The sequence below is a fragment of the Scyliorhinus torazame genome, chromosome 7 (genome assembly GCF_047496885.1).
Source record: "Scyliorhinus torazame isolate Kashiwa2021f chromosome 7, sScyTor2.1, whole genome shotgun sequence".
In the NCBI taxonomy this organism is placed as follows: domain Eukaryota; kingdom Metazoa; phylum Chordata; class Chondrichthyes; order Carcharhiniformes; family Scyliorhinidae; genus Scyliorhinus; species Scyliorhinus torazame.
Genome location: NC_092713.1, coordinates 196,081,245 through 196,194,709, shown reverse-complemented (window position 1 = coordinate 196,194,709; position 113,465 = coordinate 196,081,245). Strand labels below are relative to the sequence as shown.

Here is a 113,465-nt window from a genome sequence, read left to right as displayed (position 1 = left end):
AAATCACTAGTCCCTCGAGCCCCACAATGAGTTGCAAAGTGTACACATTCAATGACCCATAAAGCCAGCACATCAGACATACAAGTCTGATGTGCAGGCGTGGTCCATAAAGAGGAAACAGAATCATATGTACAACCTAACCGTTTCCACATTTGTTTATCACTCTCAGGAGCGTCCTCCTGTAACCTTATGATGTCTTGGATGGTTGGCATTGACTTGTCAGAAGCAGACATATTTATAGTAGATCGTTTAGTCTGACTTAACATCTTAGGCACCATCACTTGCTGAATTTGCACGGCTGTTCGCGCTGCACAATCTGCTCGTTCATTACCAACGTCAACTGGGGTTGTACCATTCGTGTGGGCAGCGCATTTAATAACGGAAATCTGCGCGGGCATAAGGAGGGCCTGCAGTAGGTCATTAACTAAACCCCGGTGGGATATTTGACCACACATAATCATGTCAGGTTGTTCTGACGAAATGTCACTCAAATCGCCCCTTATTGTGGTAGTTTCCTGAATCAAGGCTAAACAGTCGTGGCCAGGTGCGTCTTCATGGACAGGGGGACCACTAAGAAAACAGGCTGGATTGATAGTGGTACAGTGGTTAAATGTCAGACGTGGATTGTTCAAAAGGTATATCTCATACCTATTCTGACGAGCTGCGGTATGATGCTGAGTCTGCAGTTGCCTCAGTAGTGCGATGACCGAGTGGGAGATATACACCGTAATATCCTGTTGGAGGGTGAGAGCATGTAACGGCTATGCGATGGCATTGATTGAACGTAAATCCTGTACTAATCGGTACTGGTCTGGTTTGGCTGGTTTAGGCACAGCAAGTATGGGGGTGTTACATTCTGATTGGCAAGGGACCAAAATACCCTGTTTCAACAGCTCTTGAATTAATTTATCTATTGATGGAGCAGCTTGAGATTTCAAGGGGTATTGTCGAATGGAAGGTAGCTTTACATGATCCTTAATCATCACCTTAATAGGTGTAACATTTGTCTTTCCCACTTGTGATGGGTATTCCGCCCAGACCTGTGGATTGACATATTCCAACACATCATGTCCCCTGTGATGCTGCAGTCGAGTGTTAATTGTTTCAGGGACCTCAAAATTTTTTATGGTAGTGCCGTCCGGCATGACTTGAAGTGCGTACTCTGTTGGATCTGAATGATCCACTGCCCTCCTGACCATTCGCCCCATATCCCTGGCATGGTACTGGTCGTGGACCTGACGTGTAATATGAGGGCTTACCGAAGCTGACTGTGGCCATAAATGTGGTGATATTGTAACAAAATCGGCTGTACCTTCTTTTCCCATGACTGTGGCTGTAACCTTGACTGGCCATTCGGTCTCAAGTAATGGCAGGTATTTGTCCTCCAACTCCCTGTTTTGTCCAGTTCTGTCATAGGCTAGGGTAACGTGATGCAGTGACTGTTCAACGTCTAACGTCCACCACTGGGGGGTGATAGAAATATAGCACTGTTGTCTCATCCTCCATGATGTAACCGTTACCCCCTCATCTCCGCATTCTAGCTGTAGCTGGAAGATACACAGTAAATCTCGGGCCAACAAGTTACAGTCCAATCCAGTAGTCACTACAAACTGATGCTCTGCAGACTTATTCTCGTAAGTGACTGTCACAGGTTCAGAAATAGGATACTCACACACCTGTCCTGTCTTTTAAAGGGGCATTCCTGTTGCCAGTGATCTGCACGGCCGCAATTAAAACATGCATTGCTCCCTCTATATCTGCCTCGTCCTCTTCTCCCAGTAGACCAATGGCCCCTCAGAGAGGGCTGCAGTTGTAAAGCTGTCGATGCGTTCGGTGGGCCATAAAAAGGGGGTGAGGGTCCCTTTGGGTGGGTTTGGTATCCTCCTCCTCGCTGATCCACCCACCCAAAGTCACAATATTGGTGCTCCTGCTGATAAACTACCATTTCTGCCGCTTGTTGGAATCGCCAATCATCCTTTTTCATTACATACTCAGTCTTAACCTTTGTAACTGAGCCTCCTTCTTGGCCTACACCCTCCTTCCAATAAAATCTGACTGCCCTTGCCATCTGGGAAGGGTCGTTCTCTGTCCAATTCATGTTATTACATTTCACAGCAGTAACCACAGAAGGTGGTAGGCAATGCATTAACATAGCACAATATTGAGGGGAATTCTGACCATTTTGATACAGCAAGTCGCCTGACTGCCCACGGTAGATTTCATTAAAACGCTCCAGAAATTCCTCTGGCTCTTCAGTCTTCTTAGGTTTTAGGTCTAAGATAACAGAAAGATTTATGGGCCTTTGAAATGTGCTATTCAAGCATTCAGGATCTGTGTCCTTCTATCGTCGTCTAACGCATAGGCCTGCTGAAGTGCAGCATGACTTGCATAATTCAGGTGGTTAAGATAATTGCGGTACTCTGCTGGGGTTAAAATCTGCTGGACTAGGGCCCAGAGGTCCCTTAAATCAGCTTGATAAATTGAGATGGTAGTCCTCAAGGAATCCATGAAGGCAGCAGGAGATTTTTTTCTATCTGGGATTGTAGACATAATAGCCATCATCTCACTGGGTGTCCATGGGAAGTAAACGTCTATCGTGGGGTTCGCTCCCGCAGTCACTGCGTCGGGGTTTCGCATCTTCCTAATCGGTAACTGTCTCCGAATGTCACCAGGGGGCACTCTAGCTATTTCCCCTGGTTGTTCCAAGACTTCAACGTCTCTCCCTGTCACTAGGGGGAGTTCTTTCTCTTCAAAAGAAGTTGTTTCAGCTTCCTTTGTTCCCGAATCTTGTGGTTTCTCCTTAGTTTGGAGAGACTTAGGTGATATGCTTAATTGTTTCTGGTGAGGGTCAAGCCCCTCTCTCGCTGTCCGAGATCTTGTCCTAGAGCTAACTGGGCTTGTGGGACAGAGTTCCTTTTGCTCTTCTGGTCGTGAAGTTGGTAAATCAGGACCCACACTATCACCCAAAAGGGCTTGAGTTTCTGGCATATTTGGAATCTGGGGAGCAATGACTGGGTATATATTATTGTACTCTGGTGGTTCTGGAATGAGCGCAGACCATGCTACGGGTGCGGACGGAACTTTTACTGACTTTTCCAAATTATTGAATTTTTCTTTTTCTGTCAATTCAGGGCCAGCCATTGAACTACGTAGCTCATCTCTTGTTTGACCCGCGTCTTTCCTGTCTCTACTTGCGCTTTTTTTTTTTAAACTTAAAAATGTTTGAAAATTCAAATTGAATTACTGCAACTTGCAAGCTTAGCTCTGATCTCAACTCAGAACCAAACTTACAATTTGCTTAACACAAACTTGTGTAACATTTACAACTTAATTATTTCTTTATCTTAACAATTTTTCTTTTAACAAGTTTTTTTTTTCTTTTACATTCACATAAGTGTTGGCAAAATCAACTACCATCTCCAGATTTACATTTTTTTTTTTTAAATGCTGTCCGTGACCTCCTTTAAGTTTCTATTAATCTCCTGATAAAATGAGATAAACATTATTTCAAGTAAGTAAAACTTAAGATTCTGGCAATTTCCATCAATTGCTTTCGAAAATAATAACTTTTATCAAAGAGGTGGAGAAACCCACTGGTTTCCTTTAATTAATTCAAAACGTAACTTTGCTGGTGTTCACTGACTCAAAGGAAAGCTATCCGATTACACTACAGGCTGCTGCTGTTATCTCAAAGCCTGAGTGAGAAGCACTGTCTGTCTTTTGATTTTGCCTGCTGCTGTTAACCCTTTGAGAGACTTCTGCTTCAACCAATATGCAGCATTCCCCACAATCTCAACTAGTCCTCGGAACTGCGTTTTTCGCCAATACAGTCCAAGGAGACAATTTTAGCTTAATCAACTATATATTTAAAACACCCACACATAGAGTTGAACCATCTTCAGATTTAAAAACAGTTATACTGGACTGAACCTTCACTACTGAATTCCCATCAGCCCCTGAACCCATATAATAGACTGAACCTTCACTACTGAAGTCCCATCAGCCTCTGAACCCTTATACTTGGAATTGAATCATCATTTGAGATGTCACATCAACCCAAAACCCTAACCCAAGCCGAATCAACAATATGAAATCCCATCAATTAAATTGCTAATCCCCAGACTGACCTGTGATTTCGTCGAGGCGGTCTTTCTGTGCCAACCGCGAGTGACCAGACCAATCAGACGATAAGAAGTGGGGAACAATCAATGCGCGGTCATTTTCCAGTTCTACATTGAGGGCCCCTTGTTCCCCATCCTCCTGTTCATAATCAGTCTAATTCTGATTTCGCAGTTGGACCAGGATCGCCCTGAGAAATCCCGGGTTTCGGCACCAAATGTTGAATCCCAAATTTCTTTATCCGTCAGTCTGGCCTCAATAAAAGTCGAGATGGATTTGCAGGTATAACATTAGTTATTTTATTCAGCTTGCAAGCTAAACTTAGTCCACAGTGATACAGATAACATGTTGCTCTCTGCAGCTCCGGGACTAAGTGAATGTCCCAGACAAAGAGATCAGTACTGATACATTCAAATGGCATCAAGTTTCACATACTCGACACCCATAGGTCATCCTATGTCCCTCCTGACCTGTTTGATCTATTCTGATTGGCTCACTTCCAATCCCTTTCTCCGGCCCTTATCAATTCAGCATCACTCTCATAGACACACCTCTTCCTGCTTTTTTCCATGCGGTCTAAAATCCTTTGTCTCTACTTGCCAGAATCAAAGTGGCTTATTTCTACATTACATTAACTAATATCTCTAAAGTAACTATTTTATATCACATTCGTCAGGATAACAGCTAAGTCTGCAGAAGACCAGTTTAAGCTGATTGCGATAACAGCACAGAATTGCATTCCATAACATGCACAAGTATTCAAACATGAAACATTTAAAACTAATGTTGCACATTGAAGATTGACAGCTAACCGCCATTTCAAACTCATTTGATTCTAACCCAAAGCAATTAGGATTATGTAGAGGTGCAGATAGATGGCTAAAGACTGAATATGATTTTGTATAACCGTGAGGGTCCGTTCGGCAAGCTTTATTCCGGATCATTCTATACTTTGATCTAAACTATTCTCTATCTCTATACTTACACTTTTCCACTCTAACTCTTGAAGTAAATACAAGCTGTTTGCCGTAAGCAAGAAATCATTTCTGTATCATTTGAAAGGTAAATTGTGTACGAGATGACTGGAGGGATGTGCCAAGGGTTCGGAGGTTGGCCCGCATTTGCAGAAGAAAGTGACAGAGGCGTCACACTGGATGTGCACAAGGATGTATATTGTGTTTTGCAATTCCCCACTCTCCTGATGAGGCCAACCCCCTCCCCCAACCCTCCCCCACTACCTACCTAACGCCCCTCCCTCCTCCCCTTTGCCCTCAGTGATCCTTGCCATGCTTAGCCTTCCTAGCTCTACCGCTATGTCTCGGTGTGTCCCCACATCTGAGGTGGAGTCGGACAACTGCTTACCTTGTCCCGTGGCCTTAGATGCCCCTGGCATGTGTCCTCTGGGTGATCTGGGGCTGGAGGGTCCCAGCACACTTTGCGTTGGCATGTGCACAGCCATGCCACCAGTTCCGGGTGTTGACTGTGAGACATGGCCTCATCAGAGGGGTGGAACACGGGGGAGCTGGTGGCCATCGTTGTAACTCCATGGGGTGGGTCCATGTTGCCAGCCAACATCCCCTCCTCCCGGCCGGTGTCTATAGGGCCCTGGGGTTAATCTTGGGATGGAGAGGCAGCTGGTTTGAGCCCCAGCTGCCCCTGCATCGTCTGGCTCTGCCAGCCCTGGCGGTTCCCCATGGTCCATACCATTGTGTTGACGCCCTCAGCGATGCTCCTCAGTGATTGGGACATGCTCTGCAGTGCCTCGCAATGCTCACCTGCGACTGCAACAAGCTCCGCAATGCCTTAGCCATTCCCATCGGAGAGCATGGCATGTCCCGCAGAACCTCATCAAGGTCAGCCTAGTACTGGGTAACATCACCCAGCGAGGTAGACATTCTGCCGAGACCCTCAGCCATGACCCCCACCGACTGCACCACGCCTTGGACACCTTCACTCATATTGCCGACATCATGCACCAGGCTGTCCACTGAGGTTGCCACCCTAGCCATGTTGGCCTCAGTGCCACGCATTGCAGGCGGCATTTCCTGCGCCCATAGCCTCTGGGACTCATCCAATCAGCCATGGATCTGCTGGTATGTCGCTGACATCTCCCTCTGAATGTCCTGACTACTCCCTATCATCCCCATCAGCTCAGGGAATACCTCTTCCATTGGTTCAGTATCGGGCTGGGGCACAGCTGGGCCCTGGGATCCAGCAGACCTCTGACTGCTGTCTCGCCTGGGGGTTCCGACCTCCATCTGATGTGCATCAGCAGCTGTGTGGTGCTCAGCATATTGTGCCACAGAAGCCTGACCATTAACATTTCCCACCGAGGTACGTGTATCTGCCTTGTGGAGGGTAGGGATGACGCCTCGATCATAGCTTCCTCGGAACTGCCCTCCAAGGTGGTCTCATGGATGGGTCAGTCAGGAAGGCAATCACAACTCACATTTGACAGGTTGCCCGGTTGGAGCCCAGCGGTTCCTCACCTCTGCTGCATCCGCCAACAACTGCGTGGGTGACCGCCCCATCCTCGGCTTCTCCACTCACCTCCAGGGCCTGTTCCTCAAAGGAGGCATGTGTTCTTAAGTCTGGTGTTCCACATCAGTCTGGCTGTCTCCCGGTGATTGTGGGAGAGTTTTTTCTGACGAGACACAGAGAGGGCATTGCTAATAATAATAATAGTAATCGCTTATTGTCACAAGTAGGCTTCAATGAAGTTACTGTGAAAAGCCCCTAGTCGTCACATTCCGGCGCCTGTTCGGGGAGGCTGGTACCGGAACTGAACCTGCGCTGCTGCCTGTTCGGCATTACAAGCCAGCTATTTAGCCCAGTGTGCTAAACCAGCCCTCCCATGGTTCACAGTAGTGGGAGAGAGGTGTGAAGAAAGGGTTGGGGGGTTGAAAGGAGAGGGGGGTGAAGGGAGGGTTGCTCAGTGTAGATCGTTGACCTTTTTCTAGCACTGGAGGCCAATCCTCCTGGTCACACTCCCGGAGCTCACAGCCATCGTCAACTCGTCTCAGGCAGCACTGGCTGCCTTGTGGCTGACCCTCTGGGACCCACGGGGGAAGAAAACATTCCTCCTGGCCTCCACTGCTCTAGGAACCTCCCCAGATCTGCATCCCCGAGTCTTGGCATCGGTCTCTTGGGCGCCATTGTTGTGAGCTGGCTGGTGTTAGCTGAGCATGTGTAGCTTAATTGTTACTCGGCCTTGTTAGTGGGGGGCCGGCGAGTGCGGTGTCGGCCAATTGGCTGGCGAGCCTTCATTTGCGGCGAGAAGTCCGTGAGGACTCATTAAGTGGACCAATTAACATTGAATAGCATTTCCAGCCTCGGTGGGCCGAGCTCTCGGGCACTCACGGCAGTTCCCACTCGCTACCACATTTCAAAATCTTTCCAGAGAATCGCACCTTACATGTATTATTTTAACACTGAGGTTTAATAGGTTAACAATTGATTTAAATTCGGGGAGGGGGAGTTAAATATCCCGTGTCTGATTCAATTGCTGGCACTTACATAGTTTACCTTGTTAACTACCAAAAATCACATCTGCTCATCTGAAGGATTTTACCGAATTAGGCTAATTGCATTTTATCATCTCTAAATTATGATTTGGTAGAATACACAGTTCCAACTCTCCTTATGTCAGCATATTCATCAACAAAAGTTGATTATAAATTAACAATGTTCACCTTCCTAATTGGTGGTTAGTTATTGCGGATGCACGCTCTGTGAGTTTGGCACTGCAGACTTTGCTCTCTCGGTCTGAGTATAAAAATCAAGTGTTGAAATTCTTTCTTGCCAGACTGGATCAAGTGTGCCAATGCAAGAATTTGTGTGAGGAAATCTGTTCCAAAATCAGGTAAGCCATAACGATATATTTGTATGACAGCGTATCGATTGATTAATAATGTTGTTTGCCTTTGAATGTAAACAGTTAAAATATTGTCATGTATGTTTATTAATTCTCCTATTTTGTTAAAATGCGGCCTAATGAAAAAAGTAATTAAATCACTTTCTTTATTAAAGTTCAAGATGTCAGTGTAGTATTAGATTAAGTGGGCATTATTTTAACTGAATGTCTTTTGACACATTTTCAAGTCACTGTCTGTGTTATTTTAACACCGCGAATTACTGGGTTGGCAATGGAGTTCAATTCATTCAAAGGTGTTAAGCTGGAAATAATACACAGAGAAGGTTATGCGCTTAAACAGCTGTATGTAAACTAGATGATAATCACTGAAATTGTGGAACTCAGTGGCATGAATTCTCTGGTCATCGGGATTCTCGTTTCCCGCTGGCAGTGCACCCAGCCACCGGGCTTTGCGGCAGCGTGGGGTGGTTTCAATGGGTAATCCCGTTGACAAACGGCTGGAAGATCGGATCCTGGCGCCAGCCAACGGTGCACCACCAAGAAACACGCGGCTGGTGGATCGGAGAACCCAGCCTAGTATGTAGGGAAAACAAGAACAATTTATCTTCCACCACAGCTGTATCCTGAATTTAGTGTTGAGGTTGCTTTCAGTTCGTTTGACATTTTCCCTGCACAGGTGCATTTAAAAAAAAAAGTTACATTCTATAGTAACTCACAAAAAGCAAAAACATATTCAGATCATTGGACTGTCATGATTTATGCTCAGGTATAATTATTCATTTAAGCTGGAGAGGGTAAAATTTAGCTATCTCTTTAAGTCATGTGGATCTCTGTAGTAAATTCTTAATATAAAATAATTCCAAAAGTGCTTTGCTGAGGAGCAGGAAAGGAGCAGACCTTGTGGAGTCAAGTGGGTGTAGTGACTGGATTATTGTTTAGAGATGGAACTTGAGAAGACTTTTGTGAGTGGCTAGCAAGGCAAAAAACTAAGGGCTTTAGGGAAGGAGTTTCAGAGAGTAGGCCCAAGGCAGCTAAAGACTCTGCCCTAAATGGAGGAGCAGAGATGCAGAAGGGTCTGGAAGCCCAGAAGGCGTGAGAGAGAACATGATACTGAAAGGGTTAACACAGGTGATGTCGACCCTGGCTCTCAACTTCAATGTAACACACACAGGTATATCTTAGAAGTATCGCCTAAATTCATTCTTTATTCCTTAATTCTGAAATTGTAAGTGTGCGATTATTTCAGCTCTGAAAATAACAGGCTATAGCAACACCTGCATTTATCCCAGTTACCGGAACGGGCTCTGAGCCACTCCGTCACAATCCTGGCAAAATATCCAAACTCAGGCAGAATTAAAACATCTGAAAATACAGGTATTCTGAACACTCTAAGCTTTGGATAAATTTGAACTATGTTGTGGCAGAACTGTCTGTTCTTTAAAGAGAGCAGCAATTTATTTTGACTGGCGAATAATTTGTCCCTTCCTGCAGAGAGGGTTAGTGTCAACTTGGAGAGAGTAACTATCAGCGCACAGGCGGCTGCTGAGTGGATTTGTCTCTTTCTCTTTTGTGCAACCAGCTAGTGAGTTGCCCAGGTGGACCTTGAGCCAGTTGGGGGCCGTCTAAAAGAGGAGACAACATCCAACTTCTACATTTGGGTTCCCGAAAGATACGGGAGCAATTTGCATCGCCACTGCTTTGAGTCATTGATAGCAGTCTCCCTTCTAAGGTGGAGAATACAGTTTTGTGTTCCACTCCAGAAATTAGAGTACGCAATCAAGGCTGGGACTTCAGTGCACTGCTACAGGAGTGCCAGGGGTGCTGCATTGTGGATGAGATGTTAGATGTCAACTGTCTGCTCTCTCAGGTGGGTGCAACATATCCTATGGACTATTTTGAAAAAAAGCAGTGGAGTGCCCTCTGGTGGCTTGGTCAATATGTATCATCCACCGACAATGGCATCCTCAGATCATTATCACATTGTTGTTTGTGGAAGCTTGCAGTGTGCAAATTGGTAATCTTTTCTCCCTACCTTCCCACCCCACCCAGGGGTCAGTTTTGTAAAGAGTTCCTCGATTCCCTATGCAAGTTTTCTCTATCTATGAATGTCTTGGAATGTTTGAGAGGAAGTTGTGTCAATTAAATCTTGACGCATGTTTTCTGGCGGCGGAGGTCCCACTAATGTCTATGGTGTTTTAGAACAAAAGAACAAAGAACAAAGAAATGTACAGCACAGGACCAGGCCCCTCGGCCCTCCAAGCCCATGCCGACCATGCTGCCCGACTAAGCTACAATCTTCTACACTTCCTGGGTCCGTATCCCTCTATTCCCATCCTATTCATGTATTTGTCAAGATGCCCCTTAAATGTCTCTATCGTCCCTGCTTCCACCACCTCCTCCGGTAGCGAGTTCCAGGCACCCACTTCCCTCTGCGTAAAAAACTTGCCTCGTACATCTACTCTAAACCTTGCCCCTCTCACCTTAAACCTATGCCCCCTAGTAATTGACCTCTCTACCCTGGGGAAAAGCCTCTGACTATCCACTCTGTCTATACCCCTCATAATCTTGTAGACCTCTATCAGGTCTCCCCTCAACCTCCTTCGTTCCAGTGAGAACAAACCGAGTTTATTCAACCGCTCCACATAGCTAATGCCCTCCATACCAGGCAACATTCTGGTAAATCTCTTCTGCACCCTCTCTAAAGCCTCCACATCCTTCTGGTAGTGTGGCGACCAGAATTGAACACTATACTCCAAGTGTGGCCTAACTAAGATTCTATACAGCTGCAACATGACTTGCCAATTCTTATACTCACTGCCCCGGCCAATGAAGGCAAGCATGCCGTATGCCTTCTTGACTACCTTCTCCACCTGTGTTGCCCCTTTCAATGACCTGTGGACCTGTACTCCTAGATCTCTTTGACCTTCAATATTCTTGAGGGTTCTACCATTCACTGTATATTCCCTACCTGCATTAGACCTTCCAAAATGCATTAACTCACATTTGTCCGGATTAAACTCCATCTGCCATCTCTCCGCCCAAGTCTCCAAACAATCTAAATCCTGCTGTATCCTCTGACAGTCCTCATCGCTATCCGCAATTCCGCAATTCCACCAACCTTTGTGTCATCTGCAAACTTACTAATCAGACCAGTTACATTTTCCTCCAAATCATTTATATATACTACAAAGAGCAAAGGTCCCAGCACTGATCCCTGTGGAACACCACTGGTCACAGCCCTCCAATTAGAAAAGCATCCTTCCATTGCTACTCTCTGCCTTCTATGACCTAGCCAGTTCTGTATCCACCTTGCCAGCTCACCCCTGATCCTGTGTGACTTCACCTTTTGTACTAGTCTACCATGAGGGACCTTGTCAAAGGCCTTACTGAAGTCCATATAGACAACATCCACTGCCCTACCTGCATCAATCATCTTAGTGACCTCCTCGAAAAACTCTATCAAGTTAGTGAGACACGACCTTCCCTTCACAAAACTGTGCTGCCTCTCACTAATACGTCCATTTGCTTCCAAATGGGAGTAGATCCTGTCTCGAAGAATTCTCTCCAGTAATTTCCCTACCACTGAAGTAAGGCTCACCGGCCTGTAGTTCCCGGGATTATCCTTGCTACCCTTCTTAAACAGAGGAACAACATTGGCTATTCTCCAGTCCTCCGGGACACCCCCTGAAGACAGTGAGGATCCAAAGATTTCTGTCAAGGCCTCAGCAATTTCCTCTCCAGCCTCCTTCAGTATTCTGGGGTAGATCCCATCAGGCCCTGGGGACTTATCTACCTGAATATTTTTTAAGACACCCAACACCTCGTCTTTTTGGATCTCAATGTGACCCAGGCTATCTACACACCCTTCTCCAGACTCAACATTTACCAATTTCTTCTCTTTGGTGAATACTGATGCAAAGTATTCATTTAGTACCTCACCCATTTCCTCTGGCTCCACACATAGATTCCCTTGCCTATCCTTCAGTGGCCCAACCCTTTCCCTGGCTACCCTCTTGCTTTTTATGTACGTGCAAAAAGCCTTGGGATTTTCCTTAACCCTATTTGCCAATGACTTTTCGTGACCCCTTCTAGCCCTCCTGACTCCTTGCTTAAGTTCCTTCCTACTTTCCTTATATTCCACGCAGGCTTCGTCTGTTCCCAGCCTTTTAGCCCTGACAAATGCCTCCTTTTTCTTTTTGACGAGGCCTACAATATCTCTCGTTATCCAAGGTTCCCGAAAATTGCCGTATTTATCCTTCTTCCTCACAGGAACATGCCGGTCCTGAATTCCTTTCAACTGACACTTGAAAGCCTCTCACATGTCAGATGTTGATTTGCCCTCAAACATCCGCCCCCAATCTATGTTCTTCAGTTCCCGCCTAATATTCTTATAATTAGCCTTCCCCCAATTTAGCACATTCATCCTAGGACCACTCTTATCCTTGTCCACCAGTACTTTAAAACTTACTGAATTGTGGTCACTGTTACCGAAATGCTCCCCTACTGAAACATCTACCACCTGGCCGGGCTCATTCCCCAATACCAGGTCCAGTACCGCCCCTTCCCTAGTTGGACTGTCTACATAGTGTTTTAAGAAGCCCTCCTGGATGCTCCTTACAAACTCCGCCCCGTCTAAGCCCCTGGCACTAAGTGAGTCCCAGTCAATATTGGGGAATTTGAAGTCTCCCATCATCACAACCCTGTTGTTTTTATTCTTTTCCAAAATCTGTCTACCTATCTGCTCCTCTATCTCCCGCTGGCTGTTGGGAGGCCTGTAGTAAACCCCCAACATTGTGACTGCACCCTTCTTATTCCTGATCTCTACCCATATAGCCTCACTGCCCTCTGCGGTGTCCTCCCGCAGTACAGCTGTGATATTCTCCTGAACCAGTAGCGCACCTCTGCCTCCCCTTTTACATCCCCCTCTATCCTGCCTGAAACATCTAAATCCTGGAACGTTTAGCTGCCAATCCTGCCCTTCCCTCAACCAGGTCTCTGTAATGGCAACAACATCATAGTTCCAAGTACTAATCCAAGCTCTAAGTTCATCTGCCTTACCCGTAATACTTCTTGCATTAAAACATATGCACTTCAGGCCACCAGACCCGCTGTGTTCAGCAACATCTCCCTGTCTGCTCTGCCTCAGAGCCCCACTGTCCCTATTCCCTAGTTCTCCCTCAATGCTCTCACCTTCTGACCTATTGCTCCCGTGCACACCCCCCTGCCATACTAGTTTAAACCCTCACGTGTGACACTAGCAAACCTCGCGGCCAGGATATTTATGCCTCTCCGGTTTAGATGCAACCCGTCCTTCTTATATAGGTCACACCTGCCCTGGAAGAGCTCCCAGTGGTCCAGATAACGGAAACCCTCCCTCCTACACCAGCTGTTTAGCCACGTGTTTAGCTGCTCTATCTTCCTATTTCTAGCCTCACTGGCACGTGGCACAGGGAGTAATCCCGAGATTACAACCCTCGAGGTCCTGTCTTTTAACTTTCTGCCTAGCTCCCTGAACTCCTGCTGCAGGACCTCATGCCCCTTCCTGCCTATGTCGTTAGTACCAATATGTACAACGACCTCTGCCTGTTTGCCCTCCCCCTTCAGGATGCCCTCTACCCTTTCGGAGACATCCTGGACCCTGGCACCAGGGAGGCAACATACCATCCTGGAGTCTCTTTCACGTCCACAGAAGCGCCTATCTGTGCCTCTGACTTAGAGTCCCCTATTACTATGTCTCTTCTGCGCTTTGACCCTCCCTTCTGAACATCAGAGCCAGCCGTGGTGCCACTGCTCTGGCTGCTGCTGTTTTCCCCTGATAGGCTATCCCCCCCAACAGTATCCAAAGGGGTATACCTGTTCGAGAGGGGGACAACCACACGGGATTCCTGCACTGACTGCCTGCCCTTTCTGGTGGTCACCCATTTCTCTGCCTGCACCTTGGGTGTGACCACATTTACATAACTGCGATCTATGACGCTTTCCGCCACCTGCATGCTCCTAAGTGCATCCAATTGCTGCTCCAACCGAACCATGCGGTCTGTGAGGAGCTCCAGTTGGGTGCACTTTCTGCAGATGAAGCCATCCGGGACGCTGGAAGCCTCCCAGACCTGCCACATCTCACAATCAGAGCACTGCACCCCTCTAACTGACATTGCGTCAATTAATTAAAATTAAAATTTAAAAAAAAATGTTTTTAATATATATTTTTTAAAATTTCAAAGTTACTGTTAAGTATCTGTTTCCTAGCACTAGATTTCTGATAGAAATGCGAAAGCTAAATATAGTACTCTCCGATCTCTGGCTTAGATACCCCTCTAAATTATAATTAAGTAATTATGTTTAGTTACCAATGCTTAATTTTTTTAATTTCCCGAAACTAGGCTGCAATCTTTTAAAATATCCGCTCCGACTCGCAGCTCCCGCGCTTTTTAAATCTCCCGCGCTGTTTTCACTGTCCTGGCTCACTCAGCTCCCGCGCTGTTTTCAAAGTCCCGGCTCACTCACCTCTCGCGCTGTTTTCACTGTCCCGGCTCACTCACCTCCCGCGCTGTTTTCACTGTCCCGGCTCACTCACCTCCCGCGCTGTTTTCACTGTTCCGGCTCACTCACCTCCCGCACTGTTTTCAATGTCCCAGCTCACTCAGCTCCCGTGCTGTTTTCACTGACCCGGCTCACTCACCTCTCGCGCTGTTTTCACTGTCCCGGCTCTCTCAGCTCCCGCGCTGTTTTTAATGTCCCGGCTCACTCAGCTCCCGCGCTGTTTTCACTGTCCCGGCTCACTCACCTCTCGCGCTGTTTACACTGTCCCGGCTCACTCAGCTCCCGCGCTGTTTTCACTGACCCGGCTCACTCACCTCTCGCGCTGTTTTCAATGTCCCGGCTCACTCACCTCTCGCGCTGTTTTCACTGACCCGGCTCACTCACCTCCCGCGATGTTTTCAATGTCCCGGCTCACTCAGCTCCCGCACTGTTTTCAGTGTCCCGGCTCACTCAGCTCCCGCGTTGTTTTCACTGTCCCGGCTCACTCAACTCCCGCGCTGTTTTCAATGTCCCGGCTCACTCAGCTCCCGCGCTGTTTTCAATGTTTTCTTTGTGTTGCCCCTCGTTCCACCAGGGAACATGCCGTGGGGTTGTCTTCGGCTGGACAGGAAGATCCTGCCAGTGTGAAGGGCACCCTCGGTGTTAGTCCCACATTTTCACGCGGATAAATCCTGAAGAGAATATGTTTATATGGTTTCAGGGGGAGTTGAAGAGTTGTAGCAAAGTATTTTTTTCTTTTGTAGGTAAATGATCCACAATCGTGAAGTTAGTGAAAGAAATAAGGTGCATTTACCTAGCACCATTCACAACCTCAGATATCTCAGAATACCGATCAAACAACTTCAAAAACAGAATTGTCATAACCCCCATGAGGCCCACTGGGAGACAATCATCGATCTCCCCGTGGGGCACACGGAGCACACGCTTCACAGGTAGGGGGCAGAGGCCACTCAACTGGGGCTCTTTATAACAGAACATAAAAGTCAGCCTGAGAAAGGACCGGTTTGTTGGTTATCCCAGCGGGGGCTTTTTTTGTAAATAGTTACTGACAAGGGCAGAGTATTGTTATGAGTAATAAGAATTCTTGAGTAATAAATATTCTTCTTCCTACCACTGGCTCCCTTAGTCATTAAGTTGTTATTTTTATGATGCAAGGAAATGCAGCTACTAATTTGTGCACAGCAAGGGAATCAAATGTAATATTTCCAAGTTTTCTGACGACACAAAACCTTGTCTGAATGTAAGTGGCAATGAGAATGTCGAGAGATCGTCAAGATTATTTAGACAAGTTGAGTGAGTGGGCAAATACAGGGCACTTGCAGTATAACGTGGGTAAGTGCGAAGTTACCACATTGGGAGAAGAAACAGAACAACGGAGTATTATTTAAATGGTGATCAAATAGGAAATGTTGACGTACAAAGGGACCTGGTATTCTTGTATACCAATCACTGAAAGCAAGCAGGCAGCTATGGAAAGCAGTTAAGAAGGCAAATGGTATGTTGGCCTTCATTGCAAGAGGGCTTGAGTACAGGAGCAGAGATGTCTTACTGTAGCTTTACAGAGCCTTGGTGAGACCACACCTGGAGTATTTGTGTGCAGCCTTGATCTCCTTGCGAAGAAAGGATATACTTGCCATCGAGAGAGTGCAGCAAATGTTCACCACACTGATTCCTAGGATGGCAGGATTGCCGCCTGGGGAAAGATTAAGTTGACCAGCCTTGTATTCACTAGAATTTGGAAGATGAGACCATAAGACCATAAGACATAGGAGCAGAATTAGGCCACTTGGCCCATTGAGTCTGTTCTGCCATTCAATATTTTCTCATCCCCATTCTCCTGCCTTCTCCCCATAACTTCTGATCCCCTTATTAATTAAGAACCTATCTATCTCTGTCTTAAAGACACTCAGTGAATTGGCCTCCACAGCCTTCTGCAGCACAGAGTTCCACAGATTCACCACCCTCTGGCTGAAGAAATTCCTCCTCATTTCTGTTTTAAAGGATCGTCCCTTTAATCTGAGATGGTGTCCTCTGGTTCTAGTTTTTCCTCCAAGTGGAAACATCCTCTCCACGTCCACTCTATCCAGGCCTCGTAGTATCTTATATGTTTCAATAAGATCCCCTCTCATCCTTCTAAACTCCGAGTACAGACCCAGAGTCCTCAATCGTTCCTCATACGACAAGTTCTTCATTCCAGGGATCATTCTTGTGAACCTCCTCTGGACCCTTTCCAAGGCCAGCACATCCTTCCTTAGATACGGGATCCAAAACTGCTCACAATACTCCAAATGGGATCTGACCAGAGCCTTATACAGCCTCAGAAGTACATCCCTGGTCTTGTATTCTAGCCCTCTTGACATGAATGCTAACATTGTATTTGCCTTCCTAACTGCCGACTGAACCTGCACATTTACCTTAAGAGAATTGTGAACAAGGACTCCCAAGTCCCTTTGTGCTTCTGCTTTCCGAAGCATTTTCCCATTTAGAAAATAGTCTATGCCTGAATTCCTCCTTCCAAAGTTTTCCACATTGTATTTCATTTGCCACTTCATTGCCCACTCTCTTAGTTTGTCCAAGTCCTTCTGCAGCCCCCTTGCTTCCTCAATACTACCTGGTCCCTCTGCAGATCTTTGTATCATCTGCAAACTTAGCAACAGTGCCTTCAGTACCTTCTTCCAGATCATTCATGTATATTGTAAAAGGTTGTGGTCCCAGCACAGACCCCTGAGGCACACCACTAATCACTGGCTGCCATCCTGAAAAAGACCCCTTTATCCCCACTCTTTGCCTCCTGCCAGTCAGCCAATCCTCTATCCATGCCAGGATCTTACCCTGAACACCATGAGCTCTTACCTTATTTAACAGTTTCCTATGCGGCACCTTGTCAAAGGCCTTCTGGAAATCTAATTAAATCACGTCCACTGGTTCTCCTTTGTCTAACTGAGGCTGGTTTAGCACAGGGCTAAATCGCTGGCTTTGAAAGCAGACCAAGGCAGGCCAGCAGCACGGTTCAATTCCCATACCAACCTCCCCGAACAGGTGCCGGAATGTGGCGACTCGGGGCTTTTCACAGTAACTTCATTTTGAAGCCTACTTGTGACAATAAGTGATTTTCATTTCATTTCATTTTTGTTACGTTCGCAAAGAACTCTAACAGGTTTGTCAGATGCAATCTCCCTTTGACAAAGCCGTGCTGACTCAGTCCTATTTTACCATGCACTTCCAAGTGCTTTGCGATCTCATCTTTAATAACAGACTCTAAAATCTTATCAATGGCCGAAGTCAGGCTAACCGACCTATAATTTTCCGTCTTCTGCCTCCCTCCCTTCTTAAACAGTGGTGTTACATTAGCCACCTTCCAGTCCTCTGGGACCCTTCCTGCCTCCAGTGATTCCTGAAAGATCAACACGAATGCCTCCATAATTTCCTCAGCTAACTCTTTTAGGACCCTGGGGTGTAGTCCATCTGGTCCAGGTGACTTATCCACCTTCAGACCTTTCAGTTTCCCCATAACCTTCTCCTTAGTAATGGTCACTGCACTCACCTCTGCCCCTTGGTTCTCCTGGAGCTCTGGCATCCCACTGGTGTCTTCCACCGTGAAGACTGATGCAAAGTAACTATTCAGTTCATCTGCCCTTTCTTTGTTTCCTATTATTATTTCTCCAGCCGCATTTTCTAGTGGTCCAATGTCTATATTTGCCTCTCTCTTACCTTTTATATGTTGAAAAAAATCTCTTCCTATCTTCCTTTATATTACTAGTTAGCTTGCACTCGTACTTCATCTTCTCCCCCATTGTTGCTTTTTTAATTGTCCACCGCTCGCTTTTAAAGGCTTCCCAATCCTCTGGTTTCCCACTAATCCTTGCTTTTTCTTTAGCCTTTATGCTGTCCTTGACATCCCTTATCAGCCATGGATGCTTTGTCCTCCCCTTAGCACGTTTCCTCCTCCTTGAGATGAGAGGGGATCTCATTGAAACATGTAGAATTCTGACAGGGTTGGACAGACAGGGATATTATTTCCTCAGGCTGGAGGTTTAAAACAAGGGGGTCACAGTCTCAAGATACTGGGTAGGTTATTTAGGACTGAGATGAAGAGAAACCTTTTCACTCAGAGGGTAGTGAATCTGTGGAATTCTCTCCAACAAAAGGCTGTGGAGGCTACGTCACTGAAAATATTTAAGAAAGAAATAGATTTTTAGATTCTAAAGATGGAAAGGAGTATAGGGAGAGAGTGGGAGGATGACATTGTGATCGAGGATGAGTCATGATCATATTGAATGGCAGAGCAGGCTTAAAGGGTCAAATGACCTACTCCTACTCCTATTTCCTATGTTTCTGTGAGATAATGTCCAGGTTGTTGTTTTAGGAATTTTGGGTTGGGGATGGATATTGTCCAGACCTCCAGGAAGAAATCCCCTGCTCTTGTTTGAAATAGTACAATGGGATGCTTTACATCCACCGGAAAGGGTAGACAGGGCCTCAGTTTAACATCTCTTCTGAGAGACAGTGTCGCTCTCCAGTGCAGCAATCCCTCACTACTGCATTTGAATGGCAGACTAGTTTTTGTGTCCAACTCTCTGGAATGGGACTTGACCATCCCCATCACCAAACTCTCGGATTGAGAGGTGAAAGTGCTACCAAGTGAACCACAGGGGACACAGCCATTTCAAAACATATCCAGAATATCCACCAATACGTATTGCATAGCATAAATTCCATACCATAGAATATATTGGCCTAAATTCTCCGGCCATTGGGATTCACTCTTACTGCTAGCAGCGCATCCCTGCCCGTGGGTTTCTCTGCGGCATGGGGTGGCTTCAATGGGATATCCCATCAACAAGCGGCGGGAAGAGTGAATTCGCCACCAGCAAAGGGCGCGCAGCCAAGAAACACGTGGCTGGGGTATAGTGATATCATGGTTGTGTTGTAATTCACCAACTGACCACTAGTCTCTAGACTGATGACTGTCTCATTAGTTTAAAAGTGAATGTCAGAGTCAGGTGACCTCAGGCTGACCCGGGAACTGGGAGAGAGGTTGCTTGTGCATGTTCACACTATTATTCATCTGTTGTTTGTATATATTTGACCCACAGTTAATGTTAATAAATTGTTCATAGCTTTAGCTACAAGTGTTCTTGTAATATAAATCAGGCCAGCCAACAAGAATATTACATGGTACCAGGACTAAATGGTATTAAACACTGAGAAAAAAGCTATCACATCATCGACTGACGCCTGCCACGATGTCTCCTGAGATTTGATGATTTTGCAGACTGCAAGAATGAACTACTTGGATTTGTTGAAGCCACCAATGAGTCTCAGATTTCATGGTAATGTGGACAGCAACTGCCGTGTGTTTAAACAACATTTAATCTGTTTCTTACTGCAGTAAATTTAGGAGATTAATCAGATTTGTGTCAGGTAGCGATGTTCCTAACAATGGCAGGGCCCAATGCAATTGTGTTTAATACATTTAAATTTGCAAACAATGAAGAGAGTAAATATTTTAATGAAGTAATTCGAAGATTTGAAGAATATTGCAACCCCAGAAAGAATGAAATTTATGAACGCTGAGTAGAAGATTCAGGCAATTGGTCAAGAAAAGCCATTGTACTTGAAGAAGTAGCACCTCGTTCCTACAATGTGCAGACAGAGGACGGGTTGGTTTTTGAGAAGCAATTATTGCGCACTCTTGAAAACCAAAGAAGACTTTCACAACAGTGTGATGGATGACAAATCTCCGTCAGAATCAACGTCAGCTGCAGTGTCAGAAAGTTCTGCAGTTCCTGAGCATGAAAATGTCATGGAGAACATTGAATCTACAAGTTCTGAGCAGCAAGTCAAACTTTGAGAAGATCAACCAGAGTCAAACGAAAACCTGATCGACTCAATCTGTAGATTTGGACTATTTGTACATACTATGCTTGCTGTTCTTGTGCGTGTATTTATATATATTTATATATATATAATATGCATATTTGTTAAACCAGTTTTAAAAATTTTAAAGAAAAAAATTAATACTGTTAGGCTCACAGGCTAATGATATCTCATGTAAATATACTGATGATAATGTGTTAATTTATTCCTTCAAAGGAAAGAGGATGTAGTGATAGCATAGTTGTGTTGTAATTCATCGATTGACCACCGGGAGTTTCATTCATATATAAACGTATGTTAGAGTCAGGTGACCTCAGACTGACTAGGGAGCCAGGAGAGGGGTTGCTAGTGCATGTTCATACTATTATTCATCTGTCGTTTGCATATATTTGACCCACAGTTAGTGTTAATTAATTGTTTCTAACTTTAGCTACAAGTGTTCATAGAATTTACAGTGAAGAAGGAGGCCATTTGGCCCATCGAGTCTGCACTGGCTCTTAGAAAGAGAACCCTACTTAAGCTCACACCTCCATCCTATCCCCGCAACCCAGCAACCCCAACTCACCTTTTTGAACACTAAGGGCAATTTATCATGGCCAATCCACCTAACCTGCACATCTTTGGACTGTGGGAGGAAACCGGAGCACCCGGAGGAAACCCACGCAGACACAAGGAGAACGTGCAGACTCCACACAGACAATGACCCAAGCCGGAAATTGAACATGGGACCCGAGAGCTGTGAAGCAACTGTGCTAACCACTGTGCTAACCTTGCTGAACATGCTGTTCTTGTAATATAAATCAGGCCATCTGACAAGAACATTACACGGGGGACCGGAGAATCCCACCCATTGTATTCAATATGCATGCCATGCAACTTTTTTATTTATTTGGGATTATTGTGAGATAGCTGCTAGCAACTTGTTTCCTTGCAAAATGTGGACTGCCATAATGCCGTTACTGGTTTGCCGGGTAGATCTTGAGACCAATGTTTCTATGACAATATCATCTCCTCCTTTGCTATGCAGCCACGAAGCACAATGACATCACATCGCGGAGCCAGTCCAGCCAGCCCCAGGAGGGTGCACCGTGGACCCCTCCCCCTTCCAAGTGGGGGTGCACCTGATTCCCCCCGGCTGCCGTGCACAATCATCAATGGTATTCAGCTCTAGTGGGTTCTCACAGTCAGTGAGGACCCTTTTCTGCTACAACATTCATAAACAAGATCTATGACTTGAAACTCTAAGTATGATTATATACATATATAAGATGTGTCTGATAATGAGGCGGTGCAAAGCAAATTAAGTTTCAAAAAGCATAATGAAATAGAGTGATTTGGGCTGTAAAAGGGATAGCTAGCATGTGTGCATAAACATTAGTGTTGACTTAGGGAGGCAAATTTCCTATTTCTATGTTGCAGGATCTATGCAATTCTGCACATTATTATAAAAGTCTTCATATTTCCAATTCAATGTGTCACAAATGCATAAAGCGAAATAATGCCAGTGGTTTCCTCCTGCTTGTGCAGATCTGGGAATCAAAATCTCATCCCAAGGCCAGTGGCTCAGAGATTTACATCTAACTGCCAACCAGAGTAACAGAACTAAAAGAAAGCCAGTTGGCCCATTGTGCAGAGATTTTCAAGCTCTTTCCACCGTCGGGATCTTTTGGTCCCACTAACAGTGACCGCCACCCCCCCCCCCCCCCCCCCCGCCCCCTGTTGCATGTTCCCCAGTAGCCGAGGATGTAAACAACAGGAGCCCCCATTGACAGCGACAAAACTGGAAGATCCTGACAATGGTGGGTTACGTCCGGCACTCCAAAACACGCCATGACGGTGTGTGGTTCTGACTGTGGTGGGGGTGTAGGGGGCAGAAAATCCCACCCATTGTTTCTGTCCCAGGCCAAAAAGGTTATCCTACCTCATCCCACTTTCTGGCTCTTGATCTGTAACCCTGTAGGTTACAGCATTTCCAGATCATATCCAAGTGCTTTTTAAATATGATGCAGGTTCCCCCTGCACCCTTTCAGGCAGTTCAGGACTCCTACCACCCTCTGGTGAAAACAATTCTCCTCATCTCCATTATAGTCCTTCTACCAATTATTTGAAACTGATCTTGGTTATTGTGTTATGGACGAGGTGTTTTCAGAACCCCAAAATGTATCATGGAGTTCAACCAACCTCCCCCTTTAATGCTATTGTTGCTTTTCCGAGCACACGGCTTGTTCTCCAGGGGTGGGATTACAATTATGGACACGTGGGTTTTTAAACACAAAACAATGTTTATTCCATGAACTCAACTTAACCTTTTAAATAAATTTCTAAACCTTTGTCTGTAAGCTTCGGGCATTAGCTCATATGCACTTAAGGTGGATTTCTTCACCTCCTCATATGTTCCAGATACCTCCTCTGGTAGTGATGCAAACACTTCACTCGCTCTACCTACCAGCTTTGATTGAATCAATAATACCCACATGTAGACAGGCACTGCCAAGTTGCTCAGTTACTCTACACTTGTCACTATCTCACTATTTGGTGTGTATTCCCTTGCCTTGTTTGCCTTCCCCAAATGTATTGGGTGGGGTTCTCCGACCGTGTCCACCCGGTGACTGGAGAATCCTGCCTCGGGTCAATGGACTTCTCCATTGTCCGCATCTCGCCCGTGGCATTCTTGCGGCGGGTGGGGCGGAAGAATCCAGCCCATTGTCTAACTTACCTCTGGTGGAATTCCATTGCCATTTATTTGTCCACCTGACCAGCCCATTGAGGTCTTCCTGCAGCCGACAGCTTCCTTCTTCATTATCAACCACGCAGCCAATACTTATATGAAGAGGTTTCCTCAGACCTTAATAAGGACAAAATTGTAGCTACAAGTTTGTTAGCGAGCTTGGGAATTTCAGTCACACCTAAAGATTGCTGCCTTTTCAAAATAAGTTTGACTCACCAGCCTAACGTTCATTCATTCGAGTTTTCGTTAAGAGGCAGCACGGGGCAGCACAGTTGATGAGGATTAAGTTGAGTTGAGATAGTATCAGATCTCAGAATAGAACAAATGGTAGTCCAGCTTACCTAAACACTGAACAGGCTTGTTGGATCATTGATGGGAATGTTTGACTTTTTTTATGTGTTCCTTACGTATGTAAGGGTTCACGAGCTTCTCTCTCCTTCTCCCCAATTGAAAAGAGACAACAAGCAGCAAAACTTCCAGGAAGTTTTGGGGGTTGTGAGTCTGCAATCCTGAGAATCCAATCTATTGGGGCAGCACGGTGGCACAGTGGTTAGTACTTCTGCCTCACAGCACCAGGGATTTAGGTTGAATTCTGGCCTTGGGTGACTGTCTGTGTGGAGTCTGCACATTTCCCCGTGTCTTCGTGGGTTTCCTCTGGGTACTCCGGTCTCCTCCCACAGCCCAAAGAAAAGATGTGCAGATTAGGTGGATTGGCCATGCTAAATTTCCCCTTAGTGTTCAAAGGTTAGGTGGGATTACCGGGCTAGGGCAGGGGAGCCGGCCTAAGTCAGGTGCTCTTTCAATGGGTCAGCGCAGGCTCGATAGGCCCTGTAGAGATTCTACTGAAATGAATATATGAAATTTCTCCAGGGATTGGGAACCAGCAGTGTCTCATTCACAGCCCCTCTGAGTGCTCTGCCATACCAGGAGGGGAATCAGCCAGGATAACACAAAATGAAACAACTATCATTGTAAGTAATCATCACAATAATCGTTGTGTTGTTCAAATGTGGCAGGCATGAATGGGGTCGCTGGCACTAAGCCATACCATCTCCCAGCCGTTGGAAGTGTCCCACACTCGGATCATGGGTACCTCTGCCCAGGCTCAACAGTCAACCTGGTGGACAACATGGACAAGTTTGAGATTGACACGCATTCAGCTATGGCCTGGAAATTCTCCAAACTGGAGAATTCCAATCCGCCTCAATGTAGAGGTAAGTGGCTTGCTTTCAACTCAAATATCTTGAGGGAGCATGGTTGCTAAACTTAAGAGTTTCTTTCCTTTTTGTAAATTTTTTTTCTAATAGACTTGTGCCACAATTTGTTGATTGATGCAGGTTAATAGTAGTGTTTGTGTCATTGCATGTTTCTGTGTTCTCAGTGGGAGAGGCTTTGCAGTGTAGAAGCACACACCACATAAATTCAGCTCTGTTGTTGTGTTAGTTAGTCACTTCATCAGAGCTCACCGGACATGCTGAAACTTCATAGTGGGTCAGTCATATTGTATAAATGTAAAGGGCAGAATAATGTACAGACTTGAAAAGTGGCGGATTAGAAAAACCCTTAAATAACACTCAAAAAAAGAAAGAGGAGAACAATGACACAGCAGTCACAGCAACATCTTGTGTTTATACACAATTAAAACATAGTGTAAGGGTCCTTCCTTGTTTGTTCTTGTTCACTCCCTGTTTCTTCCCTTATTTCCCTTTTCTTTTATTTTTGCTGTTACATTTTTAATCCATGGATGGTTAATGGACCTGTGACTTTAAGACAAAGCAGCCTCACCTTTAATTAAAACAGGAAGATCCAGAAGGGTGTGCTGTTTTAAAATGACATCAGGGATTACTCTGGTTGACTGATGTGCTAGTGGCTAATATATTGGCCCAAACGTCTGTGCTACAGGTGATGAGTGGATCGGATCCCATTGAAATGTTCTCAGAGCCACAAGGATCCATTTTAGTTTCATTTTTGATTCTGCAGTCTGGGTGAAGGATTCCACCTAATTCTCTCCCAAAAGTCCCATCTAAAATCTCTTTATAAGGCCACTTGAGGGCTGACTCTCTCTCTCTCCAGTAAGACTGGGTGCCATTCCCTTGGAACTACAAAGTCTTGAACCCAAGTGAGCTCAAAGCAGAGTTTGATGTAAGACAAAAGGCGGGATTCTCCGACCCCTCGCCAGGCCGGTGAATCCCCGGGGGGGGCGGCGTGACCCGCCCTGCCGCTCCGACGCCAGCTGCCCTATTCTCCGGCGTTGGTTTTCGGCCGGTGGTGGGGCTGGGGGCGGGTATCATGCCACGCCAGTCGGGGGCCATTGGCAGAGGCCCCCCAGGCAATTCTCCGGGCCCTGATGGGCCGAGCAGCCGTCGGTTTCTGGCCAGTCCCATCGGCGTGGATTGGACATGGTCCCACACGGTGGGATCTGGCAGTTAAGTTGGCTGGTGCAGTCTTCGGGGGGCACGGGGGAATCCGAACGCGGGAGTGGCCCCCACGGTGGCCTGGCCCTCGATCGGGGCCCACCGATCGGCGGGCGGGCCTGTGCTGTGGGGACACTCCTTCCTTCCGCGCCGGCCCCTGTAGGGCTCCACCATGGCCGGCGCAGAGAAGACACCCCTTGCGCATGTGCCAGAAAATGCCAGCCAGTCTGCGCCTGCGCTGAACCATTGCGGCGGTCCTGCGCATGCGCTAACTCGCGCAGTCCCTCAGCCGGCGGCTGGTGCGGCGCCAACCCCTCCGCCGCCGGCCCAGCCCCCAGAAGTGCAGAGAATTCCTCAACTTCCGGTCGGCCCGACGCCGGAGTGGTTCACGCCATTTTTAAAGCCAGCGTCGGGCCAACGCGCCGTTTCGGGAGAATCCCGCCGAAAGTGCCTCAAGAAAGAAGTAGGGTTGAATGTGAACTTCAGTTCAAGACTCAATTTGATAAGAAATAAAGGCCTGCTGCCTGTAAGTACTGTACTGAATGAATGACTCTGCAAAGAAGACCATCACGAGTCATAAACCAGAGGCTTTGATCAACCAGCATGCTGTGAGAAAAGTCTACTGCAGAACCACCAATGGAAGGAAAGACTTTTATATTTTGACCTTCACTCTTATTATTTCATCCCCCTCCCCTCTGTGTTTGTCTGTCTTGTGTATGAGGGCAGTGGGTGGGACAGTTAAAGGGGGAGGGGGTGTAGATGGTTAGCTTGTTATCATTCAATTGCCTTTACTGCATATTTCATCTTTAATCTTGTTACAAATAAACAGTAATGTGTTTCAACATACAAACCTGGAGACTAATCACTGGGCAGCTAAGGGCCAAAGATTTGGGGAAATTTTATAAGAATTATTGGTTAATTCACTTGTGTTGTGACTCTGGGACAGTGCGGTTGGAATTGATTGCTCATTTGCCTAGGATGTCGTAACAATATTAAAGAGGCCCAAGGCATTTTGCAAGGAGCTGTACCAAACAAAATTTTGCTGAACCACATAATGAGTTATCATGCAAAAGAGAAAGACTGCAGTCTGCAATAATAGGCTATTAGGACAGGTAGCAAAAGTCTGGCTAAGGAGGCAGGCGAGGAATATCTTAAAAAGAGAAGTAAGTGACAGAGAGATGGAAATGTTTATGGAGAGAATTATGGAGCTTAGGGCTGCCAACGGTGCAGCGATGGAAATCCTAAACATAGCAGAAAGTAAAAGGTTGAATATCCTGCTTATTAAGAATACAATCTGCCATTAACTCAGCATTGCTTCAGTCAGACATCCCACATCTCTAGTTTTCAGATATTTTTCATGATTAGTTTACCCCCATGCTTCTTTAACTGCTTTAATTTTTCACATTTCTTTGCCTCATTATGATAATCTTTTAAATCAATGACTTTAGTTTGTCCAGCCACATAAGAATGTATCTAGGAGAACAAAGAAAAGGAGGGAATGGCAAAAACAGATCAATAACTCAAATCTGTTAATGAGGAACAGCTTTTACAGGTTACTGACAGATTTTAAAATGTGAAGAGATATTTACGTCTTGTAAATTTTGAAAAGGCAATTAATTTTCCTTTAAATTTAGTCTTGGGATATGAGGTGCTGCTGGTAAGACAGTCCTCCTCGGGCTGCTGCAGTAGTAGCCAGGGCTAGAAAAGTGTAGCTACGTGGAGAGATTGGACAGGTTGGGGTTATTTTCCTTGGAACAAAGAAGTTTGAGGGGTGACTTAATTGAGGTGTAAAAAATTATGAGGGGATGAGGTAGAGCGGACAGGATAAAATTGTTTCCCTTGGTGGAGAATTCTAGAACCAGTGGACAGAGGTTCAAGATAAGTGGCAGAAGGTGCAGCGGGGACATGAGGAAGAACTTTTATTACGCAGAAGGAAGTGGGCATTTGGAATTCATTGCCGGAGTTGGTGGTGGAGGCTGAGACCCTAACCTCTTTTAAAAGTACCTGGATCTGCACCTTAAGTGCTATAAGCTAAACGGCTATTTACCAGGTGCAGGAAGGTGGGATTTGAACGAGCACCTGGGTGGCATGGACAATATGGGCTGTATCGCCTCTTTCTGTGCTATAGCTTTTCTACGTTTCTATGGTTCTATGGAAAAGATACTTCATGCCAGAGAGATTCTACTGACAAATAGGGATCTTTTATATTAAAACAAACTATTAATACAGTATTAACCACATTGACATCACAGAAAAACAGCCCTACAACTAACAGTTAAACTGTTCTAAAAGAAAACAGGGAAACACTAACTGGTAAATTCTCTTGAATTAGTTTTTATTTTGACAAAAGAAATGTTAGCATGGAACTGTCAAGTCGACAGTGAGGTAAATCTTTGACACAACTGGTAAGCAACTGAGGTCTTCCTTTTCTTTTCAGGACTAAATGTTAAAGGGAAAGTGAAATTCATTCTGAGCTCGATGATGAAGATGCTCTTGCTGTTCAGCTTTCTCTACATGTTTGTTTGCTCCCTCGATGTCCTCAGTGCAGCCTTTCAACTTGCTGGAGGTACTGTATGCATCCTTCCTCACCCGATCTTCAGGCAAATATCTTCATTCCAGTTGCGGTGAAACATTATGGGTAGACCAAGCCAAGGTGGTCATTGTTGATAATCATTATCAAAGCCGCTTGAACAAGCCAGAAATAACAGTGCCGTTAAAATTTTAAAATGATTTAAAACAGTGGACACAGAGAAACTATTTCCTCTGGTTCGGAGGAACATAATCATAAAATTAGAGTTAGACGTTTCGGCGGTAATGTTAGCAAGACTTCCATCAGGGAAAAAAAGATCTAGAACAGCTCCGTAAAAGGCTACGAATGCTGAGGCCACGAGGTTATTGTTCAGTAAGCATATTGAGGGATGTGGAGCTAAGGGTGGGGTTGAGGCTCAAATCAGCACGGCAGAGCAGGCCCAATCCTGTCCCCTTGAATAGAACCAGAAATTGGGTGGCACACTGGTTTAGATGGCCATTTCTGAAAGCTCCAAATGAGAGGCTGTAACGGACCGATGTGCAATAATATATCCACCATGTGTGATTTGATAAAATATACTATTGATTTGTTGCTTCATTTGAACCAAACAGGCGGCTAATTAATTTATGCTCAATCCCAACCAAAATGTCTTTACCAAACTGGTTTATTAAATCAGCAAGTTTGTCGATATGCCTCAGAGTGTTAGTAATGCTTGATAACTTCTACAATGGAAGAAAAGGGATTAAAAAACAGTAATGTGAAAATAGTTATTTATAGAATAGCTCAGCATTGCAGTTGTGAACTGCCTATTATTTTCCATTATGATGAGGAGCCCAAGACACTGTGAAAATTTATGGTGCATTACTGTGAAATTCTAGGATCCCAACTTCAATGGCAGGAATGTGATTGAATGGGATTCCTGGAAACCTCCATTAGTGGACATGGCCCGGCCTGCCCAAATCACAAAAGTGGACAAGGTACATCTACAGAGACGCCACAGGTGTCCTCCTCATTAAACATTGACAAAGTCAGAATGAACCCACATCATTCTGATTGGGACAGCAAGGGATGTTTCATGGGCTGAAGGTGCAAGTTTAATTAAAAATGACTTATTTCCCCCAGCCTGTCTCCATTCCAGAGAAGCAATCCCCTTTGGGATCAAGTATCTTCCAGTTTTAGGCAGCTGCCCAGGATATCAAAATTATGGGCCCAATAAATTTAGCAACAAAGGCATTCACATTTTGGACAGAAGTCCTCCAAAATGTGTCGTTGCTGGGCCCAATTCACGGCTGTAAAATAGACACAATTCACGCCAATTTCTAATCCAATATCTCCGAGTTGGATCATCCACAAGTCTTCCTTTTTCCAAATGAGAATAAGATCAGTGAACTATACAAAGCGCTAAGGATAACAGATTTGAAGAGGAGGCATGAGGTGACAAATCCATAGAGTCCGCAGAATCCCTACAATGCAGAAGGAGGCCATTCAGCCCAGCAAGTCTGCACTGACCTCCGAAAGAGCACTCTACCTAGGCCCAAGCCCTATCCCGTAACCCCATAACCTAACCTACACATCCTTTGGACACTAAGGGGCAATTTAGCATGGACAATCCACCTAACCTGAACACCTTTGGACTGTGGGAGGAAACCGGAGCACCCGGAGAAAACCCACGCAGACACAGAAGAATGTGTAAACTCGACCCAGACAGTCACTCAAGGTGGGAACCGAACCCTGGTCTGGTACCGTAAGGCAGCAGTGCTAACCACTGTGCCGCCCTTCTCTAGCTCCTATTTAGTATTGATCAACTTTGCCTGGACAGACATTTGAAAATATAGCTACTTTTGTGCCAATGAGTTTTGTCTCTTTCAGGCAAGGTGGCTGGTGATATTTTTAAAGACAACGCAATCCTGTCTAATCCTGTGGCTGGACTTGTAGTGGGAATCTTGGTCACTGTCTTAGTCCAAAGCTCGAGTACATCAACATCCATCATTGTCAGCATGGTGTCGTCAGGATGTAAGTACGCCAATCCTACATACAGGAAGATCAGGAAAGCACAGGAAATTAAAGCAGAAGGAGGGAGAGAGAGACCTGTTTCATCTTCAATTATCCATGAAATCCATGAATAAAGATCATAATGTGTCTGGACCATGAAATGGTGATTCTGATGACTTTACTACGAGGAGAACATCAGAAAAAATCACTTGTTTCTTTTATGCCACTATCTGCTTGGCACAGTTGGACTGAGGATAGAAGGGTTTTTTTTTGCTTGCCCCTTGTAATTCCCAGTTGCCACCTGGAGACTTGAAGATTTTGGGGGTGCTGGAAAGAGGCTGTGGTCACCCATTCATGATGCTGTAGGGACACAATTTCATGGTGTTAGTGAAGGGACGATGCCAGCTCTTATGTTTTACTGCAACCAGTAGCATAAAGAGATTAAGGGTACAGGAAAATGGGGACCAGGAGATCAAGCGGGACTAGGGTATGGATAGCATTAGCAGAGCCTATATCTCATTAAGAACAAACAGCACATGCCGACATTAAAATTAGGGGATCAATCGGGAAGACTAAAGCCCACCTTTAATTCCATGCCATTGTCGCTGATACCAGCCCGCTACCCAACCCCTGCCTGTGATTGACTATTTACGGTCTTGGGCCTGAATTTTACGTTGCTCGGTTGGGCACCCTCCTGATCTGGGAGCATATAAAATTGCACAATAGGACATCAGGGAAGAGTCCCGATGCCGACGTGCACTTGCACAATATTTCGGTTGACGGGCGCACACGAGAGACGGAGAATCGCCTGCCAACAATCAAGCAGGCAATTTAGCCCATCAGGGGGCAAACAAACTTCAATTTTTCGTGGCCTGTCTGCTGTTATGGTTGGCGGTTGGGCTGATTGTCCAGATGGCCTTTACTCTTCAGCTTCAGCCTCAGTCGAAGGTGGGATGAAATGTCAGGGCTGGAATAATATTTAAATATTTGTTTGGCGGGCGGGGGAGGGGGGGGGGGGTTTGTTGAAGGTTGTATGTGAATATGCTGCCTCAATGCTCTTTGCAGCGTTTTTCCATCGTACCCTATTGTTTTACAGATCTGCAGTTCCCTGAGACAGCTCCACAGTCGCTGTCCCCCCGAGGGAGCACATGAGAAGTGCCAGCCCACACCCTCCCTTTTCTCTGTGCCAGCATTCGTCCCACCCTCCCCGGCAGTGCTCAGTCTTTTCCAGCACGTGTTTCACACCGCTGTCGTTAATTGGTCAGCCAGCGATAAAGCGTACTTCGGGGCTTCTCGAGGCCGAATGTTCGTTTTGTGCCTTTTCCAGGCCTGCTGAGTATGCACACCCAATGGCCGGAAGAAAATCAGGCCATGATGTCTGAGTTATTGACCCTTTATGTGCTCAAGCACAAAAAGGCTTCCACCTGGATAACATCATCCGCAGCAAGCACTTCCTAAACCATTTCATACCTTAACTACTTCTAGAGTCAACTATTCCAATGCACTCCTCGCTGCTCTCCCATTCTTCACCTTGAAAAATCTTCCAGCTCATCCGAAAGTCTATAGCCCATGTCATATTTTAGACCAAGCCTGATCTACCTACACTTCCAAATAAAAATTCTCATCCTTTCTTGGTTCTTTTCTTTCCTTTCTACAACTGTACCTCCGACTGGTCTACTCCTACTCCCAACCCCACAAACTCTCTGACCACACAACACCCACCCACAATGGGCTGGCAAGAGGAAAGGGAGAAGTAAAGTTGGATGAGGCAGTTTTGGAATTATCACCCTGCCCATCGCCTACCCTCTCTACTGCTAAATAGGTGTCAGCCATCTCGCCTGCTCTTGGGCCAATTAAATGTTGAGGACTTCCTCCCACTGTTGTTGGTATTATACCAGTGGTAATGGGTGTGCACGCCATCTGTCAAGGGTTGTGCATTCAACGACGTGCTCCTGTTCCAGCACCCTATGTCCATTGGAGACTTTCCCCCCGCACCCCCCACCCACACAATGGAAATGGCTACCCCACTTGTAACCACCCCACTCAGCGTCCTGATCACGCCATGTCTGTCATAATATACACCAGTATATCATGGTGCAGACACACACACTGATGGACACACAGCAAGACCAATCAACACACACAACACCGCAGCCAATCACCAGTTAGAGCACACTCATTGTATAGACAGGGGGCATCACACTTCCCCCTCATTCGGGATGCAGCCTCTCAGAAGGACAGAGCTTACAGCTTACAGCACAGATTGTCACCATATGCTGAGTGCATAGACTGGTTAGGACAGGCATAGGTCTTTAGTTTAATCTAACATCGTGTTAACCCACAGTGAAAGTATGTTTAACAGTTTCTAACTTAATAAAATAGTGTTGTACTATTTTAAGTGTTGGTGGCTATCCCATTTACTTTAGTCTTTGACTTCCATCACTGGTCATCATCGAAAACTGGCTGCAGTCCCATCAAGGCCCATTGCTCCCAGTGACATTGCTGGTACGGGAGAACTACCAAATCTCTAACTGACGAGTAGCTCATGAAAAAGGGACACCCTCCCATAGAGGAACAGAAGCCAAGCCCTCAGGCAGTTAACTGTCAGATGGCTGTAAAATCTGGTCATGGTTTTTCCAAACAGACCTGCCCTAAACTTTTCACCTGATGGGCAGGGGCATTGCATTTGTGTAAAACCAAGACTGTAGTTCCTTTGACTGACCTTTTGTGCCTCCTTCTCCACTTCACTGGTGGCTCTGCCCTCAGCCGCCTTTGCTACCTGTTCTAAAATCTCCTTCCTAAACTCTTCCACTGCACACACACACCCCCCGCCCCCCTCCTTTGAGGCCATTGTTACAAACTCTATCTTTTACCAAGCTTAGGGTAAATCCTTCTATCTTCTTCTTTGACTTGCGATCAACATTTCCCAATGCCTTTTCCACAAATTACCCTTGGTTTTTACCTGTTTTCCAGCTCTCCCAGGAGATCACATAGTTTTCAGGTAGGGTAGAAAATATCCTCATTCAAAACATGGTGGGTGGAAACCTCCGTTTGGGAGATTGTTCACCCGCCGAAGCTTAATTGCACCAGTTTTACGATCACCTTGGAGTTGTAAAGCGGGATGCAATTCAGCATTCGATGCCACTCAAGTTTATGCATCGCTTGGAATACGAATGATTCCCAGCGAAACCCGTTTTGGGCCACCATTTTGAGCGGGCGGCCCGATAGCGAGATCCTGGGGGCCGGCCACTCTCCCACCCCCCCCCCCCCCCCCGGACTGGAAATAGGCCCCAACCCCCTGCCTTCTGCACAGCAGCACCCCACCCACAGATTGCCTGGGTGCCCCCTCCCATGTGAAGTACGGGGGTGACCCGATCTCCACCCTGCCCCCACCAGGTACCCCTGTAATAGGAGGACCCCACACAGGGAACACGTGCCTAAAGGAACCCGCTGCACTGCCCCCCTCCCCCCCCTTCCCCCACCGTAGAAAAGGGACCCCTTGTCTGGAAACTAGAGAGCAGTCCAGACAGGGACAGTGGGAAGCATTATAGCTGTAACATTACCTTGCAGCTCCATGTGACCATTCCTCGAAGGAGAGCCACTGTGACCCGCATCTGGTTCCTGTTATATTACTCCTTGTGGTAATATATAATGACTCTTTGCTTTGTAATCCAGAATGGTCTGATGGTGTGGTTGTAAAGAAACCACCAATCTCTAACTTGAAGAAAAACTGATTTATTGAACAACGATTAAATTATATTGAGTTTGCACACTCAACAGAACTGTAACTATTAATAAAGTAATCTATGTTTAAGTAATAATTATTGAACTACACATGCTACTTCTATCTAGTCTTAACGATGCTGTGATCTATCTCTCTCTCTTGCTAACACTTAACTGACTACCCAAGATTCCCTGAGTTCTTATATTTATACTTGGATCTGGTGGTGCCCTCTAGTGTTTGTATGACACTGAGATGTAATAATTAACCCTTTACTTGTATACATAGATACATATCATTACAGTTCCCACAGATCCATTTGCTACAAGGCATTCATGCCTTTCGAGTAATGGTCTGTGATTGGCAGTTTCTACAAACCATCTGCAGCGTTGATCCATTCCTATCGTTTCCCGGTTCAGTGACCTAAGTGATGAAACCCTAATGTTTGTAAACATTGACCACTTCAAAGAGGTGCAACCATTGCCCCTTGGCCGACCATGAGGTCCACCACGTCAGGGCCATGTTAGTAAAACCCTTGGCCTTTAGTTATCTGCGCCCATGTGATTCCCAACCACGGGGACCGGAGAATTGCGGGGAGTCGGAGCATAGGGCGCCGGGCCTGCTAAATATATGCAAATAGGTCATTAAGATCCATTTGCATTTATTTACATCCTCCCGCCAGTGCGTATTGTGGACCTCGTTCATGCCGCCAGAGGGGGGTCAGAGCATCAGTTCGGCGATCCCGATTTTTCCCCGCGCCCCATTCTCATTCTCATCGGGGAATGCATTCCGGACGTCCTGGGAGGGAGAGTCCCACCCCTTATCTTTGTTTAAGGCACTATGTAAATACATGTTCAAGATGTTCTGGACTTGTTCTTAACTGACTGACCTCAAATATGTTTGAATTCTTTGTGAGTTATCTTGTCATATCTTAGCCCTAGCCAGATTCCCCTGTCGTGATCAGGTGATGGTGCTTTGATTTGGCGCTTTGTAAACCTGTAGACTTTCCATCACATAAACTTATGCAGGTTTGCTTATCTAGAATTTTGAAGGCACAAATGTGTTGCTTCTTTTACTTTAACAAAGGGTTTGTTTGAAAAGTTTGGATCCTTGAACGATCCCGTTCGGTAAAGGAACCAAGGTTCTTCAGGTTTAACATGTCAACAAAATTGTGATTCATCTGCTCTAACGCATTGGGTTATAAATTCATCTTGGTCTTAAATGGATAAGAAAATCAGACAGAGTATAATACTAGCTGCTTCTTTTCCCGCTTCCATTTTGCACCTCTGCCCAAGATGAATTTCTATCCTATTCTGTCCATGGACCCCAGTACAGTGGAGCTCCATACCTCACTCTTTCTTCCCTTCCTCCTACAACCTACAGGCTTTTAAAACCTAAACCTGCTGTCACCCAACCACGACTTCCGGGATTACTCCATCCTCACCGAATTTCAAGTTCCCAGTGAGGGGGCTGTTTTTGAAGAGAGAGAGAGAGAAAGAAAGCAGGTCAGACAACCAGCGCTGCCGAGTGAGAGCGGTGAATCTACCCTTTTCTCTTTCCAGCCCTTAGTGATTTCTTATGATGGTTGGGTCTTGGCCCTTCCTTTAGGCTTCTCACTCAGAATGAAATAAATGATGCAGGAAGAATTGTGCATTGATAACAAATATACCCAGTACACATGGAGAGGAAAAGATCCAATGGTCTGTCTACACTCTCCCACCTCACTGCGATGCCTTGTGCATCACAATATGCACATTCCCCACCTCATCCAGAAACCATGCGTTCTCCTGAGAGAGGTCAAACAAAAACAGATAGACGCCGTAGTCAATTTTGGACAAAGAAATCTAGGAAATTCTTCCCCCTGACCCATTATGCCATCAAAACCTATTGATAACAGCACTAAAACTGATTGACGATAATAAAGCATATCCCTTGTATGATGTCAAATCCACCCCCAACCTTAACCCTAACACCACTAGCCTTGATTAATGATTTTTTTAAATCACCTATTTCTTGTACGATGTCAAATCAACCCCAGCCAGAAACAATTTCAGCTCTCGCTTGGAAGAAGTCAGCGAATTGGCATCTGCCGTATGAGTAGGCAGCCTTTTCCAGACATTAGTACTATTGGAAAACAACCAACTCCTGCCTCATTCCAACCTTGCATGACTTGGCATTGTGAAACGTAATTGCCTTAGGCAGATAGTGGGGAATAACTGACGACAGAAATGCCAAATGTGTTCCAGTAGATCAGGAATATGATGGAGGAATTTGTGCTCACCTGTAAGATTGTTTAGCAAGTTCTTAAATTTGCAGTACATTGAAGACACAAACTCAACTTATGTTTTTTGCTTCTTGCAGTGCTGGGAGTGCGTTCCGCAATTCCCATTATCATGGGATCCAATATTGGAACCTCAGTAACAAACACCATTGTAGCCCTAATGCAAGCTGGAGACAGAAATGAATTCAAGCGGTAAGATTGTCCATAAATTATGTTGCACTGTATTAGAAGCCATTGTCTTGGGTTCTTTCTAAAGCATCTGGAATCTGAAGCATCTTGGTTCCTTGAGGGTCAATGAATTAAGCCCTGGCCAAGACTAATAATTTAATCCCATGTTGCATTGCATTCAACACTCAGGCTGTATACTGGTGCGGTGCAGTTTTTAAAACAAATTTCCAATGAAGGAACAGTTTAGCACGGCCAATCCACCTACCATGCACATATTTGGGTTGTGGGGATGAGACCAACGCAGACACGGGGAGAATGTGAAAACTCTATATGGGCAGTGACCCAGAGCCGAGATCGAATCTGTGTACTCAGCGCCATGAGGCAGCAGTGCTAACCACTGTGCCAACATGCCACCGGTGTAGTGATCAAAAAAAGGGCCTTTAGACTTTCCATAACTGAATGCCAACAAATTGTGCCTGAGCAGAGATCAGCAGCTATATCAATGCTAATGCACACTCAATCTGTTTGGTGAAGTGAGAGATGTCCAATAGATGCTCAAGAGGACAGCAATGAAAAGTATGGATTTCTTTCTTAAGGTGTGGCCTATGATTTTCTCACTCATTTGTGCACAACTATGTTTTGTTATTAAATTATATTTATTGAGGTTTTACATTTTAACGAACAACACAACAAAACCACAGGAATGGTACAGCACCACCAGGAAAAGTAAAGGATCAACGTACATGAATACAGAGGGGACAGGAGAATGGCAGTACAACTGGGTGAATATAATCATTAGGCATAACTTGATACCTCTCAAAGCCCCACCAGAGAAGAAGGGAGAAATAGGATAAAGCCATTTTAAAAAATGGTGAAATGGTGCACGCCTTCCCACGTGGCAATTGCTCGCAATTACCATGAGAGTTCAGGATAGATTTCTCACGGTATGGGCACCACTATACATCTCCCTCAACTCCAGCAGTGCCAGAGGCACCAATGACACACCGCCATCTCCTTCCCTCGGATACCAGACCCGTCTGGACCCCTGCAGGATCCAATCACGGATTCATTGTATCCACCCATAACAAAAAACAACGAAAAATTGCGAGAACCCGAGTTTTAAAAGGAAATTCCATGTACACCACAGAACGCAACATAACCCCAGTCTCAGGCCCAGTACAGATCCAACATCATTCCGTACAACTATACAGAGAGGACCTGCAGTTATATATTTAGATTATGATCAGTGCTGTCAAAACTTCCCAGCAAAAGGGATGGGGAACTACCATGAGTGGATCACAGGAGAACAGAAGGTCCAGACGCTAGTGTGGGTCTGTTTTCCATGAACGCACGCCTGCCAATGATTGAAAAGAAAACTTCTCAATTAACTGCAAAGCATCCCGGCCACAAAGGGTGAGGGGGAGGGGGGATAGCAACAGGATATCAATTAAAGTACAGAACTCAGCTCATCCCCAGGCCCTTGTGCACAGAAGTGTCCTCTCAGGATGTCCCTGATAAGTGCCTGTGAGGAGGGATACCCTAAGCTCCAGGGAGCAGCAGGATATCAATCACAGAACTAGACCTGGCCTAGCTCGGCATGCTCTGACACACAAAAATCAGCTCCCCCAGGACCTCAAGCACACCCTAAAATATGTACCCCAGCTGGCCCTGCACCTCCTCAACCACACCCAGGGCAATGCGCTTCCCCCCACTGAACAGCACACTGCTCACCCAGATGAAGCAAAGAAAAAAAACTCCTGATGGGAAAACGCCAGAGTTGACCAAGGAACAAACAACAAATCGATGAAGGATTAACCAAGCCCATCTCAGCATGCGCCACCACTCATTTCCTAAAAACATCAAGGAGAAGTCAGGAAGAATCAAGTCCTCCCCAGGATTCATAATCTCCCCAGGCCATCAACAGCAATAGGCACTGATACTTTATTCAAAATAACAAAAAGCTAAAAAAAACTCAATATGATTAGCTCTAATTGGGGGCTATCCTCAATCTCAGTGAGGACTTAACTAACCCTACCACCCAACTCCACACCAACCAACCACCCATCTCTACTCTAGCTCCACTCATCTTCATTATAAACAAGATAAGGATGTGTCAAAAAAACACTCCCTTGTCATAGCCACAAGGATTTTAACTCATAATGACAAAAAGGAGTAAAACTGTGCACAGACCACATTTCACATGATCAACTCAGTACGATTTTTGCTGAACAGGATAACAGATGACATTTGCCCTCATTCTGACATCTCGCACACCCTTGTAGGATAAAAGTCAACAATAAATAATCAGCAATAAATAATCACAAGGAATAAAAACCAGCGTTATAAATAAATTGCAGGATAAGAACACCATCTCGAGGAGGCCAAAGTCAAGACAGAATTGTGATGATACGCCTGTAAGCAATATTGTAGATAGCTGATGGTACAACCTCCAACCAGCAGGTGGCGGCACAGATCCACCATGCAGTCTCAAGACAGTGGTCATGTGACAAGGCACTCAGATATAAGTGCGGGCAGATCCGGTGATCAGCATAAGATGTACATGAGGTCAGTCGTGCACAGGGGTTGTTCCGGGGGAGTAGAAAGAAACTCCATGATAACTTGCTCTGTAACAGATTGCTATCTTACCACATGTGATTTAATAAAGATCCTGATTTGGACAAGTCACAAGTAGTTTGGCAGATTCCTTGCTAGACAACAAACACCGACCTCAATAAACATCATCGAGCACTCCTCAGGATTTCCCAAGGATTTCAATGAATGAAACACCCTCACTTCCATCATGTTGCTGCTTTGACATCCAAGCGCCCCACAGTCTACGCCCCGATCACGGGGGATGACCCGACCCGCACGGTCACCTTCAACCTCTGATGTCGAGCATCGAGGGTAGGATATAGTAGGGCCAGTGGCTAGGGGGTGCAACCTACCCCAGGCTTCGAAGATGGATATGTTGTGCTCCATCAAACATTGATACACCCAGTCTCCAAATCAAGACTACTAAAGCATGGCAGCCAATTTTCAAACTCAGAACCCATCAGGATAAAGGATTTACCGTGCAGCAGGATCTCGACATCTCGAAGGCGGGCCTTGACCAGGGAAAGTGTTCTTTCGAATGCAATAATTCTCTCATGCGCCTCAACCATTCTCTCAAGGATACCTCGCAAATATTCAAAGTGAGCTCGAAAGACGTACACTGCAGAGCTGAGATCTCCATCTTGAGCATTCTCAATGGCGGCCATCATCCGGATGTACACAGCATGGGCAAGGTGAAAGGCCGCTCAACAAGGACAACACCACTGCAAGCTGGACCCCCATCCCGGTCAACACCGGCCATCACAATCAAGTGAGGATTCTCCAGGATTTATTTCAGTTCCACTTTGCAAAATACCAATCAGAACCCCGCAGGGACTTGGTGCTAGACATATAGCCCAAGAAAATACAAATATGAAATGTGCACCAGGATAAAATAAAGAAGAGCAGAGTTGGTGAAAATGCAGCCGCTCCCGCGCTCACATCACTTGACCCTGTGTGTATTTATGAAAAGAACATGGACTGGAAATCCATCCCAGATTACCGTTCATGAGCAGCAGAGATAGTCAAGTGGTACTTGTTGCAGTGTAAAAATTAGTAAATAATTAACCTTGGTTATTTGGCAACACTGTATTCAACGGGTAAACCCACATATTTTGTTTCCACCATCAGTGCTCTCCCCATCTGTCCTGAGAACACAGACTCATCCTGATGGATGGCTGGCACAGTTCTGGCTGTTCTCCAACGCATTTCTCAATTGGCCATCCTTCAAGGTTCCTTTTTCACAGCTACAGTAGCACGCAAGCCAACCATTTGCAATCCATTCAAACTCAAGTTAAGTTTTGAGTATCAGTGGGCACTTCGGTGAAGTTGGGGGGGAGAGGGGGGGGCGGAAGGGGGGGTGGGGGTTTCGGAGTGGGAGGGACACATCCCAGCCAATCTTAATCCTATCCTCAACAATTTCTGCACATTTGATTACAGGTAGGGGAATCTAGTAAACAATCAGGTCATAGGAACCTTGGTTCATTTCCTCCCTCATCGAGCAAACTTAAAGCAAGTTGTCTCACTCATTGTTACAGCTCTGGCAGGGATCAGGATAGGCCAAAGGCCCAGGCATGCGGTCTTTCAGATCCATGTGGAGTTCAGGCCATGGGCTAATAGTAAGCTATCTGGGATTCATTTTCCGCTCATTCTATGATCCAAAAGTGATCATTCATGAATTTTTCCAAAAGAAAAAGTCACTCAAGTCATTGCCACGCATTTTGTTCAATTAATTCCAGGGCTTTTGCAGGTGCCACGGTTCATGATTGCTTCAATTGGCTCTCTGTGCTGGTGCTGCTGCCGATTGAGGTAGCCAGCGGCTTCTTGTATCGACTCACTGAGGTTGTCGTGGGCAGCTTTAAAATCCAGACAGGAAAGGATGCACCAAATCTCCTTGGTATCATTACAGATCCATTCACCGACCACATCATACAGGTATGGACAGCATTATCTTATTACTGGCACGTATGACTTATGCCATGTAAATTGAGCATGAAAATATAGTCAGTTTAGTTTAATTGCTTTAATTTTAAATTTATGGTTTTCCAGACACAGTACAGAAGGCTCAAGTAGAGCATAAACAACAGATATTGACAGTTGGGTATATGGGGCTCGATCTAACTGAATTGCAACAGAGTCGTGTCTCGAGAGCATTTAGTCAGGTGTTTCCCAGCATTCGCAGCTCCGAGAAAGACCACACTATTGAACAGGACTCAGTTGCGGCCTGGGGTCTCAGCAGAGAACGCCCCGCTGAGGCCGTACTTAGTCCCATTTCCGGCACTGAAGAGCTCTGCTCGGCAGAACTCTTCAGCTCAGGAGGAAATCGGGACGCTATTTGTAAATGGCGCCCCAACCTCCCAGCCCCACCCTCCCCATGTGAGGTGTGGTGCGGGGGGGGGGGGGGGGGTGGGGCTCGAGGACCCTTCAGTCCTCAGGGCCCGCCCGCACCACACCTCACACAGGCAGGGCACCCCCGAGCCTGATCCCTGGTCCAATGCTAGCCTGGCACCTTGACCCTGATAACCTGGCACCCTGGCAATGCACCTGTCAGCTGACACTGCCACATGGTTACCTTGGCAGTGCCAAGCTGGCGCAGTGTGGCCATTCAATCGCGCCCATGGACGGTGCTGTGCTTTCCATGTGATTCTACAAATAAAGTGGGGGGGGGGATGGAAATATATGACTGCAGTTCATAGTTGTATCATGACTGGACTAAAAATTCAGAGACCCAGGGTACTGCTCTGGGGACCCCGGTTCAAATCCCACCAGGTCAGGTGGTGAAATTTGAATTAAATTTTTAAAATATATGGAATTACAAGTCTAATAATGACCATGAAACCATTGTCGGTTATCAGCTTAAAAAATCCATCTGGTTCACAAATATCCTTTCGGGAAGAAAATCTAACATCCTTACCTAGTCTGGCCTATATGTGACTCCAGACCCACAGCAATGTGGTTGACTCTTAAATGCCCTCAGGTATGGGCAATAAATGATGGCCCAGCCAGCGACGCCCACATCCAATGAACCAATAAAGAAATATTCCTGCACCTTATTCCAAAAGAATATAACAATGGCACGTTGAAAATTATGTTCATTTCAATAAGAATAATTCAAACCTAAGCAATTTTGTGAAGGAGGAATTATGGTGCAGTTGTAGTGCCTCAGCCTCTGAGCCAGAAGCCATACAGTCAGGTCCCACTTGAGGACTTGATGGCCAAGGTGTGTGTGTTTATTATGTGGCTAAATAGGTTGAATACTATCCTGCAAACCCTTATAACACATGCTGGTGTTAAGAATGGGAGAGGTTCCTGGTCAACCATGTGATGGAGCCTTCCAGATCAAATATAGCTCAGGTCCTGAGTTTTCCATTGATAGAAATAACACTGGGGCCTCAATGTTTGCTATTTATAGCTCTGATGCTACATTATGCATATAAAAGCATATTTTTCCACATCAGTTTGGACCGTGTGAGGGGTTGGTTGGCTTAGTTGCCAGCACAGTTTATGTTGATTGGATTGATGCCAATACCCTGGGTTTCAATCGCTGTTCAGTCTGGGGTGGATTCAGGATTGGCCTCCCGATGGGCAGTACCCATGGTGGACATTGGCATGGCATGGGTTGGACCTGCCTTTGAGAAAAGAACTGAAGGAGGAGCAACAATTGGCTCACTTTTTATATTATTGTCAGTTCCTTTTGAAATGTCAATGTTCAAATGACCAAAATCCCAAATCAAACCAAAGTGTTTGTTTCAAGTCAAACAAAAGAGAAACTATTGAGATTCATTTTTCTTCCATTGTGACAAAATATTAAAGGAAAATAATCACTGTTCAATATTTAAATTCTATTTCCAAAGTAGTTAGCTGTCGGGTAACACTTCTTTGAAAAAGTGTTAATTGAAGAAACAAAGTAGAAGAATGTTGAATTGAATTTAGAACTATTTTATACTTCTGCCAGATATGTACTTTGTTGTTTGCTGATTTCATAGCTTTTAATATTTTTACCTTTAAATTAAATCTAACAACCATTTTGTGAAGATGAAGTTGCTGAGTGTAATTGTTAGACAGTGATTCCTGCTTGTTGTTCTGGCACATAAGTTAATCTAGCTACACCATGGGAGCTCCACTGGTAAATTAACTCTTACCCAATAGCCTACAACACCACAAGAAATCACTGCCCCTACAACTCACTGAATGCAACATCACAGGACATCCACCATTAAAATCTGTGCTCTGCTACCATGAGTAACACCAAATTAGTGCACAAGTCCCACGTTAGATTTGGGAAAGGAGTATGCCTTCCAGCTTTCTTTGAAATTGCGTTTCATTTTCAGCTTGATAAATCTGTAATCACTGCAATAGCGATTGGCGATGACAGCTTCCGGAACAGGAGCCTCGTGAAGATTTGGTGTATCAAACGGATTGTACAAGTAAGAAAGTACCTCAAACTTTGAAAAATATCAAACATTGCTTCAGTTTTAGGTTTTACTTTGAAGGGCTGGGGATGGGTGGGTGGGCAGACTAAACTGTGCAATATATGGTGTCATATCTCACCATTCTTTAACTATCACTGGGCCAAAATCCTGGAACTCCACCTGCAACCGTTCTGTGGGAGTACCTTCCCCACACAAACTGCTGTACTTCAAGATGGTGGTTCACCATCAGTTTCACTAAGACAATAGGAGCAAGGGTAGGCCATTGAGCTGCTCGAGCCTGTTCTGCTATTCAGTGGGATCAAAGAACAAAGAAAAGTACAGCACAGGAACAGGCCCTTCGGCCCTCCAAGCCCGTGCCGACCATGCTGCCCGACTAAACTACAATCTTCTATACTTCCTGGGTCCGTATCCCTCTATTCCCATCCGATTCATGTATTTGTCAAGATGCCCCTTAAATGTCACTATAGTCCCTGCTTCCACCACCTCCTCCGGTAGCGAGTTCCAGGCACCCACTACGCTCTGTGTAAAAAACTTGCCTCGTACATCTACTCTAAACCTTGCCCCTCTCACCTTAAACCTATGCCCCCTAGTAATTGACCCCTCTACCCTGGGGAAAAGCCTCTGACTATCCACTCTGTCTATGCCCCTCATAATTTTGTATTCATGGGGTCATGGGGGCAGAACATTTCTGACAAGGCCAGCAGCCGTTGCCAATGAATAAAACAAAATTTCACAGTGTGGAATTGCTAAAGGCATAACTGCCGAGGTGGAGTGAAACGAGAGATAGATACGCACAAGACCAGAGTCAGATAAACAGAGAGTTTGGGGACATTGTAGCCTTGAGATTGGAGAGATAGGTAAAGATAGATTCATGAACTTAAAGCTTAGTGTTGTAGCTGCTCCCATATATTCTTATTAAACCTTAGTTACAGGTGAACTCAATTCTCTGGGAATTTTCTCTTCCTGTTAACCTCTAACTTATTAATCCAGTTCTTGTTTTAGCACAAAATAAATATTTCAGATGTTGATCTAATCTCATCAGTGACTGGTTGTCACGTGATTTGCCCGCATATTAATCGTAGATATTTATTGGGTAAAAAATGCCTTGGGAGAGAACAGTTCAGTGTTAGCCAAGTACTTTGAACAGAAAACTGAAAGGTGGGAATCAGGATAAAGAAAGAAAGTGAGAGAGAATCAGGAAAGAAAGAGTGAAAGATAAAAAGAGAAGGAAAAAGAGAAAGAAAATGAAAGACAAATGCTGTTGATGTTGTGTTTTAACAACATAAAACGCTTGAATGTGTAGTTGAAGAGCCATAACGGATAAAACTATGGACCAGGGACTGTAAAGTAGGATGAGGTTGGATAATTATTTTACGAGCAGCACAGACAATGGGCTTAATGTCTTCCTTCTCCCATTGTATAAGGTAAAAACTGATGAGAATGGATTCAATAGCAAAATGGTGTAAAATAAAAAGAGCAGTCAGTATGGCAACAAATTAAGGGAACAGTAACAAGGAACAGAACTAAAACACATCTTATTTTACTTAAAGTTCTGTGTGATTTTTCATTCTACTTTTCTTATAATTAAACCCATGTTATCATGATAAAACTATACCGGACATTCCTATAAAGTCATTTTTGTTTATACCACCTCGTTAAACTGACAATTTCCAGAATATTCAGCACAGGGAGACTGTCATATCTCTGCCCTGCATCAAATGAGTTAAAACTACTTACCTGATGATGTCATATTAAATTCATATAAGATAATTCATATAATATTTTATACATTGAATTATTTACTGATTCGAACAATAAAGCAGACAATAATTGTACCAACATACCCAGGATTAATTATATTCCAAATGGTGTACTATTTCCAAATGGTCCTCAGTTTCTGGGGTTACATTCAATGCATGTTTTTCATGCTGTCTACAACAAAGCCACTTCAGTCGCGAGAGGAGGAAGAAAGATTTCTCAATGACATAGCTCTCAGTATATTTCAAGTAATTTCATAGCCAACAAAAGACTTTTGAAGTGTTGCTGTTGCTATAATCTAAGCAGTCATTATTGTAGTATGCCTTTACGGGATAGCAGCATGCCATCAATAGAAATGAAGTGTAACATGTGATCCAGTCTCAGTTTCACTTTTGCCTGGAGTGGAACACAGCAGACATGGCTCTGCTGCTGATGGCTTCAAGTTTGCTATCCATGAAAAGTGTCCTCATGTGCCTATTCTCAAAACATTAATCTTTACCCAATGTTTTATGAGTGGTTGATGTCTTACTATCATTATAAAATCACAATATGGTGATCAGCAGTGGTCAAACTGCGTGGCAGCAAGGTTAATTGCAGGTGGACATGGTGAACAGCCTTAAAACTTGCTACACGGCACGAGATGACCCTTGCTATTTTGATCAGACAGCAATGAAGTCATGGGTGACCATAGCCACCAATATGTGCGTAGCAAGGTCCTACAAATAGCAATTAGATAGATAACTGAAGTTTATGTGCCTTAACTTTCACAGAGTGACAAGCAGCGTGGGATTACCATTCTTCTCTTACTTTTTACCATAGTATTTTAAGTGGGGGGCTCTGGCATGTTGGGATGGGGGTGTTCGGCCAATCAGGGGGATGTTAGCCTGTCGGGGGAGGGATAGGTCACACAGTCGGCGGGAGGGTTTGGGTCAGCACGTCGCTGGCAGGGGTAGTCGGAGTTGGGGAGACCGTCATATCTCTGCCCTGCATCAAATGAGAATGGGGAGAATGGAGGTTCAGTGGGGTGGCGCAGTCTGAATTAGGCAGGGGTAGAGTGGAGTCCCTTAGAGGCAGAGTGCCAGGAGGAGGGTTCATGGTTGTGGTGGCAGTCCCGTGAAGGTAATAGTTCTGGGTCTGTACAATAGTTACTCAGAAGCTAAAAGTGGTTTTAATTCTTTCAACCCTTTTTGGGGTTAACTATTGATCAAGGGCGTCATTCTCCAACCCCCCGCCGGGTCGGAGAATGGCCGTTGGCCGCCGTGAATCCCGCCCCCGCCCCCGCCGAAGTCTCCGAAGGGAGAAAAGTCGGCGGGGCGTTAATGGCGCCGCTGCCGCGGAGAATGTCACGGGTCTGCGCAAGGCAGCCGATTTTCGGCCTGCCGATATTCTCCCTTCCGGATGGGCCGAAGTCCCGTCGACGTGATGACCATTCACGTTGACGTGAAACAAACCTCCTTTTCATCGGCTTGACCCGGTGCTCCAGGCTCACGCCGACCAGCGAGGAGGTGAGTGACGGCCTGGGGGGTTGGCTCTGGGCAGGATATGGCGTGGCCGCAGGCTGATTGCGTGAGGAGAGGTGTGTCTCGGCTTGTGTGTGTTGTGTGTGTGTGCGGCGGGGGGGGGGGGGGTGGTTAGAGTAGGCTGGGCTCCGGGGGAGTGCCGGGAGGGGGTCCGTGCCGGGGTGGAGGTTGGGGGTTGGGGGGGGTCCGTGCCGGGGTGGAGGTTGGGGGGGGGGTCCGTGCCGGGGTGGAGGTTGGGAGGGGGGGTCCGTGCTGGGGTGGAGGTTGGGGGTTGGGGGGGGTCCGTGCTGGGGTGGAGGTTGGGGAGGGGGTCCGTGCCAGGGTGGAGGTTGGGGGGGGTCCGTGCCGGGGTGGAGGTTGGGGAGGGGGTCCGTGCCGGGGTGGAGGTTGGGGGGGGGGCCCGTGCTGGGGTGGAGGTTGGGGAGGGGGTCCGTGCCGGGGTAAAGGTTGGGGGGGGGGGGGGTCCGTGCTGGGGTGGAGGTTGGGGGGGGGGTCCGTGCTGGGGTGGAGGTTGGGGGTTGGGGGGGGGTCCGTACTGGGGTGGAGGTTGGGGAGGGGGTCTGTGCCGGGGTGGAGGTTGGGGGGGGGTCCGTGCCGGGGTGGAGGTTGGGGAGGGGGTCCGTGCCGGGGTGGAGGTTGGGGAGGGGGTCCGTGCCGGGGTGGAGGTTGGGGGGGGGTCCGTGCTGGGGTGGAGGTTGGGGGGGGGGGTCCGTGCTGGGGTGGAGGTTGGGGGTTGGGGAGGGGGTCCGTGCCGGGGTGGGTGATGGGAGGGCAAATGAGTTGGTCCACCTGGCCAGGTGCCAGCCTCCAACAGTTGGACCCATGCGGTCCATGCCACCTGGCTGGGGGGAGGAGGGGATATGGGCAATGATGACATGTCGTCGTTCCCCTCCCCCCCACCAGGCCGTCATGTTTTCAGACCATCCAGCGATGTTGGCCGCCGTGGTGGCAGCCGCTCATGTCTATGTTGCCCTGGATGAGGAGGAGGAGGAGGAGGCGGAGGAAGAGCGTGCCAGAGAGGCGACGCAGACTGCCGCAGAGGGGCAGGCGGCAGCCGCCCAGGCTGGAGGGACACCTGACCGACAGGACGAGGAGGGGGAGGAGGACGTCGCGGCCCCACGGCAACGGAGGCACCCGAGGGCGCCCCGTGTGTACCGGCCCCGGCAGTCATACCAGGACCTCACGGACCGCGAATGCAGGAGGAGACTCCGGATGAGCCGGGAAACCGTGACACACATCTGCCACCTGCTGGCACACCTGTCACCGCGTGGCACTGGCGGGGGACACCCTCTCCCCGTGTCCGTCAAGGTTACGGTGGCCCTGAACTTTTATGCAACGGGGTCATTCCAGGCACCGAGTGGGGACCTGTCCGGCATATCGCAGACATTGGTGCATCGGTGCATCCGGGCAGTGACAGATGCCCTTTATGCCATGGCGCACCGCTACATCTGCTTCCCCGTGGACCGGGCCAGCCAAGGTGCCCGGGCCGTGGGCTTCTCTGCCGTTGCCGGGTTCCCCATGGTCCAGGGCGCGATCGATGGGATGCACGTCGCCGTGCGGCCACCTGCAGAGAACAGGGCCGTGTTCACTAATAGGAAGGAGACCTATTCAATGAATGTACAGGTGGTCTGCGACCACCGCATGATGATCCTGCACGTCTGCGCCCGTCACCCAGGCAGTGTACACGACTCATTCGTGTTGTCGCGGTCATCCATCCCCGGCATGTACGAGGGACGCCATCCCCGGCTGAGGGGCTGGTTGCTGGGCGACAGGGGCTACCCATTGCGATCGTGGCTGATGACGCCTATACGGAGGCCACGCAATGAGGCGGAGAACCGCTACAATGATGCCCATGTAGCGACAAGGGGAGTGATCGAGAGGTGCTTTGGCGTGCTGAAGATGCGTTTCAGGTGCCTGGACCTCTCTGGGGGCGCCCTCCAGTATCGGTCATATAGGGTCGGCCGCATCATTGTGGTGTGCTGCGTCCTGCACAACATAGCCCAGCAGAGGGGCGATGTGCCGCAGGCAGAGGAGGGCGGAGTGGAGGAGCAGCAGGAAGAGGCCCAGTCCTCCCCAGATGAGGGGGATGGGGGCAATGGTCAGGGCAGACGGGGTAGACACAGGCGGGTGGCTGTCCACCGTTACCGGCTGGCCCAGCGGGCACGGGACAGACTGATAGACGCCCGCTTCACTGACTAGATGGGCGTGGGAATCGGGTAGTATGGCCACAGACCGCACACCATGACAACAGCCGACCACCCACCCCCCCCACCCATCCACCCACCCAGCACCCTCACCCCCCTCCCCAACCCAACACACCCCACCCGCATGCACACCACCCCCCCCCCAATTGCCGATCCACCGGCGGCACAACGGGCCGGGCTCACCCAGTTGCGGGTGGACGCGTGTCTATCGCAGGCCATGGAGGATGATGACAACCCGCCCTGCGATGAGCTCCTGGCTCTACATCGTTGGACTATGTCTGACCCATGGCCACAGTACCACCATCCACCCGGACCATCCCTGCATGCGGCTGTGACACTGCAGCGCACGGTCCCGTCCTCTGCCCGGGGGATGTTGATGGCGGCCCAGGGGGAAGGGGGCAGACTCACCTGGGGCTGAGGTAAGACCACCCGTCACACACACACTTGTGCTCAACGTACATGACACGCCCGCACACTTTGGACAGAGCACAAAGGCAGCTTCGGTAGGTGTAACATTGACTTTAATAACCAAAGGAGTTCATGCACGTGCCCTAGCCCCTAAAACTCATCTGTGCCCTGCACCCGTGCCAACTTACTCAGTGTCTAATTGTTTGGCCTTACGGGCCCTTTGACTACGTCTACGTGGTTCCCCAGACGGTACAGCAGAACTGGAGGTGGACTCCTGTGATTCCTGCCCTCTGACACTGGATCCCTTTGGCGGCCGTTTCCTGGGGCGTCCTGGCCTAGATGGGCCAGGCTGCGGCCCGGGCGACTGGGATGGCGAGCTGCCAGCCTGTCCTGCCCGTTCCCCACCCGATGCACCTGGGACGGGAGGGGGGGAGTCCGAGGTGTCGCGGTGTACCGGGACCTCCCCTACAGAGGGAGCCGGGACGGACCACACCACCTCCTCCTCCCTCGGGGTGCCCGATGGCCCCCAGGCCTCTACATGGGTGGGGGATGCGAACGGACTGGCCATCCGACGCGCCCCCGACATCTGGCGCTGCCAGTCCTGGAGGCCCGTGCTGGTATCGACAGGGGTCTGCAGGTTTGCAGCCATGGAGATCAGGGGGTTGTCAAACCCTGTCTGTGACAGTGCGACGCCGGCTCGCACATGGCCACTGGCGCCGATGCCCTCAGCGATGGCCTGCTGAGACTGGGCCATGGCCTGCAGAGACTGGGCCATGGCCTGCAGAGACTGGGCAATGGCCTGCTGAGACTGGGCCATGGCCTGCTGAGACTGGGCTATGGCATTGAGCGCCTCTGCCATCTGGCGCTGGCACTGGCTCATGGCCTCCTGTGAGAGGGCAGCCATTTCCTGGGCCACAGACGCCGCCTGCACGGAAGGCCCCAGGCCTCGCAAACCGTTCCCCATGTCTGACACCGTCGCACCCATTGCCTCCACCGCGGACGCCACCCGTGCGGTGTCAGCCTGGGTGGCACGCATGACCGGGACCACTCCCAGCTCCTGGACGCGGGTGGACTCCTCCACCTGCGACCGCAGCCGCCGCAAGCCACCCGTCACCCTATTCGCTCGTCTCCGTGTCGGTGGTTGCATCGGATCTATGTGTGGATGTGGTAACTGCAGGAACCCGGGATCCATCTGGGCGGCAGATGTTCGCTTGGCCTGGGCTGCCCTCCGACCGCCTGGTCCCTCTGCTGCTCCTACCTCCACCTGATGTACCGGGACGGCTGTGTTGTGCGCACCAGTGAGTGTACCAGACGCCTCATCACTAAAGTGCCCAACCGTGGTGAGTGTTTCTGCGATGGTGGAGGGTGTTGGTGACAGCAGTGGCGTTGTGTCGTGCTCTTCGTCCCACTCTGAGTCCATGGCACTTTGGGGTGGGGGTTCGTCTCCCCCCATCCACTCTGAGTCACTGTCCGGTATTTCGTCTTCCCGGGTAGGGGTGTCCTGGGTAGTGCTGTCCCGGGTAGTGCTGTCCCGGGTAGTGCTGTCCCGGGTAGTTCTGTCCCGGGTAGTGCTGTCCCGGGTAGGGGTGTCCTGGGTAGTGGTGTCCCGGGTAGGGGTGTCCTGGATAGTGGTGTCCTGGGTAGTGGTGTCCTGGCTCGGATGTGACGGGGGCCTGTGGCTGCCCCCCTCATCGCTGGGTGGTCGCTCCCGCACGTGACGGGGGTGTCGTCTCCCTGTTGCTCCAGGTCTCTCCGTCTCCCGTGGTCTCCGAGGGGCATCCTGCGGGCGTCGCATGCTGGAGGGTCCGGGTCTCTCCGTCTCCCGTGGTGTGCGAGGGGCATCCTGCGGGCGTCGCATGCTGGAGGGTCCGGGTCTCTCCGTCTCCTGTGGTGTCCGAGGGGCATCCTGCGGGCGTCGCATGCTGGAGGGTGCGGGTCTCTCCGTCTCCTGTGGTCTCCGAGGGGCATCCTGCGGGCGTCGCATGCTGGAGGGTGCGGGTCTCTCCGTCTCCTGTGGTCTCCGAGGGGCATCCTGCGGGCGGTGTGCATCTGCGGGGATGGGTGCCTGGACGTTTGGTCCTGCGATACACAATGAAGCATGCATGGTTAGACATCAGGCAGTGATCAGGTGATACGGGGAGGGGGATATAGGGGAGGGGGGATATGGGGACGGGCTGTTGGTGGCTCACTTGCTCGTGGGGCCCCGACCTCTGCATCAGCAACCTCCCGGTCCTCAGGTCCGCCAGCCAGTTCCAGGGCCCTTTCCTCGTGTACGGTCAGTGGCCTCTCATCAGCGGGCCCTCCTCCAGTCCTCACATGCTCCCTATTGTTGTGTGCGCGCTTCTCCTGTGGGGGGGGTGGGGGTGGTGGCAGGGGTAAAAGGCAACAGTGTTAGGCAGGTATATGAATGCACGCCATCGGTTGCGCGTGCATTGCAGAGGTTAAGGTTAGGGCTGGATTCACTTGGGGATATGGGGGAGGGGGGGATATGGGGGAGGGGGGGATATGGGGGAGGGGGGATATGGGGGAGGGGGGATATGGGGGAGGGGGGATATGGGGGAGGGGGGATATGGGGGAGGGGGGGATATGGGGGAGGGGGGATATGGGGGAGGGGGGATATGGGGGATATGGGGGAGGGGGGATATGGGGTAGGGGGTATGGGGGATATGGGGGAGGGGGATATGGGGAGGGGGGATATGGGGGAGGGGGGATATGGGGGATATGGGGGAGGGGGGGATATGGGGGATATGAGGGGGGGATATGGGGGATATGGGGGAGGGGGGATATGGGGAGGGGGGTATATGGGGGATATGGGGGAGGCTCACCCTGCCTGCTCTGATGAGGTTGTTCACCTTCTTGTGGCACTGGGTGCCTGTCCGTGGTGTTAGGGCCACAGCGGTGACGGCCTCTGCCACTTCCCTCCACAGACGCCGGCTGTGGCGTGGGGCAACTCTGCGGCCGTGCCCGGGATACAGGGCGTCCCTCCTCTGCTCCACCGCGTCCAGGAGCGCCTCCACATCGCGTGACTCGAACCTCGGGGCTGAGCGACGGCTAGCCATCCAGTCGGGTGTTGCGGTCGGGTGTTCCGGTCGGGTGGGGGGGAGCTGCGCGGCCTTATGAGCCGTCACGCCGTGCAGCGCGTATGACGCTGCACGGCGTGAACCATTGCGCAAGCGCGGATCCCGTCACGTCGCTGCTAGCCCATTTCGGGCCGGAGACTATCGGCCCATTTTTATGACGTGACGCAAGTGGGATTTGCGCCGTTTTTTGCGCCGATCGGCGGACTTTCCGCCGATAACGGAGAATTTTGCCCATAGTTTGGTCTTGTACACCAGACATCTACACTTCCTGGGTAGTTGCCATGCAAACCTTACCTAGGAACTTTGGAGGGGTTTCCCCAGCACATCTTTGGGATACCCCCAATTACATTAACCTGAAGCTTGAAAGCTACCACCCAATATCTTTACCTTTCCACCCATGTGAGTTAGAGTGATCCTTTGACTTGGTGGTGACTTGGTGGTGACGTTCCTGCCTCTGAGTCAGAAGCTATAAAATTTCAAACACCACCACAGGCAGCTGTGACAAGTTGAGAGCAGAATTCCAGCCGGGAAAATACATGGACAAGAGATAGCATAAACCAGTGCAGGGGAAATTTAGAACTGCTATCAGGAAGTTCTTATTCACACAGAATGTGACCAGTGCACGGAATAGATCTCCTGGGTAAGGGCAACATTGTTGCAATTGTTCAAAGTGACAGCTGAATACTGTGAATGTTCACTTGGGCTGGATAAGAAGAATGAGTTTCCATATGGAAAGCACCTGACTGGTACTGTTGCTTTTAACAGACATTTTGCATGTGCTGCTAACAAACCCTTTCTTACAGCTACAGGACAACATCACCGTGGACAGTATGGAGGAGTGCACATCACCAGAATCATGCTGGCAAGACAAGAATCACACCTGGACTTTAGTCAACAGAACGTATGAAGAAAACTTTGAGAAGTGTAAGTGTGGAAATTGTTTTCAGAATTTGATGCTAGTTTACATATTAGTGAAAATGTACACTTTCTTTAAAGGAACACACATTGATTTTGTTGCTCAAGTTGTTCAGCAAGTATCATGAATTGTACTTATTTTTGTCCGGTATCTTCAATGCCACAATATGGTTTAATATATTTCACTTGTGCTCATACATACATATTGATGTGTTGGGTGTTCTGAATCACATACAGGTCACCAACACTTGAAGTAGTGCAACACTGTTTTATTAAAAGGTTAACTATTTAAACATCCTTGAGCTGTGGGTAAATACGATACTAGCTTTAACTTCTGACCCTTGCCTAGTCCTAACCAGGTGCTGCACTCAGCACATGGTGAATGTCTGTGTTGCAGGCTGTGAGCTCTGTGCGCCTGGCTAGCTGCTACTCGAATGAGCGGGAACTCTGATGCCCCCTGTCATTATAGTGCATGTGCTCTCACTGATGATTGGCTGCAGTGTTGTGTATGTTGATTGGTCCCACTGTGTGTCCATCAGTGTGTGTCTGCACCATGATATACTGGTGTATATTATGACACATATATCTGCAGATGCACACACATGCATGAAGATATGTGCATTCACATACAAAAACTCCACAAGAATACATGCATTTAGACATAAAAGTAAAGTCTCTGTAACCACAGATGACCATAGGCTGCTTTCCCCTTTGAGGGAAGGTCGTTGACCTTCTTCCGACACTGGCAGCCAGTCCTTCTGGTCGCACTGCCTGAGCTGACTGCTGCTGCCATCTCGTCCCAGGCAGCTCTGGCTGCCTTGCGACTCACCCTCCAGGAGCCTTGGGGGAACAGGACATCCCTCCTGGCCTCCACTGTGTCCAGGAGCCTCCCAAGGTCAGCATCCCCAAACCTTGAGGCCGGTCTCCTTGGCGCCATTGCTGCGCGTTGCCTGTTGTTGGCTGAGCAATTGCACCCTAAGTGCTGCTCCGCGTTGTTAGCGGGAGCACTGATGAGCACGGTCCTGGCGAATCAGCTGGTGTGCCAGCATTCAGGACGGGGAGCCCATGAGGCCTCGTTGAGTGGACCAATTAACGTTGAATAGCGTTGCTGGCCTCGGTTGGCCAAGCACCAGCTCCGATACCTCCAAACTCCCCCCCATGGCAGTCCACCCCAACCAAGGCTGGACCCCACCGGTTTCCCCCCCTACCCCCTCCGAGCACAGCGGTAGCAAGCCCAGTGCCCCGGGCTCTTTGCCTGTGAGCGAAGGTGGCTACACACCTTCTTGTGTGCCAGCAGCAGCCCTTCCGCCAGGTTCATGTTTTTAAAAAGTTACACTAATTGGCGCCCAGATGACCACTTGCTGGGGAGATGGTTGGATATGGGCTGGCTCCCGTTAATTGTATGAAAACCAGTCTTCAGTGGTGATTAGTAATTTCTCTCCACTGTGGAGACATCCCGATTTAGCCTATGGCAGCCAGCTAGTTGCATTGCGAACGGTTTGACGCCAGCGGGGTTCCCGTTTTTGGCCTCTCCTGCTATTTTCCAGCCTCATCGTGCTCTCGCTCTAGAGCAACAAGGCCACTGAATCGCGCCCAATACTCTGATCTCAGATCTGCAGTGTTAGTGTTGGTATGGAAGTGCTGAAAGCAAAGAGGAAAAGTCATAGTTACAACCCCTACTGAGAATCAGTGCCAATTTCATGAGAATGTGATCATGTGGATGTTGAGGTAAGGACTAGGACAGCTCAGCAGAATTCCCGTTCCGTTGGATCTCCACTCTTCCCACTACCGAAGGCTTTCAGTTCAAACATGAAGAATGCACAGTGAATTACAGAGGGATGCTTAAATAAATCATCTCAGCTTCTGTCTCCAGTAGAAGTCAAGTTAGCAAGGAAGAGGGGAAGAGGGGAAGATTTTGTTACAGTTCATAAACATAATAAGTCCCACATCATTTTAATTTGGGCGGCACAGTAACACAGTGGTTAGCACTGTTGCTTCACAGCTCCAGAGTCCCAGGTTCGATTGCCGGCTTGGGTCACTGTCTGTGCGGAGTCTGCACATTCCCCCCGTGGTTTTCTTCCGGGTGCTCCGATTTCCTCCCACAGTCTAAAGATATGCAGGTTAGGTGGATTGGCCATGATAAATTGCCCTTAGGTTAGGTGGGGTCGCTGGGTTACAGGGATAGGGTGGAGGCATGAGCTTAGGTAGGGTGCTCTTTCCAAGAGCAGGTTCAGACTCGATGGGCTGAATGACCTCCTTCTGCACTGTAAAGTCTATGATTCTATGATTCAGAAACCCCTCTTTCCTATCGAAATGACTATTCATGTTAAAGATGTCACTGTGCAATGTATGATGGAATGATTACAATGCAAGCTTTCATAGTGGTTTCTTAAGGTGTCTTTGTCAAAGGTGTATCAATGAAGTCAAGGTATAGACCAAACTGAATTAACAACAATCCATTTAAGGGGAAGTTGGGTAAGTCTGACAGAGTCAGCATGGTTTTATGAAGGTGAAATATTTCTGACAAATTTAGTGGAGTTCTTTGAGGAGGTATCAGCCAGAGTAGATAGAGGAGAATTAGTCAAAGTTATATTTTTAGATTTTCAAAAGGTATTTGATAAGGTGCCACATCAAAGGCTATTACACAAGATACAAGCTCAAGGCTTTGGAGAGATATTCTGCCATGGATAGAGGATTGGCTAACTAATAGGAAGCAGTGAGTCACGATAAGAGGGTCTCTCTCAGGTTGGGGGGCAGTAACCAGTGGAGTGCCACAGGGATCAGTACTGGGACCGCAGCTCTTCACAATATATATTAATGATATGGAGAAAGAAACAGAGTGTACTGGGGCTAAGTTTGCAGATGATGCAAAGGTGGGAGGAAAGCTGGTTGGAAGGAGGATATAAATAGTGTAAAGCGAGATATCGAGAGGTTAAGTGGATGGGCAGAAAATTGGCAAATAGAATTCAATGTGAGAAAATGTGGGATTGTTCATTTTGGATAAAAGAATGAGAATATGGATTATTATTTAAAAGGAGAGAGACTGCAGAAAGCTGCAGCACAAAGGCACTTGAGGTCCTTATTCATGAAACTGAGAAAGCTAGCATATAGATGCAGAAGGTAATAGGGAAGGCAAATGGAATGCTAGCTTTTATTTCAGGAGGTTTGGAGTATAAAAGTAAAGAGGTGTTGCTGCAATTGTACAAGGTACTAATGGTGCCACATTTAAACTACTGTGTACATTTTGGACCCTTTATTTATGGAAAGATATATTATTATTGGAAGCTGTACAGAGGAGGTTTACTGGGATGATCCTGGGTATGGAGGGGCTGCCAAATGAGGAAAGATTAAACAGGTTGGCGCAGTACTCCTGGGAGTTCAGAATAATGGCAGGTGATATGATTGAAAATATCAGATTCTTGGGGGGTTAGATGGGGCAAATGTTGGGAGGATGTTTCCACTCATGGGAGAGTGTAGGACCAAAGGATATAGTCGCAGAACAAGAGATGCTCATTTAAGATGGATTTTAGGAAGATGTTCTCTCACAGAGTGGTGACTCTTTTGAATTCTTTCCTCCAGGAAGCTGGGGAGGCCACATCCTTGCTCATTTTCAAGTCTGAGATCGATAGGTTATTAATCAGCAGGGGAATTAAGGGTTACGAGAGAAGGCAGGAACGTAGACTGAGTGAGTGTTAGATCAGCCATGGTCTTATTAAATGGTGGAGCAGGCTCAAAGGGCTGAATTGTCTTCCCCTGTTCCTATTTGTCTACCCCTGTTCCTATTTGTTAAGATCTAGTACAAACAGGAGAAAGAACTAAAATGGTCTGCTGGGACGGTGAGATGAAGCAAAGTTAGAGGAGGATAGTGTGGTACATTACTGTGCTCCAAAATTCTATGTAATCAGATGAACAGTGTGAGGATCTGAATGGCCTGCCCCTCTTCTTCTGATCCTATACTTCTATCTTAGTGGTGTGCCACTGTTAACACCAGGTGAGGAGGAATGAGCTCACTCGCCTTTTATTCAATCTCTCGTTGGTCACACAAAGGTTTGGTTAAAACTCTTTCACCCCATGGATCCCTTTTCCAGTCCAAATGTATTTACTTTTTAACAATCAAACACGGTTTTATGAGTGATAGGAAAGATTAACAGTGGGATTCTCCACCAGCAGGGTTCCACGTTGCGCTGGCAGCTCACCCACACCCGCGGGTTACCCAACAGCATGAGGTGGCCACAATGGGAAATCACATTGGTAAGAGGCAGGAATGGAGAATCCAGCTGCCGGCGAGGGCAGGCCGTCCAGTAAAACGCTGTTGGACCGGAGAATCCTGCCCTAAGTTTATTAATTACTAAAGCCTGAGGAAAAATAACAAACAATATCACGCACACATATCAGAACTTAGACAGTTAAGAGTCCAAATAAAAGTCAAAAGAATATATGTGCGAGTCCTTGTCTTGTCCGTGAGGTGTAGATTGTGGAACGTTCTGGACGTTAAGTTCGCTGGTTTTGGCAAACTCTGGAGTTTTTCACTTTGTTGAAGATTGTTTCTGCAGGGGTGATTGTCCTTTAATTCCTTCCTGTTTGCCTGCTCCTCTGTTTGTCAGAGCCATTCAAAAAAAAACTCATCTCCATGTATTGTGCAAAGGGAATTCAATTGGCACGTCTTGTATCCGATTCCATTTCGATCTTTCAACTCAGAAGTGTTGCACGTTTTGAGATGTAGAACAACAGGAGGTGGGGGTTACCTCATACTCCAGAAGGGTTTTGCATGTCTGGTGGGGTGTAGCCAGCTGGATGGCAGTTTCCATCGTCCTCACAGAATCACAGTGGGTTAAAAGTCCAGCACTTCACATTTTTAATGTTTTTTATTTAAGTGTCTCTGTTTGAAGCATGTTCAGCATGCTTTATGGCAAGGTACAGATATAACACTCTGAATGACTCAAGCACGCTGACACATGGCACTGACTCAGAGTTGAATGAATTAGCCTACCCTTTACATCAGACGGCAAGCTTCCCAGGCCCACTCCTGAACTCATCTGTCTGAGTCTATAGCTGGGATTTTCCAGCACACCCAGTGGCGGGATTTCCAGAGGCAGAGGCGGTTCGGCTTGCCAGTGGCCGCCAGCAGGATCTTCCAGTCCCACCAAAGTCAATGGTCATTTGCATTGCTCAGTGGCCGCGCCACCAGGTAAGCCGTTGTAGGGAGGGAAGGTCACCTTCGGAAAACCCCAGCCTATGTGCATGGACTAATGCATCTTTAGTTTTACAATGGTGAAACTCCCTGTGTGTTTCAGCAGTTGTAGTCATGGAATGGGAAATTGGTCATTGGATTGACAAGAGCTTGGGGATGAGGGTGCTTTGTAAGCCCTCAATCTTTATTCAATGCAGGAACCACTTGTTATAATCTAGACTGACTATTTGAGTCTGCCTTTTTTCCAGGTAACCATTTGTTTGTGAACTCCACCATGTCCGATCTAGTGGTAGGCCTCATCCTGTTGGCTGGCTCCCTAGTGGTTCTCTGCACATGCCTGGTACTGGTTGTCAAGCTGCTGAATGCCATGCTGAGAGGACAGGTTGCTAATGCCATCAAAGGTATCATTAATACTGGTGAGTCACTGATTGCAGTTAAGAGCAATGTTGCTCTCTTTGTCGTAAACATTCTAAGCAGACATAAAGTTTGATGAAACAATAATGTGGGTTATTTATTTGAAGATAAACCTATATAGAGATAGAGTTAACTGGGAGGCTAATTACAGTGCAGCTAACCTCTACAGTCGCTGCTAGCAGACTAACTATAACTCATGGGACTACTACCTCATATCCTGTGCCAGTGGTAGTAGTTTGGTGCAGTTTAAGACATGCTCCCTAAAAGGTACATGTCATTATACAACAACATAAGGAGCTGTATTCCCCACTGTAACTATTAGAGACTTCAATGGATTGCTCGAGTCAGGCAAACTGTTAACACCAACACTTAAATGTTGCAATTTCTTCGGAGCAGAGGTGTAGCAAGACTAGTTTAAAGTGAAATAAAAACAGGAAACATTCAGCAGATCAGACACCACGTGAAACATAGAGTTGACATTTCAGACCATCGAACCTTCATCCATTGGGTAATAGTCCTGAAATATTACCTCTACCATGCCCCTGCCACAGATGACTGGCTTCCCAAGTGCTTCCAGCAGTTTCTGCTTTTAATTCAGATTTACAGCATCTATGATACTTTATTCTTTGCTTGTTAGACCTGAACTCGGGGTATTGCAGTTTTGCATCTTACATGGAACAGGCACATTTTCACCATGAACTGTTAACCAATCCAAAAATACCCACTAGAAGCCTCATAGGTAAGACTCCGAAAGCATGGATTTTGGCCAATTTAATTAATACTCAAGTGTCAGTCCTCATTGCCAGGTTGGTGGGAATTTGGCTGATTTTGCAGTCCAACTCTTGGAGTCTGTAACATTGTAGGTAGCAGATGAGAAACATATCAGCCACAATAGCATATTGGTTAGCACAATTGCTTCACAGCTCCAGGGTCCCAGGTTCGATTCCCCACTGGGTCACTGTCTGTGCAGAGTCTGCACGTTCTCCTCGTGTGTGCGTGGGTTTCCTCCCGGTGCTCCGATTTCCTCCCATAGTCCAAAGATGTGCACGTTAGGTGGATTGGCCATGATAAATTGCTCTTAGTGTCCAAAATTGCCCTTAGTGTTGGGTGGGGTTACTGGGTTATGGGGATATGGTGAGAGTGTGGGCTTGGGTGGGGTGCTCTTTCCAACAGCCGGTGCAGACTCGATGGGCTGAATGGCCTCCTTCTGCACTGTAAATTCTATGATTCTATGATAGAATGTTGGAACAGAATGTTGGAACAGACTCGGTTTGCCAAATGGCCTAATTCTGTTCCAAATCCTATGAACTTACTAACTTATTACAGCAGTGAGAGCCAAACATCCAGTTCTGTAGAAGGGTCATGTGGCCTCGAAACATAACTCCGTCTCACTCTCTCTCCCGTCTCGCTCTCTCTCTCTCCACTGATGCAGCCAGACTTGCTGAGCTTTTCCACCATTTTCCCAGGTTTTTCCCCAAATGTCCTATCACCCCTTTTGATATTGGCTGCAGATTTCTTATATCTAGTGTGCTGGCCTCTCGCTAAGAGTTAACATTGCTTGTGAATGGGGAAAAGTTGCTTGTCAAATGGATAGCGTGGTCGTTTGCATCAATCTCGAAAACTCCAAAAGAAATCAAACCTGGGAAGACATCAATATCCATGTCAATGCAAGAGTTCAGCAAAGGGTCTCATCCTATCAAAGTACAGGCAGAAGTTGAACTTCAATCATTAGGGACAAAAGGTCACAAAGGAGAACAAGTAATACTCCAATCATTACATATAAAGTGATTGTAATTGTGACAATATGTGCATAGTAAGCATAATGAAGGGTTAACAATTTACTGTAGCTACATCCAACCATTAGATGGCGATCAAGCGCATACACGGGTATCATGCGATATTCTTGATTCGGGAGAAGGTTGTTAGGCCGGATAGTGAATGTACATGTTATCTTTTATATCTTAGCAAGCAAGTCAAATTTATTTAGTTGTAGTGTTAATAAATTAACTTTGTTCAATACATCGCTTGATGTTCTTTGTGAGACATTACACTTCAAAGCCATCCTTATTCAGAAATCAAAGAACATCACATGATACCAGGAGTGGACATCATAAAGTGCCTGGTGTGCATGCTAAAGATACGTAGGAAGGTGCAGAAGGAAAAGAGAAGTGTGCAAGAAATTTCCGTGAAACAAAACTTAGAGAACATTTTTAACCAGAGTCTGACTTCAACGACAACGCTGAAGCAAATCCCAGTCAAAGCGAGATGGAAGGTCTGCAAACTCCATGGCAATTTCATATTTTGAGTAAAGTAGACATTAATTGGCACGATTTCAAGCAGCAGTTTGAATTGTATATCTCTGTCCTAGACCTAGAAGCGGCCAACGACCAGCACAAAATAGCACTGTTTTGAACTGTGGCTGGTTCACAAGCCATTGAAATCTTCAACTCGTTCTGGTTTGAGCATGAGGCAGATTTTTTAAAAGTACGACAAAGTTATCGAGAGGTTTGACAAGCACTGTCAGTTGCAACAAAATGAAATGTTTCAACGGTATGTGTTCAGGCAAAGAGTGAAAATGCAGGTTTAAACGCTTGCCTGCTCCATAATGTATGAGACTAAAAGCTCAGTCATGTAATTTTTCGATTCTCCTGGACTCACTTTTGCGAGATCAGATAGTCGACGGAGTAAAAAGTGACAAACTGCGAGAAAGTTATTGCGACAGTCTAATTTGACTTTAGAAGGTACAATCAGTATGTGTAGAGTAAGCGAACTTGCAAGAATCAATTTTCAGAAATGAGTGTCTGAGAAACTGGCGCAGACACTGACAATGTGGCTGACGCCATTAATGAGGTGTCACACCTAAAAAAGAAACGTGCTCAAGATGTCAGCCATTTTAAGAATGGCGACAGCCATTTTACGTATGACGTCGCGAGCGTCATTATGTGTAAAATGTGTGGCAACACGCATCGGATTAAGAAATGACCTGCATATGGAAAAATCTGTGCTAAATGTCACAAGCTAAACCATTATGCATCTAAATGTAGATTGGGAACACATTCGTAGCAGTTTAAAAAGCTTAGCATAGTAAACAAAGGAAGAGTTGTACAAGAAGTAAGCATTAAAAAAGTTTAAAACAAGTGATCAAACCTGACTCAGGAAGATGAATTTGACTTAAAGGATTCCTTCTTTGTTGAAGTAGCGGAAAACATAGAAACCACACATCAAAAAATTACCAATTCGGAAATTTTAAAACAAATTTCTATCATTCAGAATACAAGTGAATGGACGATTACTTAGAAATAAATGAAACCAACATAGAGATATAATTGGGTATCTGAGCAAATGCCAATCTTATTAATCAGACGAGATATGGCCAGATTAAAGATAAAACCAGTGATTGGTGAGAATGATATCAACTGCGAGATTATAATGGCAACTTGATAACCACAATGGGTACTTGCTATTTAACTGTCGAAGTTAAAGAGAAAAAAATTCCAATTAAATTCGAGATTGTTGAACGAAAGATCATCATTACTTGGTGTTCAAGCATGTGAGATTCTGCAGCTTGTGAAACGCATTTACAGTTCGGGCAGGATTTCATCCACTTGCAATGACCAGATTGAGGTGATTATTCAGAAATGTCCTCACATCTTTGATGGTATGGGAACACTACCATTTGAATACAAAATCTAGTTAAAAGCAAATGCCGAACCAGTAATTCATCCACCGAGGAAGGTACCAGCTCCTTTGAGGGAATGTTTAAAAGTGGAACTTGAACGTATGCAGCAGTTGGGGATAATCACCAAAGTGGAAGAACCAACTGACTGGGTCAGTTCAATGGTTTGTATTAAGAAAGCCAACGGTGACCGGAGAATCTGTATTGATATCAAAGATCAGGGGCGTCATTCTCCGACCCCCCAGCGGAACATGGCAAAATTCTCCCCCAACGGCGCGATGTCCGCCGACTGGCGCCCAAAACAGCGCCAATCAGACGGGCATTTCGCCGCCCCAAAGGTGCGGAATGCTCTGCACCTTTGGCGGCCTAGCCCCTCAATGTCGAGGCTAGGCCGGCGCCGGAGGGATTTCCGCCCTGCCAGCTGGCGGAAACATCGTTTGTTGCCCCGCCAGCTGGCATGGAAATTACATCCCCGGGCGGCACATGCGTGGAGTGTCAGCGGCCGCTGACAGTTTCCCGCGCATGCGCAGTGGGGAGAGTCTCTTCCGCCTCCTCCATGGTGGAGGCCGTTGCGGAGGCGGAAGGGAAAGAGTGCCCCCACGGCACAGGCCCGCCCGCGGATTGGTGGGCCCTGATCGCGGGCCAGGCCACCGTGGGGGCACCCCCCAGGGTCAGATCGCCCCCGTGCCCCCCCCAGGGCCCCAGAGCCCACCCACGCCACCTTGTCCCGCCGGTAAATACCTACTTTAATTTACGTCGGCGGGACAGGCAATTTCTCGGCGGGACTTCGGCCCATCCTGGCCGGAGAATTGAGCAGGGGGGGGCCCGCCAACCGGCGCGGCCCGATTCCCGCCCCCACCCAATCTCCGGTACCGGAGTCTTCGGCAACCAGCGGGGGCGGGATTCACGGCGGCCAACGGCCATTAAACGGAAACACTACCCGATTTCTAAAAGGGAGGAAATTACTAGTGAAATGTCAGGTGCCAAGATTTTTACCAAGCTAGACGCGTCCAGGGGTTTCTGGCAACTAAAATTAGATAATGCAAGTTATGAAAACTCTGTAAATTTAACACACCATATGGGAGATACTCTTTCAACAGAATGCCTTTAGGGATTATTTCAGCTTCTGAAATCTTTCACCGGGCGAGAGAAAAGATGGTCGAAGGTATCCCAGGCGTACGAGTGTACGTGGATGAATAATCATTTGGTCATCAAATTAAGAGGAACATAATGCACGACTTCTGCAAGTCATGAAGTGCATTGAAAAGTTTGATCTCAAACTGAACAGAGCCAAATGCCACTTGGGCATCTCCAGCCTAATTTTCTTGTTTGATCAGCTCAAGGAGTCCAGCCAGACAGTGGCAAGATAGCAGCCATCACCAGAATGTCATTTACAAAATACAAAAAGGCAGTCCTAAGGATGCTAGGTGTTGTCAATTTTGGGGGAAAATTCATACCAAACGTGGCATCATGCACCACGGCACTAAGACAGCTTATCCAAAAGAATGTGACCTTCAATTGGTCTGATGAACTCAACAGAAAGTGGTCTGATCTGAAACGAGCACTCACTACAGCACATGTTCTGTCATTCTTTGATCCCAAAAGCAGTACGAAGATCTCAACAGGTGCCAGCAAAGACGGCTTAGGCGCAGTGCTGTTACAAAAGACTAGTGAAAGGCTATGGTGACCAGTTGCATATGCCTCGAGAGCGATGACACCAACCGAGCAGCGCTATGCGCAAATTGAAAAGGAGTGTTTGGGTCTACTCATGGGTATGGACAATTCCATAACTACGTGTATGGGTTACCCACATTCACAGTTGAAACGGATCATCGTCCTCTCATCTCAAATATAAAAAAGAATTTAAACGACATGTCTCTACGACTACAGAGAATGGTCATGAAACTTCAAAGGTACAATTTTGAGTTAGTCTACACGCCAGGAAAGGAGTTAGTTGTAGCTAATGCACTATTGCGTGCAATCGATGATCCAGGGACGACGGACATCGCACAGATCTTTGAAGCTCAAGTGACCCTCATTGAAGAGAACCTAGTTGTGTCTGATGACAAGTTGAAATTAATCAAAGAGGAAACAAGTAAGGATGAAACTATCCAACGAGTGTTTAAATACATGCGGGTTGGTTGGCCCAAAGGACCTTGTTCCAACTACTGAAATATACAAACAGAATTAAGCAGTGTCAATGGGTTTCTGCTCAGGCAAAATCGTATCATAATACCGACTTCTTTACGACAAATGATCCTCAGCAAGGTGCATGAAGGCCATCTGGGGGTGGAAAAATGTAAAAGGAGAGCTCGTGAGTCCATGTACTGGCCGGGAATCAACAACGACATTAGCAAACTAGTTGCACAATGTGGAATGTGCCTGAAGATCCAGTCCCATCAACAGAAGGAAGCACTGACTATGCACAAAGTTGTCACAACTCCGTGGTTGAAAGTAGGAATTGATCTGTTTTTCTTCCAAGGCAGTGAATACTTGTTAGTCATTGACTATTTTTCGAGGCAGTCATCAAGGCTACGAAAAAAATCTTTGCTAGGCATGGCATCCCATTCACAGTAATGAGTGACAATGGACCTTGTTTTGTTAGCATTGAATGGACTGAGTTTTCCAGACAGTATGACTTCCAGCATGTAACCTCCAGCCTGCTTCATCCACAATCCAATGGAAAGGCTGAGAAGGGAGTGTATATTGCCAAGAAGTTACAAAAGAAAGTTTGGGATTCAAACAGCAACCCAAACTTAGCTTTGTTAAGCTACAGAGCACACCACTTGCGACAGGATACTCACCAGCACAGTTGTTGATGAATCGAAAGATACGCACCATGTTACCATGTCTTACAACAACAAATCCTGAAAACGAAGACGCAATCAAAAATATCAAACAGAACAAAAGGAAACAACAGAAGTACAATGATAGAACAGCAAAAAATATCTATCAATGCTAGAACAAGGTGATATTGTCAGAGTACAACTTGCAAATGGATGGTCGAGCATGGCACATGTCATACGCCAGGCGGCTCCACATTCCTATGTTGTAGTAATGGAAGAGGGTTCTATATTAAGGAGAAACCACAGAGTAGTTCTTTTTTTTAAATAAATTTAGAGTACCCAATTATTTTTTCCAATTAATGGACTATTTAGCGTGGCCAATCCACCTACCCTGCACATCTTTGGGGTGTGGGGAAAAAACCCACGCAAACACAGGGAGAATGTGTTCGCCCCCACAACCCAAAGATGCACAGGTTAGGTGGGTTGGCCACGCTAAATTGCCCCTTAATTGGAAAAAATTAATTGGGCACTCTAAATTTTTTTTAAAAGCAAGTTGAATCTATTTAGTTATAGTGTTAATAAATTAGCTTTGTTCAATACATCGCTTGATGTTCTTGTGAGACAGACTTCAAAGCCATCCTCATTCAGAAATCAAAGAATATCACAGTAATTGTATCCAAAAGAGCAGAATGGCCCTCTATGCAATGACCAGAGCAATTCAAGCCAAGCATTTCAGCAGCCCCATCCAGTTCTTGATAATCATCAATGCCATATCTGTAGGACAACAAGAAATCCAGGTTATCATACTAACCAGGACATTCTGGTGTCAAAATTAATAAAAGCTCAGCAGTAATATGTAAAATAGCCTGAAAATGGGTCACAAGAAGTCCCTACCTAACACTGTCACTGGGTCAATATACTGGAACTCCCTACCTAACAGAATGAGTGAAACCTATCACCACAGTGAGTGCAGTGGTAAATGAGTGAAGCCTGTTACCACAGTGAATGTGGTGGTAAGTTAGTGAAGCCTATCACCACAGTGACTGAGGTGGTAAGTCAGTGAACCCCATTACCACAGTGAGTGCAGCATCACCCACCTTCTCAAGGGCATGAGGGATGCACAATAAATGACAGTCTTGCCAGTGATACCCACATCTCAAAGCATGAAAATAAAAACATTCTATTGTGGAGGATTATCACCTCACGCGAGGCCCAATAACATACTGAGAAGAAACAAATTCTACATTGCTGATTTACAATTGAGGATAGCTGGCCTGGATGTACAGAAATTTCCAGATATTGCCAATTGTAACCAAATAGCTATTGAGGCTCATCATCATCTGAGGAGTGTCTATCAGATAGTGACAATCTATGAAATAAGTTGAAGTAACTCAGGAAAGTGTTGATGTCCTGAAAGATAGCAGATAGAACAGATTTCAATGTCATGTTCCTTGTTTTATTTCAGATTTTCCATATCCATTTGGTTGGCTGGCAGGGTACCTTGCCATGTTCGTGGGAGCTGGCATTACGTTTGTGGTTCAAAGCAGTTCAGTGTTTACTTCGGCTATCACTCCCCTCATCGGTAAGTTCACAAGCAACTAGAAACCATGCCATCCTGGTGGCCAATCTACAAACTGTAGTCAGAATCATGGAATTACAACATGGAAGGAGGCCATTGGGCCCATTGTTTATGTGCCAGTTCTTTGATTGAACTTTATTAGAGCTCGTCACACACACCCTAGTGTTACAATTCTTCCTATGCAAGCATAGATCAGATTCCCTTTTGACAGTTACCATTGAATCTGCTTCCGCCACCCTTTCAGGCAATGCATCCCAGATCATAACAAAACATTGCTTTGAAAGAGGTCTCCTGATCTTTCCCTAATTAATTCAAACCTGTGTCCGTCCATTATCTACCCTCCTGTAGAAACATTGGCTGGGCTTTCTGTTGCGAGTCCGCACCACTACTGCTGCTAGTGAGGACGGAGAACTTGACGCTCAGCCAAACCTTCCATTGACTGCAGCGGGATAGGAGAATCCTGCTTTGGTGTATGGATGGAGAATCCCGCCCAGTTTCTCTTTATTTACTCCCGTCAAATATTTTGTAATTGTGAGTACCTCTTTGAAATGTCCTATTGTTGCTAATGTTTGGTTGGCTCTTAATTTGGCTCTGTTTAATTACATTTGCTCAAGAGTCGCCAGGTATCTTTCGACACCGCCACAAGGTTCAGAACCGAATAGTGATCAATGACTCGATACATCAATTAGTAAGTTCGAAAGCAATGCTCATTTATTTACACACAGTCAAATCTACTCATGCATAAACTCTACAAACTAAACTACCACTATTACTAAAGCCTATACTTAGCTTTGGGTGCCCACTCAGTCAGAGGAACAATGGCCGTTGCTCGGTTCTGAGGCTGCAGGGTTGAGCTGTTTACAGGGTAGCAACGAGGAGCGTCCATCTCGTGGGCCTTGAACTTGGCCTCAACTAATTGGGTCTTTCTCAATCAGTCGTATCGATTTTCCTCCAATAGAGGGCTGGTTCCCTGATTGTTGGGCGTGTCCTGGTGACTGTTAGTCAGCTTTGTCTTAGCTTCTTCTGGCGCCGGGGAGTCTGCCTTAACATTGTGTATCTAAATGTTTCCCTTTTGTCCCCGGAGATGGCTCATGAGTATGTAGATTGCTTGGTTGTTTCTGTCCCGTCTGAGAGTTTAAGGTTCTAATCAAGTGACAGAGCTTGCACCTGCTTGTTTCTTGGCATTGTCCAATTTTCCCTGCATTCTTTGCAAGTGTCCATTTTGTAATCGGGACGTGGCCATTCCAGATGGCTACACTATTAACCTTCTCTGTTCTCAGAAGAACAATCCCAGCGGTGCCAGTCTCTCCATGTAACAGGTCATTCTTCATTTGTCTCATTCTGTAAATTTCCTCTTCATCCCCTCCAAGGCCTTCACATTCTTCCTGTCCTGTATTTGACACAAAATCTGTTAATGCCTAAACTGTGACTTATAACAATTTACCTTCTTTACTTCCATACTTTTGCACTCTATAGGGTGAATTTTGGATTTGGAGGTAGGCAGGGGTGGAAAGTAGCAGAAAACAAAGTTAGGACAGTTCCCCAAAATTCCAATGCTCCAGGAGTGTTTGCCAGGTGTGGGCTACCACAGAAATCAACAACCTGATTAGTAGAGGGGGTGAGGCAATCAAGGTAATTAAGGCCTCAATTAAGGGCCATTTTCTGTTTATGAAAGTGATGCAAATTGCCATCACATGGGCCCACCTGCTCGGTCTGAAGTCTGGCAATGCTTCAGAGGCAGCCACTTAGTAGGATGTCATAGGACCATTAGAGACTGCTTCAAATCCTAGTATTAGAGAGACACAAGGGTTCAAAAGGATGTGATCATGGCCAAACACATTTATGTTACCCCCCAAGCTGAGGATCCTCACGATTTTGGGCCTTATTTTTGAATGCTCCCACTGGACCCTTTCGTGGGAGTCTCAATTCTGAGGCCTCCCATTTCCGCAGCAGCACTTAACCTTTCCCAGTGGGACTGCTGGGTGACCATTTCATCATGCCCTCTGATTGGCCTCCCTGGTTCTGTGTGACAGCCATTGGCCCAAAGTAGATGGCAAACTCCAAGACACCCTGTTAATTGGCCGTCCCTTTAAATTATAGATGTGGGTGAACCATTGGCACAGGCAGGCATGGGAGCTGGAAATAAACCTGAAGCTTGTGAGCTTTATAAATCGGGAAGATTCTGGCCTATGCCTTGATTTGTGAAGTGTAGAATACTGATTTGATAGCTTTATCAACTTGTCCTGCCATCTTCAAAGAATTATGTATGAATTCAAGTTTCCCGATTCCTTCTATCCTCTTTAAAATTGTAGCAGATTAATTATTATAGGAGCATTGGGCTGACGGTGGCATAGTGATAATGTCACTGCATCTGTCATCCTCTGGCCCAGGGGTATGCCTCCAGGGATATGGGTTCAAATCCCACCATGGCAGCTGGGGGAATTGAAGTTCAATTAATAAATAAATATGGAATTAAAAGCTAGTTTCAGTAAATGATGACCGTGAAACCATGAATGATTATTGGAAAAGACTAAGGCCCTTTAGAGAAGGAAATCTGCCATCCTTAACTGGACAGAGGTTGACTCTTAACTGCCCCCTGAAATATCCGAGCAAGCTACTCAGTTCAAGGGCAATTAAGGATGGGCAACAACTGCTGGCCTTGTTAGTGATGCCCACATCCCATGAACAAACAAGGAAAGAGGTATTTTGGACAGAATTCTACTTTCCCTAGTTGCCGGGCTGAAGGCAGGGAGTGGCCAATGAAATAATGGGGCGCTATGTCGGTTGGGCAAAGTTTCAAAGTGGTGGGCTCTGAGGCAGATTAGCTGCCTGATAAGTTTACAAAACTTCTGGCACATGCAGAGATTGGCAGCTTAATGGAGACAGCCTTCCTGCAGGAACCTGGAGGGCCATCATAGCCAGAGGCTCCATGAACACAAGCAGGAGCCTCAGGTAGGAAAGTCAGTTCGTCATGATCCCAACAACCATTGCAACGACTACCTCCCCCACCTCCCCACCATCCCAATATTTTAAACCTTTGTTTTTGGGGAGATGCTGGTGGTAATTTCCCTGGGCTAGTAATACAGAGGCATAAAACTTAAGCTTCTGAGGACATGGGTTCAAATCCCCACCATGGCAGTTGGTGGAATTTAAATTCAAATGAATTGAAAAAGAAAACCTGGAATTCGTGATGGTGACCTGCATGTAGCCGTCATCGATTGTCATAAGAACCCATTTTGTTTAGGGAAGGAAATCTGCCATCTCTACCTGGACTGGCCGACATCTGCAGATCCACAGCTTAACTGCCCTCAGAAATGGCCTACCAAGCCACTCAGCTCAAACGGCAACTAAGGAGAGGGAGTCGGCCATTGAAATATATGATGAGGTGAAGGGTTGTGAATCTTTGTAATTCTCCGAGGGTTGTTGATGCTCAGTTGTTGAATTTATTCAGGATATAAGGATATAAGTGAGTTTTGATCACTGAGGGATTGAAGGGGTTTCGGGAAAGGTTGGGAAAATGGATTTGAGGTAAAAGTTCAGCCATGATCAGCCAGGTGGAGCAGGCTTAAGGAATTTTATGGCTTATTCCTGCTTTTATTTCTCATGGTCTCAATTTCTTATCGAGGGAAGAGAATGAAATGATGAGGTAAAAGGTCGGAAAAATGGCCTTCTGAGGATAATGGATGTTAATGAACAGCATCCAGAGCTGGGATTTTCAGGAAGCTAACCCTTGGGTGATTACAAAGGCATCCCAGCAGACCTTTGGCGCTTGCCACAGGATTCTGAGGCACCTGGGTCATAAAAGGCTGGGACAATTTAACATTCACAGGTTTGGGAGATGGTTTGATCTTCCTGAGAGTGATTGATTCCACACCTTTGAAGGGCTTTGAAATTTAACCCCCTCCCTGGCTTTCTGGAATCCAGGAAGGCAAGGAATTTCCTTGTACGCAGCGAGGACATCAATGATTAATTAGAACCATAGAATTTACAGTGTAGAAGGAAGCCATTCAGCCCATCGAGTTTACACCAGCCCCTGAAAGAGCACTTATCTAAGACCATACCTCCACCCTATCCCCGCAACCCAGAAACCCCACCTCATGTTTAGACACTATGGGGAAATTTAGCATAACCAATCCACCTCAGCCGCACATCTTTGGACTGTGGGAGGAAACCGGAGCACCCGGAGGAAACCCACGCAGACACGGGGAGAACGGAATCCGCACAGACAGTGACCCAAGCCGGGAATTGAACCCAGGTCCCGGGCGCTGTGAAGCAACAGTGCTAACCACTACCGTGCCGCCCGATGATTTCATAGATTTCATAGAATTTACAGTGCAGAAGGAGGCCATTCAGCCCATCAAGTCTGCACCAGCTCCTGGAAAGAGCATCCTGCCCAAGCCCACAGCCCCACCCCGTCCCCATAACCCAGCAACCCCACCCAACACTAAGGGCAATTTTGGACACTTAAGGGCAATTTAGCATGGCCAATCTACCCAACCTGCACATCTTTGGACTGTGGGAGGAAACCGGAGCACCCGGAGGAAACCCACGCAGACACGGGGAGAACGTACAGTTCCGCACAGACATTGACCAAAGCCAGGAATCGAACCTGGGACCCTAGAGCTGTGAAGCAATTGTGCTAACCACTATGCTACTGTGCTGCCCAAATTATTCGTACATTCCTCCATTACTTCCAGAAGAGAATTACAAAGGTGCTGGGAGGAAGTCAGTTCCCTGTCATAATGGCTCCTGAATGAAATCTTCCATCTGCCCTATTAGAATTTCATTGGACAGTCAGTAAAACTCCAGTGGCAAATCTTGACTTCAAATCTTAAATCATTGGGCAGCTAGACTTCTTAGTTTGGATATTTTAAAACTTGAGATAAGCTAATAATTGCTCTATGTACTGTTTTGACATTTGGCATTGTGTTTAATTGGTCTTGATGCGTTCTTTCATGTTGTTTAGGCATTGGGGTGATCAGTATTGAAAGGGCCTATCCTTTGACCTTAGGGTCCAACATTGGCACCACCACCACCGCAATCTTGGCAGCTTTGGCTAGCCCAGGTGACATGTTACCAAGTGCATTCCAGGTAAAAACCAAACCATTTGTCGGTAAGTTATAGCTATTTGCAACTGATAATGAACACAAATGCCCAACACGGCAGCATAGTGGTTAGCACTATGGTTTCACAGCGCCAGGGTCCCAGGTTCGATTCTGACTTGGGTCACTGTCTGTGTGGAGCCTGCACGTTCTCCCCGTGTCTGCGTGTGTTTCCTCCGGGTGCTCCGGTTTCCTCCCACAAGCCCCTAAAGACATGCTGTTAGGTGAATTGGACATTCTGAATTCTCCCTCAGTGTACCCGAACAGGCGCCGGAGTGTGGCGACTAGGCGTTGTTCACAGTAACTTCATTGCAGTGTTAATGTAAGCCGACTTGTGACAATAAAGATTATTATTATTATAAATGCTTTCAGGATAATTTTCCTACCTTTTTCCTTGCTTTTTTCATGGAGGTGCTGAACTGGGCTGGTCCATGGCTGTATGGATCACTGGCAGCCCTTTGGCACCTAATCCAAGTGCCCATCTTTCACAAGCGCCCATGTCCAATGCACTTCAGTAGATATTGAACCATGGAGGCCCGTCACCTCATGTCCCAACAAATATACTTTCCAGCAGAAACCACTAGATGATAATGAGGAACAAAAATAAAGAAAACAAACAGGCAGACAGTGCAGGGATCCCTTGTGGCCGTTCCCCTTCAGAACAAGTATACCGTTTTGGATGCTGTTGGGGGGGATGACCTATGGGGGGAAGGCCCTGGCGGCCAGGTCTCTGGCACTGAATCTGGCTCTGGGGCTCAGAAGGGAAGGGGGAGAATAGAAAAGCAATAGTAGTAGGAGATTCAATGGTTAGGGGAATAGATAGGAGATTCTGTGGTTGCGAGCGAGACTCCCGGAAGGTATGTTGCCTCCCGGGTGCCAGGGCCATGGATGTCTCGGGTCGTGTCTTCAGGATCCTTAAGGGGGAGGGGGAGCAGTCAGAAGTCATGGTGCACATTGGTACCAACGACATAGGTAGGAAAAGGGGTGTGGAGGTAATAAATGAGTTTAGGGAGTTAGGCTGGAAGTTAAAAGCCAGGACAGACAGAGTTGTCATCTCTGGTTTGTTGCCGGTGCCACGTGATAGCGAGGCTAGGAATAGGAATAGAGTGCAGCTGAACATGTGGCTGCAGGAATGGTGTAGGAGGGAGGGCTTCAGGTATTTGGATAATTGGAGCACATTCTGGGGAAGGTGGGACCTGTACAAGCAGGTCGGCTTGCATCTGAACCAGAGGGGCACCAATATTCTGGGAGGGAGGTTTTCTAGTACTCTTCGGGAGGGTTTAAACTAATTTGGCAGGGGAATGGGAACCGGATTTGTAGTCCAGCAACTAAGGTAGCCGATATTCAGGACGCCAAAGCGTGTAGTGAGGCAGTGGGGAAGGGAAAACTGACAAAGGAGAGTACTTGCAGGCACGGAGATGGGTTGAAGTGTGTATACTTCAACACAAGAAGCATCAGGAATAAGGTGGGTGAACTTAAGGCATGGATCGGTACTTGGGACTACGATGTGGTGGCCATCATGGAAACTTGGATAGAAGAGGGGCAGAAATGGTTGTTGGAGGTCCCTGGTTATAGATGTTTCAATAAGATTAGGGAGGGTGGTAAAAGAGGTGGGGGGTGGAATTGTTAATTAGAGATAGTATAACAGCTGTAGAAAGGCAGTTCGAGGAGTATCTGCCTACTGAGGTAGTATGGGTTGAAGTCAGAAATAGGAAAGGAGCAGTCACCTTGTTAGGAGTTTTCTATAGGCCCCCCAATAGTAGCAGAGATGTGGAGGAACAGATTGGGAAACAGATTTTGGAAAGGTGCAGAAGTCACAGGGTAGTAGTAATGGGTGACTTTAACTTCCCAAACATTGAGTGGAAACTCTTTAGATCAAATAGTTTGGATGGGGTGGTGTTTGTGCAGTGTGTCCAGGAAGCTTTTCTAACACAGTATGTAGATTGTCCGACCAGAGGAGAGACAATATTGGATTTGGTACTTGGTAATGAACCAGGGCAAGTGATAGATTTGTTAGTGGGGGAGCATTTTGGAGATAGTGACCACAATTCTGTGACTTTCACTTTAGTAATGGAGAGGGATAGGTGCGTGCAACAGGGCAAGGTTGACAATTGGGGGAAGGGTCAATACGATGTTGTCAGACAAGAATTGAAGTGCATAAGTTGGGAACATAGGCTGTCAGGGAAGGACACAAGTGAAATGTGGAACTTGTTCAAGGAACAGGTACTACGTGTCCTTGATATGTATGTCCCTGTCAGGCAGGGAAGAGATGGTCGAGTGAGGGAACCATAGTTGACAAGAGAGGTTGAATGTCTTGTTAAGAGGAAAAAGGAGACTTATGTAAGGCTGAGGAAACAAGGTTCAGACAGGGCGTTGGAGGGATACAAGATAGCCAGGAGGGAACTGAAGAAAGGGATTAGGAGAGCTAAGAGAGGGCATGAACAATCTTTGGCGGGTAGGATCAAGGAAAACCCCAAGGCCTTTTACACATATGTGAGAAATATGAGAATGTCTAGAGCGAGGGTAGATCAAGGACAGTAGCGGGAGATTGTGTATTGAGTCTGAAGAGATAGGAGAGGTCTTGAACGAGTACATTTCTTCTGTATTTACAAATGAGAGGGGCCATATTGTTGGAGAGGACAGTGTGAAACAGACTGGTAAGCTCGAGGAAATACTTGTTCGGAAGGAAGATGTGTTGGGCATTTTGAAAAACTTGAGGATAGACAAGTCCCCTGGGCCTGACGGGATATATCCAAGGATTCTATGGGAAGCAAGAGATGAAATTGCAGAGCCGTTGGCAATGAGCTTTTCGTCCTCACTGTCAACAGGGGTGGTACCAGGGGATTGGAGAGTGGCGAATGTCATGCCCCTGTTCAAAAAAGGGACTAGGGATAACCCTGGGAATTACAGGCCAGTTAGTCTTACTGCGGTGGTAGGCAAAGTAATGGAAAGGGTACTGAAGGATAGGATGTCTGAGCATCTGGAAAGACACTGCTTGATTAGGGATAGTCAGCACGGATTTGTGAGGGGTAGGTCTTGCCTTACAAGTCTTATTGAATTCTTTGAGGAGGTGACCAAGCATGTGGATGAAGGTAAAGCAGTGGATATAGTGTACATGGATTTTACTAAGGCATTTGATAAGGTTCCCCATGGTAGACTTATGCAGAAAGTAAGGAGGCATGGGAGAGTGGGAAATTTGGCCAGTTGGATAACGAATTGGCTAACCGATAGAAGTCAGAGAGTGGTGGTGGATGGCAAATATTCAGCCTGGATCCCAGTTACCAGTGGCGTACTGCAGGGATCAGTTCTGGGTCCTCTGCTGTTTGTGATTTTCATGAATGACTTGGATGAGGGAGTTGAAGGGTGGTTCAGTAAATTTGCAGACGATACGAAGATTGGTGGAGTTGTGGATAATGAGGAGGGCTGTTGTCGGCTGCAAAGAGACATAGATAGGATGCAGAGCTGGGCTGAGAAGTGGCAGATGGAGTTTAACCCTGAAAAGTGTGAGGTTGTCCATTTTGGAAGGACAAATATGAATGCGGAATACAGGGTTAACGGTAGAATTCTTGGCAATGTGGAGGAGCAGAGAGATCTTGGGGTCTATGTTCATACATTTTTGAAAGTTGCCACTCAAATGGATAGAGCTGTGAAGAAGCCCTATGGCGTGCTAGCGTTCATTAACAGAGGGATTGAATTTAAGAGCCGTGAGGTGATGATGCAGTACAAAACTTTGGTAAGGCCACATTTGGAGTACTGTGTACAGTTCTGGTTGCCTCATTTTAGGAAGGATGTGGAAACTTTGGAAAAGGTGCAAAGGAGATTTACCAGGATGTTGCCTGGAATGGAGAGTAGGTCTTACGAGGAAAGGTTGAGGGTGCTAGGCCTTTTCTCATTAGAACGGAGAAGGATGAGGGGCGACTTGATAGAGGTTTATAAGATGATCAGGGGAATAGATAGAGTAGACAGTCAGAGACTTTTTCCCCGGGTGGAACAAACCATTACAAGGGGATATAAATTTAAAGTGAATGGTGGAAGATATAGGGGGGATGTCAGAGGTAGGTTCTTTACCCAGAGAGTAGTGGGAGCATGAAATGCACTGCCTGTGGAAGTAGTTGAGTCGGAAACATTAGGGACCTTCAAGCAGCTTTTGGATAGGTACATGGATTACGGTAAAATGATATAGTGTAGATTTTTTTGTTCTTAAGGGCAGCACGGTAGCATTGTGGATAGCACAATTGTTTCACAGCTCCAGGGTCCCAGGTTCGATTCCGGCTTGGGTCACTGCCTGTGCGGAGTCTGCACATCCTCCCCGTGTGTGTGTGGGTTTCCTCTGGGTGCTCCGGTTTCCTCCCACAGTCCAAAGATGTGCAGGTTAGGTGGATTGGCCATGATAAATTGCCCTTAGTGTCCAAAATTGCCCTTCGTGTTGGGTGGAGGTGTTGACCTTGGGTAGGGTGCTCTTTCCAAGAGCTGGTGCAGACTCAGTGGGCCGAATGGCCTCCTTCTGCACTGTAAATTCAATCATAATCTATGATTAATCTAGGACAAAGGTTCGGCACAACATCGTGGGCTGAAGGGCCTGTTCTGTGCTGTATTTTTCTATGTTCCATGTTCTAAAAACCCCAGTTAACTTTAACTCTCCTGAGTTAAAGAGGGCCGAGGACAATTATAGCTCCTTTCTTTTTCATTGGCTGCGGCAGCGAACGCAGGCCAGGCTGAGGGCAGAATGTGAGACCTTCGGTGACTCACTGACTTCTCTGATGGTTGCTTGCATATCCAAACTGACCAATTAGCTTTGATAAAGAGTCATTCAGACTCGAAATGGTAGATCCCTTTTCTCTCTACAGATGCTGTCAGACCTGCTGAGATTGTCCAGTATGTTCTGTTTTAGTTTGTGACCAATTATAAGGGATCAGCTGATGTATAAAATCATGCAGTTGAACAAGTCAACCAAGCTGATTAGTCCAGTGAAAAGGGGCAGAGTGGCATTGGAAAATGGACTACCAATGGAGGCAAGTGATTTGCTATCAAGGCGACTTTTAATGCCTTCAGGTCTGTTCATATGAACCTGTGAAATCTAGGCAGCAAGCTACACACTGGTAGCTGTGGCACAATCGTACGAACATATGAACATACGAATTGGGCCATTCGGCCCATCAAGCCTGCTCTGCCATTCAGTAAGATCATGGATGATCTGATTGTGGCCTCAACTCCACGTTCCTGCCAACCCCCCAAAACCTTTGACTCCCTTAATAGTCAAACATTTCTCTACCTCAGCCTTAAAAATATTCAATGACCCTGCATCCACCACTCTCGGGGAAAGTTCCAAAGAATCACCACCCTCTGAGAGAAAAAGAGTTCTTCTCATCTCCGTCTCAAATGGGAGGTTTTAAAACTGTGACCCCTAGTTTTAGTCTCTGCTGCAAGGGGAACCGCCCTCTCAGCTTCCAGTGAAGTCCCTTCAGAATCTTGCATGTTTCAATAAGATCGCCTCTCATCTTTCTGACCTCAATGGATACAGGCCCAACCTTTCAATCCTTTCCTCACAAGGCGATCATCCCAATCAGTCACGTGAACCTTCAGTCAGTAGCACTCTCCTCAATTCTTTAAATGAGACAAAATTAGACCCCGGGCGGGTTTATCCGTCTGTTGATGGCAGTGGGATTTTCTGCTCCTGCTGCAGTGAATGGGATATTTGGCTGAGCGTCAAATTCCCCATCCTCATTAGTAGCGTGGTGGGCCCTCAACAGAGAATCTAGACTGATTAATACAGACTGATTCTTCACTACCATTGTATCCAGAGTTCTGGAAGACAAGCTAAACAGACCATAATCATTCCCTACCAGCATTTCATGGGCGGGATCCTCCGTTCCGGCAGCCGGCCAATGGGATTTCCCATTGTGGCCATTCCACACCTTCGGGAAACCCACAGGTGTGGGTGCGCTGCCAGCGAAGCGGAGGATCCCGCTGACGGAGAATCCCGCAATCTACACCAGAAATGGGAACTTGTCAAAATGTTAATTGGCTTCTTATATTTTCAGCATTTGCAGTCTTTCTTCATCCCGAAAAGGATTTTGCATAGTGTTCAGTTCGAGGTATCTTTGTCTAATTAGTGAGGAGCACCTAATTACTGTCAAACTCTTTCTCTTCACAGATCGCCCTTTCCCATTTCTTTTTCAATATTGCTGGGATTATATTGTGGTACCCATTTCCAATCACCCGCTTCCCCATCCGCATGGCAAAGACCTTGGGAGAACGAACTGCCAAGTACCGCTGGTTTGCTGTTTTATATCTGATCATCTGCTTCCTTCTGCTTCCCTCGCTTATCTTTGGCCTCTCCATGGCTGGTTGGCAGGTTCTTATCGGAGTGGGTGCTCCCTTTGTGGGCATCCTTGTCTTCATAGGCATCATTAACATCTTGCAAACGCGCAGGCCCAGCTCTCTGCCCACAAAACTGCAGTCGTGGAACTTCCTCCCGGATTGGATGCACTCCTTGAAGCCAATGGACCATGTCATAACTAACGCTGCCCTGTGCTGCACGGACCATTGCATTTGTTCTGACAAGTCGGAGCCCCGGGAAGGTGCGAGATGCAGTGAGAAATCTCCACAGATGAAGATGAAAACCGCCTGCGAAAACCCAGCCATCACCTACTTGGAGGAGATTTCAGTCGGGGCCTCATCTCCCATATTAAACAGGTTGCCTGTGCTCGATGTCACGAAGCTGTAGCACCAGATCAAGTTGTCTCTCACTCCCTTGACATTTTTCAAAGCTTGCAGAGTTCTTACTTCTTCCCCTTGCCCACAGCCCCACCAAAACCCTCCCAGTCCAGCCCCCAAGGTCTCCCTAACCTGGATAGTGCAAGTATGTTTCTGAGAGCCTTTGGGAGCTATTTTCCCTCTGGATTCGGATGGTGTGAAAAGATATTTCTGGAAGTGACTGTTAAATCAGTGGAAGTATTCTGGTTGCAAATAACCTAACAGTTCCCCAGCTAATTTAGCAGATGCCATATCCAATTCAAAGTGAGTGAATCAAAGGTTCTGCTAAAACACTAGATGAAGAAACAACATGTGAATCCGCTAAACCTTCGCCCACTTCAGTTATTAAATCTGATTGGCCAGATTCATACGGACATATGAATTAGGCCCCTCAGGCCTGCTCCACCATATAATAAGATCATGGCTAATCTAATGGTTATCCTCAACTTCACATTCCTGCCTACCCTCGATAACCTTTCACCTCCTTGCTTATCAAGAATCTATCTGCTTCTGCCTTAAAGATATTCAAACATTCTGGCTGGATTTTACTGGCCGTTGGGACTCTGTTACCGCCGGCAACGCACCCCCGCCTGCCGGTTTCCCGGCGGTGTGGGGTGGCCACAATAGGAAGTCCTATTGACACGCGGCGGGAAGAGAGAATCCCACCTCCAGTGAACGGCATGCTGCCCAGAAACACACAGCGGAGAATCCCGCCCTTTGTTTCAACCACCTTTTGAGAAAGAGAATTCTAAAGCTTCACAATCCTCTGAAAGAAAAGGAATCCTCACCCCTGTCTTCAATGGGCGACTCCTTATTTTGAAACAGTGGCCCCTAGTCCTAAAGTTTCCCACAATCTAGCTAAAGACTTTAAGGCCGTGATTCTCCTTTCCGGGGTCTAAGTCCCCATGCCGGCTGGAAAATCGGCGCTCAAGGTAAGGAATTCTTACCTGTCTCAGGGGTTAGGTGGACGCCGGAGTCGTTGCCGCCGTTTCAGCCGGTGCCGAAGGGATGGTGCAGGTTCACGCATGCGCAGAACCGCTGCCGTGATTCCGCGCATGTGGTATTTTGCCGCATGCGCAGGGGGTTCTCTTCTCCGCTCCAGCCATAGCGGAGCCCTACAGCGGCCGGCGCGGAAGGAAGAAGTGCCCCCATGGAACAGGCCCGCCCGCAGATCGGTGGGCCCCGATCGGGGCCCGGAGACGCCGTTGTGGCCGTTGCCACCGTCCCTTACCGGCGTGGTGTGAGTCCTACCCCCACCTGAAAAACGGCGCTGGTGAATACGGCAGCCGGCTCGGGGCGGCGGGGCGGGATTCGCGCCACCCCCCAGGGATTCTCCAACCCGACAGGTGTTCGGAGAATCCCGCCCTAAATGTTTCAATCAAGTCATATCTTACTCTTCCAAATTCCACTGAATACAAGCCTCGCCTGTCCAACCTATCCTCATAAAACAACCCGTCTATTACAGGTATTAATCTAGTAACCTTTCCTGAACTGCTACCCAATACATTTACATCTTTCTTTAAATAACAAAACCAATCTTGTACATAGTATTCCAGATGTAGTCTCACAAATGCCCTGTATATCTGAACTCCCAATTCTTGTCTTCGATTCCCCTCTCAATAAATGATAACATTCTAATAGCTTTCCTAATGACTTGCTGTACCTGTGGCTAACTTTGTGATGCATGCACGAGGACACTCAGATACCTCTGAATCTCTGAGCTTTGCAATCTCTCACCATTTAGATAATATGCTGCTTTTTTATTCATCCTATCAAAATGGACAACCTCACATTTTCCCACATTATATGCTATTTGCCAGATATTTACCCACTCACCTAACCTATGTATATCCTTTTGTAGCCTCCTTCAGTGCTCTTTGCAACTTACCTTCCTACCTATATTTGTGCATTTAGCAACCATACCATCAGACCCTTCATCAAAATCATTTATATACATTGTAAAGAGTTGAGGTCCCAGAACTGTTCTGTGTAGCACACCGCTCATCACATCCTGTCAACCAGAAAATTACATATTTATGCCATCTCTTTGTTTCCTGTTACCTAGCCAATCTTCTATCCGAGTCAAACATGCTGATGATTTCATCAGATTGACCTAATGTCTTCAGCTGGCCCCTCCAGTTACACAGATCTCCTCCTCTCCTACATCGGATCAGTCCAATATCTTTTAGATATTTTGGGGTAACATGGTGGCACAGTGGTTAGCACTGCTGCCTCATAACGCCAGGGACTCAGGTTCAAACCTAGTTTCAATTCCGGCCTTGGGTGACTGTCTGTGTGGAGTTAGTACATTCTCTCCGTGTCTGCGTGGGTTTCCTCCCAGTGCTCCAGTTTCTTCCTACAGCCTAAAGAAGTGCAGGTTAGGTGGATTGACCATGCTAAATTGCCCTTAGTGTCCAAAGATGCCTAAATTAGGTGGGGGTTATGGGGCTACAGGAATAGGTTGCGGGAATGGACCTGGTTGGGGTGCTCTTTCAGAGAAAATGGCCTCTTTCGGCACTGTAGGAATTTTAACGAAGAAAAAATTGTTCAAAAAAAATAAAAGCAAAGCAACTTATTTAATGTCCAATAATTATTGTTTTCCCTAGATTGTTTCCAGAAATGTCTAATATTTTAATTGCTGGGCGCAATTTAATGGAAATGTTTCTAAGTGTCATTTCAGGCAGGTTTGGCTGGGAGTTTCTCCCTGGCTCTGTTGACGAGGTCCCCACCGCTATCTAACCAGACTTTTCTTGGGCCTTGGGGGGTTTTTCTCCGGGCTAGATCGAGATTGGAGAGTCAGAAATGGAGGGTACAGTCACGGTGCTCTCAATGGTCCCATTCATTAAAATCTACAGTTGGAAATTTAGTGGAATTGCAGATCGGGGCCAGAATTCTCCTGTCGTTGGGATTCTCAGTTCCCGCCGGCAGCGTACCTCCACCCATGGGTTTCCCAGTGGCGTGAGGTGCCTTCAATGGGAAAGTGACAGGCGGCTGGAGTAGATTGCCAGTGAACGGCCTGCCACTGAGAATGAAGCGGCTCTGGGACGGGAGAATCCCTCCATGCGCCAATTTGCTCACTCCAGTCTCCAAACCCTTTGCACGAGTCTCCCCTCAGGGATTCTGAGCCATGCTAAATTAATGTATCTTGCCCCAAATTAGTTATTTTTATTTTGGAGCACTCTGCAGTCTACTGAAAATGTTGAGGACAGAAAACCTTCCTTATCGTTCGCCTTTCCTTGGTGATGTTGTGTTCAGCATTGCTGATCTCATAGTTTGTTTGAATATATCATTATATTGTGGATGTATTTTGTACTTTATACAGATGTAGATGCTTTTACTTAAAGTATTTCTATATGTTTCTTGGTGCTAACATGGCATGCAGAAGGGTGAAGCACTAGAGAAGCTGATGAAATGGAGGTATGGCTAACTACCCTAGATAGAATGCAAATACTAGTGGTCTGGTAATCCAAATATCCTCACGTCACATTAAATCTAATTTTCACTTCCACTGCCTGCAATGAGCTGGCTTACTATCAAAATGATGGCTTCTGTAAGGGGTTTCTCTCTGCTCCAATAGATAAACATCCAGCCATTGAATATAAAAATTATCTTCATGTAACTAAATCTGACTGTGAAAACAACTTTCTGATGTGGTTGCTAAATATCATGAATGAGAAATCCTAATTCATAAATAATTTCCTTGCAGCTTTCCAGCATTGGTTTATATGATTGACACCAAGGCTTATGTTCAAGCTCATTAACAAAACATTTTGATAAAACTCTCACAATTCAATCTTCCATCTAATGCCATGCAAATATTAATAATGCTTCCAATTGTATGGCACAACTTGTTGAATACCCAACACACTGCCCATTAGCTGTCAAATAGTCAAACGGTGAAGCCATTTTGATCCAGCAATATCTCTCAGGCTTAAATTGAAAAAGCAGTCAATCTGCATTTCGGTGCTGCTTGGTTGAGGGATGAATGTTGGCGAGAACACAAGGAGAACTATCTTCATTTCCTTAAGTAGTGCTGTGGGATCATTACTATACCTACCAAAACAGACATATGTTTCATACAACATCTCCCTTGTGCTGGAAATGTCCATCGGCCGATGCCGGAATCAGGAAGCACAATTGGGCAGAGAGTTAGTTTTGACACCAAAATCGTGGCAGGCGCCGGTTTCACACCAAATCGTAATTCTCCGGTGCCTTGACAGCGGAGTCAATGAGTTCCAGAATGCACGTAGAGTAAACGTGTTTGACATATCATTAGTGGGCCTGGCCCGGTATTCTCCGGAGCCAAAACACAATTCCCTGGTGCCTCAACAGTAGCGTCAATGCATTCCAGAACAGTAAATCAGGCATATCATTAGCAGGCCTGACCCGGTATTCTCTGGGGCTTCCGCGCTGCTCCGCCTCCACTGGGGCGATGCTCAAATGGTGAGGTTCACCTGTGCTTTTTAAAATTGTGAAACAGGAGACATGGCTGCTGAGGGTGAGAGAGGGGGTACGAAAAGTGTCCAACATCACCATAGCTTGCTGACAATCATGCCGCTGGCTGGGGGGCTTCTGCCAGGGCCAGAGGGAGTAGTGGGGGATGGCCAGGAGGTGGGCTGTGGAGTCAGGGTAGACGGGTACGGAACACATTACCGCAGCCGGAAAGGCAGCCATGCAGCTGTGCATGCCGCTGACAGCCCACTGTAAACTTAGGATCACAGGTCAAGGGGCACCCTCCCAGGTGCCCTCTGGCCCCAACCGATCCATCAGTGGGATGGGCACGCTCCAGCACAATCAGTGCCATCTTTTTGGTTGGGATGAGTGTGTGTGGGGAGTGTAATGTCTCTGTGCGGCTGCAGTTTGTCCGCCTCCCAAGTGTCAATCACGAACCCGACGAATCCCACGCCATTTCTCATTGGAATCGATTGTGTTCCACATGGCGCTGGTGCCAGCCCCTCCACAGTCGCTGAATCAGTCCAGGTGCGACACCAGTTTTGCTGATGTGAAAATCCACGAATCCTGCCCCAGCGTCAACATTTAGTCTCAGGAACGGAGAATCCCACTGGTTAACTCAGGTAAGCGCAAGCCTTGATGTGAGCCTCAAATCCATGTGGACCCAAAGGCCAACAACCGATCTAAAATAACACACCCTGCGCTCCTTTCACGCCATTTTACATCTTCACAGGCCCTTATTGGGCTCACTTCAATGTAGCTCAGATATTACAATCCAAGGCAGGGATTTCCCAAATTTTTAGCAAAAGGGACCCTGACACTCATCAACAAGTTAGTTAGTACATGTTAGTTCAAAGAAAAGCTATCAAATGCAGAGTTTGCAAGGCCTGGGACTGGATTCTCCCTTGGTGGGATCCTCCGTTTCGCTGGGAGTGCGCTCACGACCGTGAATTTCCCAACGGCGTGGGGGTGCTCACTGTGGGAAACCCCATTGGCCAGCTGGCAGGATGGAGGGAGGATCCCACTGCCGGCAGAGGTGCGCCGCAGCAGAAAACGAGTACGGCGAGACGGAGAAACCCACCGACAGTGTTCAGGGCTGGTTTAGCACAGTGGGCTAAACAGCTGGCTTGTAATACAGAACAATGCCAGCAGCGCGGGTTCAATTCCCACACCAGCCTCCCCGAACATGTGCCTTAATGTGGCGACTAGGGGCTTTTCACAGTAACTTCATTGAAGCCTACTACTTGTGACAATAAGCAATTATTATTATTATTGTGGCATAAACCTAGATGATCAGAATACAGATGAACTCTTGGATTCCCCAGCACCATTTGGCAAATTCCCTAAAATCTGCATTCCACAGAACATTGCTTGTATTTCCACTCATCTGGCTTGATTGACGCTGAGGTTCATTGTAGCAACAAAGTCCTAGTTTTCTCTTTTGAGTCTCTGTTTTCCTTTGTGTTCTTCTTAAGGCAAGAGGTTAGAGCTCCACCTCCAGGAGTGTTTGGTGACTGCTGCTGTTCTTTCCCCTGATAACAATGTCAGTTTGATCCCGTCATATCAATGGGCAGGAAATTATATGGGCAGTGCAACCTTCCATGTGCCGATAGCAATAGGGATTCAGAATATTTAGCCCATGTGTATCCATTTCACTCCAGGTCTGATGGTTTGTTTGTCTCCCTAAATTTGGTGCATACATTCTAAAGACATATTGGGATGAAAAACACCATTAAAATAAGACGCAGTCTTAAAAAATGTTCTTATCTTCAAACTTGATTGTTCCACTTCTGGCCTGCATGACCCCATCTTGAGTTCATCCATAGGTCAGCTGACCATATCCTACCCCAATCACATTCTGTTTACCCATCACCTTTATGTTCAACAATGCACATTGGCTCACAGTCAACCAATGCCTCACATTTTTGTATTAATCATTGCATTAAAATTCCTCCAAATTTCGATCTTCTCCATCTCTGAAACTTTCTCCAGACCTACAAGTCTCCATGATCCTTCAATTTTAGCCTCTCACGCATACCCCACTTACTTTATTCCAAAGCTGATTGCCACACCTTCAGGAATCAACTCCAAACTCTAGAATTCCTTTCTGAAAGCTCACCTCCTCATTCCCCTCCTTTAGGATATTCCTTAAAACCTACCACTTCTTTACCCTCGACATATCCCTCTTTGCTTTTGTGTCACCTTTGGTCAGATTGTGCTGCTGCGAAACACCTTAAGATGTTATAGAAACAATGTGGATGACAAGTTGTTGTTATAAATTCATGCTGCTTTCAAATAACATAATGGAAAAAATAGGCAAAAAATGAGTTGGCTGTCCGTTCTATTCCTAACTGGGGTATGGGTTAACAGAGTGCACAGTGTGATGAGGAAAATTAATCATTCCTAGGCATTGAACACTAAATATGAAAAATATATTTGTGTATTTGATGAATCAATTTTTTATTTTGCCATTCCTTTCCTGGGGCAAACACTCATTGGAATTCTGATCTCTACCGGGCACTGGCACCTAACTCAACAGGCCCTTCTAAAATTAAGAGCCCAGGTTGAGCTGCTTAGCAGCAATGCTCTTGACTTTCGGAGGGGTGGAAATGAGTCAGTCAGCCTTCCCCTGAACCGGGGCACCCAAGGATCCATGGAATTGAAGCCTTGATCCTCATACATCCACAGGTAGGTATGAGCCAAGATTGCAATTTTTCCGGCTTGCCTTGCTGGCATGTCCCCTCAGTATGTTGAGGAAGGGGTGATTGCGACTGCTGAGAAGTTGTGTAAGATTCTTGAACCGTCTGCTCCATAGGAAGTTATTTTTAAAATAAACATTGCCTAACTTAATGCTTAAGGGCCACGGAGTGAGAAGGTGTAGCTTCTAAAAAGGAACTCATGGCAAGATGTTCGGCTCCCTCAGTTATATAGGCCGAGACTTTCCGCTCCCGTTCTTCTCGGTGGGTTTGGTGACGTGAGTGGACAATCTCATGAGAGACCCGAATGCCTCACGTCAGCTTAAAGTCTCGTTGCGATTGTCCCTGCTCCCCGCCGGTGACATAATGAGAATCCTGACGTTCGATGTCGAGAACTCAATTATAATGAATTTGCATGTCATTATCAGTCCTCCACACCTGACCATTAAACCGTTAGCTAATCCATTCACGTTGACGTGAATTATAACTAGTCTCGCATGGCATGCACTTGGAGGGCAGGCCCGCCGGAAGAGCTTGAGGGGGGGGGCTGCGTGGTTGAGGCGGGTGCGTTTTAACCTTTGTGCATCAGGTCGATCTTTAAAAAAGGATCCATGACCTTGAGAAAAGGATGTTGCTGACGGGGCTGGCTCAATCAGAGCCTGGATCCACCCCTTCAAAGTTTATACACTGAGTTCCGAGCAATACAGAGGAGAAAGCCGCTGTTGGTGCCAACAGCTTCAACGCCACATTTCCCGCCCGCTGCCACTCAAGAAAGGCAAAATTACACCCATAGCCAAGAATATCTTTTGGTTACCCAATTGGATATCTGAGCAATGGGCAGCACCCGTCAGAAAGAAATTTGGGCAAATCAGTGGAGAAAATGATGTCAGCTTGAGGAGTAAACAAGCAGCGAAGGCTAGTGTGGGCAATAATAGCAGCTGTTATTGCACAAAAGCAAAAAAAATAAAATCTATACAACATCAGCAATAAGCACCTTATTAATCAGACTACGTAATCTTGTAGACTACCCCATCTCTGATGCCACCCGGGCTGTCTATGTTTTGTTAATCCAGGATGCAGTGCTCGCCCTCTCAGCCCTGAATCAGAAGGTTGTTAGTTCAAGAGCCACCTCGGAGATTCAAGCAGATATTAGAGCCGTAGAATATATACAGATACTTTAAAAAACAATTTAGAGTACCCAATCAGTTTTTTTCCAATCCCAGGGGCAATTTAGTGTGGGCAATTCACTGACCCTGCACATCTTTGGATTCTAGGGGTGAAACTCACGTAGACACCGAGAGAATGTGTAAATTCCACACGGTCAGTGACCCAGGGCCGGAATAAAACCCGGGTCCTCAGCGCCATACAATTCCTACAGTACAGAAGGAGGCCGTTTGGCCCATCGAGTCTACATCAACCCTCTGAAAGAGAATCCTATCTAGGCCCACTCCCACTTCCCCTCCCTATCCCTGTAACCCCACCTAACCTGCAGTTCTTTGGACACGAAGGGACAATTTAGCATGGCCAGTCCACCAAGCCTGAACATCTTTGTACTGTGGGAGGAAACCGGAGCACCCAGAGGAAGCCCTCACACACACAGGAAGAACATGCAAACTCCACATAGACAGTCACCCAAGGCGGTAATTGAACCCGGGTCCCTGGCGCTGTGAGGCAGCAGTGCTAAACACTTTGCCACTATACAGCCCTGGTGTGCCCTGGAAATATTCCGGAATGAGATGGCAATGGTTTTTCCAGGGGCGGGGGGAGGCCGGGGGTGCACAGTTGGTGTTAGCTGTTGGAGCTATTTTATGGCTGAGATCTTAAACAGCCTACGTAAAAGGTCCTGTGACACTATTGGAAATGGAGCATGATAGTTCTGCCCGGTGTCCTGGCCTCAATCAACATGACTACGAAAGATTGTTGGGTCATTATTTCATTGTTGCTTGTGGGAGCTTACTGTGCAAAAAATTGGTTGTCTTGTTTCCTACAATTCAACAGTGACCACACTTCGCAGGCACTACACCGCACATGAAAATCTTTGGATCATCCTTCGCTTATAAAAGTTACTTACATAAAATGAAAATTTTGGTACATTATTTGTTATTTTGACACAACCGTCAATTAATTTAAAGCATTAACAGCTGCTCTAAAATAAAGGCCAAGAGAATTTTATACATGTGTCTATACTCTACTGTTGACCACGTGTACTTCCAAGCTGTAATGGTTTATAAATACGACAATATTGCTTTCCCTTTATCTGAGGGGGTTCAACAGGTGGGACCTATTCTGTGATGTTTGACACAAGAGTCACATTTGTACTGAAGAGCAATTTTGCATTTGAAACCCCCTGTGTGTTGCTTCAAAGGTGTAAAAGGTGCTAATATTCAATAAGGTGCTGCAAAAGCCAATGAAAGCAATGCGTAAGCTTTGGGAAGGAAAATGAGATGTGAATTTTGTAATGGAATTTGGGATTTCTGCTGTATTCCGCGTTTAATGTGTAAATATTTAAAGGATTGGGATTGAATCACAATTTGTAACGGAAGAATATTGAAATAAAGGTTGTCTGAGTCTTTCTGGCGCTATGTACATTTATTTGGGAACTTGCATTTCTTCAGTTTGAAAATCAATTGAACTATCATCACTTTAACTGAGATTTGGTTGAATGGCTCACCAATGCCCTTTGCTGACTTGTCATTCTTCGTGTGGCTGTTCAATCATAAAATTAGTCACAACCATGTCCAATGCAGTCATTGCCCCAAGATTACACGCAGGCACTTTTTAACAACAACTGGATGGCAGCCTGGAGTCCTGGGCTAATTTCCCATTCCCTAGCCAAGGGTCTTAGATGTCCATTGTGCCTCATTTGGTAGAACTCGTGCTTCTGAATCAGAAGGCAATGATTTTAAATCCCATTCCGAATAAAGAGTCAAGGCTGCCACTTCAGCCATGTCTGTGATTCTCTGCCGAGAGACTTGCTGTCACCTTCAGCACCGGTTCTCAGTCATCCACAGCACTCTGTTTCTCTGCCCATTGCTTCTGTGCTCAGGGTGGTGTTTCCCTCTCCTCCATGCTCCTTGTCCCTCTCTCCTGACCTCCTCATTCCTGGCCCTCTGCCCCACCCTCTGAAGGCTGCTATTTCTCATCTCCAACTCGCCTGATGTCTGAGAGTGCAGTTCCCATTTTTAGCTGCAACCTTCCTGGTGCTACGGGTGGACATCAAACAGCCTTGTCCACTACTCCAATGCCAGGTGGGCAGTGACCGCTGAACTGGCAATGTTCTTACTTCTAACTCCTCCCCTAACCTGTGCGGACTGCAGCAACTTTATCTTTTTTTTAAACAATATTTTTATTGAAATTTTAATATTTTACATCAAAAGGTTCACAAAACACAACAGTACCAACACATATATCAGAAAAAAATACAAGCAACAACAGTAACAAGAACCCCAAAACCAGAAATACCACCACCCCCCAGAACAATCCGCCCCTCACGATTCTTTCCTCCTTCCCCCACTTACAACCAACAGTGACCAGCGGCAGAATTCTCGGTTCCTGAGATTCCCACCACAGCAAAACCCGCGCAGCACCCGGACCAATTCAGCAGCCATTGAGGGGCTAACACCGGCGCCACATGGAACACAATCGATTACATTGAGAAATGGTGCGGAATTCGCCCAGTCTATGATTGACAGTCGAGAAGCTGACAAGCTGCAGCTGCATATACACACTTCACTCCACACACACACTCATCCCAGCCAACAAGATGGCACTGGTTGTGCTGGAGCGTGCCCATCCCGCTGACGGATCAGCTGGGGCCAGAGGGCACCTAGAGGGGTGGTCCTACGTTAACAGTGGGCAGTCAGCGGCATGCGCAGCTGCATAGCTGCCTCGCAGGCCGCGGAAGTGGTGTCCCATGCCCATCCACCCCAAATCCACAGCCCACCTCCTGGCCATGCTCCACTCCTTCCCACGGCCCTGGCAGAAGCTCCCAGCCAGCGACATGACTGTCAGCAAACTATGGCGTTTTTGGACACTTTCCATACTCCCTCTCTCTCCCTCAGCAGCCACGAAGCCTTTTTCCTGGCCAAGGGTGTTTACTGGATGTGCGAGAGGAATGCATTGATGCAGGAGAATTGGGATTTGATGTGAAACCTGTGCCCGCCACGATTTCGGCATCAAACTGATTCTCCGCCCAATCGCGTTTCCCAATTCCAGAGTCAGCCAATGGAGAATACCGCCCCGGAACTTTAAAATGCAAAATAAACAGCCGCCAGTTACAATAGAACCCATCGACCAACCCCCTCACTGTGAACTTGACCTTCTCAAGTCGAGGCACAAGAATTCCATCAAATCACCCAGCCGTTCTCAGCACTGGGTGGCGTTGCCTGCCTCCAGCTCAGCAGTATCCGTTGCCCGGCCAACAGAACACCAAAGCATCCACCTCCACGCCAGTCCTCAACTCCTGGTGGTCCAACACCCCAAATACAGCAACTCGTGTCCAGGGCTCTAAATCAATATTCAGGATTGCTGATATAATGCAGAAAATGGACCCCCAAAACCCACCAGCTTGGGACAGGATCAGAACATGTGCGGGTGGTGAGCAGGGCCTCTTGAGCACTGCTCACACTTATCCTCAACCCCCTCAAAAAAAACGACTTATCCTAGCCCAGGTAAGGTGCACCCTAAACATAACATTTAGCTTAATTACAACCTCGCGCAGGATGACATAGCATTCACATTCGAAGGGACTCTCTCCCCACCTCCTCCTCCAAAATGGGTCCCAGCTCCTTCTCCAACCTGGCCTTCACCTCATCCACCGAAACCTACTCTTCCATCATGATCCGCCCATATATCCCAGACGTGCTACCCTCCTCCGACCCCGCACATGAGAGCATTATTTCCTGCAAGATAGATGGCGGTGCCTCCGGGAAAGTCGGCAATGCCACCGAGCAAAGTCCCACACCTGGAAATATCTGAACCTATGTGTTCCCCCTAGCCCAGATTTCTCCTTCAACTCCTTCCATCTCGCAAACCGCCCCTCCAGAAACAAATCCCTCAGTCTCTCCAGTCCCGCTTCTTTCCATCCCTTGATTGTGACATCCAATTTTGCCAGCTCAAACAAGTAACTCTTCCAGGTTGGGGCCCGACTTGACACTGTCCTCAGCTTAAAACACTGACAGAGTTGCCGCCATATTTTTAGCGTGGAGACCACCACTGGATTCACAGAATATTTTGCAGAGGGAAATGGCAGAAATGCCGTCACCAGGGCCTCCAGACCCATCCCTCGACAAAACTCTGGCTCCACTGTACCCAACTAACCTCCATCCATCCTAACACCTCCTCCGCACTGGCCGCCCACTAATAATACAATAAATTTGGCAGGGCCAACCACCCCATCCCACCTGCCTTTGCCTCTGAAGGAGTCCTCTCCAAATCCGAGGTGTTCTCCCTGCCCATATGAAGCCCATTATGAGCCGCTCCATCACCCGAAAAAACGGCTTTGGCAGAAAAACTGGGATGGATTTAAATAAGAACACAAATCGCGGCAAAATGTTCATCTTAATAGATTGAACTCAGCCTGCCAATGACAGTACAAGGCTGTCCCACCTGTGCAAGTCCACTCTAACCTGCTTACCAAGCCTGTACAATTTAGTTTGCAAAGTCGCGTCCAATCCCGGATCACCTGAACCCCCATATAGTGAAAACTGGCCCCCGCCAGATGGAATGGCAATCCCTCCAACACAGCACCTCCCCTCAGAGGGCTAACCACAAAATATTCACTCTTCCCAGCATTTAGTTTATATCCTGAAAAGGAACCGATCCTCTGCAATATCCTCATTATCTCCCCCATAACCAGCCCTGGATTCCTAACATACAGTAAAAAGGTCGTCTGCGTATAGGGACACCTTTGCTCGACTCCACCCTTCACCATTCCCCTCCACTTTTCCGAGGTCCTCAAAGCATTTGCCAATGGTTCAATCGCCAATGTGAACAACAGCAGGGACATTGGGTTCCCTGCTTCATCCCCCTGTGCAGCCCCAACCTCTCCGGAAGGGAAAACCGTGCCAATAAATCATTTAATGTCTCCAGCACCAATGGAACCAGCTGGTCTATGAACGTTTTGTAAAATTTTACTACAAACCCATCAGTCCCCGATGCCTTCCCGCCTGCATATTACCCAGAGCTCTGCGGACCTCTTCCAACCCGATCGGCCTCCAATGTCTCTTGCATCTCATCACCCACCTGACGAAACTCCAAGCCTTCCAAGAACTCAACCATCTCCTACTCATCCTCTGGCTCCAACCTGTAAAGCTCTCATAAAAAAGTGCAAAACACCTCATTAATTTTCTCAGCAGTAGAGACCAACCCACCTCCAGATTCTCCCACTTGCACAATCTCCCTGGCAGCCTCTTGGCGCCTTAACTGATGCGCAGTCGGCTGGCCTTCTCCCCAAACTCATATACCATCCCCTTGAAGTGCCCCTGTAGACAGTAGGTCAAACTGCATTTGCAGCTTCTTCCTGCGCGCCAAGAGCTCTGGCATTGGGTGACTCGCATACTCCCTATCCACACCCAGAATTTCATCCATTATCTCCTGACACTCTCCTCTGTTCTCCATATCCATATACGACTCGAACGAGATGATCTCCCCCCCAATCACTGCCTTGAATGCCTCCCACACTGTAGACGGTGAGACCATCCCATTCTCATTCAATTCAACGTAGTTCTTTATGACCCCTGAAATCTTTGCACAGAACCTGAGATCCTGGGCGAAATTCTCCGTTATCGGCGGAAAGTCCGCCGATCGGCGCAAAAAACGGCGCAAATCCCACTTGCGTCACGTCATAAAAATGGGACGATAGTCTCCGGCCCGAAATCGGCTAGCAGCGACGTAACGGGATCCGCGCTTGCGCAGTGGTTCACGCCGTGCAGCGTCATACGCGCTGCACGGCGTGACGGCTCATAAGGCCGCGGAGTTCCCCCCCACCCAACCAGAACACCCGACCGCAACACCCGGCTGGATGGCTGGCCGTCGCTCAGCCCCGAGGTTCGAGTCACGCGATGTGGAGGCGCTCCTGGACGCGGTGGAGCAGAGGAGGGACGCCCTGTATCCCGGGCACGGCCGCAGAGTTGCCCCACGCCACAGCCGGCGTCTGTGGAGGGAAGTGGCAGAGGCCGTCACCGCTGTGGCCCTGACACCACGGACAGGCACCCAGTGCCACAAGAAGGTGAACGACCTCGTCAGAGCAGGCAGGGTGAGCCTCCCCCATATCCCCCCTCCCCCATATCCCCCCCATATCCCCCATATCCCCCTCCCCCATATCCCCCATATCCCCCCTCCCCATATCCCCCATATCCCCCTCCCCCATATCCCCCTCCCCCATATCCCCCATATCCCCCCTCCCCCATATCCCCCCTCCCCATATTCCCCCTCCCCCATATCCCCCCCTCCCCCATATCCCCCCTCCCCCATATCCCCCCTCCCCCATATCCCCCCTCCCCCATATCCCCCATATCCCCCCTCCCCCATATCCCCCATATCCCCCTCCCCCATATCCCCCCTCCCCCATATCCCCCCTCCCCCATATCCCCCCTCCCCCATACCCCCCTCCCCCATATCCCCCCTCCCCCATATCCCCCCTCCCCCATATCCCCCATATCCCCCCTCCCCCATATCCTCCACCCCCATATCCCCCATATCCCCCCTCCCCCATATCCCCCATATCCCCCTCCCCCATACCCCCCATATCCCCCCTCCCCCATATCCCCCATATCCCCCATATCCCCCCTCCCCCATATCCCCCCTCCCCCATATCCCCCTCCCCATATCCCCCCTCCCCCATATCCCCCCTCCCCCATATCCCCCTCCCCCATATCCCCCATATCCCCCCTCCCCCATATCCCCCATATCCCCCCCTCCCCCATATCCCCCATATCCCCCTCCCCCATATCCCCCCTCCCCCATATCCCTCATATCCCCCATATCCCCCATATCCCCAAGTGAATCCAGCCCTAACCTTAACCTCTGCAATGCACGCGCAACCGATGGCGTGCATTCATATACCTGCCTAACACTGTTGCCTTTTACCCCTGCCACCACCCCCCCTCCCCCACAGGAGAAGCGCGCACACAACAATAGGGAGCATGTGAGGACTGGAGGAGGGCCCGCTGATGAGAGGCCACTGACCGTACACGAGGAAAGGGCCCTGGAACTGGCTGGCGGACCTGAGGATCGAGAGGTTGCTGATGCAGAGGTCGGGGGCCCACGAGCAAGTGAGCCACCAACAGCCCGTCCCCATATCCCCCCTCCCCTATATCCCCCTCCCCCGTATCACCTGATCACTGCCTGATGTCTAACCATGCATGCTTCATTGTGTATCGCAGGACCAAACGTCCAGGCACCCATCCCCGCAGATGCACACCGCCCGCAGGATGCCCCTCGGAGACCACAGGAGACGGAGAGACCCGCACCCTCCAGCATGCGACGCCCGCAGGATGCCCCTCGAAGACCACGGGAGACGGAGAGACCCGGACCCTCCAGCATGCGACGCCCGCAGGATGCCCCTCGGAGACCACGGGAGACGGAGAGACCCGGACCCTCCAGCATGCGACGCCCGCAGGATGCCCCTCGCACACCACGGGAGACGGAGAGACCTGGAGCAACAGGGAGACGACACCCCCGTCACGTGCGGGAGCGACCACCCAGCGATGAGGGGGGCAGCCACAGGCCCCCGTCACATCCGAGCCAGGACACCACTACCCAGGACACCACTATCCAGGACACCCCTACCCGGGACACCACTACCCGGGACAGCACTACCCAGGACACCCCTACCCGGGACAGCACTACCCGGGACAGCACTACCCGGGACAGCACTACCCAGGACACCCCTACCCGGGAAGACGAAATACCGGACAGTGACTCAGAGTGGATGGGTGGAGACGAACCCCCACCCCAAAGTGCCATGGAGTCAGAGTGGGACGAAGAGCACGACACAACACCACTGCTGTCACCAACACCCTCCACCATCGCAGAAACACTCACCACGGTTGGGCACTTTAGTGATGAGGCGTCTGGTACACTCACTGGTGCGCACAACACAGCCGTCCCGGTACAGCAGGTAGAGGTAGGAGCAGCAGAGGGACTGGGCGGTCGGAGGGCAGCCCAGGCCAAGCGAACATCTGCCGCCCAGATGGATCCCGAGTTCCTGCAGTTACCACACCCACACATAGATCCGATGCAACCACCGACACGGAGACGAGCGAATAGGGTGACGGGTGGCTTGCGGCGGCTGCGGTCGCAGGTGGAGGAGTCCACCCGCGTCCAGGAGCTGGGAGTGGTCCTAGTCATGCGTGCCACCCAGGCTGACACCGCACGGGTGGCGTCCGCGGTGGAGGCAATGGGTGCGACGGTGTCAGACATGGGGAACGGTTTGCGAGGCCTGGGGCCTTCCGTGCAGGCGGCGTCTGTGGCCCAGGAAATGGCTGCCCTCTCACAGGAGGCCATGAGCCAGTGCCAGCGCCAGCTGGCAGAGGCGCTCAACGCCATAGCCCAGTCTCAGCAGGCCATGGCCCAGTCTCAGCAGGCCATAGCCCAGTCTCTGCAGGCCATGGCCCAGTCTCTGCAGGCCATGGCCCAGTCTCAGCAGGCCATGGCCCATTCTCAGCAGGCCATGGCCCAGTCTCAGCAGGCCATCGCTGAGGGCATCGGCGCCAGTGGCCATGTGCGAGCCGGCGTCGCACTGTCACAGACAGGGTTTGACAACCCCCTGGGCTCCATGGCTGCAAACCTGCAGACCCCTGTCGATACCAGCACGGGCCTCCAGGACTGGCAGCGCCAGATATCGGGGGCGCGTTGGATGGCCAGTCCGTTCCCATCCCCCACCCATGTAGAGGCCTGGGGGCCATCGGGCACCCCGAGGGAGGAGGAGGTGGTGTGGTCCGTCCCGGCTCCCTCTGTAGGGGAGGTCCCGGTACACAGCGACACCTCGGACTCCCCCCCTTCCGTCCCAGGTGCATCGGGTGGGGAACGGGCAGGACAGGCTGGCAGCTCGCCATCCCAGTCGCCCGGGCCGCAGCCTGGCCCATCTAGGCCAGGACACCCCAGGAAACGGCCGCCAAAGGGATCCAGTGTCAGAGGGCAGGAATCACAGGAGTCCACCTCCAGTTCTGCTGTACCGTCTGGGGAACCACGTAGACGTAGTCAAAGGGCCCGTAAGGCCAAACAATTAGACACTGAGTAAGTTGGCACGGGTGCAGGGCACAGATGAGTTTTAGGGGCTAGGGCACGTGCATGAACTCCTTTGGTTATTAAAGTCAATGTTACACCTACCGAAGCTGCCTTTATGCTCTATCCAAAGTGTGCGGGCGTGTCATGTACGTTGAGCGCAAGTGTGTGTGTAACGGGTGGTCTTACCTCAGCCCCAGGTGAGTCTGCCCCCTTCCCCCTGGGCCGCCATCAACATCCCCCGGGCAGAGGACGGGACCGTGCGCTGCAGTGTCACAGCCGCATGCAGGGATGGTCCGGGTGGATGGTGGTACTGTGGCCATGGGTCAGACATAGTCCAACGATGTAGAGCCAGGAGCTCATCGCAGGGCGGGTTGTCATCATCCTCCATGGCCTGCGATAGACACGCGTCCACCTGCAACTGTGTGAGCCCTGCCCGTTGTGCCGCAGGTGGATCGGCAATGGGGGGGTTGGTGTGCATGCGGGTGGGGTGGGTGGGGTTGGGGAGGGGGGTGAGGGTGCTGGGTGGGTGGATGGGTGGGGGGTGTGGGTGGTCGGCTGTTGCCATGGTGTGCGGTCTGTGGCCATACTACCCGATTCCCACGCCCATCTAGTCAGTGAAGCGGGCGGCTATCAGCCTGTCCCGTGCCCGCTGGGCCAGCCGGTAACGGTGGACAGCCACCCGCCTGTGTCTACCCCGTCTGCCCTGACCATTGCCCCCATCCCCCTCATCTGGGGAGGACTGCGCCTCTTCCTGCTGCTCCTCCACTCCGCCCTCCTCTGCCTGCGGCACATCGCCCCTCTGCTGGGCTATGTTGTGCAGGACGCAGCACACCACAATGATGCGGCCGACCCTATCTGACCGATACTGGAGGGCGCCCCCAGAGAGGTCCAGGCACCTGAAACGCATCTTCAGCACGCCAAAGCAACTCTCGATCACTCCCTTTGTTGCTAAATGGGCATCATTGTCGCGGTTCTCCGCCTCATTGCGTGGCCTCCGTATAGGCGTCATCAGCCACGATCGCAATGGGTAGCCCCTGTCGCCCAGCAACCAGCCCCTCAGCCGGGGATGGCGTCCCTCGTACATGCCGGGGATGGATGACCGCGACAACACGAATGAGTCGTGTACACTGCCTGGGTGACGGGCGCAGACGTGCAGGATCATCATGCGGTGGTCGCAGACCACCTGTACGTTCATCGAATAGGTCCCCTTCCTATTAGTGAACACGGCCCTGTTATCTGCAGGTGGCCGCACGGCGACGTGCATCCCATCGATCGCGCCCTGGACCATGGGGAACCCGGCAACGGCAGAGAAGCCCACGGCCCGGGCATCTTGGCTGGCCCGGTCCACGGGGAAGCGGATGTAGCGGTGCGCCATGGCATAAAGGGCATCTGTCACTGCCCGGATGCACCGGTGCACCGATGTCTGCGATATGCCGGACAGGTCCCCACTCGGTGCCTGGAATGACCCCGTTGCATAAAAGTTCAGGGCCACCGTAACCTTGACGGACACGGGGAGAGGGTGTCCCCCGCCAGTGCCACGCGGTGACAGGTGTGCCAGCAGGTGGCAGATGTGTGCCACGATTTCCTGGCTCATCCGGAGTCTCCTCCTGCATTCCCGGTCCGTGAGGTCCTGGTATGACTGCCGGGGCCGGTACACACGGGGCGCCCTCGGGTGCCTCCGTTGCCGTGGGGCCGCGACGTCCTCCTCCCCCTCCTCGTCCTGTCGGTCAGGTGTCCCTCCAGCCTGGGCGGCTGCCGCCTGCCCCTCTGCGGCAGCCTGCGCCGCCTCTCTGGCACGCTCCTCCTCCTCCTCCTCCTCCTCATCCAGGGCAACATAGACATGAGCGGCTGCCACCACGGCGGCCAACATCGCTGGATGATCTGAAAACATGACGGCCTGGTGGGGGGGAGGGGAACGACAAAATGTCATCATTGCCCATATCCCCTCCTCCCCCCAGCCAGGTGGCATGGACCGCATGGGTCCAACTGTTGGAGGCTGGCACCTGGCCAGGTGGACCAACTCATTTGCCCTCCCATCACCCTCCTCGGCACGGACCCCCTCCCAACCTCCACCCCGGCACGGACCCCCCCCAACCCCCAACCTCCACCCCGGCACGGACCAATCCCCCCCCCAACCTCCACCCCGGCACGGACCCCCTCCCCAACCTCCACCCCAGCACGGACCCAGCCTACTCTAACCACCCCCCCCCCCCCCCGCCCCCCCGCCGCACACACACACACAAGCCGAGACACACCTCTCCTCACGCAATCAGTCTGCGGCCACGCCATTTCCTGCCCAGAGCCAACCCCCCAGGCCGTCACTCACCTCCTCGCTGGTCGGCGTGAGCCTGGAGCACCGGGTCACGCCGATGAAAAGGAGGTTTGATTCACGTCGACGTGAATGGTCATCACGTCGACGGGACTTCGGCCCATCCGGAAGGGAGAATATCGGCAGGCCGAAAATCGGCTGCCTTGCGCAGACCCGTGACATTCTCCGCGGCAGCGGCGCCATTAACGCCCCGCCGACTTTTCTCCCTTCGGAGACTTCGGCGGGGGCGGGGGCGGGATTCACGGCGGCCAACGGCCATTCTCCGACCCGGCAGGGGGTCGGAGAATGACGCCCCCTATCACAGACCCACATCCAGCCTCCAGCCCAGGTGCTGCACTCGGCCTCCCCTCCAACTTTAAGTCCACCAGATGCAGCGGGTGGTCTGAAATAACACGTCAACACTCTACACCCCAGTCTGCAAGGTCCTACCCACAATGAAAAAATAGATACGCGAATACACCTTATGTAGTGATGAAAAAAGAGCAAACTCCTTACACCCAAGTGTTGGATCCGCCCCTCCTGTCTCTTCCATAAATGGCGTTAACATGTTTGCCATCCCTGAAGGGACCAGGGACCTGGGCCTGGAGCAGTCCAAATTTGGATCCAAAATGCATTTGAAATCCCCCCCTAAATCCAGATCTGGAATGGCAACCAAGACGGATCTCATAAACATGATATTATCTTAATTCGGGGAACACACGTTCACCATCACCAAAGCCCCCCCCCCCCTCAAATGTATCTGTGACTATCACATACCAACTGTAGTGATAGCATGGTTTTGTTGTAATTCACTGACTGACTATGAGGAGTCTCACTGGTATATAAGTGAATGTTAGAGTCAGGTGATGTCAGGCTGGCTGGAGGGAGCTGGAGAGAGAAGTTGCTTGTGTATGATCATACTGTTTTTCATCTGTTGTTTTGTACATAGTTTACACACAGTTAATGTTAATAAATCATTAATAGCTTTAGCTATAAGTGTTCTTGTAATATAAATCAGGACATCTGACAAGAACATTACATGTTATCAGGGGTGTATGGTATTAAACACTGAAATTACTTCATTAAAACTTTTACTATCTTCATTATTTGCAAATTTTAACATATTAAACACAATTGCTTAGGGCCCTGCTGCTGTGCATTACTACCTATCAGCCTGTCACAAGGTCCAGAGAGATTTGAAGATTTTGCAGACTGCCAGAATGAACAACATGGAGTCACTGAAGCCACCAATGAGTCTCAGATTTCATGGTAATGTGGACAGCAACTGGCATATGTTTAAACAACAATTTAATCTGTTTCTTACTGTAGTAAATTTAGGAGATCAATCAGATTTGCGTTAGGTAGCGATGCTCCTAACAGCGGCAGGGCCTGAAGCAATTGTGTTTAATTCATTTAAATTTGCAAACGATGAAGATAGTAAAAATTTCAACAAAGTAATTTGAAGATTTGATGCACATTGCACCGCCAGAAAGAATGACATTTATGAGTGCTATGTGTTTAGGTCATGTTTACAGAGGACAGGAGAGTCCATAAATCATTTCATCACTGATTTCAAGTTAAAAGCTAAAACCTGTAATTTTTCTGCGGCGGAATCTTCCATGATTTGGAACCAAATTGTGTTTGGTGTGAATGATAATGAGCTGAGGGAACGGTTGCTGAGGGAACCGGAGCTGTCTTTGGAACAAACAGTTAAGATTTGACAGGCTCACGAGCTAGCAGCACAGCATTCTAAAATGTTTCTCAGTAAAGGCAGCATCTTCTTGAAGGAAAACACTCCGGTTGCTGCCCTTTTACCAAAAAGGCGGGAGACTTCCAAAAAGAGGCAAGAAGGTTCTTGCAGTTCCTCACACACCAACAAACAGGTTAAAGATCAGGACAAAGTATTTCTATGTCAAAGGTGTGGTCAAAGTGTTATGGGCCAGGGTTTAGAGAACCCCAATGTGTATCATGGAGTTCACCTGACCCACAACTTTTAATAGATCGTGGTAATGAGGAGCACACGGGCCTACTGTACAGGTGTGGTGCACCAGAGATCCAGAGTACTTTAAAATTAAAACAATGTTATTGATGAAACCAGTTAACACTTTATAAACCCACAGTAAACATCTTAACAACTATCAACACCAATAAATCCCCCAAAGAATACAGTACGCTATAAGTAACTCTTAATCTTTCCTTGCAACATCCATAAGACAAAAAGAACCCTTTGTGTAGAAAGACATCAGGTTTAACTTCACTACTGAGAACAGTTACCAGGTTGAAATCACCAAATGGACATTCATAAGCTTGCAGAGATTCATACACATCTTGCTGTGACTGCAGCCACTCCAAAGCTAAAACAAAACTAAACACACCCTGTAGCTGCTAGCCCAAAGCGAAAGTAAAAGCTGACAGACAGCCCAGCTCCACCCACACTCTGACATCACTGCAGTAATAAACACCCATTTCTTAAAGGTACACCCACTACAGCTATTCTATAAAAAAACACCCATTTCTTAACGGTACTCTCACATGACAAAAGGCACAAATTGAGGCAATGTCCAGCGTTTGACAAGTTGTGTTCCAGAGGCAATGGGAAAAATCACTTTGCTCCTCAGAATTGGTACTCTAACCTCAACCCTGGATCAGTCAGCACAGTGGAAGAAACAGTCTCTAGTGATGAAACATCACTGTTTGTTGGAGTGATAACAGAGAAGAATACATTTTTGGAGATATCAAAAAATTCTCCAGCACTTAAAAAAATGCAAACTGTGCTCCATTTAAAATAAATGCAGTTGATGAGGACAAATGTCTGCTACCACTTGAAGTGAATGGTACAGCGGTCCAATTGAAGTTAGACACTGGTGCCAAAGCCAATTTAATCAGGATGACTGATTTAAATAATTTTAAAATTCAGCTGATTGGATTGGATTAGATTGGTTTATTGTCACATGTACCAAGGTACAGTGAAAAGTTTTTTTTCTGCAAGCAGCTCAACAGATCATTAAGTACATGAAAATAAAAAGAAAATACATAATAGAGCAAAACAAGGTACACAATTTAGCTGACAGACAGCCCAGCTCCACCCACACTCTGACATCACTGCAGTAATAAACACCCATTCCTTAAAGATACACCCGCTACAGCTATTCTATGAAAAACACCCATTGCTTAAATGTACTCACATGCCACCTCCCCCCCAAGAAAAAAAAACCCATCAACTTCAAGATGGTTTCATTTTTCACCTTTTCGCTTTCCTTTAAGAAATATGGACAATGAATATACTTTTTTTTTAACAAAACAAAACACACAAACATTTATTAATAACATAAGTCCATTTTTGTTCTTCTTCCTCCAACTGGAATCCTTCTCGATTGACAGTCTCTTTGAACAAGAAGGTCTCTGCACGATCCATCCATTTCTCTACACCTTGGCATTTCTCTTTAAAGTCAGATACTTTAGTTCAATCTGATCAGAGTCCCTTGTAATTCTCCAACACGGGAGCATTGGTTATCACAGCTTTCAGGCAGTCAAATGCCTGTTGAAACACCGCTGTTCACTGAAATTTTCGACGTTTCTTCAGCAAGTCCATCAGTGGAGCAACAACACGACAAACATTTTGTACAAATGTTTGATCAAATCCACTCATGCCAAGAAATCGTATTATTTCCCTTCGTGTCGAGGGAAACTCCTCAATAACTTTTGTTTTCACATCCCGTGTGACCATTCGACCCTGTCCGATTGTATGGCCCAGGAAAGTGATTGGCCTTTTCTGAATTCATTTTTGGCTAGGTTTACCACCAAACCCGCCTCCTGAAGTCAATCGAATAACTCCATCAGATGTTTTAAATGGTCTTTCCATTTCTGGCTGATAATTACCAGATCGTCGATGTATACCGCACAATTGGGTAATCCTGGAACGACATTGTTAGTTAACCGTTGAAATGTGGCTGGGGCGTTTTTCATGCCAAATGGCATAACTTTGAATTGGTATATACCATATGGAGTCACAAAAGATGAAATGTCCTTCGCCCTTTCGGATAAAGGTACCTGCCAGTAACCTTTGAGTAGATCCAGTTTGGAAATAAAAGCTGATTGTCCCACCTTCTCAATGCAATCCTCCAAAAGTGGGATAGGATAAGAGTCCGTTCTTTAACTGCGTTAACTTTTCTATAGTCCACACACAACCGTTGGGTACCGTCTGGTTTAGGTACCATCACTATGAGTGAGCTCCATTGGTTGGAACCAATTTCAATTGTGCCTGTTTTAAGCATACTTTCAATTTTTTTGTTAACCTGTGCCAATTTTAAAGGGTTAAGTCTATATGGATGTTGTTTGATTCGAATAGCATTTTCCACATCTACATCATGAATAGCCATTTTAATGCTTCCCAACTTATCTCCACAAACTTGCCCATGTGATATCAATAACTCTTTCAGGTCAGTCCGTTTATCCTCTGGAAGGTAACTCAACAATTGATCCCAATTTTTAAGAACATCCTAGTTTTCCAATGTAATTTGAGGTATGTCAAATTCAAAGTCATAGATTACATAGAACATACAGTGCAGAAGGAGGCCATTCGGCCCATCGAGTCTGCACCGACCCACATTAATCCCTCACTTCCACCCAATAACCCCTCCCAACCCTTATGGACACTACGGGTAATTTAGCATGGCCAATCCACCTAACCTGCACGTCTTTGGACTGTGGGAGGAAACCGGAGCACCCGGAGGAAACCCACGCGGACACGGGGAGAACGTGCAAACTCCGCACAGACAGTGACCCAGCGGGGAATCGAACCTGGGACCCTGGCGCTGTGAAGCCACAGTGCTAATCACTTGTGCTACCGTGCTGACCTGAAAGTCATCTGGATTTGGTTTGTCACTTCGTAACTGCAGCATTGGGGAAACATACAGGGGTGTCATGTTAATCAGGTCAGTCCATTGGAGGTTTGTTTAGTAGTTTTGGTAACAGTGGGGAAGTAGCTGTTTTTGAGTCTGTCCATGCGTGTTCTCAGACTTTTGTATCTCCTGCCCGATGGAAGAAGTTGGAAGAGTGAGTAGGCCAGGTGGGAGGGGTCTTTGATTATGCTACCCACCTTCCCCAGGCAGCAGGAGGTGTAGATGGAGTCAATGGATGGGAGGCAGGTTCGTGTGATGGACTGGGCTCTGTTCATGATTCTCTAAAGTTTCTTGTGGTCTTGGGCCGAGCAGTTGCCATACCAGGCTGTGATGCAGCCAGGTAGGATGCTTTCTATGGTGCATCTGTAAAAGTTGGTAGAGATTAGAATGGTTCAACATTAAATGTTATGGTGCTTGTGACCTGAGTGTAGTGGTGAAGAACAGTTTATTCTGTCCCATTCTGTATTGTATCCGAAAATTTGGACTCATTATTAGCTGATCAGTCCTGTGAAGAATTGGGTCCAGTGCAGTTGGTATGCAGCATTCACAAAGGATTGGATCAACACTTCAATGATCCTGAGAACATTATCAGCAAATTCAGCAAGGTGTTCACAGGTTTTGGTACACTACCATTCACCTACAAGCTACAACTCAAAGAGGATGCAAAACCTGTGACACAGGCACCCAGAAGAGTACTTGCACCTCTTCGGGATCGCCACAAAAAGGAGCTAGACAGAATGACAAAATTAAAAGTAATCAGAAAGATAGAAGAACTTATCGACTGGGTAAACTCCATGGTTTGTGTAAAGAAACAAAATGGCGATATTCGCATTTGCATGGATCCCAAAGATCTTAACGAGAATATCAAAAGAGAACATTACCAAATACCAAAGCTTGAGGAAATCACCTGAGATGGCTGGTGCACAATTCTTTACAAACCTTGACGCATCTCAAAGTTTCTGGCAACTAAAGCTAGAGGAACAAATTATAAAATACTGTACTTTCAATGCACCATTTGGACTGCTTTCTGAGAGTGCCGTTTTCAGCATCAGAAGTTATTCACTGTGCCATGGAGCACATAATAAAAGGCATCGAAGGTGTACGTATGTACGTGTGTTGTGGTTGATATCATTGTTTGGGGCTCAACCATAGAAGAGCACAATACGAGATTGCTTGAAGTTCTAATGAGCATCAGGAAAAATGTGCTGAAGATCAACACCAAAAGTGCCAATTTGGAGTAACTGAGGTCACATTCCTATGCGACAAGCTCTCATTGCATGGCATTGAACCTGACAAGGACAAAATCCAAACGATTCTCAACATGCCAAAATCACACGACAAGAAAGCCATCTTAAGAGTGATGGGTATGGTGAATTTTATGGGGAAATTCATTCCAGACCTGTCAGCAAAATCAACACATCTACGTGATCTCCTGCACAAGGCAATGTATTTCACTTGGACTGAGCAACATGAGCAAGAGTAGAAGAAGCTCATGACTTCACTAACCACCATGCCGGTTCTCACATTTTTTGACCCATCTGAACAAATTAAAGTGTTAACAGACACGTCTAAAGATGTTCTAGGAGCAGTTCTTCTGCAACTCGAGGGCCCCAGGTTCGATTCTGGCTTGGGTCACTGTCTGTGCGGAGTCTGCACATCCTCCCCGTGTGTGCGTGGGTTTCCTCCGGGTGCTCCGGTTTCCTTCCACCGTCCAAAGATGTGCAGGTTAGGTGGATTGGCCATGATAAATTGCCCTTAGTGTGCAAAATTGCCCTTAGTGTTGGGTGGGGTTACTGGGTTATGGGGATAGGGTGGAGGTGTTGACCTTGGGTAGGGCGCTCTTTCCAGGAGCCGGTGCAGACTCGATGGGCCGAATGGCCTCCTTCTGCACTGTAAATTCTATGATCTATGATCTATGATCTATAACGATTGGAAACCAGTCATGTATGCATCACGATCCATGACGACAACAGAGCAGAGGTACGCTCAAATCGAAAAAGAATGTCTGGGTTTAGTTGTAGGCTTGGAGAAATTCCACGAATACCTGTACGGGCTTCCAACTTTAACAATTGAGACAGATCATCGTCCTTTGGTTAGCATCATCAAAATAAAATCTCAACCACTTGTTTCCGTACATTCAGAGGTTGATGATGAAGTTAAAACGCGATGACTTCAAATGTCATCTACACACCAGGCAAATATTTGCTCTTAGCAGGTGCATTATCGAGAGTGCCGATACAAAATATTAATAGTGGAAATTGCTGAAATTGTAGATCTGCATGTCAATCTTATTTCCACATTACTACCAGTATCAGATACGAAACTGCGTGAGATCCAAGAAGAGACCAGGAAGGATCAAACTTTTCAAGAGGTGATAAGGAACATCAACTCACACAGGCCCAGAGGTCAGTGTATGGAGTTCTACACTATAAAATCTGTACTCAGTGTCATTAATGGTGTGGTGCTTCGTTTGAACACGATAATCAGACCTCGATCTCTTCGCAAGGGTGTAGTAAAGAGGATACATGAAGGACATCTCAAGATTGAAAAATGTAAACGGAGAGCTCATGACTCTTTTTACTGGTATAAACCAGGATATTGACAGGATGGTCAGTTGTTGTGACACATGCCAGATGCATCGTTGCAGGCAAACAAGAGAATCTATACAAATATCTAATTAACATACGGCACCATAGATCATAGTTGATAAGATGCTTACTGTGTGTTTATAAAATGTTCACTGGGTTCATAGGATAAACATTGTTTTGTTTTAAAAATACTTGAGGTCCCTGTTGCATAACACCTGGGGAGTGGACCCTTGTGCACCCCATAACCAAAACCTAATAAAAGTCACGGGTCAGGTGAACTCCATGATGTACTTTGGAGTTTTCTAAACCCTGGCCCGTAACAAATTGGGGGCTCGTGGGGTAAAAGTCTATCTTTCCTGATTGGGTTGGCTCAGTGAACTTATAGACAGTGAAGAATGAGCACATTTGTGTTTGCTTTTCAAGTGTGGTATTCCAGTTTAAGTAGGGGGGGGGTGTTGTGGACAATGGCTCTTTCGGAGGCTCGAAGGTTTTTGGGGGTGGAGAAGGTCACACGCAGTACCTTACGAACAGAGACTAAAAAAAAGGCTTTTAGATTTGGCAAAGACATTGCAGTTAAAATTACCTGACAGCATATGAAAAGACGAGGTACTTACAGCGGTAGCTGAGCATATTAAATTGCCTGAGATACAGTCTGACGCATTAGAACTGGCAAAAATTCAGTTACAGATTAAACAACTGGAGCATGAGAAAGAATTAAAGCACCTTGAATACGCAATGAGGGACAAAAAAAAGAGAGAAAGAGAGGAAAAAGGAAAAGAGAGAGAAAGAGAGAGAGAGGAAAGTGAAAGAGATAGAGAGGAAAGTGAAAAAGAGAGTTTGAACTTCAGAAAATGGCCATGAAACATGACAGTCAGTTGGCATTGGCGGATGTAAAGGGAAACATACAGTCTGAGGAAAGTGATGAGGATAATGAGCCTGAGCATCATAGTCGAAGGCTTGGTGGGGCTCTATTTAAATATGTCCACGCACTGCCAAAGTTTGATGAGAAGGAGGTAGGAGCCTTTTTCGTTTCATTTGAGAAGATAGCTAAACAAATGAAATGGCCACAGGACATGTGGGTATTACTGATTCAAACAAAGTTGGTAGGTAGAGCTAGTGAAGTGTTTGCATCACTATCAGAGGAGGTATCTGGGACATATGAGGAGGTGAAAAAATCCAGCTTAGCTGCATATGAACTAATGCCTGAAGCCTACAGACAAAGGTTTAGAAATTGAAGGAAAGAACTTGGTCAAACACACATGTAGTGATCTGCACATCTGCATGTATACAAGAGGTTAATGTAAATACACTACAACTAAGTAATCACTAGAGGGAGCACTAGAGAGGTATGAAATAGGTAGACGGGATCCAGGATCACTCTTCATAGGAACGGCAGCTAGTGACCAGAAACAGACAGACAGCCCAGATGTAACATCTAGTGTAAGCTCTGGAGAGAGAACAAACTTACTCAATAGAGCATTTACTTCAACTGGAAGCTTCATTCCGACATACAAAATAATATATGGTACGCAGGAGTGGCTTCAGAAAGCTTACTAGACAGATTACACAAGATGCAGACAAAGAAAGATCGAAAAGAGGAGAAAACTTGTACCGGACATTCGACGTGGGGAGACTTCACTGATTTGATGAAACTCATTGGAACTCCACCGCAGCTGGAAACAACTGGTAATTTAAGTTATAACTGGAAAATTTTTAAACAAATGTTTGAAATATATATCGTAGCTAATGATTTGAACACAGCCTCTGAAGAAACTAAAATAGCACTGCTACTAGCAGGACATCAAGCTAGAGAAATCTACAACTCCTTTAATTACTTGGAAGGTGAAGACAGAACTAAATTGAAAGTGATACTCGGAAAATTTGAAGATTACTGTAACCATGCTGCTTTAAGACATTCAATGCTCAGGGTCCAAATTGTACAGGGAATAAGTGAGGCGAAACTCAAACAACCATTATTAAAACAGAAAGGTTTAATGCTGGAAATCGCAATTGAAAAGTGCAAATCGCAAGAAAAAATTAATAATCAGGACCTTGAGTTTTCACAAACAAAGAACGCTCTCCACGAGGCTGAGAAACTTAAAATGGAGTCTCAGCATTCAAACCAGCTTCTTCATCGTGGCGCCTCTAATTCAAAACTGTCCACACATGCACACATCAACAAAAGATGCACACTGGCAAAATTCCATTCTGCGCATGCACAGGAAACCGAAGCCGCGCATGCGCAGTTGAGAAGTTTGTTGGAAAAGAAGAATCATTGAAGAAGTTGGAAAAAGATCGCACACCGTTCGAAGATCGAACTGCGCATAAGCAAGCCACGCATGCGCAGTTAAAGAAAAAGCGCGTACCACCCGATGATCGATTTGCGCATGCGCAATCAAGTAGTACGCATGATGTCACGAGCGTCATGATGTCAGAAGACTCTGATCACGCCCACTTAAAGGGGAAATGCCCGCAAATCACAATTAAGACTCTTAAAGGTACAAAACCCAAAACTTGAACCTCAAAAGGCACAACATTGCCTGAACTTCAACAAAAAGTTGAAAATAAGCTTTGCAGCACCACGGAACTAGCAATTTGCAGCACAAAAAGTGAAGAGCAAATTAACAAATCCAAAACTGATGAAGATGATTTGTTAATAAAAATTGAACAGCTCAATAACAAATCTGAAGCCAAAGAAGAAGATTTGTTAATTAAAAGGAAAGAGCACAAAAACAAATCCCAAACATAAGAACATAAGAACTAGGAACAGGAGTAGGCCATCTGGCCCCTCGAGCCTGCTCCGCCAATTAATGAGATCATGGCTGATCTTTGTGGACTCAGCTCCACTCTCCGGCCCGTACACCATATCCCCGAATCCCTTTATTCTTTAGAAAGGCATCTATCTTTTTCTTAAAAACGTTTAAAGAAGGAGCCTCAACTGCTTCACTGGGCAAGGAATTCCAGAGATTCACAACCCTTTGGGTGAAGAAGTTCCTCCTACACTCCGTCCTAAATCTACCTCCCCTTATTTTGAGGCTATGCCCCCTAGTCCTGCTTTCCCCATCCAGTGGAAACAACCTGCCCGCATCTATCCTATCTATTTCCTTCATAATTTTATATGTCCCAATAAGATCCCCCCGCATCCTTCTAAACTCCAACGAGTACAGTCCCAGTCTACTCAGCCTCTCGTCATAATTTAATCCCCTCAACTCTGGGATCAACCTAGTGAATCTCCTCTGCACTCCCTCCAGTGCCAATATGTCCTTTCTCAGGTAAGGAGACCAAAACTGAACACAATACTCCAGATGCGGCCTCACCAACACCGTATACAATTGCAGCATAACCTCACTAGTCTTGAACTCCATCCCTCTAGCAATGAAAGACAAAACTCGATTAGCCTTCTTAATCACCTGTTGCACCTGCGCACCAACTTTTTCCGACTCGTGCCCAGCACACCCAGGTCCCTCTGCACAGCAGCGTGTTTTAACATCTTACCGTTTAAATAATAATCCATTCTGCTGTTATTCCTCCCAAAATGGATAGCCTCACACTTGGCAACATTGAATTCCATCTGCCAGACCCGAGCCCATTCACCTAACCTATCCAAATCCTTCTGCAGACTTCCGGTATCCTCTGCACTTTTTGCTTTACCGCTCATCTTAGTGTCGTCTGCAAACTTTGACACATTGCACTTGGTCCCCAACTCCAAATCGTCTATGTAAATTGTGAACAACTGCGGGCTCAATCCTTGAGGGACCCCACTAGTTACAGGTTGCCAACCAGAGAAACACCCATTTATCCCCACTCTCTGCTTTCTGTTAGTTAACCAATCCTCTACCCATGCTACCACTTTACCCTCAATGCCATGCATTTTTAGTTTATGCAGCAACCTTTTGTATGGCACCTTGTCAAAAGCTTTCTGGAAATCCAGATATACCACATCCATTGGCTCCCCGTTATCTACTGCACTGGTAACGGCCTCAAATAATTCTACCAAATTAGTCAGACATGACCTACCCTTTGTGAACCCATGCTGCATCTGCCCAATGGGACAATTTCCCTCCAGGTGCCCCGCTATTTCCTCCTTAATGATAGATTCCAGCATTTTCCCTACAACCGAAGTTAAGCTTACCGGCCTATAATTACCCGCTTTCTGCCAACCTCCTTTTTTAAACAGTGGTGTCACGTTTGCTACTTTCCAATCCTCTGGGACCACCCCAGAGTCGAGTGAATTTTGATAAATTATCACTAGTGCGTTTACAATTTCCCTAGCCATCTCTTTTAACACTCTGGGATGCATCCCATCAGGGCCAGGAGACTTGTCTACCTTTAGCCCCACAGAAGATACCTTTAACCACAGAAGATAACTTGTTTATCAAAGAATACTATTCAGACATGGCTGAGTTGTTCTGATATGATCATCATAATATCAGCAACACCGTTGAAAAGCTCAACATGACTCTACTCATGTTAGATGAATCCAATACCATGATGCAATGGCAGATCGTTGATACATTGGATGACAGCAACCTGTCAAATAGCCAAGAAGAAAACAACGCCACACAGAAAGTACTGACCGACTCCGTTGAAAGAGCACAGGTCAACTCCACAAAGAGAACAGTGCACGACTCCACACAGTGGGCGATGAAAGACTCCACACAGAGAGCGACGCAATCCTCCACAGAGAGTTTGTTGACAGTCTCCAGAATGGAAGCAATCAAAGACTCCAGAGCGACAACCATGCATGAAGAAGACTATGAAGATCTATCCACCTTATTTGAGCAACAAAAAGCAGACTATGAAAGTCTACCCAGATGATTTGAACAATAGGGAGACGATGAATGTCCAACCACTGTCTGAACGAATAGTGACACAATGATCACAATCAACATACACGATGTGCAAGATCACAGCGAGACTGACAGATCTCAGTTTGTCTGTACAGAAGCACTCAACAATCAAAGTAAAACTACTCTTGAGTCCAGTGAGACCGCATCAATTAAGACCTCATCCACTCTTGATAACCCACAAGAAACTGAAATCTTGACGACGTTGACTCCAGAAGAGGAGCACCAAGAGATCAACGATGAAGCAAATCAAGCAGAAATGACTGATGTCACCAAGATAAATGCAACATCAGATCATTCTCCCAATCCTCAAGTCAAAACGCTCAATGGAACATCAGATACCACAAAGGCCACTGATACCAATAACTTTGAGAATGACTCAAATTGGACTTCCGGTTGCGGCAGGGATGAGCTAGCCGCACGTTTCGGCGGCTCCAGCTCCGTCGGAACTTCGGGCTCTTTTAAGAGCCCCAACGGGGACTTGGACGGCCGTAAAACCCGGTGCGAGGCGCGAGGGAAGGGAGCCCCCCCCGAAAGACGGAGGGAAAAACCGGCGGCGGCTGCAGCCCAAAGAATCTGCAGCCAGAAGATCAGAGAGAGAGAGAGAGGGAGTGAAACAAAATGGCGGCGGAGAAACCACAGGTGACATGGGGGCCTGAGCAGGACGAGGTGGTGAGATGGTGCGTGGATCTGCTGAAGAAGGAGGTAATGACCCCATTGTTACAGACAATTGAGGGGCTTAAGGAGACTTTAAAGACCCAGGAGACGGAACTTCGCGTGGTGGAGCAGAAGGTGTCAGGTATTGAGGACGAGGTCCTGGGCCTGGCGGTCAAGACTCAGACGCAAGAGGCACTTCATAAAAAGTGTGCTGACAGGATTGAGGCCCTTGAAAATGGAGCGCGAAGGAAGAACCTTAGGATACTAGGTCTTCCGGAGGGTGTGGAAGGAGTGGACTGTGGAGCGTACGCAAGTAAGATGCTGAGCTCACTGATGGGTGCTGAGGCCCCTGCGGGCCCCATGGAGGTGGAGTGGGCAAATCGGATCCCGGCGAGAAGACCAAAAGCGGGAGAACCACCGAGGGCGATAATCGTGCGATTCTACCGCCTTAAGGACAAAGAAGAGGTCCTGAGATGGGCCAAAAAGGTGCGGAGTAGCAGTAGGGAGAATGCGGTGGTAAGGATCTACCAGGATTGGAGTGCGGAGGTGGCGAGAAGGAGGGTGAGCTTCAACCGAGCCAAAGAGGTTTTGCACAAAAGGAAGGTGAAGTTTGGGATGCTGCAGCCGGCAAGACTATGGGTCATGCATCAGGAGAGACAATATTATTTCGAGACGGCGGAGGAAGCATGGTCCTTCATCAATGAAGAGAAACTGGACCGGAACTGAGGGACTGATGCTGCAGGGAACTGTTATTGTTGTTATTATTGTTTTTGTTAATGGGATGGTGAAAGTTAAGCGAGAAGTAAACAGGGAAGGGGGGGGACACTGGGGAAATGTGGGCGCCGGTGAGGGGGGAGAGGCGGGACATAGTCAGAGAATGGGGAAGGAGAGGGGGAGGGGAAAGGGAGCTGCGCCATAAGAGGCGGGACAGGTAAAGGGATGTTCCCGCGCCAGAAAGAATAAGGCGGGAAAACAGGCGCAAGGTGGATGGGAGTTCCCTCACACCGGGGGGGGCGAGGAGCGAGCAGGGTAGCCGGGGTCAGTTGAAGTCAGCTGACTTACGGAAGTGATATGGGGGGAGCAATCAAGCTAGATAGGGATCTAGCGGGGGGGGGGGGAAGGGGGGAAGGGGACAACTGGGTTGCTGCTGTGGAAATCCAAAAGGAAATGGCTAAAGAGAAGGTGGTCGGGGGCGGAATGCGACGCTGGGGGAGCGAGCGGGAGCGCGGAGGCGGGATATGGGACTGGCCTAGAGAAGGTAATGGCTAGTCGACACGGGAGGGGGGCAGGTAGCCCCCCAGTGAGGCTGATCACGTGGAACGTGAGAGGCCTGAATGGGCCGATAAAAAGGGCCCGAGCGCTCGCGCATTTGAAAGGACTAAGGGCAGACGTGGTTATGCTCCAAGAGACGCACCTAAAGGTGGCGTACCAAGTTAGGTTAAGGAAAGGATGGGTGGGACATGTGTTCCACTCAGGACTGGACGCAAAGAACAGGGAGTGGCCATTTTGGTGGGGAAACGGGTAGCATTTGAAGCAAAGAACATCGTAGCAGATAGTGGAGGTAGATATGTAATGGTGAGTGGTAGGCTGGAAGGAATGGAGGTCGTGTTGGTTAATGTGTATGCCCCAAATTGGGACGATGCGGGGTTCATGAAACGGATGCTGGGGCGTATTCCGGACCTGGAGGCAGGAAATTTGATTTTAGGAGGGGACTTCAATACGGTGCTGGACCCGGGGCTAGATAGATCCAGCTCAAGGACTGGAAGAAGGTCGGCAGCGGCCAAGGTACTTAAGGGGTTTATGGACCAAATGGGGGGAGTGGATCCATGGCGATTTCTTAGACCCAGGGCTAGGGAGTATTCCTTCTTCTCCCACGTCCATAAAGTGTACTCCCGGATAGATTTTTTTGTTCTAGGAAGGTCGTTGATCTCTAGGGTGGAAGAAGCTGAATACTCAGCCATAGCGGTTTCGGATCATGCCCCACACTGGGTGGACCTGGAAGTAGGAGAGGACAGGGAGCAGAGAACACTCTGGCGATTAGATGTGGGACTGATGGCGGATGAGGGAGTGTGTGCAAGAGTGAGGGGGTGTATCGAGAGATACCTGGAGGTCAATGACGACGGCGAGG

At 47.6% G+C, this 113,465-nt stretch overlaps 1 protein-coding gene across 3 annotated transcripts; it reads left to right on the top strand.

The window, feature by feature from the left end:
- Nucleotides 1-7,927: 7,927 nt before the first annotated feature.
- On the top strand, nucleotides 7,928-88,378 carry LOC140426769 (sodium-dependent phosphate transport protein 2A-like). 3 transcript variants are annotated; one of them, XM_072511924.1, is made up of 13 exons: nucleotides 7,928-7,981; nucleotides 21,441-21,570; nucleotides 24,158-24,355; nucleotides 27,993-28,121; nucleotides 29,955-30,098; nucleotides 36,160-36,271; nucleotides 40,576-40,771; nucleotides 43,168-43,263; nucleotides 53,043-53,163; nucleotides 58,594-58,761; nucleotides 66,687-66,803; nucleotides 71,767-71,891; nucleotides 78,057-88,378. In XM_072511924.1, exons 2-13 carry the CDS (start codon nucleotides 21,453-21,455, stop codon nucleotides 78,627-78,629), a joined length of 2,097 nt encoding a protein of 698 aa, XP_072368025.1. In that variant the 5' UTR covers nucleotides 7,928-7,981; nucleotides 21,441-21,452; the 3' UTR covers nucleotides 78,630-88,378. The 3 variants fall into 3 exon arrangements, with proteins under 3 accessions (XP_072368025.1, XP_072368026.1, XP_072368027.1); XM_072511925.1 differs by lacking the exon at nucleotides 7,928-7,981 and adding an exon at nucleotides 15,319-15,465; XM_072511926.1 differs by lacking the exon at nucleotides 7,928-7,981 and having other exon boundaries at nucleotides 21,554-21,658.
- Nucleotides 88,379-113,465: the final 25,087 nt, after the last annotated feature.

Coding starts and splice junctions, on each gene's coding strand:
- LOC140426769 (XM_072511924.1), top strand. CDS start 21,453: ATGACATCACATCGCGGAGCCAGTCCAGCCAGCCCCAGGAGGGTGCAC. Junction 21,571..24,157: donor GCCGTGCACAATCATCAATG/GTATTCAGCTCT, acceptor CAAATGTGGCAG/GCATGAATGGGGTCGCTGGC. Junction 43,264..53,042: donor GTATCAAACGGATTGTACAA/GTAAGAAAGTAC, acceptor CCTTTCTTACAG/CTACAGGACAACATCACCGT.